We start from the raw sequence: 144,179 nt of genomic DNA, 5'->3' as shown, positions 1-144,179 counted from the left end.
CCTGGTTAAATAAAGGTGTTCTCAACTAGCCTAACCTGGTTAAATAAAGGTGTTCTCAACTGGCCTACCTGGTTAAATAAAGGTGTTCTCAACTAGCCTAACCTGGTTAAATAAAGGTGTTCTCAACTGGCCTACCTGGTTAAATAAAGGTGTTCTCAACTGGCCTACCTGGTTAAATAAGGGTGTTCTCAACTAGCCTACCTGGTTAAATAAAGGTGTTCTCAACTGGCCTACCTGGTTAAATAAAGGTGTTCTCAACTGGCCTACCTGGTTAAATAAAGGTGTTCTCAACTGGCCTACCTGGTTAAATAAAGGTGTTCTCAACTAGCCTAACCTGGTTAAATAAAGGTGTTCTCAACTGGCCTACCTGGTTAAATAAAGGTGTTCTCAACTAGCCTAACCTGGTTAAATAAAGGTGTTCTCAACTGGCCTACCTGGTTAAATAAAGGTGTTCTCAACTAGCCTACCTGGTTAAATAAAGGTGTTCTCAACTAGCCTAACCTGGTTAAATAAAGGTGTTCTCAACTAGCCTACCTGGTTAAATAAAGGTGTTCTCAACTGGCCTACCTGGTTAAATAAAGGTGTTCTCAACTGGCCTACCTGGTTAAATAAAGGTGTTCTCAACTGGCCTACCTGGTTAAATAAAGGTGTTCTCAACTAGCCTAACCTGGTTAAATAAAGGTGTTCTCAACTGGCCTACCTGGTTAAATAAAGGTGTTCTCAACTAGCCTAACCTGGTTAAATAAAGGTGTTCTCAACTGGCCTACCTGGTTAAATAAAGGTGTTCTCAACTAGCCTACCTGGTTAAATAAAGGTGTTCTCAACTAGCCTAACCTGGTTAAATAAAGGTGTTCTCAACTGGCCTACCTGGTTAAATAAAGGTGTTCTCAACTAGCCTACCTGGTTAAATAAAGGTGTTCTCAACTAGCCTATCCTGGTTAAATAAAGGTGTTCTCAACTGGCCTACCTGGTTAAATAAAGGTGTTCTCAACTAGCCTACCTGGTTAAATAAAGGTGTTCTCAACTAGCCTATCCTGGTTAAATAAAGGTGTTCTCAACTGGCCTACCTGGTTAAATAAAGGTGTTCTCAACTGGCATACCTGGTTAAATAAAGGTGTTCTCAACTAGCCTACCTGGTTAAATAAAGGTGTTCTCAACTAGCCTACCTGGTTAAATAAAGGTGTTCTCAACTAGCCTAACCTGGTTAAATAAAGGTGTTCTCAACTAGCCTATCCTGGTTAAATAAAGGTGTTCTCAACTGGCCTACCTGGTTAAATAAAGGTGTTCTCAACTAGCCTAACCTGGTTAAATAAAGGTGTTCTCAACTGGCCTACCTGGTTAAATAAAGGTGTTCTCAACTAGCCTAACCTGGTTAAATAAAGGTGTTCTCAACTGGCCTACCTGGTTAAATAAAGGTGTTCTCAACTAGCCTAACCTGGTTAAATAAAGGTGTTCTCAACTGGCCTACCTGGTTAAATAAAGGTGTTCTCAACTAGCCTAACCTGGTTAAATAAAGGTGTTCTCAACTAGCCTACCTGGTTAAATAAAGGTGTTCTCAACTAGCCTACCTGGTTAAATAAAGGTGTTCTCAACTAGCCTAACCTGGTTAAATAAAGGTGTTCTCAACTAGCCTAACCTGGTTAAATAAAAGTGTTCTCAACTGGCCTACCTGGTTAAATAAAGGTGTTCTCAACTGGCCTACCTGGTTAAATAAAGGTGTTCTCAACTAGCCTAACCTGGTTAAATAAAGGTGTTCTCAACTGGCCTACCTGGTTAAATAAAGGTGTTCTCAACTGGCCTACCTGGTTAAATAAGGGTGTTCTCAACTGGCCTAACCTGGTTAAATAAAGGTGTTCTCAACTAGCCTAACCTGGTTAAATAAAGGTGTTCTCAACTGGCCTACTTGGTTAAATAAAGGTGTTCTCAACTAGCCTAACCTGGTTAAATAAAGGTGTTCTCAACTGGCCTACCTGGTTAAATAAAGGTGTTCTCAAATGGCCTACCTGGTTAAATAAAGGTGTTCTCAACTGGCCTACCTGGTTAAATAAAGGTGTTCTCAACTGGCCTACCTGGTTAAATAAAGGTGTTCTCAACTAGCCCACCTGGTTAAATAAATGTGTTCTCAACTCGCCTACCTGGTTACATAAAGGTGTTCTCAACTGGCCTACCTGGTTAAATAAAGGTGTTCTCAACTAGCCTCCCTGGTTAAATAAAGGTGTTCTCAACTAGCCTAACCTGGTTAAATAAAGGTGTTCTCAACTGGCCTACCTGGTTAAATAAAGGTGTTCTCAACTAGCCTAACCTGGTTAAATAAAGGTGTTCTCAACTAGCCTACCTGGTTAAATAAAGGTGTTCTCAACTAGCCTACCTGGTTAAATAAAGGTGTTCTCAACTGGCCTACCTGGTTAAATAAAGGTGTTCTCAACTGGCCTACCTGGTTAAATAAAGGTGTTCTCAACTGGCCTACCTGGTTAAATAAAGGTGTTCTCAACTGGCCTAACCTGGTTAAATAAAGGTGTTCTCAACTAGCCTACCTGGTTAAATAAAGGTGTTCTCAACTGGCCTACCTGGTTAAATAAAGGTGTTCTCAACTGGCCTACCTGGTTAAATAAAGGTGTTCTCAACTGGCCTAACCTGGTTAAATAAAGGTGTTCTCAACTAGCCTATCTGGTTAAATAAAGGTGTTCTCAACTAGCCTACCTGGTTAAATAAAGGTGTTCTCAACTGGCCTACCTGGTTAAATAAAGGTCTTCTCTACTAGCCTAACCTGGTTAAATAAAGGTGTTCTCAACTAGCCTACCTGGTTAAATAAAGGTGTTCTCAACTAGCCTAACCTGGTTAAATAAAGGTGTTCTCAACTAGCCTAACCTGGTTAAATAAAGGTGTTCTCAACTAGCCTAACCTGGTTAAATAAAGGTGTTCTCAACTAGCCTAACCTGGTTAAATGAAGGTGTTCTCAACCAGCCTACCTGGTTAAATAAAGGTGTTCTCAACTAGCCTAACCTGGTTAAATAAAGGTGTTCTCAACTAGCCTACCTGGTTAAATAAAGGTGTTCTCAACTGGCCTACCTGGTTAAATAAAGGTGTTCTCAACTAGCCTACCTGGTTAAATAAAGGTGTTCTCAACTAGCCTACCTGGTTAAATAAAGGTGTTCTCAACTGGCCTACCTTGTTAAATAAAGGTGTTCTCGACTAGCCTACCTGGTTAAATAAAGGTGTTCTCAACTAGCCTAACCTGGTTAAATAAAGGTGTTCTCAACTAGCCTACCTGGTTAAATAAAGGTGTTCTCAACTGGCCTACCTGGTTAAATAAAGGTGTTCTCAACTAGCCTACCTGGTTAAATAAAGGTGTTCTCAACTAGCCTACCTGGTTAAATAAAGGTGTTCTCAACTGGCCTACCTGGTTAAATAAAGGTGTTCATTACTGGCCTACCTGGTTAATTAAAGGTGTTCTCAACTAGCCTACCTGGTTAAATAAAGGTGTTCTCAACTGGCCTACCTGGTTAAATAAAGGTGTTCTCAACTGGCCTACCTGGTTAAATAAAGGTGTTCTCAACTAGCCTACCTGGTTAAATAAAGGTGTTCTCAACTGGCCTACCTGGTTAAATAAAGGTGTTATCAACTGGCCTACCTGGTTAAATAAAGGTGTTCTCAACTAGCCTACCTGGTTAAATAAAGGTGTTCTCAACTAGCCTACCTGGTTAAATAAAGGTGTTCTCAACTAGCCTAACCTGGTTAAATAAAGGTGTTCTCAACTAGCCTAACCTGGTTAAATAAAGGTGTTCTCAACTAGCCTACCTGGTTAAATAAAGGTGTTCTCAACTAGCCTATCCTGGTTAAATAAAGGTGTTCTCAACTGGCCTAACCTGGTTAAATAAAGGTGTTCTCAACTAGCCTATCCTGGTTAAATAAAGGTGTTCTCAACTGGCCTACCTGGTTAAATAAATGTGTTCTCAACTGGCCTACCTGGTTAAATAAAGGTGTTCTCAACTAGCCTACCTGGTTAAATAAAGGTGTTCTCAACTAGCCTACCTGGTTAAATAAAGGTGTTCTCAACTAGCCTAACCTGGTTAAATAAAGGTGTTCTCAACTAGCCTAACCTGGTTAAATAAAGGTGTTCTCAACTGGCCTACCTGGTTAAATAAAGGTGTTCTCAACTGGCCTACCTGGTTAAATAAAGGTGTTCTCAACTGGCCTACCTGGTTAAATAAAGGTGTTCTCAACTAGCCTAACCTGGTTAAATAAAGGTGTTCTCAACTAGCCTACCTGGTTAAATAAAGGTGTTCTCAACTAGCCTATCCTGGTTAAATAAAGGTGTTCTCAACTGGCCTAACCTGGTTAAATAAAGGTGTTCTCAACTGGCATACCTGGTTAAATAAAGGTGTTCTCAACTGGCCTACCTGGTTAAATAAAGGTGTTCTCAACTAGCCTAACCTGGTTAAATAAATGTGTTCTCAACTAGCCTACCTGGTTAAATAAAGGTGTTCTCAACTAGCCTACCTGGTTAAATAAAGGTGTTCTCAACTGGCCTACCTGGTTAAATAAAGGTGTTCTCAACTGGCCTACCTGGTTAAATAAAGGTGTTCTAAACTGGCCTACCTGGTTAAATAAAGGTGTTCTCAACTGGCCTACCTGGTTAAATAAAGGTGTTCTCAAATAGCCTACCTGGTTAAATAAGGGTGTTCTCAACTAGCCTACCTGGTTAAATAAAGGTGTTCTCAACTAGCCTAACCTGGTTAAATAAAGGTGTTCTCAACTAGCCTACCTGGTTAAATAAAGGTGTTCTCAACTAGCCTACCTGGTTAAATAAAGGTGTTCTCAACTAGCCTACCTGGTTAAATAAAGGTGTTCTCAACTGGCCTACCTGGTTAAATAAAGGTGTTCTCAACTGGCCTACCTGGTTAAATAAAGGTGTTCTCAACTAGCCTACCTGGTTAAATAAAGGTGTTCTCAACTAGCCTACCTGGTTAAATAAAGGTGTTCTCAACTGGCCTACCTGGTTAAATAAAGGTGTTCTCAACTGGCCTACCTGGTTAAATAAAGGTGTTCTCAACTGGCCTACCTGGTTAAATAAAGGTGTTCTCAACTGGCCTACCTGGTTAAATAAAGGCGTTCTCAACTGGCCTACCTGGTTAAATAAAGGTGTTCTCAACTAGCCTACCTGGTTAAATAAAGGTGTTCTCAACTGGCCTACCTGGTTAAATAAAGGTGTTCTCAACTGGCCTACCTGGTTAAATAAAGGTGTTCTCAACTAGCCTACCTGGTTAAATAAAGGTGTTCTCAACTAGCCTACCTGGTTAAATAAAGGTGTTCTCAACTGGCCTACCTGGTTAAATAAAGGTGTTCTCAACTAGCCTACCTGGTTAAATAAAGGTGTTCTCAACTAGCCTACCTGGTTAAATAAAGGTGTTCTCAACTAGCCTACCTGGTTAAATAAAGGTGTTCTCAACTGGCCTACCTGGTTAAATAAAGGTGTTCTCAACTGGCCTACCTGGTTAAATAATGGTGTTCTCAACTAGCCTACCTGGTTAAATAAAGGTGTTCTCAACTAGCCTACCTGGTTAAATAAAGGTGTTCTCAACTAGCCTACCTGGTTAAATAAAGGTGTTCTCAACTAGCCTACCTGGTTAAATAAAGGTGTTCTCAACTAGCCTACCTGGTTAAATAAAGGTGTTCTCAACTAGCCTACCTGGTTAAATAAAGGTGTTCTCAACTAGCCTAACCTGGTTAAATAAAGGTGTTCTCAACTAGCCTACCTGGTTAAATAAAGGTGTTCTCTACTAGCCTAACCTGGTTAAATAAAGGTGTTCTCAACTAGCCTACCTGGTTAAATAAAGGTGTTCTCAACTGGCCTACCTGGTTAAATAAAGGTGTTCTCAACTGGCCTACCTGGTTAAATAAAGGTGTTCTCAACTAGCCTACCTGGTTAAATAAAGGTGTTCTCAACTAGCCTACCTGGTTAAATAAAGGTGTTCTCAACTGGCCTACCTGGTTAAATAAAGGTGTTCTCAACTAGCCTACCTGGTTAAATAAAGGTGTTCTCAACTAGCCTACCTGGTTAAATAAAGGTGTTCTCAACTAGCCTACCTGGTTAAATAAAGGTGTTCTCAACTGGCCTACCTGGTTAAATAAAGGTGTTCTCAACTGGCCTACCTGGTTAAATAATGGTGTTCTCAACTAGCCTACCTGGTTAAATAAAGGTGTTCTCAACTAGCCTACCTGGTTAAATAAAGGTGTTCTCAACTAGCCTACCTGGTTAAATAAAGGTGTTCTCAACTAGCCTACCTGGTTAAATAAAGGTGTTCTCAACTAGCCTACCTGGTTAAATAAAGGTGTTCTCAACTAGCCTAACCTGGTTAAATAAAGGTGTTCTCAACTGGCCTACCTGGTTAAATAAAGGTGTTCTCAACTGGCCTACCTGGTTAAATAAAGGTGTTCTCAACTAGCCTACCTGGTTAAATAAAGGTGTTCTCAACTAGCCTAACCTGGTTAAATAAAGGTGTTCTCAACTGGCCTACCTGGTTAAATAAAGGTGTTCTCAACTGGCCTACCTGGTTAAATAAAGGTGTTCTCAACTGGCCTACCTGGTTAAATAAAGGTGTTCTCAACTAGCCTACCTGGTTAAATAAAGGTGTTCTCAACTAGCCTACCTGGTTAAATAAAGGTGTTCTCAACTAGCCTAACCTGGTTAAATAAAGGTGTTCTCAACTAGCCTAACCTGGTTAAATAAAGGTGTTCTCAATTAGCCTACCTGGTTAAATAAAGGTGTTCTCAACTAGCCTACCTGGTTAAATAAAGGTGTTCTCAACTGGCCTACCTGGTTAAATAAAGGTGTTCTCAACTGGCTTACCTGGTTAAATAAAGGTGTTCTCAACTAGCCTACCGTGTTAAATAAAGTTGTTCTCAACTGGCCTACCTGGTTAAATAAAGGTGTTCTCAACTAGCCTAACCTGGTTAAATAAAGGTGTTCTCAACTGGCCTAACCTGGTTAAATAAAGGTGTTCTCAACTGGCCTACCTGGTTAAATAAAGGTGTTCTCAACTGGCCTACCTGGTTAAATAAAGGTGTTCTCAACTGGCCTACCTGGTTAAATAAAGGTGTTCTCAACTAGCCTACCTGGTTAAATAAAGGTGTTCTCAACTAGCCTACCTGGTTAAATAAAGGTGTTCTCAACTAGCCTACCTGGTTAAATAAAGGTGTTCTCAACTAGCCTAACCTGGTTAAATAAAGGTGTTCTCAATTAGCCTACCTGGTTAAATAAAGGTGTTCTCAACTAGCCTAACCTGGTTAAATAAAGGTGTTCTCAACTGGCCTACCTGGTTAAATAAAGGTGTTCTCAACTGGCTTACCTGGTTAAATAAAGGTGTTCTCAACTAGCCTACCTGGTTAAATAAAGGTGTTCTCAACTGGCCTACCTGGTTAAATAAAGGTGTTCTCAACTGGCCTACCTGGTTAAATAAAGGTGTTCTCAACTGGCCTACCTGGTTAAATAAAGGTGTTCTCAACTGGCCTACCTGGTTAAATAAAGGTGCTCTCAACTGGCCTACCTGGTTAAATAAAGGTGTTCTCAACTGGCCTACCTGGTTAAATAAAGGTGTTCTCAACTAGCCTACCTGGTTAAATAAAGGTGTTCTCAACTGGCCTACCTGGTTAAATAAAGGTGTTCTCAACTGGCCTACCTGGTTAAATAAAGGTGTTCTCAACTAGCCTACCTGGTTAAATAAAGGTGTTCTCAACTGGCCTACCTGGTTAAATAAAGGTGTTCTCAACTGGCCTACCTGGTTAAATAAAGGTGTTCTCAACTAGCCTACCTGGTTAAATAAAGGTGTTCTCAACTAGCCTAACCTGGTTAAATAAAGGTGTTCTCAACTAGCCTACCTGGTTAAATAAAGGTGAAACAAAAAAGGGAAAAATGTAAAAATTCTTTACAACGTGAGGGAGTGCCAAGATGGAGGCACGGCGGCTTCGACACAGCGCCCCTCTATCGATCATCTAGCGTATATATAAATCATTGGTGTGAAGTATCAAATTCTGTACTGTTCGCATGCTCGAGAAGTTGTGGCTCTTGGTAGCGTGGTGGTGCTTGAATGAACAGTCAATCATATTGCTCAAATACAAAATAGTATGACTTTTCCACACGTAGTCATCAATGGTTTTCAATGGTAGATTGCGATAGAGCAGGTAAATGTTGAACTGGAATGCAACTATGCGCTGAGAAGTTACTAGTGACTGACGAGATCCACTGGCCCCACACGTTTTTTACCCTGCCTCAGCTCAGTGTCAAGTGCCCTCACATGCAGAGAGTCCGTCTGACCCCATTCCAAAGTGTTCCTATTGGGAGGGTGAGGGGTCATCAGACCCCACAGTGATCACAACAAATCATTTGGAAAGGGCAGCGTTGGGAGTTTGTATGGATGTTTTACGAGTGGCATGGTGTGAGTGTGTGCATACGCTCACTAACAATCTGTTATTTAAATCTGACAGTTTGGTTTAAAGAAAGTTGCATAATGCTGTGGAGGTGGTGTGTGGACTGGTAGATTACTTGGCTGGCAACGTAAGCCGATCTCATCGCATGGTAGATAAGGCAGATAGTCAGCAGCAGATAGTCAGTAACAGCACTGACAACAAGCAGAATAAGTCAGAGAACAGGGCAACCTGACACCCAGTCAGCCCCTGAGGGAACGAACTAACATCTTTACAAAACTATTACCCCACCAGCAATGTGGGAGTTGTCCTATCCCATCCCAAAAACAGACAAACCACCCAAAACTATTACCCCACCAGCAATGTGGGAGTTGTCCTATCCCATCCCAAAAACAGACAAACCACCCAAAACTATTACCCCACCAGCAATGTGGGAGTTGTCCTATCCCATCCCAAAAACAGACAAACCACCCAAAACTATTACCCCACCAGCAATGTGGGAGTTGTCCTATCCCATCCCAAAAACAGACAAACCACCCAAAACTATTACCCCACCAGCAATGTGGGAGTTGTCCTATCCCATCCCAAAAACAGACAAACCACCCAAAACTATTACCCCACCAGCAATGTGGGAGTTGTCCTATCCCATCCCAAAAACAGACAAACCACCCAAAACTATTACCCCACCAGCAATGTGGGAGTTGTCCTATCCCATCCCAAAAACAGACAAACCACCCAAAACTATTACCCCACCAGCAATGTGGGAGTTGTCCTATCCCATCCCAAAAACAGACAAACCACCCAAAACTATTACCCCACCAGCAATGTGGGAGTTGTCCTATCCCATCCCAAAAACAGACAAACCACCCAAAACTATTACCCCACCAGCAATGTGGGAGTTGTCCTATCCCATCCCAATAACAGACAAACCACCCAAAACTATTACCCCACCAGCAATGTGGGAGTTGTCCTATCCCATCCCAAAAACAGACAAACCACCCAAAACTATTACCCCACCAGCAATGTGGGAGTTGTCCTATCCCATCCCAAAAACAGACAAACCACCCAAAACTATTACCCCACCAGCAATGTGGGAGTTGTCCTATCCCATCCCAAAAACAGACAAACCAACCAAAACTATTACCCCACCAGCAATGTGGGAGTTGTCCTATCCCATCCCAATAACAGACAAACCACCCAAAACTATTACCCCACCAGCAATGTGGGAGTTGTCCTATCCCATCCCAAAAACAGACAAACCACCCAAAACTATTACCCCACCAGCAATGTGGGAGTTGTCCTATCCCATCCCAAAAACAGACAAACCACCCAAAACTATTACCCCACCAGCAATGTGGGAGTTGTCCTATCCCATCCCAAAAACAGACAAACCACCCAAAACTATTACCCCACCAGCAATGTGGGAGTTGTCCTATCCCATCCCAAAAACAGACAAACCACCCAAAACTATTACTATTACCCCACCAGCAATGTGGGAGTTGTCCTATCCCATCCCAAAAACAGACAAACCACCCAAAACTATTACCCCACCAGCAATGTGGGAGTTGTCCTATCCCATCCCAAAAACAGACAAACCACCCAAAACTATTACCCCACCAGCAATGTGGGAGTTGTCCTATCCCATCCCAATAACAGACAAACCACCCAAAACTATTACCCCACCAGCAATGTGGGAGTTGTCCTATCCCATCCCAAAAACAGACAAACCACCCAAAACTATTACCCCACCAGCAATGTGGGAGTTGTCCTATCCCATCCCAAAAACAGACAAACCACCCAAAACTATTACCCCACCAGCAATGTGGGAGTTGTCCTATCCCATCCCAAAAACAGACAAACCACCCAAAACTATTACCCCACCAGCAATGTGGGAGTTGTCCTATCCCATCCCAATAACAGACAAACCACCCAAAACTATTACCCCACCAGCAATGTGGGAGTTGTCCTATCCCATCCCAAAAACAGACAAACCACCCAAAACTATTACCCCACCAGCAATGTGGGAGTTGTCCTATCCCATCCCAAAAACAGACAAACCACCCAAAACTATTACCCCACCAGCAATGTGGGAGTTGTCCTATCCCATCCCAAAAACAGACAAACCACCCAAAACTATTACCCCACCAGCAATGTGGGAGTTGTCCTATCCCATCCCAAAAACAGACAAACCACCCAAAACTATTACCCCACCAGCAATGTGGGAGTTGTCCTATCCCATCCCAATAACAGACAAACCACCCAAAACTATTACCCCACCAGCAATGTGGGAGTTGTCCTATCCCATCCCAAAAACAGACAAACCACCCAAAACTATTACCCCACCAGCAATGTGGGAGTTGTCCTATCCCATCCCAAAAACAGACAAACCACCCAAAACTATTACCCCACCAGCAATGTGGGAGTTGTCCTATCCCATCCCAATAACAGACAAACCACCCAAAACTATTACCCCACCAGCAATGTGGGAGTTGTCCTATCCCATCCCAATAACAGACAAACCACCCAAAACTATTACCCCACTAGCAATGTGGGAGTTGTCCTATCCCATCCCAATAACAGACAAACCACCCAAAACTATTACCCCACCAGCAATGTGGGAGTTGTCCTATCCCATCCCAAAAACAGACAAACCACCCAAAACTCTTTCTGATAGTCTACTACATCCCTTTCCTGCTATGTAAATTGGAGCAGAGAACGGCGTTTTAGTAAATTACAATTTGATGTCGTCTCTTTTTTAATCAAGTCTGAGCTCATAGGCCAGAAGGTCATCTGGTGCGGTTCCAAACAAGAAGTGTAATAACTGCACTAACCCAGATTGTTAATTACATGTTGATATTATGCAATCTGGTCTGGTAGACGATGTAACCCCAAAGACAACATGTCATTATATTTGTGTGGCTATTCGAGGCACTGCTGAAACGTTGGTTAGGTTTACCCATTAAATAACGTTGGTTAGGTTTACCCATTAAATAATGTTGGTTAGGTTAACCCATTAAATAACGTTGGTTAGGTTTACCCATTAAATAACATTGGTTAGGTTTACCCATTAAATAACGTTGGTTAGGTTTACCCATTAAATAACGTTGGTTAGGTTTACCCATTAAATAACGTTGGTTAGGTTTACCCATTAAATAACGTTGGTTAGGTTTACCCATTAAATAACGTTGGTTAGGTTTACCCATTAAATAACGTTGGTTAGGTTTACCCATTAAATAACGTTGGTTAGGTTTACCCATTAAATAACGTTGGTTAGGTTTACCCATTAAATAACGTTGGTTAGGTTTACCCATTAAATAATGTTTAGGAGCATGTATAGTGTGGGACAGGAGCATGTATAGTGTGTGACAGGAGCATGTATAGTGTGGGACAGGAGCATGTATAGTGTGTGACAGGAGCATGTATAGTGTGGGACAGGAGCATGTATAGTGTGGGACAGGAGCATGTATAGTGTGGGACAGGAGTATGTATAGTGTGGGACAGGAGCATGTATAGTGTGTGACAGGAGCATGTATAGTGTGTGACAGGAGCATGTATAGTGTGTGACAGGAGCATGTATAGTGTGTGACAGGAGCATGTATAGTGTGGGACAGGAGCATGTATAGTGTGGGACAGGAGCATGTATAGTGTGGGACAGGAGCATGTATAGTGTGGGACAGGAGCATGTATAGTGTGGGACAGGAGCATGTATAGTGTGTGACAGGAGCATGTATAGTGTGGGACAGGAGGATGTATAGTGTGTGACAGGAGCATGTATAGTGTGGGACAGGAGGATGTATAGTGTGGGACAGGAGCATGTATAGTGTGTGACAGGAGCATGTATAGTGTGTGACAGGAGCATGTATAGTGTGGGACAGGAGCATGTATAGTGTGTGACAGGAGCATGTATAGTGTGTGACAGGAGCATGTATAGTGTGGGACAGGAGCATGTATAGTGTGGGACAGGAGCATGTATAGTGTGGGACAGGAGCATGTATAGTGTGGGACAGGAGCATGTATAGTGTGGGACAGGAGCATGTATAGTGTGGGACAGGAGCATGTATAGTGTGTGACAGGAGCATGTATAGTGTGGGACAGGAGCATGTATAGTGTGGGACAGGAGCATGTATAGTGTGTGACAGGAGCATGTATAGTGTGGGACAGGAGCATGTATAGTGTGGGACAGGAGCATGTATAGTGTGGGACAGGAGGATGTATAGTGTGTGACTTTCTTTTTCTACAGTTTACTCTCCGTTAGTCAGCACCTCTACTAAACGTTGGTCGTGGGTCAGCTCATGCTTTTTTACCAGACTAACTGTAACATTACCCATAACACCCCTGACATCAATCTGTCTGGATTTGTGGCAGACAGACCAGAGATACGTGTGAAGAGGCATACACCTGTTGATAAAATGCACTACTAAATAAAGTACAACAATTGACTTCTCTCTTAAAAAAACAAGTGAGTGTGCAAATCCAACTTCCTGGGGAAAATGACTCAAACACCCAGTGGGATTGAAGTGTGAGGGGGATGCTGGTGACTCAGTTTAGTGCTCTGCCAATACTGAATTCTAAAGAACATCCATATCGATGCACTGCTAGAACTTGTCTGTGTGTACCATGATGTAATAAAGCTTTGCTGTGGGTTTCCTAAAACATTCTTAGAAAGGTTAAGAAAACATACGTTGGTATCTAGTTTCACCACTATTGAGGAAGTAGTCAGCAGGCTTTTCAAGATTGCAAACAAAAGGGGAGTATTCCGGGTGGGAATTATTAAGAAAGAAAATGACAAGGAAGAGGTTTGTTGTTATCAGACAGACAACTGTTGAATGTCACTGTTTCGATGATACACACATGGATTTCTGCAGTAACAATGTGCCATGTTTACTTTTCCAATGGATTTTAATATGTAAGCATGTTATTTAATTTCTTCACCTGAGCGAGCAGCATCGGTAATGGCCCGTTCATTCATAAGTAGAGCAGCATTCAGTGTGCTGTGCCACATAAATCCCTGTTCCTGATTTCTGGCTCAGACACAAACACAAGGTCTGATGACAACACAAGACTTAGTTTACTCTGAGACAAGGTCCTGATTTCATTTCAAAGGAAAAGCAGCCAGAAACCTGGGCAATACAGGAAAGGACCACTGCTTCCTGGACAATATCTCCCAAACACTGGCTTCTTTCCCCTAGGGGAACTTTAGCCCTTACACAGAAACCAGAGTGTAAATAAACCAACAATGAGAAGAAGGCCGAGCCTAGTCCCCCACACCCCATTCATTAGCTACCCACTTCCTAATACCCTCCGTGGAGGTAACGCCCATAACCTCTCTCCTGATTTCTGGGAATTAAACATAGGTCTCCAGATAGATTTTTTATTTTTTTAAAAATCTGGCATCTAACTGTGATGACCTTTGGGTTTCTTGGACCCCCATGGCTCTGTCAATCTTTGAGAAAATGATTTAGGATTCATATGACAATTGAAAGGTTGAAGCCGCATAGAATACATCATAAAGTAAGGTTTGGAATTAGCCTACTTCTGTGATCCACCAGGCACACAGGTCACCCATCCAGTCCCACAAGTCAGTTGGCTGACACACTTGTTTCATCACAAAGGACAACAACACATGAGGACTTCTTTTACACGTTTCCCTTGAGTCAATTTGCTGAGGGAAAGTTGTACGATCACATGAAAATAATATTGTTCTAGAACCCAACTTTCTAGATAAAGAGACCCATGCCTAGGCTATGCCATTCATTCTGGGTTAAACAAGCTGAATTTGAATGCGTATAAATAACGTAGATAATTTACTCACAATGGGCTTCTGAGTGGTTTATCAATTTGTTAGGATAATCTTTCCCGATTATTTAGCTAGCTAGTTACAGTACAATGATGTATCTGTAAAGGGATTTCCAGATGAGTATGATAACGGAATAGAAAGTAAATATCGGTGTGGTTGTAGATCGGTAAGGGAATTCAACTTTGGCGCGGAAGATACCAACTCAAGATCATTCACTGGCAATATAATAAAAGCACGCGGTAATTTGTCTTCAAGGATACAAAAAAAATCGTACCACTTTCATACATATCTGTGTTTTTAAGGATATATGCGATGGTATTTCTTTAGATTAAGACTACATATTGTAAATACTGCATCTCTTCCAAAGCATGGTATTTCATTCACCCCTCATAACGTCCCAATTTGGTATGTCCACAATCCCGCTATTGGTCAGTTCCCAGTTTGGAAGATGCATCTCTGGCTGCTAGGAGACCGCTCTCTACAATGAAAGCCTTGTGACAAAAGTTGCAGGACTCACATTTTTTTAATAATCAGATACATTTTCAGATGCCACAAAGAAATCCAGTCCACCATCTGTTCACTCATTCATACCCCATAGATAGATTAGGTTATTTAGTTGTTGTATGATGTGCCACAAGACAGTCAAAAAGAGTGAAAGTGAAAAAGAATGATTCATTTTGTTTTATCAACACAAAGTTGCACAACTCAAATAATTTGACAAACAAGAACCTTGTTGTGGAATGATTAAAAAAATTGTCATGATGTTGACATTTCATGCTTCTCACCTGACCAGGTAATGTCACAGGGAAGCAGCCAACTGATATACACTGCATGTACAAAACATTAGGAACACCTGCTCTTTCCATGACATAGACTGACCAGGGGAATCCAGGTGAAAGCTATGATCTCTTATTGATGTCACTGGTTAAATCTACTTCAAATCAGTGTAGATGAAGGGGAGGAGACGGGTTAAATAAGGATTTTTAAGCCTTGATTCAATTGAGACATGGATTGTGTATGTGTGCCATTCAGAGGGTTAATGGGAAAGACAACATATTTAAGTGCCTTTGAATGGGGTATGGTAGTACGTGCCAGGCACACCGGTTTGAGTGTGCCAAGAACTTCTTCGCTGCTGAGTTTTTTTTACGCTCAACAGTTTCCCATGTGTATCAAGAATGGTCCACCACCCAAATGACATTCAGACAACTTGACACAACTGTGGGAAGCATTGGAATCAACATGGGCCAGCATTCCAGTGGAAGGCCTTTGACACCTTCTAGAGTCCGTGACCCGACAAATAGAGGCTGTTCTGAGAGCAAAATGCATCAATAGGAAGGTGTTCCTAATGTTTTGTAAACTCAGTGTCGTTGACAATAGCAAGAGTAGCGGGTACACTTATCCTAAACCATTTCATTATACACAAACAAATAACTATCAAAAAGGATGTCACACAGTTTGTCACCATGTTTCTCTGGGTTTATTGGATTTAAAGCGAGTCATTCCTTCATGAACCGGAACGTTTGTGTCCTTGTAGCTCCCATAGTCGCCATAATTGTCAGTCTGTCTTATCAACATGAAGCTATTTAAAACAGCTGCAAAAGTATTTGCACACTTGGACACCTGCCAGCAAAGATGGAGAGTGCTGCACAGAGAGTTCACATTGATGACAAAGTTGTGTGTGTGTGTGTGTGTGTGTACATTCTCTGAATCCTGTATCCGGTGGGGACCGAGCGGACTGATGATCTAATGTTTTGGCAACAAACTGCATAAATTAACTAATTCAAGATGACCTAGACTCAAAGAAGATAGTGAAGTGTTTTTCTCTCTCCCCATTATTTACGTGTGTACACATAGGAAAGAGGAAAGAACACTTGCTTCTCTGTTCCTGTGGGAAAAAATACACTTATTCTTCTCAGCAGAAACCTACATTAATATATTTCTTGCTTCCGTTATTCAATTTGGGAAGAGAAGCAAAAACCTTTGAATAAGGGGGCCTAGAAAACCCTCAGGGGGGCCTAGAAGACTCTCACACAACAAAGATGATTTAATTGGTATGTTTGCCACACCAAAGATTAGACAGGATAAGGAATAGAGAGAGAGAGAGAGAGAGAGAGAGAGAGAGAGAGAGAGAGAGAGAGAGAGAGAGAGAGAGAGAGAGAGAGAGAGAGAGAGAGAGAGAGAGTGTGTGTGGGGGGTGGTATCAGATACTCACTGCAGATGGCTCATGGATGCATCTATCAAATCAATCTCACATACACCAAATGCAACCGGTATTTCACCTTACAGTGAAATGTTTACTTACGTGCCCCTAACCAACAATGCAGTTTAAAAAAATAAAAAATATGAATAAGAATAAGAAATAAAAGTAACAAGTAATTAAAGTGCAAAAGTTATATAAAAATAGTATCTATAGTATCTCATGAACCTATACCCATTAAGAGTTGTTTTTATTGTTTATTTGAATGAAGAGATGTATTGAATGGAGAGGTGTATTGAATGGAGAGATGTATTGAATGAAGAGATGTATTGAATGAAGAGGTGTATTGACTGAAGAGATGTATTGAATGAAGAGATGTATTGAATAAAGAGATGTATTGACTGAAGAGATGTATTGAATGGAGAGATGTATTGAATGAAGAGATGTATTGACTGAAGAGATGTATTGAATGGAGAGATGTATTGAATGAAGAGGTGTATTGAATGAAGAGATGTATTGACTGAAGAGATGTATTGAATGGAGAGATGTATTGAATGGAGAGATGTATTGACTGAAGAGATGTATTGAATGGAGAGATGTATTGAATGAAGAGATGTATTGACTGAAGAGATGTATTGAATGAAGAGATGTATTGAATGAAGAGGTTGAATTAAAAAGTAATGTAGCCTCTATCCTATAGGAACATTTGCCCTATTGCCCACGTCTGTAGCTTCAACTCGTTAACTAGACACAAAACAGTGGAGGGCATCAGGATGATTATGATGGACGAGCATGGAAAGAGGAGTGTCAGTGCTGATGTTGACGACACCACCCACCTCGGACACCAGCCTTAATAGTCCTCATTAGTGACACCCACTCTCAAGGCCATTGTGCACAGCAGCACTCTGTCAGGAGGAGGGAGGACGGGCAGAGAGGACAGGTCTCCGAGAACCACTGTAGACAAAGGACAGTGGTCCTGTCTGCCAAACCCTGTTCATGGTGTAACATATACAGTATCACCCAGAGGAGACTTAATGTATAATAAAGGGAAATGATGGGGATTTTAGGTCATTTAGTGAAGCAAAAGTTAAAAGCCTTGTTATGTTATGTAATCTGTATGGCTAAATGCGTATAACGAGGATAGGAATGTATAGTACTGTACTTCCTCCTCAGTAGAAACTACTGTAGATCAGTGACAGGCAGATGTTCATTTTTGCGGGTACCATAATTTTATGATCTTTAGCTGTTTTCTCTCACTTCTGGACCCCTAAACATTGGACATTCTTTACAAATATGTGAGAAATACAGTGTTTGGAAAGGTTAAAAAAAGGTTAAAAAGACACAGTATTTCCTTACTGTTAAATATCATGCTCAAACTGAGACATATTTCCAAGTTAGTTCCTCTCTTAGGATTCTCTTGGATTCATCTCACAAAGGATACAGGTACAAAATGGATGTGTTCCACCCACACACACATCCAGTCGAGGACCAATAAAACACTTGGGGGCCTAGCTATTGCAATGCACCGTAGCCAGATGATTGTGTATTCAATGACTTCCAGTTAACTGGAAGGAACCTCATCACTGTTCCCAGTTGACCCGGAGCCAAGGAGCTGGACAACACTAAGGAGGAAATCCTTCAGGGCCCTCTGTGGAAACACAGTGTGGTCACTTCCTTCAACTTGGCTGTTTCTTTTAACCCCCTGGCATGTGACTGGACATGTTTCTCACAGACAACAGTGTTTTTATTTTGGTTCCAGAGAGCTGCCCTCGCATGAACCAGCCCCGCCCGCATCTCACTAATACGTAATTAGTTGGGTGTTGGGTGTTGTGATAAGAAGATTTATGTATTGAGTATTAAAAAAGTACCTTTTATTTTACCAGGCAAGTCAGTTAAGAACAAATTCTTATTTTCAATGACGGCCTAGTGGGTTAACTGCCTGTTCAGGTGCAGAGCGACAGATTTGTACCTTGTCAGCTCGGGGGTTTGAACTTGCAACCTTCCGGTTATTAGTCCAACGCTCTAACCACTAGGCTACCCTGCCTCCCCATCTCATAATCTTGGGCCCTCAATGATGGTTAGTGGGTTTTAGGACAACACATGATCAGGGGCGGGAAGGTAGCCTAGTGGTTAGTGCATTGGGCCAGTAACCGAAAGGTTGCTGGATCGAATCCCTGAGGTGAAAATCTACCCCTAAGCAAGGCAGTAAACCCACTGTTCCCCATGTGCTGTGGATCTTGAGCCCCCACCTCTGTGATTCAGAGGGGTGGGGTTAAAATGCAGAAGATGCATTCAGTTGTACAGTAATGAATATGTAGATTTATGGCTAAGTGCTTGTAAGTAAGCATTTCAGTGTTCTGTTGTATTTGGTGCTTGTGACAAATATGATTTGATGTCCAAAACAATGTTAGAAAAGTTAATTAATTTGAATCATCCTGGTATCATGATTTCAATGAATAGTAGTCCTGAGTTTGTAAAGAATGCAATCAAGGATAAAGGAAGACAACAATTGACATGAGGGGGAAACAAGTCTAGGTGGAGTAAACTTTTCCCCGGAGTGTTTTTCACAGAGGCAATCGGTTTTCATTAGAAGGAAGAGGAGGAAAGAAAGGAGGAATCCTTTCCATTGTAGAGATATGATCAGGGGCAGGGCATTGACCAAATCAAGTCAAGCATAGCCTCCTGGCTGGCACTGCACTCTCCCTTGGTAGCCTGTGGTAGGCTTCAGCGTTCCAGTCTCAGGTTTTCTATCAGCAGGCATCAGCAGGCAACATCAGTCGTAGGCATCCGCTGTAATCTGGCATAATGTAATCTGGCATAATGTAATCTGGCATAATGTCATTTGGCATAATGTCATTTGGCATAATGTAATCTGGCATAATGTAATTGGGCATAATGTAATTTGGCATAATGTAATTTGGCATAATGTATTCTGGCATAATGTAATCTGGCATAATGTAATTTGGCATAATGTAATTTGGCATAATGTAATCTGGCATAATGTAATCTGGCATAATGTAATTTGGCATAATATATTCTGGCATAATGTAATCTGGCATAATGTAATTTGGCATAATGTAATCTGGCATAATGTAATTTGGCACAATGTAATCTGGCATAATGTAATTTGGCACAATGTAATCTGGCATAATGTAATCTGGCATAATGTAATTTGGCATAATGTAATCTGGCATAATGTAATCTGGCATAATGTAATTTGGCATAATGTAATCTGGCATATAGTAATTTGGCACAATGTAATCTGGCATAATGTAATCTGGCATAATGTAATCTGGAAAATCATAATGTTTTGGTACGTATCTAATTGGACCTCTTTTGATGTGTGTGGCCTGTTGCTCCCTTGTCTACAGTGCCTTCAGAAAGTATTCATACCCCTTGACATTTCCTATCCCTCCACATTCTGTTGTTACAGCCTGAATTCAAAATGTTCTCACCCATCTACACACAATACCCCATAATGAAAAACGTGTTTTTAGAAATGTTGGCAAATATCTAATTTACATAAGTATTCACACCCCTGACATGTTAGAATCACCGTTGGCAACGATTACAGCTGTGATTCATTCTGGTTGAATCTCTTTGCACACCTGGATTGTACAATACTTGCACATTATTATTATCTAAATTCTTCAAGCTCTGTCAAGTTTGTTGTTGATCATTGCTAGACAGTCATTTTCAAGTCTTGCCATAGATTTCCAAGCCGATTTAAGTGAACACTGCAACTAGGCCACTCTTGAACATTCAATGCTGTCTTGGTAAGCAACTCCAGTGTATATTTGGTCTTGTGTTTTAGGTTATTGTCCTGCTGAAAGGTGAATTTGTCTCCCAGTGTCTATTGGAAAGCAGATTGAACCAGGTTTTCCTCTAGGATTTTGCATGTACTTAGCTCTATTCTGTTTGTTTTTTTTCGTTAAAAAAACTCCCTAGTCCTTGCCGGTGACAAGCATACCCATAACATAATGCAGCCACCACCATGCTTGAAAATATGAAGAGTGGTACAACATAACTCTTTATATTCAGGACATTAAGTTAATTTCTTTACCACATAGTTTTTCCAGTTTTACTTTAGTGCATTCTTCCGAACAGGATGCATGATTTGGAATATTTTTAATCTGTAATGGTTTGCTATTTTTCACTCTGTCATTTAGGTCAGTATTGGGAAGTAACTACAATATTGTTGATCCATCCTCAGTTTTCTCCTATCACAGCCGTTACACTCTCTAACTGTTTTAAATTCACCATTGGCCTCATGATAAAATCCCTGAGAAGTTTCCTTCATGGTTGAATCTGTGTTTAAAATGCACTGCTCGACTGAGGGACCTTACCGATAATTGTATGTGTGGGGTACAGAGGTGAGGTACCCTTTTTTTCCCAGTTTTCGCTTAAAATGACATACCCAAATCAAACTGCCTGTAGCTCTGGACCTGAAGCAAGGATATGCATATTCTTGATACCGTTTGAAAGGAAGCACTTTGAATTTTGTGGAAATGTGAATTTAATGTAGGAGAATATAACTCATTAGATCTGGTTAAAGATAATACAAACAAAAAAAAACATGCATTTTTTTATATATTTTTTATCAGTTTGAAATGCAAGAGAAAGGTCATACTTTCAGATAGGAGTCTAGGTGTAAAGATGTAGATTATGCCCACCAGTTGCAGCAATGTGTGTGTAAAGTTTCATGGATTCAGTGAAGAATTACATTACTGCACAACATTTTGCATCAAGTCTGCCAGGAGTTTGCCCACATGTGCCGAATTGGTCAATTGATACATTTTCAAGTACATAACTATAGAGAACATGCAAAATGCTATGGTAATAAAACATTTAAGTTTACACAGTCCCAGGAATGTCATACATGATGGATCATTAGCTTCCCAATAGAAAAGACACTAACCTTCACACATCTAGATGACCGAGCCGGGTGGGTGTGGAGCCAGAGACAGCAGTGGGGTCAAACTGTAGAACCCAGTTCCTACATTTGAACATAAAGATAGATTTTTATCAAACAAAACTATGCTGTATTTTATCTCTGGGACTCTCCGGATGACAAATCAGAGCAAGATTAATGAATGTAAGTACATTATTTACCTTCAGAGGTGAATGTATCAAACCAGTTGCTGTGATAAACATTTTGTTGATGTGCACTCTCCTCAAACAATAGCATGGCATTTTCTCACTGTAATAGCTACTGTTATTTGGACACTGCAGTTAGATTAACAATAATTTAAGCTTTCTGCCCATGTAAGACATGTCTATGTCCCGGAAAGTTGGCTGTTGTATACCACATCATTCTAGTCACATTAGCGCATGTTAGCAACAACTGTCCCGGGTTAGGGACACCCATCCCATAGAGGTTTTAAGCACCATTACTGCACAAAGAGTGAGTCCATGCAACTTACTATGTGACTTGCACATTTTTACTCCTGAATTTATTTGGGCCATAACACAGGGGTTGAATACTTACTGAATACTTAAGACATTTAAACTTTTCATTTTGTATTAATTTGTAAACATTTCTAAAAACATAATTCCACTTTAACATGATGGGGTATTGTGATGTCATTATGGGGTATTGTGATGTCATTATGGGGTATTGTGATGTCATTATGGAGTATTGTGTGTAGGCCAGTAACAAAATAATCTTAATTGAATCCATTTTAAATTCAGGCTGTAACACAACAACATGTGGAAAAAGTCAAGGGGTATGAATACTTCCTGAAAACACTGGACCTGTGGGGTTGTTTTTATCTCTCTACTCAAGCAGGCCTTAACAGTTATTTATGCTGCTGGTTTCCTTGTGTTCTCAGGCTGTGTAGCCGGGTCTGAAGGCCAGGCCAGGATGCTGGTACTCTGTTACAGCTGACAGCTCCTCTCTCTGTGGGCTTCTGTCTGACTCACAACCTCGGTTTTCTCCTTCTCTTTGTTCTTCCCTGGTATTTATAGCACGTACGTATAAATGCAGGTTAAAAGTAATGTCTTTGTTTTGGTGTTATTTTTATTGCATTACATAATCACAACACGTTTCTTGGATATCAATAATCAAATTCTTGGAATCTTTAATTCTTGGGATCTAGCATAAATCATGCTTCATTAACACAAAGGAGTCTAATTTGTGACAACAAGCAATTACTGTCCAGGAACTATTATTGAGCATAAAGAAAAATAACAGTAAGTTACAGTAATCCAGAGCAGAGAGATAAAAACAGGTCAGACAAGAAAATAACATCAACCCACAAACCGATGACATGACACAAAACAGACAGACTCTCAGGCAAAACAGGGACACAGTCCACACTAGAGCTGAAGAAACATAATATTTGGTTTGAGTTTCTGACATGTGAGCTGAGAAGAAAATGCCCCAGGAGCACACGAGCATCCCGGAGTACCTAATCACAGAGAGTTCTTTAGGGTTTTATAATAGCAGAGTTCTCTTACTTTCACACTCTGGAATATGACAGAATGGAAACATTGACACACAGAAAACACACAATTCCATATCCACCCATTTCAGTTCCACTAAAACTCTGAGGCAAATAAAAACCAAAACAAGTTTGACAACATGAGGAAACAATGTCGAGGGCTGTGGTCGAATTACCCCTACCCTGACTGACAGTCCCCTCACCCTATCACCAACCACCATCCCCTGTCCAATCCCCTTCCAGCAGAGGCGGGACTGCATCTCCTTCCCCATCCTTAAATACCCACACCTGTCACTAATCAATGTGGCAGAACCGCTAGTAAGGGTTGGAAGCGTTCCGTGAGGTAATTGGATGCTGAGTTGGAATCAAGCAGCGCATCGAGAAAATTTGGTGAAGACGAATGTTCTGAGTGGACAATAGTAGTATCGAAAACTGGAAAAAAATGGGAAATTGTCTAAAATTGGAGTGGAAGGATATGTGTGTGAATGATAATGAATTGCTTCTTGTTGGGAATCGTTTGTTGAGTAAGGATGCATATGTGGGAAACCCGTTTGAGGTGTCAAATATTGTGAAGTATGCGCTGGGGAAAGTGGAGTCTGTCAGAGTGACCAGGAGTGGTCTTATTCTGATTTATTGTATTTCTGAAGAACAGAGGAAGATTGCAGTGGGCCTCAAAAGAATCGGAACAACAGATGTTTTGTGTTTTGAAGTTCGGAGCAGAGACACCCATCAAAGCAGTCATCTCAGGGATGACGACGGATGTTCAGTTTGAATACCTGAAGAGAATTCCTGGTGTGGTTGGTGCCCGGCGTCTGGCCCGCTGGGTGAATGGAGAAAACGAAGAAAGCCTGTTGGTCCTGTTGTTTTTTGATAAAGAGCAAATACCTACGCATGTAAAGCTTGGTTATGTAAGATACGTTGTAAGAGCTTTCATCCCCAAACCACTGCAGTGTAAGAATTGTAAAGGATTTGGCCATGTTTCCGTAAGGTGCGACAGAGGGTAGTGCGTACAGCCCAGTACATCACCGGGGCCGAGCTTCCTGACATCCAGGACCTCTATACCAGGAGGTGTCAGAGGAAGGCCCCAAAAAATAGTCAAAGACTCCAGTCCCCCAAGTCGCAGACTGTTCTCTCTGCTACCACAGGTCAAGAAGTACCGGAGAGCCAAGTCTAGGACCAAAATGCTCCTTAACAGCTTCTACCCCCAAGCCACAAGACTGCTGAACAATGAATCAAATGCCTCCTGGACAATTTACATTAACCCCCCCCCCCCCTTTGTTTTAACACTGCTGCTACTCTGTGTTTATTATCCATGCATAGTCACTTTACAAATTAACTTGACTAACCTGTACCCCTGCACATTGACTCGGTGCCGGTACCCCCTGTATATAGCCTCCACATTGACTCAGTACAAGTACCCCCCTGTATATAGTCTCCACACTGACTAGGTACTGGTACCCCCTGTATATAGCCTCCACATTGACTCAGTACAGGTACCCCTGTATATAGTCTCCACATTGACTCTGTACTGGTACCAGCTGTATATGTACCCCCTGCCAGTGAAGATATGGTAGTAGTGGATACACCACAGCCTGTAGGAAATGTTTGCTGCCAGACAAAAGATACTGTGTTTAAAAAGGTGGATTTTTGTTGCGTTCACTTGCCACAGTTATAAGTTGTACAACACAAGCCTCAATGAAGTCATAACAAACTGGACATTATTGTGGTTGCGACAGAAACGTTTTTTGGGGGACTTAAGGATTTTACACCTGAAAACTTACAAGGGGTATTGGCCCTCCCAGGTTCCCCAGGCCTGCTTGTCGCTAGGGTTGAAGGTCAAGGTCCTGTCAGTTTAGGGTCAGGCGATCAGAGTTGCGACAGATGGAGATGTACGGTACAGCTGGTTGGCAGCAGGTTTCCCACTAGAGCCTTCAGGAGCCTTCAGACATGCAGAGGGGAACCTGAAGACAAGTACAGTTATGAAGATAGTTATGGGTAAAGATCTACATTGCTACAATCTATGCCTGCAATGTCAACTAAAGTTTAAAAAATATATATGTATATTTAGAGGTGCAAAACATTAAAAAACAGAATCCCATTAAATACATTTCTAGGAATTTCTATTGAACTTGAGTCAGTGATTCTTATCATAATTGTATTTGCATAAAGGGTGACTGCCTACCAAGACTGATACATGTAAAACAACTAAAGACTGTGCCAGGGTGACATCTGACAAGAGCACAAATCTGTGCCAAAACAAACTAAGATACATGTTTCTATTGGTGCAACTAGACGGATTGGTGCGACTAGACGCCTCAGGTCGGAGGTCAGACTGGCATGCACCGGGGATTTTTGTGTTCAATCTCTGTGAGGTCACCTAACCCCCAAGCACGCTAACACACCCCTCCTCAAACTGTTGATCTGCCCTGACACACACACACACACACAGACACACACGCTCATTACTGAGTCGTTCAGCAGACACAGGGTTCAGAACCCATGGACACAAAAGGGCCCTGAAAAAAATATATAATGATCACCCCCCTCCGTTATCGTTAACCCCTACCTCCCTCCCTCCTTCCCTCCCTCACCAGAACACTTACCCCACGATCCCCCACTCCTCTCTTTCACTCTCTCCATCCTCCTTTGATCTGGGACAGATGATTCCATGCATGTGTGGCAGGAGTCAAGGTGCTGCCGTAAGGAACAAAGTGGTGGCCCCATGCATAAGAGCACTTAACCAAATCATGAATTATGATGAATAATGAATATTTAAATGAATAATAGATCAGAGATAATGTCTTTGCCCTGAAGCTGCAGAGATTGGACTGTAGAGATAGGACTGCAGAGATAGGACTGTAGAGATAGGACTGTAGAGATAGGCCTGTAGAGATAGGATTGTAGAGATAGGACTGTAGAGATAGGACTGCAGAGATAGGACTGTAGAGATAGGTCTGTAGAGATAGGACTGCTCACCACACAGGTGAGTGATATATGCCAGTTAGGAATGAGAAGAATAATTAGGTGGCCATGATGGAATTTTGCCATGACACCCCTACAGTACTCTTAGAGTCATGGGATTTTGCCATGACACCCCTACAGTACTCTTAGAGTCATGGGATTTTGCCATGACACCCCTACAGTACTCTTAGAGTCATGGGATTTTGCCATGACACCCCTACAGTACTCTTAGAGTCATGTGATGTTGAATGACCACAGAGTCAGGATGCTTGTTTAGCATCCCAAAGACAGCACCCTACACAGGGCAATGTCCCCTTCACTGCACTGGGGCATTTAGATCTCCTTAGACCAGAGGGAAGACTACTGGCCCTCTAACGCCACCTCTAGCAGCATCTGGTCTCTCATTCACTTGAAGCTGATTTCCTGGTGTCTTTAAAGTCCAACAATACAAATAAATAAATTAAATAAAAATGTTTTTGCTCAAACAACATGGGGGACAAACAAATTGTCACGCGGGCCGTCAGTTGAGGGACAGTGCCATTGACCAAGAAGGCTGTTTCACTCATGTATTCCTTGAGGATTTCACTATGCCAGTAACCAGTCCAACATGGGAACAAAATGAATCAATATCATGCAACACGTACAGTGGAAGTGTCTTTCCATTCTAGTCTGCATAGCACCTAACACCCTGGGCACTTTTCTGCCTTTCCCAACCTCCTGATCTCTCTCCAGGTCACCTGTCTCAAACCGTGATCTAACAACATTCCACAGAGAATTCCTGGTTATTTTCCAGCCTCTCATTTTCTCCTTCATGTGTGGTGCGTGGGAGATGCCAACATGTGGCTAGGAGTAGATTGATTTGTAACTATTTGTTTGAGTGTATTCAGGTCAATGTGAGGGTACATATGTAGAGTGGCTGGCTTTGTGTGAACATAGAATGCGATGAGTGAGTGTCTGTGTGAGTCTATGAGTGTATATGTTCTGCGTATTAATCGCTACAGTTGTACTTGTAGGACCAGTTCAGGACCAGATTAGGACCAGATTAGGACCAGTTCAGGACCAGATTAGGACCAGATTAGGACCAGTTCAGGACCAGATTAGGACCAGTTCAGGACCAGATTAGGACCAGTTCAGGACCAGATTAGGACCAGTTCAGGACCAGATTAGGACCAGTTCAGGACCAGTTCAGTAGGTTTTAAATCAAGCCCCCCCCCGACACAGAAACGTAAATCCACACACACACATACACACACACACACACACACACACACACACACACACACACACACACACACACACACACACACACACACACACACACACCTAAACATGCCATGGAGCAGTGGCCTTCTTGCTTCCCAACAGATAAAGTTGAAAGATGAATGAAGATGTTCACTAACACACAGAAGAGGAAGCAGAGTAGATATTGAGTCTATTTTTAGAGTAGACATTGAGTATATATTTTTAGAGTAGATATTTAGTCTATGTTTTAGAGAGGATGTTGAGTCTATTTTTAGAGTAGATATTTAGTATATATTTTTAGAGTAGATATTGAGTCTATTTTTAGAGAGGATGTTGAGTCTATTTTTAGAGTGGATATTGGGTCTATATTTAGAGTAGATATTGAGTCTATTTTTAGAGTAGACATTGAGTCTATATTTTTATAGAGGATATTGAGTCTATTTTTAGAGTGGATATTGAGTTTATTTTTAGAGCAAATATTGAGTCTATTTTTAGAGTAGATATTGAGTCTATGTTTTTAGAGATATTGAGTCTATATTTTTAGAGTAAATATTGAGTCTATATTTTTAGAGAGGATATTGAGTCTATTTTTAGATTGGATATTGAGTCTATTTTTAGAGTAGATATTGAGTCTATATTTTTAGTGAGGATATTGAGTCTATTTTTAGCGTAGATATTTAGTCTATATTTTTAGTGAGGATATTGAGTCTATTTTTAGCGTGGATATTGAGTCTATTTTTAGAGTAAATATTGAGTCTATTTTTAGAGTGGATATTGGGTCTATATTTTTAGAGTAAATATTGAGTCTACTTTTAGAGAGGATATTGAGTCTATTTTTAGAGTAAATATTGAGTCTATTTTTAGAGTAAATATTGAGTCTACTTTTAGAGAGGATATTGAGTCTATTTTTAGAGTAAATATTGAGTCTATTTTTAGAGTAGATATTGAGTCTAAATTTTTATAGAGGATATTGAGTCTATTTTTAGAGTAGATATTGAGTCTATATTTTTATAGAGGATATTGAGTCTATTTTTAGAGTGGATATTGAGTCTATTTTTAGAGTAAATATTGTGTCTATTGTTAGAGTAGATATAGTCTATATTTTTAGAGTAAATATTGAGTCTATATTTTTAGAGTAGATATTGAGTCTATATTTTTAGAGAGGATATTGAGTCTATTTTTAGAGTCGATATTGAGTCTATTTTTAGAGTGAATATCGAGTCTATATTTTTAGAGTAAATATTGAGTCTGTATTTTTAGAGTGGATATCGAGTCTATATTTTTAGAGTAAATATTGAGTCTGTATTTTTAGAGTAAATATTGAGTCTATATTTTTAGAGTGGATATTGAGTCTGTATTTTTAGAGTAAATATTGAGTCTATATTTTTAGAGTGGATATTGAGTCTGTATTTTTAGAGTAGATATTGAGTCTATATTTTTAGAGTAAATATTGAGTCTATATTTTTAGAGTGGATATTGAGTCTGTATTTTTAGAGTAAATATTGAGTCTATATTTTTAGAGTGGATATTGAGTCTGTATTTTTAGAGTAGATATTGAGTCTATATTTTTAGAGTAGATATTGAGTCTATATTTTTAGAGTAAATATTGAGTCTGTATTTTCAGAGTGGATATTGAGTCTGTATTTTTAGAGTAAATATTGAGTCTATATTTTTAGAGTGGATATTGAGTCTATATTTTTATTTTTGCACCCAACATGTATTCTGTACATACAACAACAGTGGCATAGCAGTGACCCCCCATCGCTATTGTGGCATCCTGGGGTCTGTGGTGGCATCCTGATCTGTGGTGGCATCCTGGTCTGTGGTGGCATCCTGATCTGTGGTGGCATCCTGGCCTGTGGTGGCATCCTGGCCTGTAGGGGCATCCTGACCTGTGGTGGCATCCTGGTCTGTGGTGGAATCCTGGTCTGTGGTGGCATCCTGGCCTGTGTTGGCATCCTGGCCTGTGTTGGCATCCTGGCCTGTAGGGGCATCCTGACCTGTGGTGGCATCCTGATCTGTGGTGGCATCCTGGCCTGTGGTGGCATCCTGGCCTGTGGTGGCATCCTGATCTGTGTTGGCATCCTGGCCTGTAGGGGCATCCTGACCTGTGGTGGCATCCTGGTCTGTGGTGGCATCCTGGCCTGTGGTGGCATCCTGGTCTGTGGTGGCATCCTGGTCTGTGGTGGCATCCTGGCCTAGATCGTCAGTACCTAGAGGGTATAGAAGGAAACACCAGTGACTTTTCAACATTCCTGCCTCACTTTAAAGCAATCCATTACTTCTAATTAGATTAAACCTGATTAATTTCCACCACATTTCCTTCGCTGAACCCTTTTAAAAACAAAGAGTGACAGAACGGGGGTTTTGTCCTGTAGATTCATTGGGATAAAGTCAATTAGAACATTGCCCCAGACCCTCTGGTCCCTTCTCCCTGCATTGTGTCCCAGGTGATTAGTCAGAGGCGCAGGACACTCTTCGACATCCGAAGGAAGGCCCCCAAACTCTGAGGCCATGCACAGAACGGCCCCTATACGCTGCCCTGGCAACGGACACAATCCTGCAGAGACCAACTCCTCTGGAATACTAAAGACTGAAGAAAAAAGTCCCTGGCAAGTTCAACTGACGCTTTTTACTTAGAGGCGAATTTGGTTGATTTGGCGCTGAGGTTTTATAGCTCTTAATATTGTCTATTTTTATTGACGTGTGATGTAATACGATGTAATGTAATGGCACGTTATTAAAAATCCATGAGAAACCGTAGGCTAATCTGGTACGGAGCAAAAGCACATTCTGCAGGCCCACTGGGCACAGACGTCAATTCAACGTCTATTCCACGTTGATTCAACGCAATTTCATTTAAATAACGTGGAAATAATGTTGATTCAACCAGCGTGTGCCTAGTGAGGGAGCCACATCCAGTAGAACCGAGGACATTATGCTGCGCCCACAGGCAAGATGCTTAACCCAACTTGCATCATTACGTAGATAATACGTAAAACTGCAAGCTAGGTGACTTGTCCTGGATAAAAGTGAATGTGCCAAGTACACAAACTAAAGTGACAATGTTGATGTGGTGCAGCAGACCTTCCTTTAAAGCATCAGTGGAGAAACAGAGAGAACGTTGGTTCATCGTTGTCGGGGACACATCCCCCTCTCCTCATTGGTTCATCGTTGTCGGGGACACATCCCCCTCTCCTCATTGGTTCATCGTTGTCGGGGACACATCCCCCTCTCCTCTATGGCACGTTGGTTCATCGTTGTCGGGGACACATCCCCCTCTCCTCTATGGCACGTTGGTTCATCGTTGTCGGGGACACATCCCCCTCTCCTCTATGGCACGTTGGTTCATCGTTGTCGGGGACACATCCCCCTCTCCTCTATGGCACGTTGGTTCATCGTTGTCGGGGACACATCCCCCTCTCCTCTATGGCACGTTGGTTCATCGTTGTCGGGGACACATCCCCCTCTCCTCTATGGCACGTTGGTTCATCGTTGTCGGGGACACATCCCCCTCTCCTCTATGGCACGTTGGTTCATCGTTGTCGGGGACACATCCCCCTCTCCTCTATGGCACGTTGGTTCATCGTTGTCGGGGACACATCCCCCTCTCCTCTATGGCACGTTGGTTCATCGTTGTCGGGGACACATCCCCCTCTCCTCTATGGCACGTTGGTTCATCGTTGTCGGGGACACATCCCCCTCTCCTCTATGGCACGTTGGTTCATCGTTGTCGGGGACACATCCCCCTCTCCTCTATGGCACGTTGGTTCATCGTTGTCGGGGACACATTCCCCTCTCCTCTATGGCACGTTGGTTCATCGTTGTCGGGGACACATTCCCCTCTCCTCTATGGCACGTTGGTTCATCGTTGTCGGGGACACATCCCCCTCTCCTCTATGGCACGTTGGTTCATCGTTGTCGGGGACACATCCCCCTCTCCTCTATGGCACGTTGGTTCATCGTTGTCGGGGACACATCCCCCTCTCCTCTATGGCACGTTGGTTCATCGTTGTCGGGGACACATCCCCCTCTCCTCTATGGCACGTTGGTTCATCGTTATCGGGGACACATCCCCCTCTCCTCTATGGCACGTTGGTTCATCGTTGTCGGGGACACATCCCCCTCTCCTCTATGGCACGTTGGTTCATCGTTGTCGGGACACATCCCCCTCTCCTCTATGGCACGTTGGTTCATCGTTATCGGGGACACATCCCCCTCTCCTCTATGGCACGTTGGTTCATCGTTGTCGGGGACACATCCCCCTCTCCTCTATGGCACGTTGGTTCATCGTTATCAGGACACATCCTCCTCTCCTCTATGGCACGTTGGTTCATCGTTATCGGGGACACATCCCCCTCTCCTCTATGGCACGTTGGTTCATCGTTGTCGGGGACACATCCCCCTCTCCTCTATGGCACGTTGGTTCATCGTTGTCGGGGACACATCCCCCTCTCCTCTATGGCACGTTGGTTCATCGTTATCGGGGACACATCCCCCTCTCCTCTATGGCACGTTGGTTCATCGTTATCGGGGACACATCCCCCTCTGCTCTATGGCACGTTGGTTCATCGTTATCAGGACACATCCCCCTCTCCTCTATGGCACGTTGGTTCATCGTTGTCGGGGACACATCCCCCTCTCCTCTATGGCACGTTGGTTCATCGTTGTCGGGGACACATCCCCCTCTCCTCTATGGCACGTTGGTTCATCGTTGTCGGGGACACATCCCCCTCTCCTCTATGGCACGTTGGTTCATCGTTGTCGGGGACACATCCCCCTCTCCTCTATGGCACGTTGGTTCATCGTTGTCGGGGACACATCCCCCTCTCCTCTATGGCACGTTGGTTCATCGTTGTCGGGGACACATCCCCCTCTCCTCTATGGCACGTTGGTTCATCGTTGTCGGGGACACATCCCCCTCTCCTCTATGGCACGTTGGTTCATCGTTGTCGGGGACACATCCCCCTCTCCTCTATGGCACGTTGGTTCATCGTTGTCGGGGACACATCCCCCTCTCCTCTATGGCACGTTGGTTCATCGTTGTCGGGGACACATCCCCCTCTCCTCTATGGCACGTTGGTTCATCGTTGTCGGGGACACATTCCCCTCTCCTCTATGGCACGTTGGTTCATCGTTGTCGGGGACACATTCCCCTCTCCTCTATGGCACGTTGGTTCATCGTTGTCGGGGACACATCCCCCTCTCCTCTATGGCACGTTGGTTCATCGTTGTCGGGGACACATCCCCCTCTCCTCTATGGCACGTTGGTTCATCGTTGTCGGGGACACATCCCCCTCTCCTCTATGGCACGTTGGTTCATCGTTGTCGGGGACACATCCCCCTCTCCTCTATGGCACGTTGGTTCATCGTTATCGGGGACACATCCCCCTCTCCTCTATGGCACGTTGGTTCATCGTTGTCGGGGACACATCCCCCTCTCCTCTATGGCACGTTGGTTCATCGTTGTCGGGACACATCCCCCTCTCCTCTATGGCACGTTGGTTCATCGTTATCGGGGACACATCCCCCTCTCCTCTATGGCACGTTGGTTCATCGTTGTCGGGGACACATCCCCCTCTCCTCTATGGCACGTTGGTTCATCGTTATCAGGACACATCCTCCTCTCCTCTATGGCACGTTGGTTCATCGTTATCGGGGACACATCCCCCTCTCCTCTATGGCACGTTGGTTCATCGTTGTCGGGGACACATCCCCCTCTCCTCTATGGCACGTTGGTTCATCGTTGTCGGGGACACATCCCCCTCTCCTCTATGGCACGTTGGTTCATCGTTATCGGGGACACATCCCCCTCTCCTCTATGGCACGTTGGTTCATCGTTATCGGGGACACATCCCCCTCTGCTCTATGGCACGTTGGTTCATCGTTGTCGGGGACACATCCCCCTCTCCTCTATGGCACGTTGGTTCATCGTTATCGGGGACACATCCCCCTCTCCTCTATGGCACGTTGGTTCATCGTTGTCGGGGACACATCCCCCTCTCCTCTATGGCACGTTGGTTCATCGTTGTCGGGGACACATCCCCCTCTCCTCTATGGCACGTTGGTTCATCGTTGTCGGGGACACATCCCCCTCTCCTCTATGGCACGTTGGTTCATCGTTGTCGGGGACACATCCCCCTCTCCTCTATGGCACGTTGGTTCATCGTTGTCGGGGACACATCCCCCTCTCCTCTATGGCACGTTGGTTCATCGTTGTCGGGGACACATCCCCCTCTCCTCTATGGCACGTTGGTTCATCGTTGTCGGGGACACATCCCCCTCTCCTCTATGGCACGTTGGTTCATCGTTGTCGGGGACACATACCCCTCTCCTCTATGGCACGTTGGTTCATCGTTGTCGGGGACACATCCCCCTCTCCTCTATGGCACGTTGGTTCATCGTTGTCGGGGACACATCCCCCTCTCCTCTATGGCACGTTGGTTCATCGTTGTCGGGGACACATCCCCCTCTCCTCTATGGCACGTTGGTTCATCGTTGTCGGGGACACATCCCCCTCTCCTCTATGGCACGTTGGTTCATCGTTGTCGGGGACACATCCCCCTCTCCTCTATGGCACGTTGGTTCATCGTTGTCGGGGACACATCCCCCTCTCCTCTATGGCACGTTGGTTCATCGTTGTCGGGGACACATCCCCCTCTCCTCTATGGCACGTTGGTTCATCGTTGTCGGGGACACATCCCCCTCTCCTCTATGGCACGTTGGTTCATCGTTGTCGGGGACACATACCCCTCTCCTCTATGGCACGTTGGTTCATCGTTGTCGGGGACACATCCCCCTCTCCTCTATGGCACGTTGGTTCATCGTTGTCGGGGACACATCCCCCTCTCCTCTATGGCACGTTGGTTCATCGTTGTCGGGGACACATCCCCCTCTCCTCTATGGCACGTTGGTTCATCGTTGTCGGGGACACATCCCCCTCTCCTCTATGGCACGTTGGTTCATCGTTGTCGGGGACACATCCCCCTCTCCTCTATGGCACGTTGGTTCATCGTTGTCGGGGACACATCCCCCTCTCCTCTATGGCACGTTGGTTCATCGTTGTCGGGGACACATCCCCCTCTCCTCTATGGCACGTTGGTTCATCGTTGTCGGGGACACATCCCCCTCTCCTATATGGCACGTTGGTTCATCGTTGTCGGGGACACATCCCCCTCTCCTCTATGGCACGTTGGTTCATCGTTATCGGGGACACATCCCCCTCTCCTCTATGGCACGTTGGTTCATCGTTGTCGGGGACACATCCCCCTCTCCTCTATGGCACGTTGGTTCATCGTTGTCGGGGACACATCCCCCTCTCCTCTATGGCACGTTGGTTCATCGTTGTCGGGGACACATCCCCCTCTCCTCTATGGCACGTTGGTTCATTGTTATCAGGACACATCCCCCTCTCCTCTATGGCACGTTGGTTTATCGTTGTCGGGGACACATCCCCCTCTCCTCTATGGCACGTTTATTCATCGTTGTCGGGGACACATCCCCCTCTCCTCTATGGCACGTTGGTTCATCGTTATCAGGACACATCCCCCTCTCCTCTATGGCACGTTGGTTCATCGTTGTCGGGGACACATCCCCCTCTCCTCTATGGCACGTTGGTTCATCGTTGTCGGGGACACATCCCCCTCTCCTCTATGGCACGTTGGTTCATCGTTGTCGGGGACACATCCCCCTCTCCTCTATGGCACGTTGGTTCATCGTTATCGGGGACACATCCCCCTCTCCTCTATGGCACGTTGGTTCATCGTTGTCGGGGACACATCCCCCTCTCCTCTATGGCACGTTGGTTCATCGTTGTCGGGGACACATCCCCCTCTCCTCTATGGCACGTTGGTTCATCGTTGTCGGGGACACATCCCCCTCTCCTCTATGGCACGTTGGTTCATCGTTATCGGGGACACATCCCCCTCTCCTCTATGGCACGTTGGTTCATCGTTATCGGGGACACATCCCCCTCTCCTCTATGGCACGTTGGTTCATCGTTATCGGGGACACATCCCCCTCTCCTCTATGGCACATTGGTTCATCGTTGTCGGGGACACATCCCCCTCTCCTCTATGGCACGTTGGTTCCTCTCCTCTATGGCACGTTGGTTCATCGTTATCAGGACACATCCCCCTCTCCTCTATGGCACGTTGGTTCATCGTTATCGGGGACACATCCTCCTCTCCTCTATGGCACGTTGGTTCATCGTTATCAGGACACATCCCCCTCTCCTCTATGGCACGTTGGTTCATCGTTATCGGGGACACATCCCCCTCTCCTCTATGGCATGTTGGTTCATCGTTATCAGGACACATCCCCCTCTCCTCTATGGCACGTTGGTTCATCGTTATCGGGGACACATCCTCCTCTCCTCATTGGTTCATCATTATCCAGGGACACATCCTCCTCTCCTCATTGGTTCATCATTATCCAGGGACACATCCTCCTCTCCTCATTGGTTCATCATTATCCAGGGACACATCCTCCTCTCCTCATTGGTTCATCATTATCCAGGGACACACCCTCCTCTCCTCATTGGTTCATCGTTATCCAGGGACACATTCTCCTCATTGGTTCATCATTATCCAGGGACACATCCTCCTCTCCTCTCCTCATTGGTTCATCATTATCCAGGGACACATCCTCCTCTCCTCTCCTCATTGGTTCATCATTATCCAGGAACACATCCTCCTCTCCTCATTGGTTCATCGTTATCCAGGGACACATCCTCCTCTCCTCTCCTCGTTGGTTCATCATTATCCAGGGACACATCCTCCTCTCCTCTCCTCATTGGTTCATCATTATCCAGGGACACATCCTCCTCTCCTCTCCTCATTGGTTCATCGTTATCCCGGGACACATCCTCCTCTCCTCATTGGTTCATCATTATCCAGGGACACATCCTCCTCTCCTCTCCTCATTGGTTCATCGTTATCCAGGGACACATTCTCCTCTCCTCATTGGTTCATCATGATCCAGGGACACATCCTCCTCTCCTCATTGGATCATCATTATCCAGGGACACATCCTTCTCTCCTCTCCTCATTGGTTTCCCCTGTGAAGCAGCGCCAGGGAAGCGACAGCCCCAAAAACAGCACACAGCAGCAGAAGGAAAACTAACACAAACCAGCCTCGGAGTGCACACGATGGGAATCTGACCCACTTACCCATTTTGCCTCAGGGCTTCAATGGAGGGGACGGTGCTGTGCTGCCAGGGCCAGGGAGCCCGCGTCAGCGCACAAGCTCTACAGCAGAGACGAGACAGCCCAGCGAGTCTGGGCATGTAGGGGCCACCATGGCAGCCTGAGTGAAAGCTGCGCCAAGAGATAGGCTGGGCCTCCACTCTTCTTCGACCCACATACATTAGCAGGAGAATGTTCTGTACATCTGATAAAACATCCTGATTCCCATGGCTGACTGAGGAAGCAGACTACACTGATGTGTGGAAGAAGATCAATAGCCCATACACTGACTACAGAGCCCTGATGTGTTCTGTCTCTGACTATAGACCCCTGATGTGCTCTGACTCTGGAATGCTGCCTACACTGACTCCAGACCCCTGATGTGTTCTGTCTCTGACTATAGAGATCTGATCTGTTCTGTCTCTGACAATAGACCCCTGATGTGTTCTGTCTCTGGGATGCTGTCTACCCTGACAATAGAGCCCTGATGTGTTCTGTCGCTGGGATGCTGTCTACCCTGACAATAGAGCCCTGATGTGTTCTGTCTCTGGGATGCTGTCTACCCTGACAATAGAGCCCTGATGTGTTCTGTCTCTGGGATGCTGTCTACCCTGACAATAGAGCCCTGATGTGTTCTGTCTCTGGGATGCTGCCTACCCTGACTATAGAGACCTGATGTGTTCTGTCTCTGGGATGCTGCCTACCCTGACAATAGAGCCCTGATGTGTTCTGTTTCTGGGATGCTGCCTACCCTGACTATAGAGATCTGATGTGTTCTGTCTCTGGGATGCTGCCTACCCTGACTACAGAGACCTGATGTGTCCTGTCTCTGGGATGCTGTCTACCCTGACTACAGAGACCTGATGTGTCCTGTCTCTGGGATGCTGTCTACCCTGACTACAGAGACCTGATGTGTCCTGTCTCTGGGATGCTGCCTACAGTGACTACAGAGACCTGATGTGTCCTGTCTCTGGGATGCTGTCTACCCTGACTACAGAGACCTGATGTGTCCTGTCTCTGGGATGCTGCCTACAGTGACTACAGAGACCTGATGTGTCCTGTCTCTGGGATGCTGTCTACCCTGACTACAGAGACCTGATGTGTCCTGTCTCTGGGATGCTGTCTACCCTGACTACAGAGACCTGATGTGTCCTGTCTCTGGGATGCTGTCTACCCTGACTACAGAGACCTGATGTGTCCTGTCTCTGGGATGCTGCCTACAGTGACTACAGAGACATGATGTGTCCTGTCTCTGGGATGCTGTCTACCCTGACTACAGAGACCTGATGTGTCCTGTCTCTGGGATGCTGTCTACCCTGACTACAGAGACCTGATGTGTCCTGTCTCTGGGATGCTGCCTACCCTGACTACAAAGACCTGATGTGTCCTGTCTCTGGGATGCTGCCTACCCTGACTACAAAGACCTGATGTGTCCTGTCTCTGGGATGCTGTCTACTCTGACTACAGAGACCTGATGTGTCCTGTCTCTGGGATGCTGCCTACAGTGACTACAGAGACCTGATGTGTCCTGTCTCTGGGATGCTGTCTACCCTGACTACAGAGACCTGATGTGTCCTGTCTCTGGGATGCTGCCTACAGTGACTACAGAGACCTGATGTGTCCTGTCTCTGGGATGCTGTCTACCCTGACTACAGAGACCTGATGTGTCCTGTCTCTGGGATGCTGTCTACCCTGACTACAGAGACCTGATGTGTCCTGTCTCTGGGATGCTGTCTACCCTGACTACAGAGACCTGATGTGTCCTGTCTCTGGGATGCTGCCTACAGTGACTACAGAGACATGATGTGTCCTGTCTCTGGGATGCTGTCTACCCTGACTACAGAGACCTGATGTGTCCTGTCTCTGGGATGCTGTCTACCCTGACTACAGAGACCTGATGTGTCCTGTCTCTGGGATGCTGTCTACCCTGACTACAAATACCTGATGTGTCCTGTCTCTGGGATGCTGTCTACCCTGACTACAGAGACCTGATGTGTCCTGTCTCTGGGATGCTGCCTACCCTGACTATAGAGACCTGATGTGTCCTGTCTCTGGGATGCTGCCTACCCTGACTACAAAGACCTGATGTGTCCTGTCTCTGGGATGCTGCCTACCCTGACTACAAAGACCTGATGTGTCCTGTCTCTGGGATGCTGTCTACCCTGACTACAGAGACCTGATGTGTCCTGTCTCTGGGATGCTGCCTACAGTGACTACAGAGACATGATGTGTCCTGTCTCTGGGATGCTGTCTACCCTGACTACAGAGACCTGATGTGTCCTGTCTCTGGGATGCTGTCTACCCTGACTACAGAGACCTGATGTGTCCTGTCTCTGGGATGCTGTCTACCCTGACTACAAATACCTGATGTGTCCTGTCTCTGGGATGCTGTCTACCCTGACTACAGAGACCTGATGTGTCCTGTCTCTGGGATGCTGCCTACCCTGACTATAGAGACCTGATGTGTCCTGTCTCTGGGATGCTGCCTACCCTGACTACAGAGACCTGATGTGTCCTGTCTCTGGGATGCTGTCTACCCTGACTACAGAGACCTGATGTGTCCTGTCTCTGGGATGCTGCCTACAGTGTTTCTCCGTCAGCTTCTCCTAAATGGAGATAAAAAAAGAAGCCGTGTTAATTTGATGCGTGCTGGATATAGTGAACATTACACAATGTGTGATGATGAGGTGTCATTCTGCCCCTGAACAAGGCAGTTAACTCACTGTTCCAATGCCGTCATTGTAAATAAGAATGTGTGCTTAACTGACTTGCCTTGTTAAATAAAGGTTAAATAAAAAAATTCACGAAAGAAAACAAGTGATAGACAACAATACAGACGAAAACCAAATAACTGTGTGCAGGTTGGAAACCCAAGGGCTTATACAGAAATAGGGGCATCGACCGAATATAGGGGCATCGACTTGGGGGTGTGGTGGATGTGGGGCATCGATCGACAATAGGGGCATCGACTTGGGGGTGTGGTGGATGTGGGGCATCGACCGACAATAGGGGCATCGACTTGGGGGTGTGGTGGATGTGGGGCATCGACCGACAATAGGGGCATCGACTTTGGGGTGTGGTGGATGTGGGGCATCGATCGACAATAGGGGCATCGACTTGGGGGTGTGGTGGATGTGGGGCATCGACCGACAATAGGGGCATCAACTTGGGGGTGTGGTGGATGTGGGGCATCGATCGACAATAGGGGCATCGACTTGGGGGTGTGGTGGATGTGGGGCATCGATCGACAATAGGGGCATCGACTTGGGGGTGTGGTGGATGTGGGGCATCGACCGACAATAGGGGCATCGACTTGGGGGTGTGGTGGATGTGTGCACCGTCAGGGCATCTACTTAATTTTCATGAATAAATCAAGGGGACATGTGCCGCCCTGTTTGGGGGTGTTTGTTGGAGGGGTCCACGGCCTCTGACATTTATGTCAGCTCTATGTCTTGTCCTCCCAGCTGTTATGGTAATGTCCTCCCAGCTGTTATGGTAATGTCCTCCCAGTTGTTATGGTAATGTCCTACCAGCTGTTATGATAATGTCCTCCCAGTTGTTATGGTAATGTCCTCCCAGCTGTTATGGTAATGTCCTCCCAGCTGTTATGATAATGTCCTACCAGTTGTTATGGTAATGTCCTCCCAGCTGTTATGATAATGTCCTCCCAGCTGTTATGGTAATGTCCTCCCAGTTGTTATGGTAATGTCCTACCAGCTGTTATGATAATGCCCTCCCAGTTGTTATGGTAATGTCCTCCCAGCTGTTATGGTAATGTCCTCCCAGCTGTTATGATAATGTCCTCCCAGTTGTTATGGTAATGTCCTCCCAGCTGTTATGGTAATGTCCTCCCAGCTGTTATGATAATGTCCTCCCAGTTGTTATGATAATGTCCTCCCAGTTGTTATGGTAATGTCTTCCCAGTTGTTATGGTAATGTCCTCCCAGCTGTTATGATAATGTCCTCCCAGTTGTTATGGTAATGTCCTCCCAGCTGTTATGATAATGTCCTCCCAGCTGTTATGGTAATGTCCTCCCAGTTGTTATGGTAATGTCCTACCAGCTGTTATGATAATGCCCTCCCAGTTGTTATGGTAATGTCCTCCCAGCTGTTATGGTAATGTCCTCCCAGTTGTTATGGTAATGTCCTCCCAGCTGTTATGATAATGTCCTCCCAGCGTAAAGATACCTTAATAGAATTGTATTTATTTTTTATTTCACCTTTATTTAACCAGGTAGGCTAGTTGAGAACACCTTTATTTAACCAGATAGGCCAGTTGAGAACACCTTTATTTAACCAGGTAGGCTAGTTGAGAACACCTTTATTTAACCAGGTAGGCCAGTTGAGAACACCTTTATTTAACCAGGTAGGCCAGTTGAGAACACCTTTATTTAACCAGGTAGGCCAGTTGAGAACACCTTTATTTAACCAGGTAGGCCAGTTGAGAACAAGTTCTCATTTACAACTTCGACCTGGCCAAGATAAAGCAAAGCAGTGTGAGAAAAACAACAACACAGAGTTCCACTTAAACAAACATACAGTCAATAACACAAAAGAACATTAAAAAAATTACTCAAGTAAAAGTGAAAGTCACCCAGTAAAATACTACTTGAGTAAAAGTCTAAAAGTATTTTGTTTTTTAATATACTTAAGTATCAAAGTAAAAGTGTCAATCAATTCAAATTCCTCATATTAAGCAAACCAGACTGCACAATTTTCTTGTTTTTCAATTTACAGATAGCCAGTGGCACACCAACACTAATTTACAAACAAAGCATTTGTGTTTAGTGAGTCTGCTAGATTAGAGGCAGTAGGGATGACCAGGGATGTTCTCTGTTTAGTGAGTCCTCCAGATCAGCGGTAGTAGGGATGACCAGGGATGTTCTCTATTTAGTGAGTCTGCTAGATCAGAGGCAGTAGGGATGACCAGGGATGTTCTCTGTTTAGTGAGTCTGCTAGATCAGAGGCAGTAGGGATGACCAGGGATGTTCTCTGTTTAGTGAGTCTGCTAGATCAGAGGCAGTAGGGACCAGGGATGTTCTCTGTTTAGTGAGTCTGCTAGATCAGAGGCAGTAGGGACCAGGGATGTTCTCTGTTTAGTGAGTCCTCCAGATCAGAGGCAGTAGGGATGACCAGGGATTTTCTCTTGATAAATGCGTGAATTGTAATAACCAATCAGTCTGTCATGTTCCATCACTGGTCGAAGTATAAAGCTGATCATCCACTTCAGTTGTAGCCGTCACACTACCGTTTGAGAAAAACTTGTTTAATTAAACATTAGGACTCATTCCCAATATCTCTCATGGATCAACCTCAGTCTTTCCACAAAACCCAGAGAAACACAAATCCCAGTAGCCTTAATCTTCCTTTCTCTCTCTGACGGCCTCCTGAAGTGAATAGAATGCCAACAGAAAAAGGCTATATCCATTTTAGACCTACTTGATAAACCTACAGCACTTCACCAATAATCCAAGGCGATACTATTGAATCTGAAGTTATGTACATGCTGCCACCTTGTGTCTAAATGTGGTAACCACACAATTGCGGCACTATTGAGTAGCTGTCGTCTGAATTCAAAATAACCACCTTCCCCTCGCCGCTCCATTTTTGCGTTCATTTGCACAAATGTCCCAAAACTGAGGAAGGGTTAATATCGTGTAAAACCCCAGGCGGATTTGGCCATTCAAATGTCATGCTCGTTTTTATTAAAATTGGGGACATAAATTGCATCATTCAATTCACGAGTGTGTCCCGAAATTGATGGGTTTATTGATCCCATCGCCACTATCTATCTGGTCGTTATCGGAGTTTCGTCAGCAACACGTGACAACGGAAAGCCCCCGGAGCAAGTTGGTGGTGGGGGGGGTTCACCAATAGTAACTAGCAGAACTTTTTTACTTTTTAGCCATTTTGTATTTCTAAGAACCATTGGTCTGCAGCACACGTTTGTTGGTGCATAATAATATAACCGACTGGGCACAGACGTCAATTCAACGTCTATTCAACGTAATTTCGTTGAAATAAAATGGAAACAACATTGATTAAATCAGCGTGTGCCCAGTGGGACTGTACTATGAGTTGTAGCACTGAAAGGCCGTGGTGTAAAAATACTTTAAAGTACTACTTAAGTCGTTTTTTGGGAGGTATCTGAACTTTACTTTACTATTTATATATTTGACAACTTTTACTTTTACTTCACTACATTCCTAAAGGAAATAACTGTACTTTTTACTTGATACATTTTCCCTGACACACAAAAGTTATTCATTACATTTTGAATGCTTAGCAGGAAAGGAAAATGGTTCAATTCACACACTTATCAAGAGAACATCCCTGGTCGTCCCTACTGCCTCTGATCTGTTGGACTCACTAAACAGAGAACATCCCTGGTCATCCCTACTGCCTCTGATCTGGCGGACTCACTAAACAGAGAGCATCCCTGGTCATCCCTACTGCCTCTGATCTGGTGGACTCACTAAACAGAGAACATCCCTGGTCATCCCTACTGCCTCTGATCTGGCGGACTCACTAAACAGAGAACATCCCTGGTCATCCCTACTGCCTCTGATCTGGTGGACTCACTAAACAGAGAACATCCCTGGTCATCCCTACTGCCTCTGACCTGGTGGACTCACTAAACAGAGAACATCCCTGGTCATCCCTACTGCCTCTGATCTGGTGGACTCACTAAACAGAGAACATCCCTGGTCATCCCTACTGCCTCTGATCTGGTGGACTCACTAAACAGAGAACATCCCTGGTCATCCCTACTGCCTCTGATCTGGTGGACTCACTAAACAGAGAACATCCCTGGTCATCCCTACTGCCTCTGATCTGGTGGACTCACTAAACAGAGAACATCCCTGGTCATCCCTACTGCCTTTGATCTGGTGGAGTCACTAAACAGAGAACATCCCTGGTCATCCCTACTGCCTCTGATCTGGCGGACTCACTAAACAGAGAACATCCCTGGTCATCCCTACTGCCTCTGATCTGGTGGACTCACTAAACAGAGAACATCCCTGGTCATCCCTACTGCCTCTGATCTGGCGGACTCACTAAACAGAGAACATCCCTGGTCATCCCTACTGCCTCTGATCTGGTGGACTCACTAAACAGAGAACATCCCTGGTCATCCCTACTGCCTTTGATCTGACGGACTCACTAAACAAAGAACATCCCTGGTCATCCCTACTGCCTCTGATCTGGTGGACTCACTAAACAGAGAACATCCCTGGTCATCCCTACTGCCTCTGACCTGGTGGACTCACTAAACAGAGAACATCCCTGGTCATCCCTACTGCCTCTGATCTGGAAGAGTCACTAAACACATGCTTTGTTTGTAATTGATGTCTGAGTGTTGGAGTGTTCCCCTGGCTATCCGTAAAAAAAAAATTAAAAAAAGAAATTTGTGCCTTCTGGTTTGCTTAATATAAGGAATGTGAAATGATTTATACTTTTACTTTTGATATTTAAGTATATTTTAAACCAAATACATTTAGACTTTTACCAAACAAATACTTGTATTATTTTACTGGGTCACTTTTCTATTCATTTATCTTTATTTTTACTCCAGTATTTTTATAAATGTTTTTATTTGACCTTTATTTAACTAGGCAAGTCAGTTAAGAACAAATTCTTATTTTCAATGACGGCCTACCAGGGAACAGTGGGTTAACTGCCGGGGCAGAACGACAGATTTGTACCTTGTCAGCTCGGGGGTTTGAACTTGCAACCTTTCGGTTACTAGTCCAACGCTCTAACCTGGACTGGAACGAATTGCAAAAATCGCTGAAGTTGGAGACTTTTATCTCCCTCACCAACTTCAAACATCTGCTATCTGAGCAGCTAACCGATCGCTGCAGCTGTACATAGTCTATTGGTAAATAGCCCACCCATTTTCACCTACCTCATCCCCATACTGTTTTTATTTATTTATTTTTCTGCTCTTTTGCACACCAATATCTCTACCTGTACATAACCATCTGATCATTTATCACTCCAGTGTTAATCTGCATAATTGTAATTATTTGCCTACCTTCTCATGCCTTTTGCACACAATGTATATATAGACTCCCCTTTTTTCTACTGTGTTATTGACTTGTTAATTGTTTACTCCATGTGTAACTCTGTGTTGTCTGTTCACACTGCTATGCCTTATCTTGGCCAGGTCGCAGTTGCAAATGAGAACTTGTTCTCAACTAGCCTACCTGGTTAAATAAAGGTGAAATAAAAAAAAATAAAAAAATAAAAAAAACCACTAGGCTACCCTGCCATCCCAAGTATGACAATTGGGTACTTTTCCCACCACTGCTGAAAGGCATACATCCAACCACACACTAGATTTATTCAGGTCTCCCGTTGCAGTCAAATATACTTAGTCCTGTGCTGGTGAAAGATCGGCAAGCAGATTGAATGTACTTTTATATATACAAACCATGAAGATATCAAAGAAGCAGTAAAGAGGGTTTGTCCAAGTAAAGTGGACTCTGATGGTTACGTAATGTACCAGAAAAAAACACTGTTTATCAGAGGGAAGTTACTCTTTAACAGACTGGCCGAATCCATTGCACTGCTCTGTGTTAATATGGATTGAAAACCTCCTACTACAAGAATCTGGCTGTTAGTACTTCAGTCATTTCTTTACCATGTTCTGCTGAAATGGGTAGGTCAATTGTGCTACCAAAGTGGGTGTACTTTATGCTAACATTGACCTTAACCTAATAAAGCAACCTGGCACAATCGCCTGCAGCTTATTCATATTTTCATGCTAGTCAAGTGAGTGAGTGAGTGAGTGAGTGAGTGAGTGAGTGAGTGAGTGAGTGAGTGAGTGAGTGTGTGTGTGTGTGTGTGTGTGTGTGAGAGAGAGAGAGAGAGAGAGAGACAGGTGCCTCTGAGTTAAGAGCTGCTGTCTACATTTGCTTGCTAAACAGCATACAGTACTGTGGAGTCCTTAACCAACCGCTCTTGTCACTCCCCCTCCTCTCCCCTCAGCGCCCACACCGTTGGTTTCCCTCCTGTGGATCACATACCAGCAGCCAAACAACTGTCAGGGGTTATGGTGGTTCGGGTCCTAAACCTAAATCAGGTCGGAACCTGATCCCATCTGGTCTCTTTCCCTTTTTCTAACACCCACTCTTCCTCCCGAAATACCGAGGTTCACATCTCACTCTTTTTCTAACACCCACTCTTCCTCCCGAAATACAGAGGTTCACATCTCACTCTTTTTCTAACACCCACTCTTCCTCCCGAAATACCGAGGTTCACATCTCACTCTTTTTCTAACACCCATTCTTCCTCCCGAAATACCGAGGTTCACATCTCACTCTTTTTCTAACACCCACTCTTCCTCCCGAAATACAGAGGTTCACATCTCACTCTTTTTCTAACACCCACTCTTCCTCCCGAAATACCGAGGTTCACATCTCACTCTTTTTCTAACACCCACTCTTCCTCCCGAAATACCGAGGTTCACATCTCACTCTTTTTCTAACACCCACTCTTCCTCCCGAAATACAGAGGTTCACATCTCACTCTTTTTCTAACACCCACTCTTCCTCCCGAAATACCGAGGTTCACATCTCACTCTTTTTCTAACACCCACTCTTCCTCCCGAAATACCGAGGTTCACATCTCACTCTTTTTCTAACACCCACTCTTCCTCCCGAAATACAGAGGTTCACATCTCACTCTTTTTCTAACACCCACTCTTCCTCCCGAAATACCGAGGTTCACATCTCACTCTTTTTCTAACACCCACTCTTCCTCCCGAAATACAGAGGTTCACATCTCACTCTTTTTCTAACACCCACTCTTCCTCCCGAAATACCGAGGTTCACATCTCACTCTTTTTCTAACACCCACTCTTCCTCCCGAAATACCGAGGTTCACATCTCACTCTTTTTCTAACACCCACTCTTCCTCCCGAAATACCGAGGTTCACATCTCACTCTTTTTCTAACACCCACTCTTCCTCCCGAAATACAGAGGTTCACATCTCACTCTTTTTCTAACACCCACTCTTCCTCCCGAAATACAGAGGTTCACATCTCACTCTTTTTCTAACACCCACTCTTCCTCCCGAAATACCGAGGTTCACATCTCACTCTTTTTCTAACACCCACTCTTCCTCCCGAAATACAGAGGTTCACATCTCACTCTTTTTCTAACACCCACTCTTCCTCCCGAAATACCGAGGTTCACATCTCACTCTTTTTCTAACACCCACTCTTCCTCCCGAAATACAGAGGTTCACATCTCACTCTTTTTCTAACACCCACTCTTCCTCCCGAAATACCGAGGTTCACATCTCACTCTTTTTCTAACACCCACTCTTCCTCCCGAAATACCGAGGTTCACATCTCACTCTTTTTCTAACACCCACTCTTCCTCCCGAAATACCGAGGTTCACATCTCACTCTTTTTCTAACACCCACTCTTCCTCCCGAAATACAGAGGTTCACATCTCACTCTTTTTCTAACACCCACTCTTCCTCCCGAAATACAGAGGTTCACATCTCACTCTTTTTCTAACACCCACTCTTCCTCCCGAAATACCGAGGTTCACATCTCACTCTTTTTCTAACACCCACTCTTCCTCCCGAAATACAGAGGTTCACATCTCACTCTTTTTCTAACACCCACTCTTCCTCCCGAAATACAGAGGTTCACATCTCACTCTTTTTCTAACACCCACTCTTCCTCCCGAAATACAGAGGTTCACATCTCACTCTTTTTCTAACACCCACTCTTCCTCCCGAAATACCGAGGTTCACATCTCACTCTTTTTCTAACACCCACTCTTCCTCCCGAAATACAGAGGTTCACATCTCACTCTTTTTCTAACACCCACTCTTCCTCCCGAAATACCGAGGTTCACATCTCACTCTTTTTCTAACACCCACTCTTCCTCCCGAAATACCGAGGTTCACATCTCACTCTTTTTCTAACACCCACTCTTCCTCCCGAAATACCGAGGTTCACATCTCACTCTTTTTCTAACACCCACTCTTCCTCCCGAAATACCGAGGTTCACATCTCACTCTTTTTCTAACACCCACTCTTCCTCCCGAAATACCGAGGTTCACATCTCACTCTTTTTCTAACACCCACTCTTCCTCCCGAAATACCGAGGTTCACATCTCACTCTTTTTCTCTACCCTCTCTTGGTCTCTCTCGTTCAACCTTTCACACGGCCTCTCTCGGTCTCTTTCTCTCTCTCTCTCTAGAGATCTTTTTCCATTTCCTCTTCACTGTTAAAGTAACTATTTTCTAAGACCCCTCGTTCTTATAATAAAACTGACCTAAAGTGACCCTTTCTGCATTCCAGAGGCTCCCTGTTTCTGTCCCAGTGGAGTTCTCTGTAAGATGTGTGAAGGTGGAAAGGAGAAAAGTATTAAAGAGAGAGTGAATATATATATTTTACAGTGCAATCCTATCCCTGCTCTAGTCTGCCAGTAGTGTCACATGCTTTCTCAGATTGTTTACTGGTTTAGTCTCTCTAAGCTCTCACACACCCCCTCTCTGCCTTTAGCCCTCCCATTTTCTCCCCAAGAGCCAAAGCTGAGACACAGCCACAGTGCGCCAAAGCAGGCAATCGCTGAAGAGTGGGTGAACTTTTTTTTGTCCATATTGTTTTTCTCAAGGTCCACTCTCTCAGGACAAATGTGAGTACCCGATGACTTCAGAACCTTTGGGGTCAGAGAGGACTAGCTATTTGGGTCAGACAGGGGGCTGGGTTGGAAGGTTGAGAGGGGTCTCTAGACTTCTAACACGTAATGTGCAGACAGAGACTTCTACAAACAAAGGCATGAGCATTGGTACTGTTCCTCGTCAGGCTGTTGAGAGAGGAAAATGGATTGTGTTAATGGTATGCAATACTGTATTTGGATACAAATAATTGTAATATCTCTCAATGCCTTTTGAAATTATGCATTAGGCTATTAGCCGGCCAATGCCCTATGTGTTAACTCAATTCTCCACAAGTTTCATTTGTAAACATTTGTGCCTTAAAAGACAGACACAACTCCATATTTGGAGAACAAATCACACTGTACTCCTTGATAAAAAAATATGTCTGCACAAATGATTTTGCATAAATGTCTCAAAGTGTGTCTCATAAATGTATAATGGTCTGTGTCTGTTTGTCTGTCCGTCTGTGTGTGGAGATCATTTAGACGTGGAGACATGGCTGCTGATGTTGACCAACTGCCAGGTTCCAAAAATGTTCCTTGCTGGTATGTGTGTGTGTGTGTGTGTGTGTGAGTGAGAGAGACACACACAGACAGACAGACAGACAGACAGAGTATTACTCTTGCAATTCAAACAAATCTCCTAAATTAGCTAGTATTCCCAGCCTTTCTGAATCGTCCCCTGGTTTTAGTTTAGTCTAAACCTGGAGTGGGGGGCTATAGTGTAATTATGGACGCTTTCCCATATCCCCTGTATGATCCTGGAGCGTTCGGTACCCTGATCCGCGCTATAAAGAATATGTAAAACGTAAACGAATCCTGGACAATGCCTGGGCTGTGGATTCAAGATTTAGGACCAGGGTAGCAGGTGGGCCAGGGTAGCAGGTAATGTGACCGGCAACACGTGTCGTGAAACGTTCAAAATACAAAGATGCAACACGAGCGATATTCGTTATTTTCTGTTGGTCATTAAACTTTTGTTCGCCAGTTAACTTTAGGTAGACATACTATTAAATAGCTAAAAAAAATACAAAAAAGTGTTGAAATAAGGGCAAAGGGGCGACGTGGACTGTATGTGAAATGGAGACTTGGGGAGATGAGAGTAGCAATGCGGAATTGTCAAACAAACGTATGGGAAACATTTGCGAATGTATGGGAGCAAAAGGCTATTTAAGCAATGCAGACCGGTGTAGGGCAAAGATTTTCTATTTTTATAATAATGCTCACAGTAGGCTACATTTAATTGAAGGTCTGGACGCGCGGCGGATGAAAAGACAACTGTTAATTAATGCTTTGACATTATTGACGCTATCATTGACTCACAACCAACCCAGTCGGACCTGTGGACACATCGTCAGAGACGATCCGGTGCCTGCTGCTGCAAGTCCAAACCAGGCAATGAACAGTTCGTCATTTGAAATGGACGATTCCTTCCCCAGTGGTAAATTGACAGTAGGCTATGCATAGCAATGGCACACTGTAAGTTAACGTGCGCTAGCTAGCAAAACATTATAACGTTAGGCCAAGTAACAGTAGCCTGTGATTAGTCCACTGATGATGCACACCGCTATGCATAGCAATGATACACTGTAGAAATGGCAATGGTGCATAGCAATGATACACTGTAAATATCCGGTAGATCGCTAATAAAATTAGGCCGTGTAACGTTAGGATAGGCTGTGAGTTATGTTGTTTTTCTAAAACATAAAAAACAAGACTAAGCCAATTCAGCATTTTGTTAATTTTATTTTAATTTTTTGCAAAGCCTAGAGATTCTGTTTTTGCTTGTTAAAATACTGCTTCGTCGTGTTCATATTGCTTCATCCTGTTAATACTGCTTCGTCGTGTTAATACTGCTTCATCCTGTTAATACTGTTTCGTCGTGTTAATACTGTTTCGTCGTGTTAATACTGCTTCATCCTGTTAATACTGCTTCGTTGTGTTCATATTGCTTCATCCTGTTAATACTGCTTCGTCGTGTTAATACTGCTTCGTTGTGTTAATACTGCTTCGTTGTGTTAATACTGCTTCCTCCTGTTAATACTGCTTCGTCGTGTTAATACTGCTTCGTCGTGTTAATACTGCTTCGTTGTGTTAATACTGCTTCATCCTGTTAATACTGCTTCGTTGTGTTAATTAATACTGCTTCGTTGTGTTAATTAATACTGCTTCGTTGTGTTAATTAATACTGCTTCATCCTGTTAATATTGCTTTGTCGTGTTAATACTGCTTCGTTGTGTTAATTAATACTGCTTCGTTGTGTTAATTAATACTGCTTCGCCGTGTCCACGATTTTTCCTGTACCCAAGAAAGCAAAGGTAACGGAATTAATTGACTTCTGTCATCATGAAGTGCTTTGAGAGACTAGTCAAGGATCACATCACCTCTACCTTACCTGACACCCTAGACCCACTCCAATTTGCTTACCAATAGATCCACATACAATGCAATCACCATCACACTGCACACGACCCTATCTCATCTGGACAAGAGGAATACCTACAGTTGAAGTTGGAAGTTTACATACACCTTAGCTAAATACATTTAAACTCAGTTTGTCACAATTCCTGACATTTAATCCTAGTAAATATTCTGTTTTAGGTCAGTTAGGATCACTACTTTATTTTAAGGATGTAAAACGTCAGAATAATATTTTGAATATTGAATCTTGGCCCATTCCTCCTGACAGAGTTGGTGTAACTGAGTCAGGTTTGTAGGCCTCCTTGCTCGCACATGCTTTTTACGTTCTGCCCACAAATTTTCAATGGGATTGAGGTCAGAGCTTTGTGATGGCCACTCCACTACCTTGACTTTGTTGTCCTTAAGCCATTTTGCCACAACTTTGGAGGTATGCTTGGGATCGTTGTCCATTTGGAAGATCCATTTATGACCAAGCTTTAAGTTCCTGACTGATGTTTTGAGATGTTGCTTCAATATATCCACATAATTTTCCTTTCTCATGGTGCCATCTATTTTGTGTTGTGCACCAGTCCCTTGTGTAGCAAAGCACCCCCTCAACATGATGCTGCCACCCCCGTGCTTCATGGTTGGGATGGTGTTCTTCGACTTGCAAGCCTCCCCCTTTTCCTCCAAACATAACGGTGGTCATTATGGCCAAACAGTTGTATTTTTGTTTCATCAGACCAGAGGACATTTCTCCAAAAAGTACGATCTTTGTCCCCATGTGCAGTTGCAAACCGTAGTCGGGCTTTTTTTATGGCGGTTTTGGAGCGGCCTTTCAGGTTATGTCGATATGGGACTCGTTTTACTGTGGATATAGATACTTTTGTACACGTTTCCTCCAGTATCTTCACAAGGTCCTTTGCTGTTGTTCTGCGATTGATTTGCACTTTTCGCTCCAAAGTACGTTCTAGGAGACAGAACGCGTCTCCTTCCTGAGTGGTATGACGGCTCCATGGTCCCATGGTGTTTATACTTGCATACTATTGTTTGTACAGATGAACGTGGTACCTTCAGGCATTTGGAAATTGCTCCCAAGGATGAACCAGACTTATGGAGGTCTACAATTTTGTTTCTGAGGTCTTGGCTGATTTCTTTTGATTTTCCCATGATGTCAAGCAAAGAGGCACTGAGTTTGAAGGTAGGCGTTGAAATACATCCACAAGTACACCTCGAATTGACTCAAATTATGTCAATTAGCTTATCAGAAGCATCTAAAGCCATGGCATAATTTTCTGGAATTTTCTAAGCTGTTTTGAAGGCACAGTCAACTTAGTGTATGTAAACTTCTGACCCACTGGAATTGTGATACAGTGAATTTTAAGTGAAATAATCTGTCTGTAAACAATTATTGGAAAAATGACTTGTGTTATGCACAAAGTAGATGTGCTAACCGACTTGCCAAAACTATAATTTGTTAACAAAACATTTGTGGAGTGGTTGAAAAACAAGTTTTAAATGACTCCAACCTAAGCGTATGTAAACTTCTGACTTCAACTGTATGTAAGAATGCTGTTTATTGACTACAGCTCAGCATTCAACGCCATAGTACCCTCCAAGCTCATCATTAAGCTCGGGGCCCTGGGTCTGAACCCCGCCCTGTGCAACTGGGTCCTGGACTTCCTGACAGGACCCCAGGTGGTGAAGGTAGGAACACAGGGGCCCCACACGTGTACGTGCTCAGCCCCCTCCTGTACTCCCTGTTCACCCATGACTGCGTGGCCATGCACACCTCCAACTCAATCATCAAGTTTGCAGACGACAGACACTACAGTAGTAGGCCTGATTACCAACAATGATGAGACAGCCTACAGGGAGGAGGTGAGGGCCCTGGGAGTGTGGTGCCAGAGCGAATTTATGAACGGACCACTTCGCTAAGCTATGAATGACGTGAATAATCAAGTCAACAAACATCGGGTAGTTAGTTAGATAGTATAAAGTAAATATACTGGCAAGTTTGATGTACTAGTAGGCAACTTACCCGGTATATACTGCTGTAATGTGGTTCGTAAACAAATTGTCAGCCAACATAACGTGTAACGTAACTTATTTGAAAAGTCATTACATTGCTCAACATCTTCTTAACCTTTGTCCTTATTAGTTAAAGCAACGAATTTGTATCCTCTCTCTTTGGACTTCGGCTGCATATTGTCTGCCATTTTCTTCACATCTGAAAACGTTGTGAAGCCACGCCCATTTTCTGAAGAATTGCATTATAGGCCCTAAGAGCACGTGAATAGTGTCCATTGCTTGTAGACTTTGTATTTTGGTGAATTTAGTATGACATCCGGGAACTTTTGGCATACTAACTATATCCATACTATGACCAATAAGCATACTACATACTCAATTTACATCACATTTATGGTTAGTGCAGTTAGTATGAGTATTCAAACAGCTCTTGTGTGCCTATGCTACTATATCATAGCCTCTCTATCACAAAGTTACATGTTTTTTGTTTGTTGTAAACTCACATTAAAGAAACTACAGTTTACAATAGAATATTACAGTACTTACTATAGAATTCTGCAGTAAACTGTAGTATACTGTAGAATACTATACTACACACTGTAGTACCCCCTCGATCATGTGTAGTAATTACTATATAATGTTGTAATATACTGTAGAATACAATAGTAAATACTACGGTATACTACATACCAAATAACACTACAGTAAATACTACAGTAATGTTCACAAAAACACTGCAGTAATTACTAAGGTATATACTACAATATACCATTTTCATATACCCCGCCCATTCCCCTCCCCCATATCCTAATTTGTGTCACCCATAAGTGAGAAACCTACTGTACATGCCAAGTATAGACCATATATTGTGTTCCCTACAGGCTACATTCAGACCTCAGTCTTATCTACGTACCTACCTAGAGGTTATGGAAAATGTGCTCTGAGTATTTTGTCCAGTAGGGTTCCTCAAGGACAAGCCCCCACTGCAATGTCAAAGACAACGAAACAAAAATGCAACAGTAATGTCCACAAAAACACTACAGGTAATAATACTGTATGTTACAGTCCACAAAAACACTACAGGTAATAATACTGTATGTTACAGTCCACAAAAACACTACAGGTAATAATACTGTATGATACAGTCCACAAAAACACTACAGGTAATAATAATACTGTATGTTACAGTCCACAAAAACACTACAGGTAATAATACTGTATGTTACAGTCCACAAAAACACTACAGGTAATAATACTGTATGTTACAGTCCACAAAAACACTACAGGTAATAATACTGTATGTTACAGTCCACAAAAACACTACAGGTAATAATAATACTGTATGTTACAGTCCACAAAAACACTACAGGTAATAATAATACTGTATGTTACAGTCCACAAAAACACTACAGTAATTACTATAGTATATACTACAGTTTTTTTCTTTCTTACTGGAGTATTTAGACTGTAGTAAACTATAAATACTACAGTATACTACTTGTCTGTAAAACTACAGTAAATACCACAGTATTCCCTTTTAGTGTTTTTGCGGACTACTACATTATTTTTTTCATGTGGGAACGTACCTCTTCAGAGACATTGTATATTGTTTCATCCCTTGCTGCTACTCTAATGGACTTCTCCCCCCCCCCCAAAAAAACTACTTAAGTGGTACTTTAAAGTATTTTTACCTAAGTACTTTGCACCACTGCTAGAAACAAAGCGTAGCTTAACCAACCCTTTGGCTCAACTTACCCCACTCTCCACCAGCGTAGTTACTTAGCCTAACTTGCTTTGCTATGAAGTCCCTAAAGAAGCTAGGCTCTTTCATCAACCTTAGTTTTTACGGCATTGCGCAGAGGATACGTTTTGGCTTATTGTTAAAATACCTGGTCACTTTAAAATGAAAGAGGGAGCCTCCCCAGTGAGAAAAATTACATTGAAATGACCACTAAAAGACGTATATGCTGAAAATATATATTTTTTGTTAATTGTTTCTATGGACAAAGTTCAACCACTCATACATTAACTTTGATCTACTAGTCAATAAAGAAAGCATTATATTATATGTATCATTGCTCTTACCTGTCACATGCACTTTCAAAAGCTTTAACAACTGATAATGATCATGATCAAATGTATTGGACCAACAGACAAAAAACAACAGAGCACTTCTCAGGAATGTCACGGAAACGTTATTTTGTTGTTGTGCTATTAGTGTCATTAATATGTGGTTGTTTATCTACCTTTTAATTGAATGCACTGACTGTAAGTTGCTCTGGATAAGAGTGTCTGCTAATATCTAAAATGTAAATGTTTAAAAAAAAATGAACACTTGCAAAGCACACTGGGTATTATTCTAAACAAGACACAGGTCTTGCTCCCCTGCTCTGACGTTGCTGACGCATGCCAGAGCTTAAAACGTCGGAACCAATATAGTCTATGTTTCACAAGTTTGGACAACAGTAGAGAACAGTAGAGCAGGGGTTCCCAAACCTTTTTACTCAGCCCCCCCCCCCCCCCCCCCCCCCCTCACCAATGCAGTAGAGCACAGAGTGCATTAAAATACAGTAAAGTACACGGTTTAGTTCAGTACATTAGAGTACAGTAGGGTACAATAGAGTACATAATACTGTACTTTTCTGTACTGTATTGTACTCTACTGTACTGAACTATACTCTACTTTTCTTTACTATACTGTGCTGTCCAAATCTGAACCAATTATAGACGTCGATGTTTAGATCAAATGTTTTGTCTGGTCTGGACCAGATGTCTGTGGACGTTAAAATCAAGGCCGGTCTGGACCGAAAAATGACATCTGTGGACGTTAAAATCAAGGCCGGTCTGGACCGAAAAATGACATCTGTGGATGTTTAAATCAAGGCCAGGGCAGGTGGACCAAATATGGACGTATTTTCAACGTTCATGGACAACGACGTCGGACGGTGCTCACTGGGTCCGGATGGAATGATCAATTATGTAGAGACATTTAGTTGAGGTATAAATCTTGTTCTGTCTCTATTCCTCACCTGTCAGATGCTTCACCTGACAGCAGGACGAGTCGGGGGCTTGTTTTCCAGGCGCGCGATGGTGGGATTGACCAACAGTGGTGCGAGGATGTCAAGCCACCACGGTATTCTTTGACATGGCACTGCATGCATAATTGTCTGTAGGAAAAAACATTTATTTTCAGTATAAATGTATAAAAAAATAAATAATCACAATACACATATCCTAGTTTGTTGTGTAAATCCTAATTTTATTCGAGCAAGTTGAATTTAAAATAGCATGGCCTAATGCGCCATTGCATGTATTATCAGCAGATGGAGCTGTTGGCTTTAAGTGGTGAATGGTTTTACAAGCGCAAGGACCTGAGGTCTTATCACCCAGTGTAATGTCTACTTCTCTAACGTCTATAAACCTCTAAACCCTACCTTACAACTCCCTTTACCTCAACCTCCCCCTCACATAATCAATATTGTGTCCTATCGCTCCTGTACTGTAGAGGTATCTGACCAGGTGGACATGTCCCAGCCAATGTACTGGGATCGTCTGGACACCCCTCTGCCAGACAGAGCATGGATTGATGTCCTTGATTCTAAGGATAAGAGTCTGAAACAGAAGGAGAAGGGGCCATGGACTGCACTGTCCAAGGAGGAAAAAATTGCCTGTAATCCCCTCTCAATTCATTTAAAATAGCTTTATTGGCATGGGAAACAATACTGAATGTTTACATTGCCAAAGCAAATGAAAATGTACTGTCTCATTCCTTCTCATTTTAAAGCCTTTCATCCTGCTACCCTTAATATTTCTCCTTCTCTGTCCTCCTTCTCCAGTGTACAGGCTGAAGTTCAACCACACCTACCCTGAGATGAAGAAGCCGTCCCATGAGTGGAAGACCGTGATTGGTGGGATGTTCATCTTCTTTGGCATCACTGGTCTGGTGGTGTTTTGGCAGGGCCACTATGGTACGAATTCTCATGGTTGATTGCTAAACTTGATAGACTTCCTCGAGCCTGTATCACACATGTTCCATCCTCAAAGCTGCTGTTCTCTTTCTCCCTTGTGTCGCACAGTGTACCCACCTCAACCTCACACTTTTGGTGAGGAGTGGCAGGCTAAGCAGATCCAGAGGATGCTGGACATGCGGGTCAACCCAATTGAGGGCTTTTCCGCCAAGTGGGACTACAAGAACAAACAATGGAAGTAAATGAAGTAATGGAATGGACGGGATACTGTACTGAAATGAGGAGCGGTTGGACTTGACAACACCTTGAGCCTCTGTTTAGCCAACAGCCTCTCCTTCCACCATAGTGGCAAGCTACCCATCTGAATCCATCCCCATACTGTTTAAGTAAAAAATTACAAAAAACGGTTGGCTTTCTTCTCTCTCCATCTATCTGAGAAAATATGTCTAACAATATGGGGTGCTTGTCCTAATTTCTGCTTTAGCATTCCAGTGGTATTGTGTCTGGTTTGGCCCTAAAGGAAGTGAATATTGTGTCTGGTTTGGCCCTAAAGGAAGTGAATATTGTGGGTTATCAAATCAAATCAAATCAAATTTTATTTGTCACATACACATGGTTAGCAGATGTTAATGCGAGTGTAGCGAAATGCTTGTGCTTCTAGTTCCGACAATGCAGTAATAACCAACAAGTAATCTAACTAACAATTCCAAAACTACTGTCTTGTACACAGTGTGAGGGGATAAAGAATATGTACATAAGGATATATGAATGAGTGATGGTACAGAGCAGCATAGGCAGATACAGTAGATTGTATCGAGTACAGTATATACATATGAGATGAGTATGTAAACAAAGTGGCATAGTTAAAGTGGCTAGTGATACATGTATTACATAAGGATACAGTCGATGATATAGAGTACAGTATATACGTATGCCTATGAGATGAATAATGTAGGGTAAGTAACATTATATAAGGTAGCATTGTTTAAAGTGGCTAGTGATATATTTACATCATTTCCCATCAATTCCCATTATTAAAGTGGCTGGAGTTGAGTCAGTGTCAGTGTGTTGGCAGCAGCCACTCAATGTTAGTGGTGGCTGTTTAACAGTCTGATAGCCTTGAGATAGAAGCTGTTTTTCAGTCTCTCGGTCCCAGCTTTGATGCACCTGTACTGGCCTCGCCTTCTGGATGATAGCGGGGTGAACAGGCAGTGGCTTGGGTGGTTGATGTCCTTGATGATCTTTATGGCCTTCCTGTGACATCGGGTGGTGTAGGTGTCCTGGAGGGCAGGTAGTTTGCCCCCGGTGATGCGTTGTGCAAATATACAATTGCCTTGGTGGTCCCTGTGGTTCAGATACACTCAACTCTAACAAAAAACACAGCCTAGTATACTTCTGTTTTATCCCATAACTGTGAAACTCTTTAAAGACATGCTCCGATACTTTGGCTTTAAAGACATGCTCCGATACTTTGGCTTTAAAGACATGCTCCGATACTTTGGCTTTAAAGACATGCTCCGGTACTTTGGCTTTAAAGACATGCTCTGGTACTTTGTCTTAAAATACATGCTCTGGTACTTTGGCTTTAAAGACATGCTCTGGTACTTTGTCTTAAAAGACATGCACCGGAACTTTGGCTTTAAAGACATGCACCAGAACATTGGCTTTAAAGACATGCACCGGAACTTTGGCTTTAAAGACATGCTCCGATACTTTGGCTTTAAAGACATGCACCGGAACTTTGGCTTTAAAGACATGCTCCGATACTTTGGCTTTAAAGACATGCTCCGATACTTTGGCTTTAAAGACATGCTCCGATACTTTGCCTTTAAAGACATGCTCCGATACTTTGGCTTTAAAGACATGCTCCGATACTTTGGTTTTAAAGACATGCTCCGATACTTTGGCTTTAAAGACATGCTCTGATACTTTGGCTTTAAAGACATGCTCCGTTACTTTGGCTTTAAAGACATGCTCTGGTACTTTAGCTTTAAAGACATGCTCTGATACTTTGGCTTTAAAGACATGCACCGGAACATTGGCTTTAAAGACATGCTCTGATACTTTGGCTTTAAAGACATTCTCTGATACTTTGGCTTTAAAGACATGCTCTGGCACTTTGGTGATAAATAAGTATTTGTTTAGACCTCCCACTTTGGACTGGATGTGTCAATGTGTAGTTCATGCATAATCTGAGCAACATTACTGTGTTACCTCAATTAGCCATGAAATCCATAGTTTGAAAGACTGTTTTCTAGAAGCTGTGCTGCACTATATTCCCTACATTTCCCCCCATGTGGGCAAGCCCCCAATAAATTAGAGTTCGAGCCAATGAGATTCAGCCTCTCGCCATTTGTGACAGCTTGCGAGACTCACCCACAGCAGAGGGAGAGAGCAATAGCGTGGTGCACGTACAGTTGAAGACGGAAGTTTACATACACCTTGTCCCATGGTGTTTATACTTGCATACTATTGTTTGTACAGATGAACGTGGTAACTTCAGGCGTTTGGAAATTACTCCCAAGGATGAACCAGACTCGTGGAGGTCTACATTTTTTTCTGAGGTCTTGGTTGATTTCTTTTGATTTTCCCAAGCAAAAAGGCACTGAGTTTGAAGGTAGGTCTTGAAATACATCCACAGGTATACACTCCAATTGACTCAAATGATGTCAATTAGCCTATCAGAAGCTTCTGAAGCATATTATGCAATTTTCTAAGCTGTTTAAAGGCACAGTCTACTAAGTGTAAGTACATTTCTGAACCATTGTAATTGTGATACAGTGAATTATAAGTGAAGTAATCTGTAAACAATTGTTGGAACAATTACTTGTGTCATGCACAAAGTAGATGTCCTAACCGACTTGCCAAAACTCTAGTTTTTTTAACAAGACAATTGTGGAGTGGTTGAAAAACGAGTTGTTATGACTCCAACTTAAGTGTATGTAAACTTCCCACTTCAACTGTATCTGCACGTACACTATATACACAACATTATGTGGACACCCCTTTCAGCCACGTACATGTGTATAAAGTCGAGCACACAGCCATGCAATCTCCATAAACACTGGCAGTAGAATTGCCTTACTGAAGAGCGGTGACCTTCAACGTGGCATCGTCATAGGATGCAACCTTTCCAACAAGTCAGTTTGTCAAATTTCTGCCCTGCTAGAGCTGCCCTGGACAACTGTAAGTGCTGTTATTGTGAAGTGGAAACGTCTAGGAGCAACAACGGCTCAGCCACGAAGCTCACAGGCCACACAAGCTCACAGGACGGGACTGCTGAGTGCTGAAGCGCATACACCTCGGTTGCAACACTCACTATCAAGTTACAAACTGCCTCTGGAAGCAACATCAGCACAAGGACTGTTCGTCGGGAGCTTTCCATGGCCCGAGCAGCCGCACACAAGCCTAAGTTCACCTTGCGCAATGCCAGGTGTCGGCTGGAGTGGTGTAAAGCTTGCCGCTATTGGACTATGTAACAGTGGAAACGTGTTCTCTGGAGTGATTAATCACGTTTCACCATCTGGCAGTCCGACGCACAAATCTGGGTTTGGCGGATGCAAGGAGAACGCTACCTGCACCAATGCATAGTGCCAACTGTAAAGTATGGTGGAAGAGGAATAATGGTCTGGGGCTGGTTCTCATGGTTCCCTTAGTTCCAGTGAAGGGAAATCTTAACGCTACAATGACAACAACAAAAATAAAATCAACCTTTGTACCTTTTTGTGTGCTTTCCTTACTTGTAGTGATGATGCTCAGAGCCTCAGACCATACATGATCTTGAACTTGTTTGCCATCTATACTCTACTACAAGCATAATCAAATAATTTTCTACAGAAAATACTGATATTCTTTGCAATGTTAGGACAAATTTTTAGGTAAGGGACAGCATCAAGCCTGTTACAGCAGCAATCAGCAATTGAAAAACTAACAAAGTCTCCTCCACATCCCTGTTTTGGTAAAAAGCTGAGGGATGGGGCTGGAGATATGTAACCACTCTCAAATTCATAGATGGGAGCAAAGACTGCCCATCCATGATGTCAAAATTATAGTTTTAACCATGAGGTTATATATTGTTTGTTTACATTTTCTTTGTTTATAAACATTGGAGTAAAATAAGCTCATTTTGGGTTCCGGTGGGGCACGAAAGTTGAACTAAGCTCATGAGGCATTTATTTATAAGTTATATTCTTCAAGAATCAATGAGTGCATATTCACTTATAATTTAAAAAAATTTACAGTACCAGTCAAAAGTTTGGACATGCTGACTCGTTCAAGGTTTTTATTCTATTTGACTATTTTCTACATTGTAGAATAATAGTGAAGACGTCACAACTATGGAATCATATAGTAACCAAAAAACTTGTTAAACAAATCAAAGTGTATTTTAGATTCTTCGAAGTAGACACCAGTTGCCTTGATGACAGCTTTGCACACTCATTCTCTCATCCAGCTTCACCTGGAATGCTTTTCCAACAGTCTTGAAGGAATTCCCACATAGTACAATTAAAGAAAAACCTTGCAACGAGTAGGTGTGTCCAAACTTTTGACTGGTACTGTATGTAGCAACTACAGATTTTTCCCTTTAATTCAAGGATCTGAGCCGTTATTTCCATTTTCACCTAAAATTACATTCCCAAATCTAACTGCCTGTAGTTCAGGACCTGAAGCAAGGATATGCATATTATTGATACCATTTGAAAGGAAACACTTTGAAGTTTGTGGAAATGTGAAATGAATGTAGGAGAATATAACACTTTAGATCTGGTAGAAGATGATACAAAGAAAAAAACATGTGTTCTATTTATTTTTTTGTTCCATCTTTGAAATGCAAGAGAAAGGCCATTCTATCACTTTGGAGTCTAGGCACAATTTTGATTTTGGCCACTAGATGGCGGTGTATGTGCAATGTTTTAGACTGATCAAATGAACCATTGCATCACTGCCCAAAATGTTGTCAACTGTCAGAGACATACACCGGTCCTGTAGAGGTTAAATTAATTTACAGAATAATATATTCATTTGGACGTTCTCTCCTTTAGGATCAAGTCTAGCGAACATTGTAAAGGGATAATGTGACGCTTCATTAGCAGTTACAGGATACATACCGTTTGACATCACACAGGACATTTTCAACCAACCTTAACTTGGCGATACTTCCTCAATTCCCGACTTGGAAGACAACCAATGTCTTCTAAACATCCATGTCTAGTTGGAGGGGGTTTGTTTGAATTTAGAAATTGCTCCGCTATTTAATTAAATAAATGTTTTGTTCCATGAGGTAATCCAACAATGTGTAAATCGCCATCTTGTCTATTTCAAAACTTCCGTCATTGATCAAGACACGTGTCATTCCACGTGGCACTTTGGGGTGGACACTCACCCGTCTCAATCAATGAGAGAAGATAAAACATTTTAAAAAATAGAGAAGATGGCGACGTACACATGGTTGGATTACTTCTAAATTCAAACGAACCCCCTGCAACTAGACACGGACGTTTAGCAGACATTGGTTGTCTTGAATCAAGTCTGGAATTGAAGAAGTTGGTTGAAAATTCTGTCCTACTTTAACATGTTCAACAACTAGATCAAAGTCATGAACCTTTGAGTGTTCCTCAAATGATGTCTTCTGGCCTTTTCCCTCATCCCTCCCAAAATGAAAATTCTGACATCTCTCCATGTTCCACATTGGTCTTTTATTCAGTTGCATGTAATCTAAGACATAGAACAGACCATGAGACACACCGTTGTTTTCCTCCTTTACCCGATCAATATTCTATTAGCAGTTAAAATGCAAAACATTAACAATGAAATACAAAGTACACATCAATGCAAATATGGAATTTAATAAGGCAATTTAAAGGGACATTACACCAAATATCATAAATAACATTTCAAAGTCAGCAAATGTTTTTTTAAATGTTAGTAACCATGATACTATTCTAATGATGGTTTAAATAACTAGTACATAGTGTCAATGCTGTTTCAATTCATTCTTATGCCTCCAGCAAAACATTTTCCATACAACACGAACGCACACACACACACACACACACACACACACACGGAGGGAACTTCATGTGACAAAGGTCACATTGCAGGAAAAGCCTGCAAGCAGCTTTTTGTTAGCCTGGTCAAGACAAACATGCTATGACAATTCTATAAGGAGTCGGCAAGAGAGCAGTAACAGACTGGCACCCTGGCTAGTGGATTACAGACTGGCATCCAGGCTAGTGGATTAGACTGGCATCCAGGCTAGCGTTTTGTGGGGCACAACACTAGAAAAATATATTACTGTCTTGGAATGTGTGATGAAATGGTTCATGATCACTTGGCAGATATTCATCTATAGCAGGGCTTTCCCACCCGGTTCCTGGAGCAGCCAGGGCGTTTAAGTTTGGTGTCGAAATTGGACGTCTATCCACGTCCTAAAATGTTGGGAAATGCCTTCAAAACCGTCCACTAGGGGCAACAGTGAACACTATTACCATCAAGTAGGCTTGGGTTTTGCCAGGGTGTTGTGGATGGCCGAAATCCCATGACTCTGGATCAGAAGGCTGTGTGTTCGATCCCAGTTGTGGACAATATCCCAAACCTTAACACTTACCTTAACCATTCAGAATGAATCCCTAAACTGAACCCTTAACTTCAACATTTGACGTTTGGAGAAATGGAACGATACACTTTGAAATGTTATGTTTGGAGCAACGTGGCCAGCTATTTGCCTGGAGAGCAACCATCCTGCAGGTTCTCACTCCAACCCCAGCTGTAACTAACCTGATTCAGCTTATCAACCAGATAATTCAATTCAGGTGTGCTACATTAGGGTTGGAGTGAAAACCTACAGGACAGTAGCTCTCCTGGAACAGGGTTGGAGTGAAAACCTACAGGACAGTAGCTCTCCGGGAACAGGGTTGGAGTGCAAACCTACAGAACGGTAGCTCTCCAGGAACAGAGGCCTGATCTATAGTATATTCATAAGTAAAGAGAAAACCTTGTCCCCAGAGAATCAAATAATATGGTGTTCTTGAGATATCAAACAGAAAAGAATTAGGAGAGCATCAAGATCCTAAGCAGGGTGGACCTGAACAAACTGTTGCTAACTAAATACCCTGGAGGGCCCAGTACTGGAACTAAATACCCTGGAGGGCCCGATACTGGTACTGTAACTAAATACACTGGAGGGCCCGGTACTGTAACTAAATACCCTGGAGGGCCCGGTACTTGTACTAAATACACTGGAGGGCCCGGTACTGTAACTAAATACACTGGAGGGCCCGTTACTGGAACTAAATACACTGGAGGGCCCGTTACTGGAACTAAATACACTGGAGGGCCCGGTACTGGAACTAAATACACTGGAGGGCCCGGTACTGTAACTAAATACCCTGGAGGGCCCGGTACTGGAACTGGAACTAAATACACTGGAGGGCCCGGTAGTAACTAAATACCCTGGAGGGCCCGGTACTGGAACTAAATACCCTGGAGGGCCCGGTACTGGAACTAAATACCCTGGAGGGCCCGGTACTGGAACTAAATACCCTGGAGGGCCCGGTACTGTAACTAAATACACTGGAGGGCCCGGTACTGGAACTAAATACCCTGGAGGGCCCGGTACTGGAACTAAATACCCTGGAGGGCCCGGTACTGGAACTGGAACTAAATACACTGGAGGGCCCGGTAGTAACTAAATACCCTGGAGGGCCCGGTACTGGAACTAAATACCCTGGAGGGCCCGGTTCTGGAACTGGAACTAAATACACTGGAGGGCCCGGTACTGTAACTAAATACCCTGGAGGGCCCGGTACTGTAACTAAATACACTGGAGGGCCCGGTACTGGTACTAAATACCCTGGAGGGCCCGGTACTGGTACTGTAACTAAATACACTGGAGGGCCCGGTACTGGTACTGTAACTAAATACACTGGAGGGCCCGGTACTGGTACTGTAACTAAATACACTGGAGGGCCCGGTACTGGAACTAAATACACTGGAGGGCCCGGTACTGGAACTAAATACACTGGAGGGCCCGGTACTGGAACTAAATACACTGGAGGGCCCGGTACTGGAACTAAATACACTGGAGGGCCCGGTACTGGTACTAAACACCCTGGAGGGCCCGGTACTGTAACTAAATACCCTGGAGGGCCCGGTACTGTAACTAAATACCCTGGAGGGCCCGGTACTGGAACTGGAACTAAATACACTGGAGGGCCCGGTAGTAACTAAATACCCTGGAGGGCCCGGTACTGGAACTAAATACCCTGGAGGGCCCGGTACTGGAACTGTAACTAAATACCCTGGAGGGCCCGGTACTGGAACTGTAACTAAATACACTGGAGGGCCCGGTACTGTAACTAAATACCCTGGAGGGCCCGGTACTGGAACTGGAACTAAATACCCTGGAGGGCCCGGTACTGTAACTAAATACCCTGGAGGGCCCGGTACTGGAACTGGAACTAAATACACTGGAGGGCCCGGTAGTAACTAAATACCCTGGAGGGCCCGGTACTGGAACTAAATACCCTGGAGGGCCCGGTACTGGAACTAAATACCCTGGAGGGCCCGGTACTGGAACTAAATACCCTGGAGGGCCAGGTACTGGAACTAAATACCCTGGAGGGCCAGGTACTGGAACTAAATACCCTGGAGGGCCAGGTACTGGAACTAAATACCCTGGAGGGCCAGTACTGTAACTAAATACCCTGGAGGGCCCGGTACTGTAACTAAATACCCTGGAGGGCCCGGTACTGTAACTAAATACCCTGGAGGGCCCGGTACTGTAACTAAATACCCTGGATGGCCCGGTACTGTAACTAAATACATTACCGGGCCCTCCAGGGTATTTAGTTACAGTACCGGGCCCTCCAGGGTAACTAAATACCGTGGAGGGCCCAGTACTGGAACTAAATACCCTGGAGGGCCCAGTACTGGAACTAAATACCCTGGAGGGCCCGGTACTGTATGAGCTGCTTGGAGGGTGTTGGCAGTCGGATAAATGTTTCCTGATTAAACCCAAGTTATTAAATCTGCAGTTGAGAAAAGCAGGCAAAAAACATAAGATTTAAAAACAACAATATTAAGGAGGAAATGCATAGAAAACGTGGGGTAAATAAACTATAAACTAACAGGGCTTTGACATAAAATAAAGCATATAAACGTTGACACGTCTCTGAAGGTTAACACAGATCTGCTACACTGTTCAAATAAAATGTGGAAAAACCACAGCAAGTGAGAGAGACCTCATTCCAGTTTTGAAACGCAGGACACCGCTGCAAAGTCTCAAAGGCTGGGTTTTCAACCGTCTACCTGTCACACAAGAGAAGCCCTACTTCCCTAGGGCTCCGTTCCCTGAAGCAGAGGGTCAGGATGTGGGTGGGGGGGGGTTGCACCCGTCTCTCCTCACACCCTCCTTCTCATCCTCCTACTTCCTCCTGAATGAAGCTAACTGCCAGTGCACAGAGTGTAACACTATGAAAACGCCAGACTACAAGCACCCTCCTGACTTACTGACGCTGTGTTTAAATTAAAGACGTTTGGAAACCAAGGAATCGTTTTCCTCAGTCTCTGTCGACTAGGTTTGACAGATATGCTCTGAACAGCAGGTTGGGTGTTGAGTGACGCACGCCATCAGCTGCTGTGACAGGAAGGAGATCAGAAATGAATGTGCCAAGTGTGAAAACTAAGGCAGACAGAGGTGGCAGGTTGAAAGGGTCCGACCTGGAAGTCGGCCTGACAACATTTTCTCATGTCTTAGATCTATCTATATGAACGTCAGAAGTCTCAATGATCTGTAATCTCACTAAATAAGGTTTCTGCGTCATTCATCTTCAATCTCATTAGCTAAAATGATCACAAGGTTTTGTACGTTTTAAACACTGAACATTCTCTCCAACTGAGCCTCTATCCCCAGCTGCTAGATAAATACTCTGTCACTGGCTAGTGGTTTGTTGTGCACGTTGTGTGTTCTGTGTGCCAGGTATTTGACCACCATCACAACAGGAAATGATCACGTGGGTTTTAATGGTAAAAAAAACAACAAAAAAAAACAATGAACACACACGACAAATTAAATTACCTCACTCATTTCAGGCCAATGCGCCTAATATGATGCGCTAGCTTGTTTCTGAATCACTTTTACATGTGTAAAATGTAATTTACTTACTTAACTAATTAATACAGCAATTGGAGAAAAGGTCAACAGGAAAGAGTAAACAAAAGGGAAAAAGAGGAAGGTTTGGCCCAGGACAGTTCTAGATACCTCCCCCCATTTTCTTGTGTTTTAGGGTGTTGCAGGGAGGTCTTTGATGAGGGTAACATAAGTCTTTAATCTCAACAGTTTGTCAGAGTCCTCAGTGTATGGTGGGATGGAAGGTTCAAACATAACCATGTATTAAAAGGAGAAATAAGAAAAGTTAAACTAATTCCTTCATTCCACCCCCCCCAAGTACAAGACGGCGTCTGTTGTGGCTGACGTTCTCACAGGCGTTTCTGAGCGAAGAGTGACCCTACGACGACTCCTGTGACCAGGGTCATCCCCGCCAGAAGCCACTTCTTAAAGGTCTCCTGAGACTTCCTGCTCTCGGCTGCAGCGTCCATCCCAAATATCTCTGCAAACCGGTCCTGGAGATAGAGAGAAGGGAGTTGGTGAACAAAATGGAGGTATAACCAAAAACAAAACGACTCTATACCTTTATTATATAATGCACTCATTTTAAAATCAGAGCCAAATAAATGCCACCAGCACATCCACAACCAGAAAACCTCCCTATGTGGAACAGTAACCCCCAGGTGAATCCCTTTCACTGTTGACATTTTCCTCACCATCGGGGTCATCTTGAGCCCACCCCTTCCAGGAAATCATTCGAGAGAACGTCCCAGAACTATGACATAAAAAGGTCTGCACTTCTGGCTACACCCACAAGAGGGAACCAGCACACATTGGATGATACATCCGATTACATCTGGCACTGATGTTCCGGCTGGCTGAGGTTGTTTTCAGCGCAGTGAGGGAATAGTGGACTACACTGGCCAGTAGAACAAATAGTTCTCAAACAATATAATATCAAGACTGATGACTATATAAACCAAGTAGTTTACATTTCTGTTTCTGTAAACCTCCATGACGTAACACAGATGGTCAGACAGAGAGTCTTTGTCCCGTTGCTGAAAGTAAAGTAAGATAGAGACTCATTCCAGAGGAATTCCAAACATGCTGCTTTGATTACAGATGGGTGGTGTACACATCTCCCACAACCCCTCTCTTCCTTCCCCTCTAACAGGTTGATACCGTCACCACTCCTTCAAATGTTTTATTTTATTTTATTTCACCTTTATTTAACCAGGTAGGCTAGTTGAGAACACCTTTATTTAACCAGGTAGGCTAGTTGAGAACACCTTTATTTAACCAGGTAGGCTAGTTGAGAACACCTTTATTTAACCAGGTAGGTTAGTTGACAACAAGTTCTCATTTGCAACTGCGACCTGGCCAAGATAAAGCATAGCAGTGTGAACAGACAACAACACAGAGTTACACATGGAGTAAACAATTAACAAGTCAATAACACAGTAGAAAAAAAGAGAGTCTATATACATTGTGTGCAAAAGGCAGGTAGGCGAATAATAAACATTTTGCAGATTAACACTGGAGTGATAAATGATCAGATGGTGTGCAAAAGAGCAGAAAAGTAAATAAATATAAACAGTATGGGGATGAGGTAGGTAAATTGGGTGGGCTGTTTACCGATAGACTATGTACAGCTGCAGCGATCGGTTAACTGCTCAGATAGCAGATGTTTGAAGTTGGCGAGGGAGATAAAAGTCTCCAACTTCAGCGATTTTTGCAATTCGTTCCAGTCACAGGCAGCAGAGAACTGGAAGGAAAGGCGGCCAAATGAGGTGTTGGCTTTAGGGATGATCAGTGAGATACACCCGCTGGAGCGCGTGCTACGGGTGGATGTTGCCATCGTGACCAGTGAATACAGAAGAATACTGAACAATGGAGCCGGAAGCAAAGAAACAACATTAAAACAGCCAACGACGTTGTGTTTCCCTTAACAGGATTTGTGACTGTGACGTCACAGCTGTGAAGGTGTCTGGTAAAAAGCTTCTGAGGAATCGAGAGATGTTTTTCAAAGGAAACGATTCCAAGAATAAGTGTGTGTGTGTGTGTGTGTGGGGGGGGTGGGGGGCATGGCAGGGTCAGATAACAGCACACTGGGCACAGACGTCAATTCAACGTCTATTCCTCAGTCCTGAAGACCTCAGCTTGCTAGCACTGCCAGAGACAGACACTACTGTTGGCCTACAGATACACTGGCAGACAGACATAATACTGTAGACCAGGGAGAGGCCTGATTGGTGTCACAGTTTTGCCCCAGCCCCACACCTGACTCGAATAATCAACTAATTATGAACTTCAGTTTAGAACGCAATTATACTGAACATATAAATATATAACGCAACATGTAAAGTGTCGGTCCCATGTTTCATGAGCTGAAATCAAAAAATCCAAGAATTGTTCAATTCAAAAAGCTGATTTCTCTCAAATGTTGTTTACATGACCTGTTCGTGAGCATTTCTCCTTTGCCAAGATAATCCACCCACCTGACAGGTGTGGCATATCAAGAGGCACGATCCCTTACACAGGTGCACCTTGTGCCGGGGACAATAAGAGGCCACTAAGATGTGCAGTTTTGTCACACAACACAATGCCACAGCTGTCATGTTGAGGGAGCTTGTAATTGGCATGCTGACCGCAGGAATGTCCACCAGAGCTGTTGCCAGAGAATGTCATGTTAATTTCTCTACCATAAGCCGCCTCCAACTTCATTTTAGAGAAATTGTTGCATGTTGCATTTATATTTTTGTTCAGTATAGTTAAAAAATGAGCTGGCTTTGCTAAGGATGGGGATAGTGTGACATCACTTCGGCCTCCGAGGACTGGAGTCGCCCCTCCCTGGTCTACAGTATTATGTCTGTCTGGCAGTGTTTATCTGTAGGCCAACAGTAGTGTCCGTCTCTGGCAGTGCCAGCTAGCTGAGGTCTGACCCTCCTTGGTCTACAGTATTATGTCTGTCTGGCAGTGTTTATCTGTAGGCCAACAGTAGTGTCCGTCTCTGGCAGTGCCAGCTAGCTGAGGTCTGACCCTCCCTGGTCTACAGTATTATGTCTGTCTGTCTGGCAGTGTTTATCTGTAGGCCAACAGTAGTGTCCGTCTCTGGCAGTGCCAGCTAGCTGAGGTCTGACCCTCCTTGGTCTACAGTATTATGTCTGTCTGGCAGTGTTTATCTGTAGGCCAACAGTAGTGTCCGTCTCTGGCAGTGCCAGCTAGCTGAGGTCTGACCCTCCCTGGTCTACAGTATTATGTCTGTCTGTCTGGCAGTGTTTATCTGTAGGCCAACAGTAGTGTCCGTCTCTGGCAGTGCCAGCTAGCTGAGGTCTGACCCTCCTTGGTCTACAGTATTATGTCTGTCTGGGCCAACAGTCGTGTCCGTCTCTGGCAGTGCCAGCTAGCTGAGGTCTGACCCTCCCTGCAGAGTAGACCTACAGATAAACCTACTGCAATGAATACTGTATATTACACCCATAGTGTTCACAATCATCACTCAATGATTCTGGTGCAAACACTGTCCAAACAAACCCACCACAGCCAAACCAAACTACAGTAGGTGAAGTCCGTCGTCTGTCTGCAGAGTCTAAGGAATGTCAACCTGTAAGGCTAACTGTGCTGCAGGAGTCAGCAGCACTCTGAAGTTAGCCCAGTGATTAGAGCAAGGCAGTTAGCCCACTGCTGAGCAAGGCAGTTAGCCCACTGCTGAGCAAGGCAGTTAGCCCAGTGATTAGAGCAAGGCAGTTAGCCCACTGCTGAGCAAGGCAGTTAGCCCACTGCTGAGCAAGGCAGTTAGCCCACTGCTGAGCAAGGCAGTTAGCCCAGTGATTAGAGCAAGGCAGTTAGCCCACTGCTGAGCAAGGCAGTTTGCCCACTGCTGAGCAAGGCAGTTAGCCCACTGCTGAGCAAGGCAGTTAGCCCACTGCTGAGCAAGGCAGTTAGCCCACTGCTGAGCAAGGCAGTTAGCCCACTGCTGAGCAAGGCAGTTAGCCCACTGCTGAGCAAGGCAGTTAGCCCACTGCTGAGCAAGGCAGTTAGCCCACTGCTGAGCAAGGCAGTTAGCCCACTGCTGAGCAAGGCAGTTAGCCCACTGCTGAGCAAGGCAGTTAGCCCACTGCTGAGCAAGGCAGTTAGCCCACTGTTCTCCGGGCACCGTAGACTATATGGCAGAGATGGTGGGTTAATGAATGCATTCAGGTGTACAACTGATTAGTTATCTCCCTTTCACTGAGAGGTGAAGCCACAGAGTATCGCTCCCTGTGAGAACACCATGAAGGGGAATGACAGGAATGCTGTGGGTGTAGAAAATAAAGATCTCGGTTTGCGATGACATGATGTGTGAAAGCATATCAGAATACAGAGTGAGTAGACAGGTGAAACCAAAAGCCTTAATAAAAATAGGATAAGAGTTCACTTCACTTTCCCTCTCCTGAATAGCCTCCCTGAAATAATATTAATAAAATACAAGAATACATTAGATTTTTAACACACTTGCTCATCTTTCTACCATATCATCTAGGTTCATCTTCAATGTCTCTGCCCAGGTCTGCGTCAGCTCTACACTGCTTCCTGTGGTCTGTAACCATGGCAGGCAGCAGCATAACACTCAACCCTGTAGTCATCAGTGCTTATTGATCTCCGGAGGTCTCATGTGTATTCTACCTGCCCAGGCATGACCATACCACACACCCCGACACAGTCCACACACTGCAGAACCACACACCCCGACACAGTCCACACACTGTAGAGCCACACCTTTCTAGTAAATCCCACAGGTCTATCCTACATGTTAAATGACTGGTAGTAAATCCCACAGGTCTATCCTACATGTTAAATGACTGGTAGTAAATCCCACAGGTCTATCCTACATGCTAAATGACTGGTAGTAAATCCCACAGGTCTATCCTACATGTTAAATGACTGGTAGTAAATCCCACAGGTCTATCCTACATGTTAAATGACTGGTAGTAAATCCCACAGGTCTATCCTACATGTTAAATGACTGGTAGTAAATCCCACAGGTCTATCCTACATGTTAAATGACTGGTAGTAAATCCCACAGGTCTATCCTACATGTTAAATGACTGGTAGTAAATCCCACAGGTCTATCCTACATGTTAAATGACTGGTAGTAAATCCCACAGGTCTATCCTACATGTGAAATGACTGGTAGTAAATCCCACAGGTCTATCCTACATGCGAAATGACTGGTAGTACATCCCACAGGCACATTGTAATGTTTGTCATTCTCCATGTCTGAGTGGTTCTGTCTCAGTCCCCTGTGAGCTACCTAGCCCTAAACCTACTCTCTCCAGTGTTTTCCACTTATTCCCCAGAGATGTCAGGTGGTAAGCAGCAGCCATTCTAAGATGTTTTCCAGCCTCTGGGTTTTTCTTTGTGTTTAAAAACTAAATAATCGATAGCTGAAGAGAGAAGGAGAGAGGAGAGATGGAGAACTCCGTGGGGCAATCGGGGAAAAAACAACATTTCATTATAAGGTTGCCAAGGTTACCAGAGAGCAGCTGATCAGTGTGTTTGTGTCTGATAGATTATACAGAGCTACGTGGCTGAGAGGAAAGGCCCACAACACCACCGGCCCCTGAGTTAGCTCTAACACAGGTTACCCCACTGTGTTTCACCACCATCATGACCTGTAACAACATCTCCTTGGTGAAACACTGACCACAAGATTACTCAGAATACTTCTCTTTTTTTAAATCAATGAAAAGGTGCTATTTTAGAGAATGTAAGCAATATTTAAGATAGTTTTGAGGTTTAGACTAAAGTGTTCCTCTTCATAATTTAGAGCCCGTAGGTCCCCAGGGAGAGAATCTGAACGTAGGTCCCCAGGGAGAGAATCTGAACGTAGGTCCCCAGGGAGAGAATCTGAACGTAGGTCCCCAGAGAGAGAATCTGAACGTAGGTCCCCAGAGAGAGAATCTGAACGTAGGTCCCCAGGGAGAGAATCTGAACGTAGGTCCCCAGGGAGAGAATCTGAACGTAGGTCCCCAGGGAGAGAATCTGAACGTAGGTCCCCAGGGAGAGAATCTGAACGTAGGTCCCCAGGGAGAGAATCTGAACGTAGGTCCCCAGGGAGAGAATCTGAACGTAGGTCCCCAGGGAGAGAATCTGAACGTAGGTCCCCAGGGAGAGAATCTGAACGTAGGTCCCCAGGGAGAGAATCTGAACGTAGGTCCCCAGGGAGAGAATCTGAACGTAGGTCCCCAGGGAGAGAATCTGAACGTAGGTCCCCAGGGAGAGAATCTGAACGTAGGTCCCCAGGGAGAGAATCTGAACGTAGGTCCCCAGGGAGAGAATCTGAACGTAGGTCCCCAGGGAGAGAATCTGAACGTAGGTCCCCAGGGAGAGAATCTGAACGTAGGTCCCCAGGGAGAGAATCTGAACGTAGGTCCCCAGGGAGAGAATCTGAACGTAGGTCCCCAGAGAGAGAATCTGAACGTAGGTCCCCAGGGAGAGAATCTGAACGTAGGTCCCCAGGGAGAGAATCTGAACGTAGGTCCCCAGGGAGAGAATCTGAACGTAGGTCCCCAGGGAGAGAATCTGAACGTAGGTCCCCAGGGAGAGAATCTGAACGTAGGTCCCCAGGGAGAGAATCTGAACGTAGGTCCCCAGGGAGAGAATCTGAACGTAGGTCCCCAGGGAGAGAATCTGAACGTAGGTCCCCAGGGAGAGAATCTGAACGTAGGTCCCCAGGGAGAGAATCTGAACGTAGGTCCCCAGGGAGAGAATCTGAACGTAGGTCCCCAGGGAGAGAATCTGAACGTAGGTCCCCAGGGAGAGAATCTGAACGTAGGTCCCCAGGGAGAGAATCTGAACGTAGGTCCCCAGGGAGAGAATCTGAATTAACCAGTCTTTCAAAATCACTCAGCATCAGCTGATCTGGGCAGGTCTATTTCAATAGAGGCCTCAGCTCAGTTTGGCAACCTGAAAGGCAAAAAATGCAGAGGGAACACAGTTACCAAACAGAGTTGAAACAATGGTAAAAGGGGAGTGTTCCATTCAAATGCAGAAAGGAATCCAGAATGTTCAGCTAGCCTAGTTCGGTGAATTACAGAATGCTGGCATAGCCCTGAGAACACAGGAGCCTCTGAATAAAACAAACAAAAAAGACCAGATTCCGCTTTAAACCAGCCCAACGAAAGACAATAGAGGGTTGCTAAACCCTTTGGTCACACTGGACGGATTTCCTGTCAAATGCTGCATTCTTCAGTGATGACGCAGGACTTCCAGATTGTATCATCCAGTATTTGAGTAATACGTTGTCACCTCATGTCTCAGGCATGCCTCTCTGATGTTGAAGTCTGACCTTTGCTGAGTCATAATGAAAACGCTGGATGTGTTGTGCTCCTAGGGCAAAAGTGCAATTCCAAATCAGTACGTCTTGTTTGTTGAGTAAACTAACTCAAATAAACAAACTGTTGCGTTTAGATTACATTTCCGAGTGACCTCAAAGGACAGCTTTTAATCTACACCGCTGGTCAAACATGTTGAATATTACTCACACTGACCACAGTCTGACCTCTTATCTGCCATCGTGATGCACACAGGCAGGGCAGAACTAGGCTAAAGTTGACAGCTAAGACAGTGCTCCCAGTCCCACCCTCAGAAAACAACTCCTCATGCCTGTCAGCAGATCATCCCACAGGGCGGCGCACAATTGGCCCAGCGTCATCCAGGTTTGGCAGGTGTAGGCCGTCATTGTAAATAAGAATTTGTTCTTAACGGACTTGCCAAGTTAAATAAAAGGTTCAATAAATAAATAAAAAATAAGGTCATATGACAACTGGCAGACAGTCATCCTCCAGAGGAGGCCGAGGGGAGCCCACGCAGGCCGAGGCTAGGGGAGCCCACGCAGGCCGAGGGGAGCCAACGCAGGCCGAGGCTAGGGGAGCCCACGCAGGCCGAGGGGAGCCCACGCAGGCCGAGGCTAGGGGAGCCCACGCAGGCCGAGGGGAGCCAACGCAGGCCGAGGCTAGGGGAGCCCACGCAGGCCGAGGGGAGCCCACGCAGGCCGAGGCTAGGGGAGCCCACGCAGGCAGAGGCTAGGGGAGCCCACGCAGGCAGAGGCTAGGGGAGCCCACGCAGTCCAGTCGGCTCTGGGATTCAAACCAGCAACCTTTCGGTTACTGGCCCAACCGCTAGACAACCTGCTGCCCTTACCACTGTCATCTGACCCAAAACTCTTAACCACTAGACTACCTGCTGCCCTTACCACTGTCATCTGACCCAAAACTCTTAACCACTAGACTACCTGCTGCCCTTACCATTGTCATCAGACCCAACACTCTTAACCACTAGACTACCTGCTGCCCTTACCACTGTCATCAGACACAACACTCTTAACCACTAGACTACCTGCTGCCCTTACCACTGTCATCAGACCCAACACTCTTAACCACTAGACTACCTGCTGCCCTTACCACTGTCATCAGACCCAACACTCTTAACCACTAGACTACCTGCTGCCCTTACCACTGTCATCAGACCCAACACTCTTAACCACTAGACTACCTGCCTCTGTAGCTAGAAGGTGGTCTGGTAAAAAGGACGATAGGGATCGAGGAACTCGATGGTGACCTCCCAGCTGGCTGTTATAGTAGGTTCTAGTCTACACATTAAGGATCCGCTGTGTCACCAGCAGCAACCCCACAAAGTTGAACCCTCGAAACACTCACCGGCAAAGACCTACCATCTGTCTGAAAGAAAGAGGAGAATAGAAAATGATAGGAAGTGACAGAGGAAGAGATTCATGAGAGTGAGGGGTGTAATGGGATAGGAGACAAGGAGACTAGGAGACTAGGAGAGGAAAGACAACATTAAAATATGGCTACAACATTTACTTATTTTTATTTAACTAGGCAAGTCAGTTAAGAACAAATTCATATTTACAATTATGGCCTACCCCGGCAAAACCCTAATGACGCTGGGCCAATTGTGCGCCGCCCTATGGGACTCCCAATCACGTCCAGTTGTGATCCAGCCTGGAATCAATCCAGGGTCTGTATTGATGCCTCTAGCACGGAGATGCAGTTCCTTAGCCACGCCGTGCCAATCGGGAGCCCCAAATATGGCTCTTATTACATTGCCGCCAATTCAAACAAGAACAACAATGATCATGATGATCACAAGTCGGCTTAATCATATTCATTACAGCGCTTTCCGATTCTGGAATATTTGCTGGGCACCGTAGCCCCTCACCCCATGTCAGTTTAATAGATCACAGCTACCACACTAATCTCATAGAGAGGTCTCATAATCTGATATCAGTTTCTATACATGCACACAGAGACCGGGAGAGAGAGAGAGAAACCAAGGGAGGGGTTAATGGGGAGAAAATGCAGGCCAATACAGCCAATCTAATAAAGACGGAGAAACTGCAAGTAAGATAACAGGCCGAGGGACAGAGAGAGGCCGAGGGACAGAGGGAGGCCGAGGGACAGAGGGAGGCCGAGGGACAGATTCAGAGTGGCAGAGAGAGGGAGAGAGAGAGAGAATGGGGAAAGGAATCCTGACCTGATTTCCCACACTAAGACAGCTCAGAACTGGAGCAGAGAGCAGCAACCACAATGTTTCCACTGAGAGTACCAACACACAGAGAACACTACTCAAGTTCTTCTGCCAACACACACACAGAGAACACTACTCTAGTTCCTCTACCAACACACACACAGACCACTGCTCTAGTTCCTCGACCAACACACACACACCACTATTCTAGTTCTTCTACCAACACACACAGACCACTGCTCTAGTTCCTCTACCAACACACACACACACCACTACTCTAGTTCATCTACCAACACACACAGAGAACACTACTCTAGTTCCTCTACCAACTAACAGACCACAGAGCGACATTCATGGTGTCGCTAGCGGAGTCATTCTGGCCCTCTCTCAAACAGCCCTGGTTGTAGGCTAGACATACATGTCTTCAGGGCCCAACCGTAGCTACACTGCTGTAGTCCTGTTAGTGAAACTGCTGAACACCAGGCCCCTCCTCCCTCCCCGCTGCTGAACACCAGGCCCCTCCTCCCTCCCCGCTGCTGAACACCAGGCCCCTCCTCCCTCCCCGCTGCTGAACACCAGGCCCCTCCTCCCTCCCCGCTGCTGAACACCAGGCCCCTCCTCCCTCCCCGCTGCTGAACACCAGGCCCCTCCTCCCTCCCCGCTGCTGAACACCAGGCCCCTCCTCCCTCCCCGCTGCTGAACACCAAGCCCCTCCTCCCTCCCCGCTGCTGAACACCAGGCCCCTCCTCCCTCCCCGCTGCTGAACACCAGGCCCCTCCTCCCTCCCCGCTGCTGAACACCAGGCCCCTCCTCCCTCCCCGCTGCTGAACACCAGGCCCCTCCTCCCTCCCCGCTGCTTAACACCAGGCCCCTCCTCCCTCCCCGCTGCTTAACACCAGGCCCCTCCTCCCTCCCCGCTGCTGAACACCAGGCCCCTCCTCCCTCCCCGCTGCTGAACACCAGGCCCCTCCTCCCTCCCCGCTGCTGAACACCAGGCCCCTCCTCCCTCCCCGCTGCTTAACACCAAGCCCCTCCTCCTTCCCCGCTGCTGAACACCAGGCCCCTCCCTCCCTGCTGAACACCAGGCCCCTCCCCGCTGCTGAACACCAGGACCCTCCCTCCCTGCTGAACACCAGGCCCCTCCCTCCCCGCTGCTGAACACCAGGCCCCTCCCTCCCCGCTGCTGAACACCAGGCCCCTCCCTCCCCGCTGCTGAACACCAAGCCCCTCCTCCCTCCCTGCTGCTGAACACCAAGCCCCTCCTCCCTCCCTGCTGCTGAACACCAAGCCCCTCCTCCCTCCCTGCTGCTGAACACTGATCTACATCAGCACAGCTGAATGTCAGGCTGCTCTGTACAGAATCACAATCACATATTGCCATATTTAGAGCACAGCAACAGCTCATTGCTTAGTGTGGTGCTGCTCAGTTGGATGGCGAGCTGTGTTGGTGCACCAAGTGAGCCAGTGGTGTTGCAGGTCCCTCTTCCACATCACTGGATGATAAAGGCTATAAATAGAGCAGAGATAGGGGGAGTTGCCACTAAATGGACTGCTTCATTGGGCAAGACCCCATTACACATGTACACACACAAATGTGCATAGACAGTGTTTTTCTTCTCCCAGCTACATACTCCAATATCATCCAGTCTGTAGTGTACACGTTATGGTGGCTGGATCCCCCTGCAACCCTGGAGGAGTGGAACGTCCCAACCTTCCTTGAAGGTGAGTTGAGCCCCCCCCCCACTCCCTGCAACCCTGGAGCAATGGAATGGCCCAATCTCTCTCCCTCTCCTCAGCATCAAACCTACTGTCCCAGACTGACGGTTTTGTGACAAGGCTGAGGGAGACAGAATCACACCATCTGTTTAATGACATTTTCACTCAGTCACTGACACACCATCAACCACAAACAACCCCCACACAGACAATGTCTACACAGACAATGCAGTGTGTGCCAGACTGAACACATAAGGAAACGCTTTATTGCAAAAGACAAAACAAACTTGAAAGTGTCCGTGTGGGTAAGCAACCGCAGGGGTGCATGTGACGGGTCTCGTGCAATAGTGCCAAGGTAGAGAGGTAAGAGGTAAGTTGCATTCCCGCTTACCATGTGCTTGCTAACTCTCGCTTACAGCTCGCTGCTGCCGGCTAGCCCTGTTATGAATTGGGGAGCAGCTTCGTGCACACGTCTCCACTCACGGCGGTACACGTTAACTGGTTGTCTTGAAATTCCTGGCTAACCGGCTAGGGGATCTCAGAGATGTGTCTGTACAGGCAGGGGATATCAGATGTGTCTGTACCGGCAGGGGATCTCAGAGATGTGTCTGTACCGGCAGGGCATCTCAGAGATGTGTCTGTACCGGCAGGGCATCTCAGAGATGTGTCTGTACCGGCAGGGGATCTCAGAGATGTGTCTGTACCGGCAGGGGATCTCCGAGCACCAGTGGGCCCCAGAGATGTCTGTACAGGCAGGGGATCTCAGAGATGTGTCTGTACAGGCAGGGGATCTCCGAGCACCAGTGGGCCCCAGAGATGTCTGTACAGGCAGGGGATCTCAGAGATGTGTCTGTACAGGCAGGGGATCTCCGAGCACCAGTGGGCCCCAGAGATGTCTGTACAGGCAGGGGATCTCAGAGATGTGTCTGTACAGGCAGGGGATCTCAGAGCACCAGTGGGCCCCAGAGATGTGTCTGTACAGGCAGGGGATCTCAGAGATGTGTCTGTACAGGCAGGGGATCTCAGAGCAGCAGTGGGCCCCAGAGATGTGTCTGTACAGGCAGGGGATCTCAGAGATGTGTCTGTACAGGCAGGGGATCTCAGATGTGTCTGTACAGGCAGGGGATCTCAGAGCACCAGTGGGCCCCAGAGATGTGTCTGTATAGGCAGGGGATCTCAGAGCACCAGTGGGCCCCAGAGATGTGTCTGTACAGGCAGGGGATCTCAGAGATGTGTCTGTACAGGCATGGGATCTCCGAGCACCAGTGGGCCCCAGAGATGTGTCTGTACAGGCAGGGGATCTCAGAGATGTGTCTGTACAGGCAGGGGATCTCCGAGCACCAGTGGGCCCCAGAGATGTGTCTGTACAGGCAGGGGATCTCAGAGATGTGTCTGTACAGGCAGGGGATCTCAGAGATGTGTCTGTACAGGCAGGGGATCTCAGAGCAGCAGTGGGGCCCAGAGATGTGTCTGTACAGGCAGGGGATCTCAGAGATGTGTCTGTACAGGCAGGGGATCTCAGAGCACCAGTGGGCCCCAGAGATGTGTCTGTACAGGCAGGGGATCTCAGAGATGTGTCTGTACAGGCAGGGGATCTCAGAGCACCAGTGGGCCCCAGAGATGTGTCTGTACAGGCAGGGGATCTCAGAGATGTGTCTGTACAGGCAGGGGATCTCCGAGCACCAGTGGGCCCCAGAGATGTCTGTACAGGCAGGGGATCTCAGAGCACCAGTGGGCCCCAGAGATGTGTCTGTACAGGCAGGGGATCTCAGAGATGTGTCTGTACAGGCAGGGGATCTCAGAGCACCAGTGGGCCCCAGAGACTACCCGAACCTATCGGGAGTTCCACTCAGGTCAAAAAATGCTGAAGAAAATAATTCCCTGGCAACATGGAACATCAGAATTATTTTGGACAATGACGATAATAGCGACCCCAACGGAGAAAAGCTTTGATTGCTCTGATGTGGCTCTCTGCAATAGAACTACTGAACGTAACGGGCCAATGTAAACTCCATTTTTTAAAAATATAAATATTAACTTTATCAAACAAAACATACATGTATTGTGTAACATGAAGTCCTATGAGTGTCATCTGATGAAGATCAAAGGTTAGTGATTCATTTTATCTCTATTTGTGCTTTTTGTGACTCCTCTCTTTGGTTGGAAAAAAATGGCTGTGTTTTTCTGTGGCTTGGTGGTGACCTAACAATAGTTTGTGGTGCTTTCGCTGTGAATCCTTTTTGAAATCAGACACTGTGGCTGGATTAATGAGAATTGTATCTTTAAAATGGTGTAAAATACTTGTATGCTTGAGGAATTTTAAATTATGAGATATGTGTTGTTTTGAATTTGGCTCCCTGCACTTCCACTAGCAGAACGGAGTTGATTACAATACTGGGTTGGGTGAATATATTTTATATGATATACATCATTTTTTGTTAACTAGAAAATAGTATCCTACAGCAAAGTGTGTTTAAATCATTTCTAACTTAACAATTTTTGTTAGTTCGTTTTTGCTACCATGTGGGTTTTAGCTTGCTTGAGCCTGCTAACTGAGTGTTAATTCACCTGTTTCCATATACGTTTCATGTAAAAAAAATCTTACAAAGGAGTTGTTTAATCTAACTGCTTAACTATTTATCTGTACATGGAATTTTTAAAAAAATGTTTTTACTCATTTTTTTCTAATCGTTACAGGAAATTGCCAGGGACACTATCTGATGTGTGGAGACATTTCACTGCAGCTAATGTAGAAGGGAAAGCTGTGTACATTTGCAAATACTGTGCCAAATCATATGTGAAGAATGCAACAAAGATGCTGAATCACCTGGCCAAGTGCATAAAGTTCCCTCAGTGCTCACAACAAGCAACCTCTGACAAAAGTCCCTCTACTTCTATTCGAGGTGAAAATGATGAATCCGACACCTTATCGATAGCAACAGTTCATGGTCCTCCTGGAATCAGAAGTTTTTTTTAACTCAATGGAGGAACGTAGTCAGAGAAATGCTGATGAATGTCTTGCTCGAGCTGTGTATGCAACTGTTTCACCTCTGATGCTCACACTCAATGTGTATTGGAAGAGAATTCTGAATGTTCTTCGCCCAGCATACACCCCTCCAACCAGACATGCTTTATCTACTATTTTGCTGGATGCAGAGTTCAACAGAGTTCAAGTGAAGGTCAAGCAAATCATAGAGAAAGCAGACTGTATTGCAATCATCTCTGACGGGTGGTCGAATGTTCATGGGCAATGAATAATGAACTACATCATCTCCACCCCTCAACCAGTATTCTACAAGAGCACAGACACAAGGGACAACAGACACACCAGTCTCTACATTGCAGATGAGCTGAAGGCAGTCATCAATGACCTTGGACCACAGAAGGTATTTGCACTAGTGACAGACAATACTGCCAACATGAAGGCTGCTTGGTCTAAAGTGGAGGAGTACTACCCTCACATCACACCCATTGGCTGTGCTGCTCATGCATGGAATCTGCTCATCAAGGACATCATGGCACTGAAAACAATGGATACACTCTACTAGAGAACCAGGGAAATGGTTTGGTATGTGAAGGATCATCAAGTTATAGCAGCAACCTACCTCATCAAGCAAAGTGAGAAGAATAAGAGCACCACATTGAAGCTGCCCAGCAACACCTGTTGGGGTGGTGTTGTCATGTTTGACAGTCTTCTGGAGGGGAAGGAGTCTCTCCAAGAAATGGCCATATCACAGTCTGCCGATATGGACAGCCTCATCAAGAGGATCCTCCTGGATGATGTATTTTGGGAGGGAGTGGTAAGCAGCCTGAAACCTATAGCAGTAGCCATTCACACAGATTGAGGGAGACAATGCAATCCTGTCTGATGTTCAGACTGCTTGCAGATTTAAGAGAAGAAATCCGTACTGCCCTGCCCACGTCACTGTTGCTCCAAGCAGAGGTAACTGCAGTTCTGAAATATATCAGAAAGCGTGAAGACTTCTGCCTGAAGCCCGCAGTGTACACTTTGGACCCCAAGTATGCTGGCAAGAGTATCCTGTCTGGTGCAGAGATCAACAAGGCCTATGGCGTCATCACTACCGTGTCTCACCACCTTGGCCTGGAAGAGGGCAAGGTTCTTGGCAGTCTGGCGAAGTACACTTCCAAGCAAGAGCTTTGGGATGGAGATGCAATATGGCAGTCATGTCAACATATCTCATCAGCCACCTGGTGGAAGGGACATTGTGGATCTGAGGCTCTTTCCCCTCATCCTCCAAATCCCACCAACATCAGCCGCCTCGGAGCGCAACTGGTCCTTGTTTGGGAAAACACACACCAAAGCACGCAACCGGCTGACCAATGCAAGGGTTGAAAAATTGGTGGCCATCCGGGCAAATTTGAGGCGTTTTGAGCCTGACAACGAGCCATCCTCAAGGTTGGAAAGTGACAAAGATGAGGCCTCAGAGTCTGATGTTCAAGAGGTGGACATTGAGGAGGTCCAGGGAGAAGACATGGAAGCCTGAGAGGAAGTCAACCAAAGCTTTAGTTTCTAGACTTACATTTTACAGATGTATGTTGAAAAAATTGGGAGATGCGATGGATCATTGGGGATCATTCAATATTCCCTTTCTTTTGTTGTTCAGTGAAATCATCCCATGTGAAGAGTCAACTCATTTAATTTAAATTCGTAACAATTTTTTTTTTTATATTGGAAAGATTTAATAATTTGCAATTATGTCTACTTATGAGAAGGTCAAAGGGTTTCTGTTTCTGTCTCCATAGGATATGGTAAATATATCCAATGTCAAAAAACACCTACATTTCAAATGGTATTAAAATTAATTCCCATATATTCTCACAGAAAGTTTCCACCTCTGAATATGTCAACCCTAGTGGTTACCATTTAAAATCCAAAAGAGAGTTGTGAGGATTCTGTGCCATTGTGGAGGTTAGAAAAACAGACAGGCAATGGCCAACCCAAGTTCAGATCTACCCATCAGAATGTCTGTTACTGTTCACATGGTCCTCTACCCATCAGAATGTCTGTTACTGTTCACACGGTCTCCTCTACCCATCAGAATGTCTGTTACTGTTCACATGGTCTCCTCTACCCATCAGAATGTCTGTTACTGTTCACACGGTCTCCTCTACCCATCAGAATGTCTGTTACTGTTCACACGGTCTCCTCTACCCATCAGAATGTCTGTTACTGTTCACATGGTCTCCTCTACCCATCAGAATGTCTGTTACTGTTCACACGGTCTCCTGTACCCATCAGAATGTCTGTTACTGTTCACATGGTCCTGTACCCATCAGAATGTCTGTTACTGTTCACATGGTCCTGTACCCATCAGAATGTCTGTTACTGTTCACATGGTCTCCTCTACCCATCAGAATGTCTGTTACTGTTCACACGGTCCTCTACCCATCAGAATGTCTGTTACTGTTCACACGGTCCTCTACCCATCAGAATGTCTGTTACTGTTCACACGGTCCTCTACCCATCAGAATGTCTGTTACTGTTCACATGGTCCTCTACCCATCAGAATGTCTGTTACTGTTCACACGGTCCTCTACCCATCAGAATGTCTGTTACTGTTCACATGGTCCTCTACCCATCAGAATGTCTGTTACTGTTCACACGGTCTCCTCTACCCATCAGAATGTCTGTTACTGTTCACACGGTCTCCTCTACCCATCAGAATGTCTGTTACTGTTCACATGGTCTCCTCTACCCATCAGAATGTCTATTACTGCACATTTACATACCAGCATGTTACCTGTGGGGACGGCTGGGCACAGCAGATAGCGACACACAATACTGTGTGTGTGGGGGACACACACATACACTTGTCTGTACGTGCGCTCACCCAGAGGTCCTTTGTTTAAGATGGTCACGTGAACGGGTCTAGGACACGGTTCGATCCATTGTATCAAAGCACTGTACGACACAACTAAAAAAACACATTCACTTCATTTAGCATTGTCATTTCAGAAACATACCAACACTACTCATTTGAAACGTACACTTGAAAATTTAAACAAAATCCCCATGGTGACCAGGTATAGGCAAGACAATCGGGGAGATGGGGATCTGCGACATCATCTATCAGGGGGAGGACAGTCAGCCGTGATTGGCGATTTTGTCAAATGGATTGAAGAAAATTTGTAAACATGGATGGATGGGTAAACAAACGAGTGGACACGTGACGGTGAGTGCACACACACACCACGGTGATGCTGGCGTGTTGTTGCTTGTCTGGTCTGCAACACGACTGCTAGTGTGTGGTGGTTGGGGGAGGGAGGACGAGAGAGGAGGGCTGATGGGTCCCAGGGGTACAGTCTCCTTTCCTTTAGGGCAGTCTCACATACAGCGGCAGGGAAGAGGTGTGACGTGTGGATCAGGCAGTGTGTATCCTATGTGCAGTGTTTATGTATTCATTGAAAGGGCTCGACTGTCTAGAACAAATATGTGCTGCCTATGAAATGTCCACAAAAAAATACAAAATATCAAGAGCTCAAGTTCCCCAGTCACAGAATACAGGACATGAACACATTCATGTGGTAAAAGAGTCAAATATAGCCTGTATGATGTTTAAGCAATAAGGCCCGGGGGGGGGGGGGGGTTTATGGCCAATATACCACGACTAAAGGCTGTTCTTAAGCACGACGCAACACGGAGTGCCTGGACACTATAAACTGGTTACCAATGTAATTAGACCAGAAAAAATACATATTTTGTCCTACACGTGGTATACAGTGTGGCCCGAACCACCCAGTTTATAATGTGTGTTACATAGCGGCCTGGAGGGGATGTAGCCTACAGTTGAGGTGTGGCACTCTCACAGACACAAAGGAGATAAACTATTCCTTTATTTCCTGCTTATCTTTCGTCCTCCCACTTCCAACTATCATCCTCAGAACTGCCCTCTCCCACTGACGGTCCAAATGAGTTACCCGTTATTCTGTCAGAACCGCATGTCCAGATATTATTCACCCATAATTGGTACTAACTCAAACCCCCTCAGGCATTCTCCTCCCTCTTTGCCCTCCCTCCACCATACTGTTACAGTGTATCAGTAGACTACATTCTCTCCCTCCACCATACTGTTATAGTGTATCAGTAGACTACATTCTCTCCCTCCACCATACTGTATCAGTAGACTACATTCTCTCCCTCCACCATACTGTTACAGTGTATCAGTAGACTACATTCTCTCCCTCCACCATACTGTATCAGTAGACTACATTCTCTCCCTCCACCATACTGTTACAGTGTATCAGTAGACTACATTCTCTCCCTCCACCATACTGTTACAGTGTATCAGTAGACTACATTATCTCCCTCCACCATACTGTATCAGTAGACTACATTCTCTCCCTCCACCATACTGTTACAGTGTATCAGTAGACTACATTCTCTCCCTCCACCATACTGTTACAGTGTATCAGTAGACTACATTCTCTCCCTCCACCATACTGTTACAGTGTATCAGTAGACTACATTCTCTCCCTCCACCATACTGTAACAGTAGACTACATTCTCTCCCTCCACCATACTGTTAGTGTATCAGTAGACTACATTATCTCCCTCCACCATACTGTATCAGTAGACTACATTCTCTCCCTCCACCATACTGTTATAGTGTATCAGTAGACTACATTATCTCCCTCCACCATACTGTTACAGTGTATCAGTAGACTACATTCTCTCCCTCCACCATACTGTTACAGTGTATCAGTAGACTACATTCTCTCCCTCCACCATACTGTATCAGTAGACTACATTCTCTCCCTCCACCATACTGTTACAGTGTATCAGTAGACTACATTCTCTCCCTCCACCATACTGTTACAGTGTATCAGTAGACTACATTCTCTCCCTCCACCATACTGTTACAGTGTAACAGTAGACTACATTCTCTCCCTCCACCATACTGTTACAGTAGACTACATTCTCTCACACAATTTGTTTCGAAATGATGCTCTTTGGCACTCTGTTTACTTTCCAACCTCCTTCACCACTGAGGTCAGAGAGAAGGGGGATTCCACCTATCATTCCTTAAAATGCGCTGTTCCCGCCATTCACTTTAACCTCCTTCACCACTGAGGTCAGACAAAGACCAACCGTTGACTCAAGGGGGATTCCACCTGTCACTCAGTCTTCATAACTCAATCTGCTATCAACTTTCAACCTCTTTCAGTCGTTCTTCTCAGGTCATTTCTCTAACACAAATCAGGAGCGAATATGTTATGTAGCAGCTATGGGATGAAGAGCGGTCAGGGAGAACTGAATGAACATGTTTGTTAGGTAGGACAGCAGTAAGTCATCCTGTGCTGTAACAGGGTGTGGCCTCCCCTACGCAGCTGGTTGGTTCTCTTTCTAACGCCACAATAAAACCAGGTAATAGGCCACACCTACTCTATTCATCGTACAGCTGCCAACAGATCTGTGTGTTTTAGAGAAAGAGCATACCCTATGTGTTTCAGGGGGAAAACAGGACAGAGCATACCCTACGTGTTTCAGGGGGAAAACAGGACAGAGCATACCCTACGTGTTTCAGGGGGAAAACAGGACAGAGCATACCCTACGTGTTTCAGGGGGAAAACAGGACAGAGACAGAGCATACCCTACGTGTTTCAGGAGGAAAACAGGACAGAGCATACCCTACGTGTTTCAGGAGGAAAACAGGACAGAGACAGAGCATACCCTACGTGTTTCAGGGGGAAAACAGGACAGAGAAAGAAGTGTGTTGGTTAGGTTTGTAATGAAACATGAGCGAAATGGGGAAACAAGAGGGCATTTCTTTCTGGGAAATATAGGGTACATTTTAATAGGTTCGCCTGTGGTGTGGGGATGTCCCAGGTCCTCACCAGTCGTGAAAAAAAGTGCCCAAAAGTCATACCTTAGTAAAAGGAAAGATTGCTTATTATAAAATTACTCAGATAAAAGTGAAAGACACCCAGTGAAATACTACTTCAGTAAAAGTATTTGGTTTTAAATATACTTAAGTATCAAAAGTAAAAGTATAAATAATTTCACATTCCTCATATTAGGCAAACTAGAAGGCACCATTTCCCCTTCCATTTACAGATTTCCAGGGGCACACTCAAACATCATTTACAAACGAAGCAGTTGTTTAGTGAGTCTGCCAGATTAAAGGCAGTAGGAATGACCAGGGATGTTTTCTTGATAAGTGTGTAAATTGGACCATTTCCTGTCCTGCTAAGCATTCAAAATGTAACAAATACTTTTGGGGGTCAGGGAAAATGTATGGAGTAAAAAAATACAATATTTTATTCAGGAATGTAGTGAAGTAAAAGTTGTCAAAAATATAAACAGTAAAGTACAGATACCCCAAAAACTACTGAAGTACTTTACACCCCTGGTGCTCACTGAGGGATGTGTGTTTGTTCTCTTCATTACACATAGAAACCACATCAGACAAATTCAAATCTGAGCAAAAGTGTTATGTGCATTCTTGTGTAGAGTATGGAATGATAAGATACATCAATATACTGTTTATCTGTGTTATGGTGTGTGTGTGTGTGTGTGTGTGTGTGTGTGTGTGTGTGTGTGTGTGTGTGCTCGGTCTGAGGCATACACATGATCCAATAGTATGGCATGGCTAGAACGCCAAACATTGAACCGGTAACGTTAGATAGGATGTGTGTGTATTGACATAGCACACACAGGGAGGACACAACATTTGTCTGGAGACCCAATTCCAATACCACAAGGAGAACAGAAACCAAACTACTTGACTGAATCTGCTTGATTGAACACACAATTCCATTCAATATTTAGGCCATTCACGTCTTCCACTCAGAGCAACAGTCAACATCCGATGACAGAAACAACAGTCAACATCCGATGACAGAAACAACAGTCAACATCCGATGACAGAAACAACAGTCAACATCCGATGACAGAAACAACAGTCAACATCCGATGACAGAAACAACAGTCAACATCCGATGACAGAAACAACAGTCAACATCCGATGACAGAAACAACAGTCAACATCCGATGACAGAAACAACATTCAAATTTGCTAAGGTGCTCAGGTGGTTGGGCATGTGTCTCATCAGAATAACAGACAGACTGTTTACACAGAGGTCCTGTACGTGATGAGTTACTGTTCCCGTTAAAAGCGTCCAGTGGTTCAAGGCGTTGAGTCTGGTGTTTCTGGGTGTGGTGGGTGGCGGCATATGAGCTGTCACTAACCAAGTCACCTGCCTGTTTCAACTCTTAAAATTAAAAATCAATTTCAGCTCTGCAACAGCAGAGAGACAACCCAATCGGATGGCCCCTCCACACACACACACACAACGTACCCAACGAGATGCCAGTTTCTATAGGACCCATCCCTTTCGAGACTGTTTCAACATCCCCTCCCCATTCCAATCCACACCCCATCGTGTGTCAGCCCACACAAAGGAAGAGCTGACCTTAACAGTGTCCTTCTCACATCCCAGAACACACCCACCTACCAGGAACAGGACAACAACTCAGCTGACCTAAGAGAACACAGGAAGACGTGGAAAGCAACCAGGGGAAAACAAAGGTTGATCTATAAAGCTCAACCCTATACTTCATTCCCCCTTGAAGACTACGATCCCAGCCAACGGAGGAGCTCACTTCGAGTCAGCTGAAAACTCAATAAGGCTGATCAATGCCCAACTGACCAGAGGCAACCATCTCACGCCGTCTTATCGCCCGTCTTTCTCCTTGGCTGATCTGGAGCCAACCGCACCACGTCTCGAGAGAGATCAGTCACTTTAAAACAGAACAGTCTCAGGTCGAAGAGCTGACAAATCAGCCTGAGACCAGAGGTCAGGCGTGAAATACAGTACACAGATCAGTCAAACTGACGCGACACACAACGGGTGCTAATGTGCAGAATCAACAGTTAAACAGTCTAAACTATCCAGGTACCAACGACCTCTAGAACTGATGCTTCATACAACAACCCACATTGAGCTAAATGACCCATGACCCTTCCCTACCCCCATGCACACATTTTTCACTCGTGACTCACCCATCCTCCTTGGCTCTGGATCCAGGGCTGGATGTGGTTGTCCAGATAGACAGTCATCCAGTCTGTGATCCTTCCCACCAAGGGGTTCATCTCCTTATCCACACATTCTACACAGAGGGCCCCTCCGAAAGCAAACAGGCCCACCACCCGTCCCCAGTTGACACCGTCCCGGAACACCTCGTCCATCACGTTCTCAAAGCTCTGATAGGCTGTGGACGGCGTGATGTGTAGCTGAGAGGACAGGTCACTGAAAGCTCTGGCATAACGCAGCTCAAACTCGTTGGCAGAGTCCCGCAATGCCTCTTTCACTGCGTCCAGGCCCGCTGTCCGCCGAGGGGAGGAGGGGGGCGACTGCCGTGGTGGAGGAGTACCGGGACTCGTCCCGTTGACGTATGTCATGACTGCCGCACCCCCTTCCACCTGTCCCCCCTCAGTCCGATTCTGGGCTTCTGTGAGCTCCATGTGGTTGAAGGGGTAGTCCCTCTCTGATAGTTTATAGGTGATATAGTATACCACCAGTTCTCTGTTGTTGTAAGTCATATTCCTCGTCTCGTCTTTCTTCTTTGCCCCAGGCTCTCGGTTTTACCTGCTCGCGACACACCTCTTTGGATCAGTCCTCTGTGTTTAATCCAATCTGTGTCATTCTGGGTATGCAGAAAATAGACGTCTTGAAGACAACAAAAACAAGGCTGGTGCAGTGGCTCAGGCCCTGTGGTAAGAGAACAACAAAGATCTTAAATGAGCATAATTCATCACAATAAGCATCGGTGGGTTGGGGGAGGAGGGGAACTATAGTGGGCAAAATTAGATCGACAGGTGGGGTCAAAGTGCATCGCTTTAATTGGAGATTAAACAGATGGCAATGGTTGTCGTTACCTGCCTGCCCCCACAAACAACCTTCCTTTGGCCTGTGGCTTCAGAACAGTCATGACAGGGCAAGGTGCTCTGACAACCAACAGACTAAAACAGCAGGTTGTTTGTGACAGAGGTTAAATATATGATCAGCATTTATTTACCAGTTAGGTTGACTCAGAACACATTTGCATTTATAATTGCCAGTATGTATGTATGTATGTATGTATGTGTGTGTGTGTGTATATATATATATATATATATATATATATATATATATATATATATATATATACACATACATACATACATACATACATACACACTATGAACACATGATAATTGTTGACCTAATGTTACTTAACACGTAAATCAGAAATATTAACAATGTATTATATTTGTCATTTTCACAAGTAACCCCCAAAATGAAGAATAAAATGATATTTCTTCACAAAACACAAGTGATGCCTTAAATCCCTTTGTGCTTGCGCGTCAGTGTGGACAGGAGGGGACCCCTGTTGTTCTAACAACTTCACAAGAACCCCACGTGGGAGAAACGACGCGCATATATTCTAGATCTTCACCGAACCGGACCTTTCCTTATAGTGACATTTAAGACTCTTATGGTATAAAGAGTTACCTGTGACTCGCGACTTGACAAGTGGGAACAATCCCCAAAATGATGACATCGAAAATGGCATTAGAAAGTGGGGAGCTACTTTGTTGCCTTTGCAGAATAAAGCATATGTTTACAGTAGCCACAGCTAACCAGCACGTGTCGCTAGCCACTAGGGCTACACGGAATTCCATGGAACAATCTAGCCCGTCCATATCATTGTGAAGGCAAATAATACTGAAAGATTGACTGATTTAAATACAGCTCCCAACTTGATCAAAACACATAGCTACAATAATTCGTTTTAGTGATGTTTCAAAGTGGCCATTTTTCGTTTAGGCAATTCTACAGTTACAGAATAATGCGGAGTCTAAGAATTTCACATTAAAATGTATGCCAAACCCCCCAAAAACAATGATTGCAAAGTTACACCACAACTATGCAGCATACATCGTCATTCTGTTACCAAAATGCATCTGCACTGTTTAAACCAAATAAATTCGTTTTTGTAAAAAAATGTCAGTGGATATTGTTATCTTTGAGTATATAGAGTTGTGGAAACAAGTTGTACGGAGACTCAGCATAAATGTATTACCATGGAATTGCATAGCAATGTATTGATAAACAAGCCAGCTAACTACATATTTAACATAACAATAAACTAATATAATTATATTGTCACGTAAAAACAATCATAATTGTCTACAATTGACATGTTCTTACCTAGTCAACGGCAACACTCTTAGCGAGTGGCTTTAATCCTATTTTCTGAAAACGTATCAGTCCTGCTGTCAAAATCCGAGGAGAGAAGTGAAATGTACTATTGCCAAAGATAGTGGAAAAATAAAGATAGTTCACTCAAGCCGTTTACCATTGGAAATAAAATGCTCCGTTCCGGTCTGCTTAACGGGGAGGTTCTCCAATAAACAATGCAGCTCGGTCTGGTTTGCTTAGTTCTTTGACTGACTAATGTAACCAGAAAAAAATTAGGAAGTAGTGTGTCGCGCTTCCTCTTCCGGCTACTGCTACGTGATGCGCGTGTCTCCTCTTACCGTCTCTGCTACGTGAGGCGCGTGTATTGGGTATGCGGCGTTGCAGGCAACTCGGAAATTGGTCTATTCTGATACTTTCCACAACGAGTTACCCCGATTTGAATGTGGGACAATATATCCACAGGAAAGTATAACGACAACTTCTCAAGGCGCTAGTAGCTCGTTCGTATTTCTATCATCTGAAGCATGCGCAGAACCATGAAAACATGCGTCTCGTGCATGCATTTATCGTGTGTGCATGCTTCAGGTGATTAAAATCGGAAATCACTAACATAGCTTTGAAAAGTTAATGTAATGATACTTTCCTGTGGATATTGTCTCACATTCCTCACACAACAACAGTACCAATCAAAAGTTTGAACACACCTACTCATTCAGGGGTTTTTTCATTATATTTTCTACATTGTAGAATAATAGTGAAGACATCAAAACAACACATATGGAATCATGTAAACCCCAAAAAAGTGTAAAAAATAATTTTATATTCCAAGTAGCCACCCTGTGTCTTGAAAACAGCTTTGCACACTCTTGGCACACCGACAAAACCCAGACGACGCTGGGCCAATTGTGCGCAGTGCTATGGGTCTACCAATCACGTCCGGTTGTGATACAGCCTGGAATCGAACCAGTGTGCCTTAGACCGCTGCGCCACTCGGGATCTTTTCCTTCACGCTGCGGTCCAACTCATCCCAAACCATCTCAATTGGGTTGAGGTTGAGTGATTGTGGAGGCCAGGTCATCTGATGCAGCACTCCATCACTCTCCTTCTTGGTCAAATAGCCCTTACACAGCCTGGAGGTGTGTTGGGTCATTGTCCAGTTGAAAAACAAATGATAGTCCCACTAAGCCCAAACCTGATGGGATGGTATATCCCTGCAGAATTCTGTGGTAGCCATGCTGAGTAAGTGTGCCTGGAATTCGAAATAAATCACTGACAGTGTCACCAACAAAGCACCCCCACACCTCCATGCGTAACTGTGGGACCTACACATGCAAAGTTCACCTACTTTGCGTCTCACAAAGACATGGTGGTTGGAACCAAAAATCTCAAATTTGGATCCTCAGACCAAAGAACAGATTTCCAGCAGTCTAATATCCATTGTTCATGTTTCTTGAAACAGCTAGCTTAGTTAGCGGTGGTGCGCGCTAAATAGCGTTTCAAATCGGTGACGTCACTTGCTCTGAGACCTTGAAGTAGTAGTTCCCCTTGCTCTGCAAGGGCCGCGGCTTTTGTGGATCGATGGGTAACGATGCTTCGTGGGTGTCAGTTGTTGATGTGTGCAGAGGGTCCCTGGTTCGCGCCCGGGTATGGGCGAGGGGACGGTCTTAAGTTATACTAAAGTTATACTGTTACACAAGCATGTCTTCTTATTGGTGTCCTTTATTAGTGGTTTCTTTACAGCAAATCGACCATGAAAGCTTGAGTCAAACAGTCTCATCTGAACAGTTGATGTTGAGATGTGTCTGTTACTAGAAATCTGTGAAGCATTTATTTGGGCTGCAATTTCTGAGGCTGGTAACTCTAATAAACTTATCCTCTGCAGCAGAGGTACTATGGGTCTTCCTTTCCTGTGGCGGTCCTCATGAGAGCCAGTTTCATCATAGCGCTCGATGGTTTTTGAGACTGCACTTGAAGAAACTTTCCAAGTTCTTAATGTTCCGGATTGACTGACCTTCAAGTCTTAAAGTAATGATGGACTGTTGTTTCTCTTTGCTTATATAATTTTAGACCGTCCCCTCGCCCATACCCGGGCGCGAACTAGAGACCTTCTGCACACATCAACAACTGACAAGCGTCGTTACCCATCGCTCCACAAAAGCCGCGGCCCTTGCAGAGCAAGGGGAACTACTACTTCAAGGTCTCAGAGCAAGTGGCGTCACTGATTGAAACGCTATTTAGCGCCCACACTAACTAAGCTAGCCGTTTCACATCCGTTACACTTATTTGAGCTGTTCTTGCCATAATTTGGACTGGTATTTTACCAAATAGGGCTATCTTCTGTATACCAACCCTACCTTGTCAAAACAACGGATTGGCTCAAATGCATTAAGAAGGAAACAAGTTAACACACACCTGTTAATTGAAATGCATTCCAGGTGACTCCCTCATGAAGCTGGTTGAGAGAATGCCAAGAGTGTGCAAAGCTGTCATCAAGGCAAAGCGTGGCTACTTTTTAGAATCTAAAATATATATTTATTTAATACTTAGTTTACTACATTTCCAACTTTCTAACATGGGCAGAAGAGTCATGCCCCGATTTTCCCACTTGGGAGGTACCAGAACCAACCAATAGGAAGCTCGACATCTATGCAAATTACTTACTTAAATTTTAACTCAGAGGTCCCGAGTTTGAGATGACGTGAATGCAATATAAGGCTACTTTTACACAAATTACCCAATGTATATTTCTTCCGCTATTTGGTCTTAATCACCAATCAATCATAGTTATTTTTCGGAGCTGATCTGGTTAGTAAAAAGAAAAGATCAGAATTGAGCTGTCAGTGTAAACGCACCCGAAAATCCACCGGAATATGGCTCGATGGATATCAACTCAGTTTTGCGCAGTCGTCACTTGCTAAAGTAACACATTACAATTTCAACATAAAAAAAGGTACAGTAGTTTGTTAAATTGGCTTATTGAAAATGTAACTAAATCATTCCCCCAAGTAGTTATAATCTTGGTCAATTATCCTGGGTTTGTTATTTGGCTACTGAAACTAGTCTCAATTCATTTTCTTCGCATAAAACCTAGGACAGGGAGTGTAGCTAGTTTGTTTGGCTCGCTTAAATTTAACATTTCTTTCCTCTAAATAGTTTGCAAGCTAACATCTTTCCCATTCCGATTTGGTAAAAATCGGTGGATGTGCTTCTTTAGCTAACGTTGTCATACAGCTCGTAGAAACTGAACATTAAACCTGATTAAACTACGTTAAAACAATATGAAAACACTTACTTGAAATGGTTGGCACAAAGTCCACAACGAAATCCAAACATCAGCAGACAGGATCATAATTCGGCGTTTCTGCTGGAGCAAAAAAGGAGGAGCGCTGACTGGGATAGCTAGCTAATCTGGCTCAATTTAGCCATAAAAAAATAAGAAATTGCCATTACTAGCTAGCTGTTCCGCCCACTGACATTGAATGGCGCTTTCTTCATCCAACTAGATGTGTGTACATCTACACGCCTGCAATGTTAGCGACATTATTAGCCAACTACATTAAAATTAATTTAGCAGCCTAACAAGAGGGTCAATCCCATCTTCTTGGACCTCATTTTAGGTCGCAATATATATATATATATATATTCAGATGACTTTCTTGATAAACGTTGTCGGTTTTCTTCGGGAATTAAATTAAACACAGTACAGCTTTACCAGAACGTAAAAATATTTATATATCTATCTCAGTCTGTACAACCCAAAACAAAGGGATGTTTCACATCTCCATGGTAACCTTTGTTACCCCCCCAACAAAGGACTCCCGTTCTAACGTTTGAGGTTCACAGCGCCACGCTGTGGTCAACTTTAGAATCGCATTTGTCAAAAGGCCACACCAGTAGCTGCTACCATTACAGCGATGACAGTATTTAACTTTCCAGTGAACCAACAAAAGCAGTTCCTCTATAGATCTGAATTCAAGGTTTATTGATTACTTCATCAAATGCTTGGGAGATTACATCACAATATGTATAGCGCTTAATTTTCTATTTTACATGAAAACTTTACACTATTTCTCCATATACTGTATAGTTCCCCTTAAGGGGAAAGTAGACATCCATAGTTGTAAGGTAGAGGAATGCTTCTCAAAAATATTTAAATGCACTTCAAATAATTATATACATCCTTATTAAAAAAAGAAAATGCAGACAGGATTAAACTACAAATGATGAAGATGGTAGCTATACCCTGACATATTTAGGAGTAACGTTTCTCTTCATTCTTACCCCTGTCTGGTATTTCACTGACAATACTGACAGGCATTCCACTCTGGGAAAGTTCTGGACAGTCAATACACGAGGGGTCTGTTGCAGGCTCCATTAGGTGTAACATAGAACTGTCTGACAGGAGAAGAACATCTCATCCTTGCTATGTAATACCATGGGTGTTGCATTGTAGACTTCCTTTTTTTTACGTGACACCAGATTCATTCTAGAAAATAGCTAGTCATTCCATTTTGCTCTCAGAACATAGAGAATGTGCAGTAGCCTTTCAACAAGTAAACTGGCATGTAAATGTTGCTTTAAAATAAGTATAAAAATAAATAAATACAAGTAAAATTAGGACTCATAACAGGCTATAGTGATTCACATGATAGGATCAATGGGGAATGGTGGCAGGGGAACAACCGACCATACTTGCTCATCCATTAGGGAGCAAGCCATTCCCACTCATGGTAATCCTAGGGTAGGATGCTGAATACAGGTGTGCTACGACAACACTGGAGGTGTTTTTCAGCATATTCACTAACGGTATTCTTCATTTGCGTTAGCATTTGGATATGCGTGTTCGTTCAGTCTTAAATCAACAAATAGGACAAACAAAAAAAAATCAGGTAGAGGATATATATATAAAACCACATCAATTAATTGTTGTAGTTCATTTTTCCATACATTTGACATTAACGTCAGTGTTGAGAAACAGTCAGATAGCTCTGTTCTTTCACAGAGCTTTTTACCCAGCAGAGTCCGTCTTAAGGGGCACCAGACCTTATTACCAACTCTTGAAGCCTTTCCTTTGCAGAAGATAAACAGGAACTGAGCATCAAAGCATCTTTCCCTCAGGGTAACAGAATCTTTGCGTCGATCTACATCCTCCCATCCCTTCGCACTGCCTTACTCCCGATAGGAGGGCTCTTCATGCATCCCACCATCCACCAGTGCCCCCCCCCCCCCCCCCCCACACACACAGACCATTCCATCTCCAGACCCTCCTAGGGCGGGTTGGCCTAGCCCATCTCAGGAGCAGCGATGTGGAAGACTGAGCCGATGCGGAGGAAGAAGCGTCGCAGGACGGCACGGAGCTCTGGTATCAGGTCAAACTGCATCATCTCACACAGTTGAGGGTAGTAACAGGAGGCATGAAGCTTGAACTGAGGACGGAAAGGGACAAAGAACAGACTATTTAGCATCAAACAGAGAGACGCACACACAAACTGAAATATGCTTAGGGTGAGTGGAGTGTGATGCCAAAGAGTGGATTGTTTGAAGTATGGCCAAAGTTAAATATCAATGTTGTTTGTTTAGAAGCCACCGTGTACACCTGAAGGTGGGATTTGGGAAGAGGAAACATTTCTTAGTCAAAGTCAAAATAACCCACAAGGCTGCACACTTCCTGTTTATCTGATTGGTATGTGCCAAGAAACTTGTTGGTACCTAAGCTAACAGTGTCCTTCCTTTAGTTACCCATTCTCAATGAGACTGAACCAGGCTAAGGATAACGGACTGTAAGCTCTAGAAGGGGAAATCTGCACTGAATCAAGTCCAATTCAGAGATCCTTGATGTAGCAGAGGTAGCCAAAGGCCCCTGGTCTGCCTGCACACAGCTAATGACCTCTTTTACATACCAAGGTCATTACAAAGACAAGCTGTTAGATAATCAGTGTCCCTTCCTCTACAGAATTCAAATTCATTGTCTGAGGGGAAAGGAGGCCAGTGAGAGGCTGTCCTACGGCTCGTTATTCAAACCATTTGACCTATTAGATACGTCAAGGGGAAATAGACCGTCTTTTCCTACTGCCTACTCAGGCAAGGTATATAGAGTTGAAATGGTGTTGGCAGACGCGTGTTCACATAAACAGTCTTCCAAAAAAAACAGATCACTTGTGTGGCACTTCTCACTGCAAGCCAAACCCAGTTGTCAGTGTGTGTGTGTGTGTGTGTGTGTGTGTGTGTGTGTGTAACACGCAAATATTTCAGTCCATGTGGATGTAGGTGTGTGTAACCTTATCGTCGGTCAGTCGCAGGGTCCTGCTGAGCAGTACTAGCAGCAGGCTGGTCCAGGCCTCTCTGTGACTCTCTGAGGTCAAGCTGATGAAGTAGGACAGAGCCTCGCTGCACACCCTGAGGACAGGACCGGACCAACATTACCACACATTGCACTGCCGGGAGTGAAACATCCAGACAAACCAATGCTGAAGAACCTGTTACAGCTGGACCAAGCAGGGAGGCAGCCAAAGGACTAAGGATGACATGTTGGAATCAAATTTACATTTCATTTGTTCAGGTCACACAATACACACAATACCATTTTTACTGAGGATTTAACACATTGGGGTTTCCCTCAGGTTGCTGCCTCGACATCATTGGTGTGAACATATGCTTTTATATCTTTAATTATAATAATACATGGTGTTTATATAGTGCTTTAAAAAAGGACCCAAAGTCACATTTACAATTGTCAAGGTTTTATCACACCATGACCCCCCCTCCCCCATCTTTCCTTCCCTCAGACACTCACAGCAGCATGACCCCCCCCTGCCCCCCAATCTTTCCTTCCCTCAGACACTCACAGCACCATGACCCCCCTCCCCATCTTTCCTTCCCTCAGACACTCACAGCAACATGACCCCCCCCTCCCCCATCTTTCCTTCCCTCAGACACTCACAGCAGCATGACCCCCCCTCCCCCATCTTTCCTTCCCTCAGACACTCACAGCAGCATGACCCCCCCCTGCCCCCCAATCTTTCCTTCCCTCAGACACTCACAGCACCATGACCCCCCTCCCCATCTTTCCTTCCCTCAGACACTCACAGCAGCGTGACCCCCCCCTCCCCCATCTTTCCTTCCCTCAGACACTCACAGCACCATGACCCCCCCTCCCCCATCTTTCCTTCCCTCAGACACTCACAGCAGCATGACCCCCCCCTTCCCCATCTTTCCTTCCCTCAGACACTCACAGCACCATGACCCCCCTCCCCATCTTTCCTTCCCTCAGACACTCACAGCAGCATGACCCCCCCTCCCCCATATTTCCTTCCCTCAGACACTCACAGCACCATGACCCCCCCCCCCCCCCCCCCCCATCTTTCCTTCCCTCAGACACTCACAGCAGCGTGACCCCCCCCATCTTTCCTTCCCTCAGACACTCACAGCAGCATGACCCCCCCTCCCCCATCTTTCCTTCCCTCAGACACTCACAGCACCATGACCCCCCCCCCCCATCTTTCCTTCCCTCAGACACTCACAGCAGCAACCGCGTTTGGATGTCAGGCCAGGAGTCCTGGAGCTGCCAGTCACAGTACATGCGGAACAGAATACGCAGGCTACAGGCCAGACTACTAGTCTCCTGCTTCAGCAGATTGGGCTTCGACTTCCCCTTAAATCCTGAGACAGAGCGGGGCAGACAGACAGAACGGGGCAGACAGACAGAGCGGGTCAGACAAGAGCATCCTATATCAAAAAACATTTATATGACAGCCTGGCCGATTAGCTCATCTGATAGATTCTCTTAACACACCAAGAGAGAGACAGTTGAACATACCTGCTCTCCAGAGTGCAGTCCTCTGCTCGTTGTTAGAGTTGAAATCTCTGGCGAAGGTGTGCGACTCCAGCAGGCAGTCCAGCAGCTTGAAGAGGTGCTGGGAGGAGAGGTGTCTGTACATGCCCTGCTCCCCTTGCCCAGGGACCCCCTCCTCTGCAGCCTCCTCCAGGGCATCCCTCTTGGACAGACACAGCACAGAGCCCCCCGGTCAATCCCCCAGCAACATAAACTTAGTGTGTTTTGGGTGTAGGGTATTCAAAGCTATAATTAACTACATGTTAATAAACATCATGACTTTATATTTATAAAGGACAGACATGGGTGTGATAAAACCTGTGCAGCAGCCATATTGTCTGCGTCTTCCTTCTTGCTGGTTGCCGGGTAGAAGACAATGTTGTCAATGGTCTGGATCAGCTCCAACTGCACTACACACTTGATGAGCAGCCCTGCAAACAGCTTCTGGTCTGACATCCCTGACACAGAGCACAGAGGCATCAGGAAGATGACACGGTCACCCTGTTTATAGCTCCTAGACAACTTTGCAGTATTATATATATTTTTTAAACATTATTTGCTCAAAACGTTTCTTGCATTATTCCAGACTATGACATTGCTCTTTCTGATAGTTCTTCATTCCTTTGTTTTTAAATTTGGGGGATTTGTGTGTATTGTTAGGTATATTACTGCACTGTTGGTGCTTACAACATAACCCTTACACCTGCATAATATAGGTATGCGACTAATAATGCTTTATGTGAAAAAACAGGGACCAACGAGAGCCTGGAGGTCAAACGTGGAAAATGACATGAAGGATAATGAGGTAGAGAGAGAGAGAAATGTGAGTTGAGGGGAGAAGCCCAAATATTTGTGTAACCCGTTGCTTACTGGCGTGGGGTTTCCCTTTCCAGGTGTCATCGCTGGCGGTGGATATCTGGCTCTGCCCTCCTTTCTCCGACAGGGCCCTGTCATAGCTGTTCTGAGACTGGGTGTCAAAATCTACATCCTGTAAACAATACGGACAAATCCAGCCAATGAGATGAGAAGGCTCGGTCTGCATGTTGGTTTAAGATCATAAACAGGACCAGATCAATTTACAAGAGTCAAATCGCTTTCTGATCAGGCTCAGATGGTTCGTAAATGTTATTCTTTGCTCACCATGTGTTTCGCATCACCAGCCTCCTCTTCCTGACCAGCCGGTCGCCATGTCAATAGGCTGTTGAGAAGTGCAAACAGAAAATGTGCAAATCGTCAGTCATGTGGTCTGTGGGAGTGTTTCCTGTGTTCTGGCTGGCCACATGATGTGTCCATGAGTCACCATGGCCTGCAACAAGTTCTGCACATGACTAGACCACATCTGACAGCACTGCTAATGCACGCACACACAATCTTCATATTCTCGAACGGTGTGTTTTCTGTTTATATATTTTTTTAAAACACACAATATATTACTGTTAGGTTCATGGTGATGGGATGCTGAAGTTGTGAGAACATCAAGGTGACCGACAGGCCGGCCAGCAGCAGAACTCACGCGTGTGGGCTGGTGGTCTGGAAGATGTCCAGCATACAGGAGCAGGTGGCGTTCCACACCTCTGGGCTAAACTTCTCCCCATTCAGGATGACCAGGTTCTCCAGGCAATTAGTCCCTGACCGGGCCAACTGTTCATTATCTGCGGGAAAGGGGAAGAGAATATATTGACGTCATTCACCATTACATCACCTAAACATTACATTTCTGGTAAAATGTTACACACATCATTTTACGGTAGATATTTAATTAGTTAGGGGTGTGTGTGTGTGTGTGTGTGTGAGTCAGCTGTGTTTTTCCTCCCCCCTCACTGTTGAGAGGAAGGCCCCCACCTTGTCTGACGCACCACTGCAGCTGAGTGAAGATGTCAGCCAACAGGACCTCACTGAGAGGCTCATAGAACTGGGTGAATACGTCACAGATGGCGTACAGGGCGTGGTTACAGGTCGTGGTCATCCACTCGTGCTTCTACAGGAAGTCACAAGACACAAAATACACAAAAGATGGAACAAAAAAAAAGTATATATATATAAAATGCAACATTTCAGAGTCGCAGTCAGTCACAGCTCAGGTAATCAGTCACTTGAAATAAACAAAAAAAAAGGCCTAATCTATGGATTTCACACGACTGGGAACACAGTAATGCTTCTGTTGGTCAGATAACTTAAAATCAGGATCAGAAAACCAGTCAGTATTTGGTGTGACCACCATTTGCATCATGCAGCGTGACACATCTCCAACAACAAAGAGTTGATCAGGATGTTGATTGTGGCCTGTGGAATGTTGGCACAGCCATTGAAGAAGAATGGGACAAGTTGCTGGATATTGGCAGGAACTGGAACATGCTGTCGTACACGTCGATCCAGAGCATCCCAAACGTGCTCAACGGGTGACATGGTGAGTATGCAGGCCATGGAAGAACTGGGACATTTTCAGTTTCCAGGAATTGTGTACAGAGCCTTTCGACATGGGGCTGTGTATTATCATGCTGAAACATGAGGTGATGGCGGGCGAATGAACGGCACAGCAATGGGCCTCAGGATCTCATCAGAGTATCTCTGTGCATTCAAATTGCCATAGATAAAAAGGTAATTGTGTTCGTTGTCCGTCGCTTATGCCTGCCCATACCAGTGGGGTTATTGACATCAGCAAACCGCTCGCCCACATGACTTGTCATCTGCCCGGTACAGTCGAAACTGGGATTCATCCGTGAAGAGCACATTTCTCCAGCGTGCCAGTGGCCATCGAAGGTGAGAATTTGCCCACTGAAGTCGGTTACGATGCTGAAGCCCAGTCCGGTCAAGACTCTGGTGAGAATGACAAGCTTCCCCTGAGACGGTTTTTCTGACTGTTAGGCTAGGTGGACGTACTGACAAATTCTAACAGCTTATGGTAGAGAAATTAACATTAAATTCTCTGACAACCGCTCTGGTGGACATGCCTGCAGTCAGCATGCCAATTGCACGCTCCCTCAAAACTTGAGACAGCTGTGGCATTGTGTTGTGTGACAAAACTGCACATTTTAGAGTGGCCTTTTATTGTCCCCAGCACAAGGTCCACCTGTGTAATTATCACGCTGTTTAAATCAGCATCTTGACATGCCACACCTGTCAGGTGGATGGATTATCTTGGCAAAGGAGAAATGCTCTCTAACAGGGATGTAAACAAACGGAGTACAACATTTGAGAAATCATCTTTTTGTGCGTAATGGAACATTTCTTGAATCTTTTATATCAGCTCATGAAACATGGGACCAACACTTTGTTTATATTTCTGTTTAGTCTAATTCCAGCAGAAACTCCCATAGGCCCACAAGCTTTTTTTTTGGCTTGGACAAGGCTTACTTACTACTTACGCAAGGACAATAACTATAGCCACTCACCTCGGTCTGCTGCTCAGGGAGCTTCATGTTGTGGAAGATGCGGAAGACGACGCGAAAAAGGTCGTGCCACCAGTGCTTCTCAAAGGTGTGTCCGTAGCTCTTCATAATCTCAAACATCACAGTCAGACCCCTGTGACAGAGAGACGCGCATAATCAAACATCTCATCTCATCTCACATCTCAAACATCACAGTCAGACCCCTGTGACAGAGAGACGCACATAATCATACATCTCATCTCACACATCACAGTCAGACCCCTGTGACAGAGACACGCACATAATCAAACATCTCATCTCAAACATCACAGTCAGACCCCTGTGACAGAGAGACGCACATAATCATACATCTCATCTCACATCTCAAACATCACAGTCAGACCCCTGTGACAGAGACACGCACATAATCATACATTAATATCTATTGGGCTCAAAGCAGCAAAGTTGGTTACAGCCATATAGAGCCAAACGTCACGTTCGAATGATGAGCGCATACTAGCAAACAACAAGCCCCGTAGCAGATGGCTAACTATGTACTGACGTCGGAACCATTAGCAGGGAGTGAAGACCATGTAAAAACACACCAGACTGACGAGTATAGCCATGTTCAACAAGTATATCGTTCTTCTAGCTTTATCTAGCTGTACTTGGGATATGTTACCACGCTGGTTTGCTTGGTAATCAAATCTGCAAAGTTATAGACAACCATCTGTTTACGTGTTAGCCAACTTGCAAAAGCTGCATCTGAAGTCGGACATGATCGTGCTTCCTTCCATGTAAACAAACCACGTTCCGATTCGGGAACTGCGTGCGTTACCTTTGACAACGAGGACAGGAAGTGGGTCTTAAGCTGAACACAGAACCGTGGTCAGATGTTTTACCTGGTTCTTATGTCCAGCTTGCAGCGGTTGATGATGCAGGACAGCTCAAAGAGGATAGGGAACCAGCCTCTCACCCACACCCGGTCCCCTGGGGCCACGTTCATGTCATCACTGGTGTACTCCTGCAGAGCCTGGGGACAGACCGGGAAGACACTCAGAGCAATGGAACAGGAACACCGTGATGCAACATTCTCAGATGGCGTACAGTGCAGGTGTGATTAGAGAGCAATGAGGCAGTTTGTAATCTATGTCTGGGATGCACTCGAGGATTCTGTGGGGCCCCTACCCGTGGCCTGCGGGGGACCCTACCCGTGGCCTGCGGGGGACCCTACCCGTGGCCTGCGGGGGACCCTACCCGTGGCCTGCGGGGACCCTACCCGTGGCCTGCGGGGACCCCTACCCGTGGCCTGCGGGGACCCCTACCCGTGGCCTGCGGGGACCCCTACCCGTGGCCTGCGGGGACCCCTACCCGTGGCCTGCGGGGACCCCTACCCGTGGCCTGCGGGGACCCCTACCCGTGGCCTGCGGGGACCCCTACCCGTGGCCTGCGGGGACCCCTACCCGTGGCCTGCGGGGGACCCTACCCGTGGCCTGCGGGGGACCCTACCCGTGGCCTGCGGGGGACCCTACCCGTGGCCTGCGGGGGACCCTACCCGTGGCCTGCGGGGGACCCTACCCGTGGCCTGCGGGGACCCTACCCGTGGCCTGCGGGGTCCCTGTTAACTCCAAATGACAACAACTAGGTTTCAGTGGCTGTTGAACGTTTTCCTCATTTGAACCCTCAACAGTATTACCTGTGTCATGGTTGAAGGTCTCTGCTCCATTTTCCTGTGTCAGTTTCAGTGTCTATATCAGTGGCTGGAGACATCTGGTAGGTTTGTGCCTATTAATGTGTCATTTTCAGTAGGAGGCTGATTCTCAGCAACAGCCCTTCCAACTGGTTGATCATTTACTTTTCACAATCTTGAGAGACGCACTCTGACAACAGTGCAGCCGGGCCTCACAAATATCACCACACCTTCTTGGCCAATGACTACTCCCGGGTCCTCTCCACTCGACAGTCAACTCGTTTGTAGTGCACTTTGTTTCCCGTCTCGTACTTCTCATCTGAGGGACGAAGCTGCGAATTCTCTCTCTGCTTCAGTGAACACTTCTCTGGCTGCATGTAGTGCTGACAGGTGGAGTCCCACCCTTGCGCCTCACACTGGTCCCTTCTAGTTTGGTTATGTGTGTCACTTACTCCCATAAGGAATGGGCTGCCAACAGGCAATTTGACACGAAAAAAAAAATGAAAAAAAAAACATATTTTTTTATTCATTCAGTAAAGGGATATCTGCTGGGACCACCTCTGTTTTAATGTGACACTTCGTCTGACCTATTTTTGCTGGTATCACGATCCTATTTAGTTGACTGACATTGCTAAATGGTTTGATAGCACCAAACACTGTGCGTGTACACGCAGTATGACTCACAGCAGGTCCTATTGGACTCAACTATAAACATCTGTGTCAGAAGCAGATTGGTTTGAAAACAGTGTTACACTGCTCTCTTGGATTACATTTTCCTCTGTTAGTTTTTATGAGGACAATCATGTTAATCTTTGGTAAGTGCTTTGACAAATAGCACATTTTGATCTCCTTCCATAACTGTCAAGTGGATTTGTGCAGGGCAATGGCGCCCTCTTCTGGTTGTCTTGAGAATGTGACTTGTTGGCACCTTTTCTCTGCTGCTCGGTGTGGTATACCGAGTCACTCACTTGCATTCCATCTGTTATTGGCACAACAGCCATCTTTACAGACATTTTTGTTGTTGTGCCGATTTCATTGATGCAAGAGTCAGCACAGTACAAGCAGTCAAAGCCAACTGTTTCCCCCTACCATCCATACAGGCAGTATCTACCAACGTGAAAGCTAACAGGCAGACTCCACCTGCTCGCGCAAAATAAATGTAGTAATCTATATTATTCAATTATTGCACCCACACTGCTTGCGCCCGCCAATGAGCGTCTGCGTTGCCAAGGGCTAAAATAGAAGTCAGTTCTATTTCTGACGCAGATCACGCTGCAAGTGCTGCCTCTCCCACCTCCTCATTGGTTTGTTGCAGCAGGTACCCACGTGCCATCTCCCCATTGGTTATACCCACGTGGGTGACAAAGACGAACGAGGTCGGTGGCGGTAAAGCACCTAATTTATGAAAGTTGCCAATCGCAATAGAAAGTCTAGAGAATAAAAAGCCTAGGAGGAGAGATGACAAGAAACGATTCGGTTGACCGTTTTAATTGTGGATTAATTGTCGAAGTAGAGGACCTTGTGCATTTCAGGTAAAATAACTCAATGTTTATATCCCAGGACAAATTCGCTAGCAACAGCAAGCTAGCTAAATAGGACAAATTAGCTAGCAAGTGCAAGCTAACTAGCTAAATTGCCATACATGTTTAATGCTTTTTGACCTGTCCAGATTAATATAATTGGTTCAGAGTTTGTTTTGATATTTTAACCTGCGTGTCGTGATCGTGTTTGGTGTGGGGGGACAATGCACGATGGCGCACGATGGCGCACGATGGCGCACGATGGCACACGCGCGCAGCCGGTTTGGGTTCCGTGTAACACTGCATCTGGAAGAACCATGTACTTGCACATCCTATTTTACCTCTGTTCAAAATCAATTATGTAGTCTGTCATTGCAACAAACAGTGGTGTAAAGAACCGAAGTAAGAACACTTTAAAGTACTACTTAAGTAGTTTTTTTGGGTATCTGTATTTTACTATTTATATTAAAAATGTAACTTTTACTTACTACATTCCTAAAGAAACCCTACCCGGGGCCTGTGTGGTGCCCACCCTACCCGGGGCCTGTGTGGTGCCCACCCTACCCGGGGCCTGTGTGGTGCCTACCCTACCCGGGGCCTGTGTGGTGCCTACCCTACCCGGGGCCTGTGTGGTGCCTACCCTACCCGGGGGCCTGTGTGGTGCCTACCCTACCCGGGGGCCTGTGTGGTGCCTACCCTACCCGGGGGCCTGTGTGGTGCCTACCCTACCCGGGGGCCTGTGTGGTGCCTACCCTACCCGGGGGCCTGTGTGGTGCCTACCCTACCCGGGGGCCTGTGTGGTGCCTACCCTACCCGGGGGCCTGTGTGGTGCCTACCTGCGGCCGGTCTGCGACATATTTAGCGCAGTGGCGGATGAGCCGGATGGCCTCCATACTGGTGTCAGGAAAGGCAGCGTTGCACACAAACTCAGACAGACACTTCACTGCATCCTGGAAGGAGTCTATGGCTGCTGCAAAGTGCTGCTGAAACGTGATCACTGGAGGAGAGAGAGAGAGAGAAACTGTTAATCAGCAGTCCATTTCTCTACAGAGTTGGCCGTCGACTGTCAGTCAAAATGGTGAGCCAGAGTCCTGATGTGACTGACTGTACTCACTGACTATGTGGCCAGTGGTCTGGAAGGCCAGCTCCACAATGGTTTCGTCGTGATCCGAGGCGGCCTGGTGGAACACAGAGAAGATGTTCTTCCAGCCGGAACGGATGTTGGCTGCCTGGGAGTTGACCATCTGGGCCACACAGCGGATCACCATGTCCCTGATAGTGGGAGACCTGTGGAGGAGAGGTCGGTCAAACAGTCAATGGTTTGTTGTGAGTGTGTAGAGGGAGGGTTCCCCCCCCCCCCCCTCATCATATCCTCAATATTGACCCAAATCACCTCTGCCACTTTCATTTTACTCCCTTCACATGACCCATTTCAAGAACGGTCCCTTCCCCCTGGTCCATGTCTACCTGTTCTTCTTCACGATGTGTTCAAATGGCCGGAGGAAGTCCTTCTGGAAGCGGAAGTTAGCCAGCTCTCCTTTCTCCAGAAACTTCATTGACAGTTGCCTCAGAGAGTCCACCGCAAAGATGGCCACATCCTCGTTGGGGTTGCAGCCCACCTGGGAGAGTAGCAAACACACAGGCATAGATCCACAGTCAATAGATAGGCGAAGTCTTTGCAAAATCAGGTTAGATTAATAGATTAAAGGGATATTTTGGCAATGAAGCCCTTTATCTACTTCTCAGAGTCAGAGGTACTAGAGGATGCCGGTTTTAATATCTCCGTGTCCAGTACGAAGGAAGTAGTTTCGCCAGCCAATGCTAGGAACCATAAGCGCAATGACTGCAAGTCTTTGGGAGTCTGCTAGCATGCTACCTCTAACTTCCTTCATACTGAACCCAGAGTCAAAAATGGTATCCAAAGTATCCCTTTAATACTATCGATGGACTAACAATACTACTCAACGCAGAGTCTCCACTAAAAGTGTTTCTTAGTCCAGAAGTAGGCTTTAATCTGGTTCTGGGAAACCATCCTTACTTTATGAAGGTAGTCACTCACCTTGTTGAAGTGGTCTCCAATGACCTGCCAGATGCGTGACCACTGCAGACGGATACGGTTCATGTTGTAGTAAGATATCTCTACTATCTTCTGCAGACTGAACATCCTCGGCTGGTGAGCGGAGGCCAGCTCATCCATGGAGACCGCACACAACCACCGCACAAAGTCCACTAGGAATAGGACACAGGACGACGTCAAGAAACACATTCACACACTGCCAGAGACGGATACGGAGAAACACATAGATCCCACTTACCCACTGCATTTCCATCTAGCTTTGTGGAACCAGTGAAGATCCTGCAGACAAAGCAAAAGGTAGGTCATGTACTTCCAAATGGCACAATCCAGATCAGATGGCATACAGTACATGACAAAGTATACATGTCTGACTGCAGACATGGTGTATGGTGACCATGTGTTATATGGCTGGGCGATGTGGCCAAAATACAATATCTTTCACATTTGATGGTTTTTGACAGTATTTGAATTATACAAGTTCTAAATATGCTTGATGAGCAGTGTATGGCCCTAAGGTGTCAACACATACTTTCTAAGTTACTTTAAATGGGGCTTTCACCATTCAGATTGTACTTATACTGTTCCAATAAAACTTTAACCAAAAGTTGGAATATAGTGGGGACTTTGAATACGGTGTTGTTTGATGTGACAACGAATTAAAAAGCCAAGGAGGGGTTATTGTGACAGGGTAGGAACCAAAGTGTTGATCAGTCTTTCCCCAGTGGATCCTAATTAGATGTTATATTAAATGTTTGCTCTTACTGTAGCTTTGATGTTGCTAACTAATAGTGTAATTATAGAACCCTTGTGGATTTATATTAAGAAGCAATGTGGAAATCAGCATCGTTGTCATGAATATCTGCAGCATTGACCATGCAGACTGTCACTGCGAGTGGTTGTTGTGACTCGTGGTTGTGCCCAAATATGCTCTCCTTGAGTGCCAGGGGGCGGGGCTTGGTGTGTGTGGAAAGAGAGAGGGACAACTCAAGTAGCAAATGTAATAAGTGGCGTAACACATTCAACAAACCAAACATTGAAATACCATTACACAAGGTAAAGTAAAAACCTAAACCGGTCGGTTAGCAATTACCGGAATATAGTAAAACACGGTATACCGTCCAGCACTGTCGCGCATCTCTCTCACCTGTCCACAGCCACCATTACTCTGAGAGCTGGTCTCTGACCTGTCCACAGCCACCATTACTCTCAGAGAGCTGGTCTCTGACCTGTCCACAGCCACCATTACTCTCAGAGAGCTGGTCTCTGACCTGTCCACAGCCACCATTACTCTCAGAGAGCTGGTCTCTGACCTGTCCACAGCCACCATTACTCAGAGAGCTGGTCTCTGACCTGTCCACAGCCACCATTACTCTCAGAGCTGAGCTGTGTTCGAATAACCATACTAACATACTGTTACTTAATGAGTATATACTACATACTATTTAGTTCATTTTAGTACACTGTAAACAAACAGTATCCTTTCAGTTGAGCGTACTAGCTCTTCGCCTGTCTACCGGAATTTGATGCTGTTGCTAGGCAAACTATTGCTAGCTAGTTAGCCTAACAAATGACTAGTTAGACATTTTATGACTTCTGTTGTGTTCTTAAATTCAATCTGGAGTGCCAGAGTGCGCTCGTAAATACAGAACGCGTCGCACTCGCAGCGCACACTGGACGCTCTGGCCGACAAGTAGAGTTTATTTGAGTGTTCTGACCTTACAAAGGCAGTCAAGCACACAAGCTAATGTTGGCTAGCTTGCTAGCTATTTCCAGACACAAATGAGACCACTGACCATTTTACTCGCCCTAGCAGAGCTGGTTAGGCAGTTATGTTATCGAGAGCGTTGGTGACTAACTGTGCTGCTGGCAACAATTTAATTACGCTTTTTTGCCAACTTTTACTAACACTGGCCATATTCGGGTGTTGAGCGCTCGTAAATTCATTATTCTGCGCTCTGGAATCGGAGTAGATCGCCAGAACGAATTTACGAAAGCACCTGAATGTCCCTTGAGAACGCACAACAACTATACTATTTAGCTAAGCTAACATGCTGACCAGACAGGACACGTTGTGTGCACGAGCGTCACAAAATACATGTTATTAAATTATTGCTCCCACACTGCTCACGCGCGCCAACGAGCGTCTGCGATTCCAAGGGCTAAAATAGAAGTCCTTTCTATTTCTGACGCAGATCGCGCTGCAAGTCCTGCCCCACGTGCCATCTCCTCATTGGTTTATAGAAGCCCACGTGGGTGATTGAAAGACAAACTGTTTTGCCGGTTGTCGTGGTAATACCATGAAAGTGTAGATGCCAATCACCATATAAGTTCAAAGATTAAAAAGCCTGGAATGAGATGACTAGAAACGATTTGGTTGGCCGTTTTGTGTGTGGATTAATTGTCGGAGTAGAGGACCTTGTGCATTTCAGGTAAAATAACAATGTTTATATCCCAGAACAAATTAGCTAGCAACAGCAAGCTAGCTAAATTAGGACGAATTATCTAGCAAGTGCAAGTACAAGCTAACTAGCTAAATTGCCATACATGTTTGTTTAATGCTTTCGACCTGTCCCCAAATGAATGTCATTGGTTCAGAGTTTGTTTTGATATTTTAACCGGCGTGTCGTGATCGCGTTTGGTGTAGGGGGACAAAATACATGTATGCACGATAACGCAGCCGGGTTCCGTGTAAGAATGACGAGAATAAGTCAGTAAACGTTGGGTAGTTAGATAGACAGCCAAAAGTTAATATTCTGGCAAGTTTGATGTATAATTAGCCAACTAACGTTAGGTAACGTTAGCTAGCTAACATATCGGAAAATACTGCTGTAATGATATGTGGTTCATAAGACCGGCGTAGCTAACAAATTGTCAGCCAACAAAACCTGTAACGTAACTTATTTGAAAAGTCATTACATTGCTCAACATCTTCTTAACCTTTGTCCTTATTAGTTAAAGCAATGAATTTGTATCCTCTCTCGTACTTCGGCTGCATATTGTCCGCCATTTTCTTCAAATCTAAAAAAGATGTGAAGCCACGCCCATTTCCTCTAGAATTGCATTTACGGGCCCTAAAGTACGGAAATAGTGTCCTCTGCATGTATACCTCATATTTTGCCGAATTTAGTACGACATCCGGGAACTTTTGGCATGCTAACTATATCCATACTATGACTAATAAGCATACTACATACGCAATTCACGTCACAAATAGTAAGGTTAGTATGAGTATTCAAACAGATCTCTGGTCTCTCACCTGTCCACAGCCACCACTACACTCTGAGAACTGGTTTCTCCCACTGACTCCTGGATATGAGCCATCTGCCTCCGGTCTGGACCTCCAACCAGGGTCCCTGCAACAGGAAACACATTTAACACACCAGTCACTTGCCAAACGGCACCCTATCCCCTACATAGTGCACTACTTTTGATCATGGTCCATAAGATCCCTGGTCAAAAGTAGTGCACTATTATAGGGAATAGGGTGCACAAACTCTGGTCTTCAAACACCATTTACACAGTCAATGTCCTTGATGTTCAAGAGCCCTGTGAGCCTTACCCAGTCCCAGGGGCATGAACTCCTCTCCCCCGGAAGGGAAGCCCTTGATGCCAGCCTGGCTATCCCGAGCCACTCCAGAGATGTAGCGTGTCTTCACCCCCGTACCAATCAGCTGGGCCAACTCCAGCTGGCTAATACACCGCAGGATCTGCAGAGAGAGGGTTAGGGCCCTCTTGATCTGTTTAAAATGTCTCTACCAAGTGCTACACTATATAATATGGGTTTTGATTCCTGACTAACAGAAGAGATGAGAAGCAGGGTTAGAAATGGGAAGGCCAGGTGCTATCTGGGAGAAGCCCTCTGACCTACCTCATGCCAAGAGTTGCCCAGGTAGTTTCCGTCTGTGTGGGCCACAGTGATAAGGGTCTTGATGGTGTCGATGTTCTTCTGCTTCATCTCAGTGATGCTGGAGCTGGCTGTGAGAAGGGTGAACCGAGCCAAGGCTTGGACGTACGCATCCCTCTCCAACTGCACAGAGAGCCACAGACAGATGGGTAATTCATGTGAAAGATGAACATAAAGACACAAAACTGTCTCTTCTAGGTTATATATGTTCATGTTAAGTCTAGAACTATGTTTGATGGGGGGGGGGGGGGGGTATTTGGAAAGTAAAGTGTATAAGGCTGTGTTTACACAGGCCGTCCACGAATTGGCAAAAGAGCCGATCTGATTGGTAAAAAAAAACTATTAGTGGAAAAAGATCAGAATTGGGCCGCCTGTGGAAACACAGCCTAAGGTTGCTACATTAGATGTTTTAGAAGCGGAGGTCTAGCTGTGTAGCCAGGGGAGACAACTAACCTGCATACTGAAGATGCATGCAATCCTGACAGCACAGCGGATCCCCTCCAGACACAGAGAGGCCACCTCCTGGTCGTCACAGTCCTGTAGGCCCACGCTGAAAGCTGCCAGGAGAGGGGTCCACGCCAGCTGAAATACACAGGCTTGAATCCTTTTACTCCGTAAAGAACATCGGTCATACACACACACACACACAGGGTGAAGTCATCTTCTGGCACAGCTTCTGCATCTAAACTTCTTGCTCATCTACTCATAGCGGTGCCAGAGGAAGGCACAGAGCATCAAGGACCTCACACCTCCCAGCTGTTCTCTCCCTTACCGTCAGGCAGACATGAGGTCTGATACCAACAGGCTCAGAAACAGGTTCTATCTACAAGCCATCAGAATGCTGAACACTTCAACTGAACTGACCACCTGCTCTGATTCTCCACACCTTAGTACACATGCATTCACACACCCACACAAACACACTGAGTGTACAAAACATTAAGAACACCTTCCTAATGCATTAGCATCGAACAGCCCCGTGATATGCCAATTCTCAGGGAAGTTAGGAACAAATATACACAGTTAGGAAAGCAAAGGCTAGCTTTTTCAAGCAGAAATTTGCATCCTGTAGCACAAACTCCAAAAAGTTCTGGGACACTAAAGTCCATGGAGAATAAGAGCACCTCCTCCCAGCTTCCCACTGCACTGAGGCTAGGAAACCCTTACCACCAATAAATCCACAATAATTGAGAACTTCAATTAGCATTTTTCTACGGCTGGCCATGCTTTCCACCGGACTACCCCTACCCCAGTCAACAGCCCTGCACCCCCCCCCCCCCCCCCACAGCAACTCGCCCAAACCTCCCCCACTTCTCCTTCACCCAAATCCAGACAGTTGATGTTCTGAAAGAGCTGCAAAATCTGGATCCCTACAAATCAGCCGGGCTAGACAATCTGGACCCTCTCTTTCTAAAATGATCTGCCGAAATTGTTGCAACCCCTAGAACTAGCCTGTTCATCCTATTTCGTATCGTCTGAGATTCCCAAAAATTGGAAAGCTGCCGCGATCATCCCCCTCTTCAAAAGGGGGAGACACTCTAGACCCAAACTGCTACAGACATATATCTATCCTACCCTGTCTTTCTGAAGCCAAGTTAACAAACAGCTTACCGACCATTTCGAATCTCACCGTACTTTCTCCGTTATGCAATCTGGTTTCAGAGCTGGTCATGGGTGCACCTCAGCCACGCTCAAGGTCCGAAACAATACCATAACCGCCATCGATAAGAGACATTACTGTGCAGCCATATTCTTTCGACCTGGCTAAGGATTTCGACTCTGTCAATCACCGCATTCTCATCGGGCAGACTCAATAGCCTTGGTTTCTCAAATGACTGCCTCGCCTGGTTCACCAACTACTTTGCCGATAGAGTTCAGTAAGTCAAATCGGAGGGCCTGTTGCCCTGTCATGGAAATTGCAAGATTGTTATAATGCTTGTATTGCATTATAATGGTTGTTTTATATTATAATGGTTGTTTTATATTATAATGGTTGTTTTATATTATAATGGTTGTTTTATTCGACAGAATAGAGTATTCTGTTAACTATTGTGTGTGTGTTCTACTGAGGATGGGCCTCTGAGATAACACTGACAGAGGAGATTTACGATGTCTTTGGGTGATAAAACCTAAAGAGCATTCCAGAGAACATGAGGTAATGGTTCTGTTCTATACTGTATCAGGGAGAGACGGTTCCAGTTTGGAGTAGGAGGACCAGACACTGGTCTCTATACAATGAAAACTGTTGACACAGCATTTGCTGTCTGCTATGTATTATAGATATCTTTCATACAAATCTTAACCTTGTGACCATTCTATGTATCTGTTGTTCGTCATGTAGGTTGAGAGGGGTGTATCTTGGCTAAAAAAGATCTTTGTACTTTTGTTTTAATTACTCTCAACAGTTCATTAGCAATGGTGCATCGTTGAAAGTCATTGCTATTGCAAAGCTCTTATTATTAAAGATGTAGTTTAAGTATAACTCTGACTCGTGTGTTAAGTTTGTCTCTCATTTGATAAGACAGAAATTCACCACCACAGTCCGGACCTCTGGCAGTCTATGGGGGTGCCACGGTTCAATTCTCTGGCCGACTCTGTTCTCTGTATATATAAATGATGTTGCTCTCACTGCTGGTGATTCTCTGATCCACCTCTACGCAGACGACACCATTCTGTATACCTCTGGCCCTTCTTTGGACACGGTGTTAACTAGCCTCCAGATGAGCTTCAATGCCATACAACTCTCCTTCTGTGGCCTCCAACTGCTCTTAAATGCAAGTAAAACTAAAGGCATGCTCTTCAACCGATCTCCTTCCAGACTCACATTAAGCATCTCCAATTCAAAGTTAAATCTAGAATTGGCTTCCTATTTCGCAATAAAGCATCCTTCACTCATGCTGCCAAACATACCCTCGTAAAACTGACCATCCTACCAATCCTCGACGATGTCATTTACAAAATAGCCTCCAATACTCTACTCAATAAATTGGATGCAGTCTATCACAGTGCCATCCGTTTTGTCATCAAAGCCCCATATACTACCCACCACTGCGACCTGTTTGCTCTCGTTGCCTGGCCCTCGTTTCATACTCGTCGCCAAACCCACTGGCTCCAGGTCATCTACAAGTCTCTGCTAGGTAAAGCCCCGCCTTATCTCAGCTCACTGGTCACCATAGCAGCACCCACCCGTAGCACGTGCTCCAGCAGGTATCGCACTGGTCAAAGCCAATTCTTCCTTTGGCAGCCTCTCCTTCCAGTTCTCTGCTGCCAATGACTGGAACAAACTGCAAAAATCTCTGAAGCTGGAGACTCATACCTTCCTCACTAGCTTTAAGCACCAGCTGTCAGAGCAGCTCACAGATCACTGCACCTGCACATAGCTTATCTGTAAGCTGTCAGAGCAGCTCACAGATCACTGCACCTGTACATAGCTTATCTGTAAATAGCCCATCCAATCTACCTCATCCCCATACTGTAATTACTTATTCATCTTGCTCCTTTGCACCCCAGTATCTCTACTTGCACATTCATCTTCTGCACATCTACCATTCCAGTGTTTAATTGGTATATTGTAATTACTTTGCCACCATGGCCTATTTATTGCCTTTACTTCTCTTATCCAACCTCATTTGCACATGCTGTATATAGCTTATTCTACTGTATTATTGATTATTCCATGTGTAACTCTGTGTCGTTGTTTGTGTCGAACTGCTTTGCTTTATCTTAGCCAGGTCGCAGTTGCAAATGAGAGCTTGTTCTCAACTAGCCTACCTGGTTAAATAATGGTGAAATAAATGTAAAAAAAATTGAGTTGCACACACTCCCCTCCCCCTTTTCCCCCTCAGAACAGCCTCAGTTCGTCGGTGCATGGACTCTACAAGGTGTTGAAAACGTTCCACAGGGATGCTGTCCCATGTTGAGTCCAATGCTTCCCACAGTTGTGTCAAGTTGGCTGGATGTCCTTTGGGTGGTGGACCATTCTTGATACACACGTGAAACTGTTGAGCGTGGAAAAACCCAGCAGCGTTGCAGTTCTTGATAAACTGATGCGCCTGGCACCTACCACCAAACCCCGTTCAAGGGCACTTAAAATCTTTTGTCTTGCCCATTCACCCTCAAATGGCAAACACACAATCCATGTCTCAATTGTCTCAAGGCTTAAAAATCCTTCTTTAACCCGTCTCCTCCCCTTCATCAACAGTGATTGAAGTGGATTTAACAAGTGACACCAAAAAGGAATCATAGCTTTCAACTGGTCAAGCTGTGTCATGGAAAGAACAGGTGTTCCTAATGTTTTGTACACTCAGTACATTCCTGCTACACACACACACACCACAACTGTTGCTACCAGACTTATAAAACTGTTCAGTTTATACACTGACCCCACACTCACCAAAACACGTGGAAATATTGCTATAAATTGTGCCTTCCTGTATTATACTTATGCAAAATAAAAACACACACACACACACACACACATATATATATATATATATATTCTGTCATCGTATTCTTATCTAATAATATTTGTTCATGTATTGTCGAGAAGGAACCTGCAAGTAAGCATTTCATTGGACGATGTATACCATGTGTATCCCGTACATACGACTAATTAAAACGTTTAACTCTTTGGGGTTTCAGGATGGGTATCTGTAAGGCACTTTGTGACAGCTACTGATGTAAAAAAAAAAGGTCTTTATAAAATACATGTGGTTTGATTGAGTCTGGCTGACTCTACCTTGAACATGGGCCGGACGTGCTCCAGATGGGTGGCGCTGAAGAAGGGGGCCTGGGCGTGGCTTACAGCCTCCATCAGGGCCTTGGCTGTCTTCGCCATCTGTTCCATCTCAACGTCATACAGCAGACGACGCTGCTTCTCATTGGCTACGCCTGCAAAGAGAGAGCGCCCACATTATCACAACTAATCTCTAGTGGACAGACAACGTAAAAACATCTGACAAAATGATGTAAAAGATTAGTTCTGGGTTGACAGAGTATCACATGACCAACACCTACATTTCCTAGGCAACCAGTAGGGCTACAATTCCCCCTGGGCAGGTTGGTGTAGGGGTTCAGCTGACACATAATACATACAGGATTAGATAGCTTGTCAGAGAGACGTGCGTTCAGAGAGACGTGCGTTCAGAGAGACGTGCGTTCAGAGAGACGTGACATTGAGGATTCTGCATTGTGATGCATTTACATGACACTACAACATTCTATAACAGTCATGTTAGAACCCCATTAACATGACACTACAACATTCTATAACAGTCATGTTTGAACCCCATTTACATGACACTACAACATTCTATAACAGTCATGTTAGAACCCAATTTACATGACACTACAACATTCTATAACAGTCATGTTAGAACCCCATTAACATGACACTACGACATTCTATAACAGTCATGTTAGAACCCCATTAACATGACACTACAACATTCTATAACAGTCATGTTTGAACCCCATTTACATGACACTACAACATTCTATAACAGCCATGTTAGAACTCCATTAACATGACACTACAACATTCTATAACAGTCATGTTTGAACCCCATTTACATGACACTACAACATTCTATAACAGCCATGTTAGAACTCCATTAACATGACACTACAACATTCTATAACAGTCATGTTTGAACCCCATTTACATGACACTACAACATTCTATAACAGCCATGTTAGAACTCCATTAACATGACACTACAACATTCTATAACAGTCATGTTAGAACCCCATTAACATGACACTACGACATTCTATAACAGTCATGTTAGAACCCCATTTACATGACACTACAACATTCTATAACAGCCATGTTAGAACCCCATTAACATGACACTACAACATTCTATAACAGTCATGTTAGAACTCCATTTACATGACACTACAACATTCTATAACAGCCATGTTAGAACCCCATTAACATAACAAAGGGAATATTTAAAATAATAACTGAAAGTCTAGAATCAGAACAATAATCTAAATGTTGGCTCAACTCTAAATATAATGTCTCTTTGTCATACCCTGGCTCCTCTACTTACTGTGCTTGCTAGTCTTGGGTGTGATAGTGTGCTCCTTGCTGTCCTTCATGGCGATCTTCTTGCCAGCGATCTCATGGTATATGGAGGACAGGTACTCCTCAGGCAGGTCTTTACTGTCGTTGATGCCACGGTTCATTCTGATGTACTGTTCCTTGGTCATTTTGTTCTTCACCTGTAACGTAACACAATGGTGGGGACCTCAGTTACTAAAAACAACTGGCCGTAGGTAGGTATGAACAGGCTAAATGACGGTCTGGTCGAGTTCTGGTGGTGGGTTGGGAGTTCAAATCCCGGATGAGCAATGCATGGTAACTTTTTGGTGCTTTGTAGCTCAGTTGGTAAAGCATGTAACTCCAGGGTAGTGAGTTTGATTACCGGGAACACCCATACGTAAAATGTATGTATAACTGACTAAGTCGCTTCGGATAAAAGTGTCTGCTAAACCTACTCATTCCAGGTAGTTGTTTTTTTACATTGTAGAATAACTGTGAAGACATAAAAACTATGAAATAACACATATGGAATCATGTAGTAACCAAAAAGTTTTTACAAATCAAAAATATATTTTATATTTGAGATTCGTCAAAGTAGCCTCACTTTGACGAATCTCAAATATTTGCACACTCTAGGCATTCTCTCAACCAGCTTCATGAGGTAGTCACCTGGAATGCATTTCAATTAACAGGTGTGCCTGGAATTTATTTTTCTTAATGCGTTAGAGCAAAAACGTTGTGTTGTGAAGTCCATATGGCAAGAACAGCTCAAATAAGCAAAGAGAAATGACAGTCCATCATTACTTTAAGCCATGGTCAGTCAAAGCTTTCTTTGGTTACTACATGATGAAAAAATAAAGAAAAACCCTTAAATGAGTAGGTGTCCAAACCTTTGACTGGTACTGCATATGTTTTTTAAATTCTTTAAAGACTGACTGGTTGATGTTCTGACCTGTGGACTGTGCGCGTTTGGACACACCTATTCATTCAATGGTTTTTCTTTATTTTTCTACATTGTAGAATAATAGTGAAGACATCAAAACTATGAAATAACACATACGGAATCATGTTGTAACCAAAGAAAAGCGCTACACAAATCAAAATATATTTTAATTTCTGAGGCTGGTAACGCTAAGCCAGTTTCATCATAGCGCTTGATGGTTGTTGCAACTGACCTTGAATAAACTTTCAATGTTCTTGAAATGTTCCGTATTGACTGACCTTCATGTCTTAAAGTAATGGACTGTCGTTTCTCTTTGCTTATTTGAGCTGTTCTTGCCATAATATGGGACTTGGTCTTTTACCAAATAGAGCTTCTGTATACCACCCCTAACTAACCTTGTCACAACACAACTGATTGGCTCAAATGCATTAAGAAGGAAAGAAATTCCACAAATTAACTTAAGTTAATTGAAATGCATTCCAGGTGACTACCTCATGAAGCTGGTTGAGAGAATGCCAAGAGTGTGCAAAGCTGTCATCAAGGCAAAGGGTGGCTATTGGAAGAATCAAATAGTTTTGATGTCCTCACTATTATTCTACAATGTTGAAAATAGTAAAATAACATTTAAAAAACCCTTGAATGAGTAGGTTTTCTAAAACTTTTGACTGGTAGTGTGTGTACATAAAACCAGACTGACTGATTGGTTGGTGTTCTGACCTGTGGACTGTGCAGGTCTGTGGTCAGCATGATGATGGAGAAGGCCAAGACGTAGGCTGTGTCTGCACTGGCAAACTCCCCCTGTCTGCAGGGGCAAGATCATGTGGTGTCACATCCATATAACACGGGGGGGAGTAACATCAATATAACACGGGGGGGGGAGTAACATCAATATAACACGGGGGGATTAACATCAATATAACACGGGGGGAGTAACATCAATATAACACGGGGGGAGTAACATCAATATAACACGGGGGGAGTAACATCAATATAACACGGGGGGGTAACATCAATATAACACGGGGGGGTAACATCAATATAACACGGGGGGAGTAACATCAATATAACACGGGGGGAGTAACATCAATATAACACGGGGGGAGTAACATCAATATAACACGGGGGGAGTAACATCAATATAACACGGGGGGAGTAACATCAATATAACACGGGGGGGAGTAACATCAATATAACACGGGGGGGAGTAACACATCAATATAACACGGGGGGGAGTAAAGCATCAATATAACACGGGGGGAGTAACACATAAATATAACACGGGGGGGAGTAAAGCATCAATATAACACGGGGGGGAGTAACACATCAATATAACACGGGGGGGAGTAACACATCAATATAACACGGGGGGGAGTAACACATCAATATAACACGGGGGGAGTAACACATCAATATAACACGGGGGGAGTAACACATCAATATAACACGGGGGGAGTAACACATCAATATAACACGGGGGGAGTAACACATCAATATAACACAGGGGGGAGTAACACATCAATATAACACGGGGGGGAGTAACACATCAATATAACACAGGGGGGGGGGGGGGGGGGGGGGAGTAACGCATCAATATAACACGGGGGGAGTAACACATCAATATAACACAGGGGGGAGTAACACATCAATATAACACGGGGGGGAGTAACACATCAATATAACACGGGGGGGAGTAACGCATCAATATAACACAGGGGGAGTAACACATCAATATAACACAGGGGGAGTAACACATCAATATAACACAGGGGGAGTAACACATCAATATAACACGGGGGGGAGTAACACATCAATATAACACGGGGGGGAGTAACGCATCAATATAACACGGGGGGGAGTAACGCATCAATATAACACGGGGGGGAGTAACGCATCAATATAACACGGGGGGGGGGGAGTAGCACATCAATATAACACGGGGGGGGAGTAGCACATCAATATAACACGGGGGGGAGTAGCACATCAATATAACACGGGGGGGAGTAGCACATCAATATAACACGGGGGGGGGGGTGAGTAACACATCAATATAACACGGGGGGGGGGGGGGGTAGCACATCAATATAACAGACATTAAAGACGCAACATCCACACAGTATCTATAACTGAGGACATTCTTCATGACAGGTTTCCAGGGAGTGTATAAAATCTCAATGCCTCCCCCTGCAGGTAGCCTACAGCCACATTCCTCACCCCTGGTTACACTCCAGGTATCGGGCAGCAAACTTCTCCATGAGCCTGTCAATCTTCTGGGCCTCTCCAGGGAGCCGGAAGCCCTCCAGGAAAGCCCTCAGAGCAGAGACAAAGTCCCGGCCACAGAAGTCCAGCTGGTCCACATAGTTGTACATCACCTCCTTGTTGAAACGGATATTCTCCCCCAGGTACTCCCCTACCTGTGTCTATAGAGAGGAGAGGGGAGTTGAGAGAGGAAATAAATAAAAACGTTTATTTATAGAGTTTATTTTATTTAACCTTTATATAACCACAGAAGTCCGTTATATACACAACAGCGTTTTACAATGACAACCTTTTTGTTGTACAAAGTAACGGCTGAGCACATCACAAAAACAACCTGCTACATACTCTGGAGGGGATACTGAATCAAAGTTCTCCATGTTTGCCCAGTGATACAAGTTGGGTGAAGGGCTATGAGGTTGTGGTGAGGAGCTCACCGTATCCAAGCGCTCCTCTTGATGCAGGAACTGGGCGATTTCCTCCGCTGTGGTTCCCAGCATGCCTTGGTCTTGTAAGTACTGGACACCTCGCTTGGGCTTTTTGTTGAACCTTGAGAGATGGTGACACAAATAATCTATGGCTACTACAGATATCATTAGATAGGACTCGAGACATCTCCCTGACTGATAGACAGACACAGAGAACATCTCCCTGACTGATAGACAGACACAGAGAACATCTCCCTGACTGATAGACAGGTACAGAGAACATCTCCCTGACTGATAGACAGACACAGAGAACATCTCCCTGACTGATAGACAGACACAGAGAACATCTCCCTGACTGATAGACAGACACAGAGAACATCTCCCTGACTGATAGACAGACACAGAGAACATCTCCCTGACTGATAGACAGACACAGAGAACATCTCCCTGACTGATAGACAGATACAGAGAACATTAGAGGGGAGGACAGTGACTCACAGCTCAATGCCGTGCTCAATGACGTCCTTTTGTTGTTTGATGACCTCATACTGTTCTGGGTGGTCAGGCTGGGAGGACTGGACACTAGATGACATGGTGGAGTCCAGAGAGCTGACGCTGCCTCTACGAGACGTCGTCTGGTCAGGAAGCTTGCGCTCCGCACCGTCACCATCCGACGGCTGCTCCTGGCCTGGGTCACACACACACACACACAGCAGGGTCAAGACACACACACACACAGCAGGGTCAAGACACACCCACCTAGTTGTTCACAGCTAGACACACACAGCTCATTATACTCACCGAGGTTGGCCTGCAGGTTGGGGTTAACATACATGTCTCTGCTCCACTCCACCATGCATTTCAGAATGGACACCAGACACTCCAGGCCCTTCTTACGCAGACTCAGCTCCTGGAAAATACAGTACCAGTCAAAAGATTGGACACACCTTCTCATGCAAGGGTTTTCTTCATTATTTTTAAGATGTCTACATTGCAGAATAATAGTGAAGACATCAAACTATTAAATAACACATGGAATCATGCAGTAACCAAAAAGTGTTAAACAAATCCAAATATATTTTAGATTCTTCAAAGTAGCCACCCTTTGGCTTGATGACAGCTTTCCACACTCTTGGCATTCTCTCAACGAGCTTCCTGAGGTAGTCACCTTGGATGCTTTTCCAACAGTCTTGAAAGACTTCCCACATATGCTGAGCACTTGTTGGCTGCTTTTCCTTCACTCTGCTGTCCAATTCATCCCAAACCATCTCAATTGGGTTGAGGTCGGGTGATTGTCACTCTCCTCCTTGGTCAAATAGCCCTTATACAGCCTGGAGGTGTGTTGGGTCAGTGTCCACTAAGCCCAAACCAGATGGGATGGCGTATCACTGCAGAATGCGGTGGTAGACATGCTGGTTAAGTGTGCCTTGAATTCTAAATAAATCACTGACAGTGTCACCAGCAAAGCCTCCCACACCATCACACCTCCCCCTCCATGCTTCACGGCGAGAACCACACATGCGGAGATCATCTGTTCACCTACTCGGCATCTCACAATGCCATGACCATCGGAACCAAAAATCTCAAATTTGGACTCGGAGCAAAGGACAGATTTCCACCGTTCTAATGTCCAATGTCCATTGTGTTTCTTGGCCAAAGCAAGTCTCTTCTTATTGGTGTCCTTTAGTAGTAGTTTCACAAATTAACTTTTTATTTATTTATTTTACCTTTATTTAACTAGGCAAGTCAGTTAAGAACAAATTCTTATTTTCAATGACGGCCTAGGAACAGTGGGTTAACTGCCTGTTCAGGGGCAGAACGGGGGTTTGAACTAGTCCAACGCTCTAACCACTAGGCTACCCTGCCGCCCCATTAACAAGGCACACGTGTTAATTGAAAAGCATTCCAGGTGACTACCTCATGAAGCTGGTTGAGAGGATGCCAAGAGTGTGGAAAGCTGTCATCAAGCCAAAGGGTGGCTACTTTGAAGAATCTAAAATATGAACTATATTTTGATTTGTTTAAAACTTTTTTGGTAACTACATGATTCCATGTGTTATTTCATCGTTTGTAGAATAATTGTGAAGACATCAAATTAGAAAAAAGTAAGAAAAGAAAAACCCTTGAATGAGTAGCTGTGTTCAAACTTTAAACTGGTACTGTAGTTCTCCTGTTAATGGTCGGTGACATATACAGAGCTCAAACACACAGAAACAGATGAATGACTGAAAATCCAACCATGATTTGGTATATATTGTATAACTGTGTAAATCCCTCTGTCTGTATTCTGTCTCTAAATGTTGTCTATCACTAGCAGCACCATACCACCAGGTCACATTCTGACTGTCAAGGTAGTTGGCGAATAAAAGTGATTCTAATTCCGACCATATTTGGTAGGTAACTACTGACAGGTCAGTGTGAGGTCACCTGTAGAGGGGTCATCCCCAGCTCCTGGCCACTCCTTCCCATGGCAATCTTAGACAGGTCATTCACCAGACGCTCAAAGATGTTGGCAGCGTTCAGGTCACAGTCGTAGTTCACATAGATATCCACCACACACTGAGCATCTGGGGTGAAGGGTTTGAAGAGGGGGAGATTAAACTGAGACAGGTCTCACTGAGGGTTGTGTGGTATATGGTACATAACACAGCAGCATGTGTTTTTACTTGAGGGGGAGATTAAACAGAGACAGGTCTCACTGAGGGTTGAGTGGTATATGGTACATAACACAGCAGCATGTGTTTTTACTTGAGGGGGAGATTAAACTGAGACAGGTCTCACTGAGGGTTGAGTGGTATATGGTACATAACACAGCAGAATGTGTTTTTACTTGAGGGGGAGATTAAACAGAGACAGGTCTCACTGAGGGTTGAGTGGTATATGGTACATAACACAGCAGCATGTGTTTTTACTTGAGGGGGAGATTAAACTGAGACAGGTCTCACTGAGGGATGAGTGGTATATGGTACATAACACAGCAGAATGTGTTTTTACTTGCACATATCCGTGTCAGGGTTTGAATGACCATCCACTTGTGTTCAAAGGAGCTGGATGACGTTTCCAGGATGGTCAGGAAAATCTCCCTGAAGAACACCTGAGTTCCAGAGAGTGAGGGGAGGGAGGAGAGAGTGAGGGGAGGGGTAGAGAGAGAGTGAGGGGAGGGGTAGAGAGAGAGTGAGGGGAGGGAAGAGAGAGTGAGGGGAGGGAAGAGAGAGTGAGGGGAGGGAAGAGAGAGTGAGGGGAGGGAAGAGAGAGTGAGGGGAGGGAAGAGAGAGTGAGGGGAGGGAAGAGAGAGTGAGGGGAGGGAAGAGAGAGTGAGGGGAGGGAAGAGAGAGTGAGGGAAGGGAAGAGAGAGTGAGGGAAGGGAAGAGAGAGTGAGGGAGGGAAGAGAGAGTGAGGGGAGGGAAGAGAGAGTGAGGGAGGGAAGAGAGAGTGAGGGAGGGAAGAGAGAGTGAGGGAGGGAAGAGAGAGTGAGGGAGGGAAGAGAGAGTGAGGGAGGGAAGAGAGAGTGAGGGAGAGAAGAGAGAGTGAGGGAGGGAAGAGAGAGTGAGGGAGGGAAGAGAGAGTGAGGGAGGGAAGAGAGAGTGAGGGAGGGAGGGAGGAGAGAGTGAGGGAGGGAGGGAGGAGAGAGTGAGGAGATAGTGAGGGGAGGAGAGAGAGTGAGGTGGAAAGATGGTAGGTCGCATAATTTATTTTCATTCCCTGTTGCCTATTCTGAACTGAATGACAGGACTGTAAATAAAATCCCAGATTAAACCTCTATTGAACTCCTGCATTTCACACCTCAATCTGCATCTTGAGGTGGACTTTGAAGTGGGAGAGTAGGGTGAGGAAGATGGCGAGGGAGAGCTCGAACACCTCTGGCACAGAGGAGACACCGTTCTTCGAGAGGGCCACACACAGGTACTGCTTGATGGCGTTGACAAACATCTCGTGGGAGCGGAAGACAGGCCCCGCCCCCTGGAGCACAGACAGCAGCAGCTGCAGGGACACCACCTTGGAGCGCAGCTCGTGAGACCTGAGGGCGAGAGAGAGAGGGCGAGAGAGAGATGGCGAGAGAGAGAGAGAGAGGGCGAGAGAGAGAGAGAGTGAGAGAGAGAGAGAGAGAGAGAGGGCGCGAGAGAGAGGGCGCGAGAGAGAGAGAGAGAGAGAGAGGGGGGGAGAGAGAGAGGGAGAGAGATGGCGAGAGAGAGATGGCGAGAGAGAGAGAGAGAGAGAGAGAGAGAGAGAGAGAGAGAGATGGCGAGAGAGAGAGAGATGGCGAGAGAGAGAGAGGGAGAGAGAGAGAGAGATGGCGAGAGAGAGAGATGGCGAGAGAGAGAGATGGCGAGAGAGAGAGATGGCGAGAGAGAGAGATGGCGAGAGAGAGAGATGGCGAGAGAGAGAGAGAGAGAGAGAGAGAGAGAGAGAGAGAGAGAGAGAGTAAAAAAGAGAGTAAAAAAAACAGTGGAGAGGAAGAGGGGAAAGAAGAAGTTGGATAAAGGAGAGATGAAGGACAAACACATGGGAAAAAGCCAGAGGAGGTGGGGGGTGTAAATATTCAACAGTGTAGTATATGAATGTCTTGTACAGTCTATAGCCTCAGTTGAATATAGGCATTTAGGTTTAAACTAGAACACAGCCCCTCTTATGTTTAGAAGCAGTGATCAGGCTCAGCATTAGTCTATTCAGACTCCCAGTCTCAGAGTTTGACATTAGAGACACTGAAGACACTCCAGAAAACCTCAGGACCTTTAAACACTCTAGTTATATCAAGTAAGTGGCAACTAGTGATATAGTCCTGTATTGGTGCCTGGTGGTCTACTGTAGCTTAGCTAGTAGCACATGAAGCTTGCAACACCAGGATAGTTGGTTCAATTCCCGGGACCACCCGTACACAGAATGTATACATGCACACATTACTTAAGTCGCTTATGGGTAAAACAAGTCTGCTAAATGACATTATTGTGAACAGAAAGCAGAAGAATGCGGACTTGGTTTCGGAGTGGGCCACAGTGTCTCCTGACCCCTCCTGTCTCAGCCTCCAGTATTTATGCTGCAGTAGTTTATGTGTCGGGGGGCTAGGGTCAGTTTGTTATATCTGGAGTACTTCTCCTGTCCTATTCGGTGTCCTGTGTGAATCTAAGTGTGCGTTCTCTAATTCTCTCCTTCTCTCTCTCGGAGGACCTGAGCCCTAGGACCATGCCCCAGGACTACCTGACATGATGACTCCTTGCTGTCCCCAGTTCACCTGGCTGTGCTGCTGCTCCAGTTTCAACTGTTCTGCCTTATTATTATTCGACCATGCTGGTCATTTATGAACATTTGAACATCTTGGCCATGTTCTGTTATAATCTCCACCCGGCACAGCCAGAAGAGGACTGGCCATCCCACATATGCTCTCTCTAATTCTCTCGTTCTTTCTCTCTCTCGGAGGACCTGAGCCCTAGGACCATGCCCCAGGAATACCTGACATGATGACTCCTTGCTGTCCCCAGTCCACCTGACTGTGCTGCTGCTCCAGTTTCAACTATTCTGCCTTATTATTATTCGACCATGCTGGTCATTTATGAACATTTGAACATCTTGACCATGTTTTGTTATAATCTCCACCCGGCACAGCCAGAAGAGGACTGGCCACCCCACATAGCCTGGTTCCTCTCTAGGTTTCTTCCTAGGTTTTGGCCTTTCTAGGGAGTTTTTCCTAGCCACCGTGCTTCTACACCTGCATTGCTTGCTGTTTGGGGTTTTAGGCTGGGTTTCTGTACAGCACTTTGAGATATCAGCTGATGTACGAAGGGCTATATAAATACATTTGATTTGATTTGATGAGATGAAGGGAAAGGTGAAGTTGTGGGTGTGAACTGAGCGGGGAAGCGAGGGCTGAAGGGCTAGTGGATGATGAGCTGAAGGGCTAGTGGATGATGGGCTGAAGGGCTAGTGGATGATGTCTCACTTTGGGTCAGGGGATCCGTCCGCCAGCGGCTTCATGGACAGTTTGCAGAGGGAGCGGAAGACCAGGAAGGCGTCTTTCTGCAGGATGTGTGAGAAACCAACAGCGTTCTGGACACCCTGCATGGACTCTAAATCCTAAAAGACACGACGAGAAAACAAACAAAAAAACAAAAAACAGAACAGCTTTAAAATGTACCATGCAATTGTCAATAGATAACTAAAACTGAGCATAACTATGTATGATTAATTAAGGGTAAAAAATCATCAGGAATCACAGTTCCCATTAAAACTTTGATGTGACACATCCTCATTCCAAGTTAAGAGATCACTCACCAAGATGTCTGTAGAGGACACGGAACCATGGTCACCCATAATGCCGTTCATCTGGTTCCTAACTGTCCTGGGTGTTGGGGGCATCAGATCAGGGTGCTCTGGTGGTATGTGTGGGGGATGGTCCCCTGCTGTGTGGAGGGGTGGAACAGACCAGTCAGATATAAAACACATTTGATTGTAAGGCCTTTTCTACATCAACAGATGTCACAAAGCGCTTTTCCAGCCTAAAACCCCAAACAGCAAGCAATGTAGAAGCACAATGGCCTGGAAAAACTACAAGGCAGGAACCTTGATACAGGTGTGTAAATGACAGGCAAGCCCTGAATAACAAACTCTGTCCACTCACTCCGATCACAACCAATTACTGACCTTGTGCAGTTTGGGTCTGTGGTTCTGGTTCTGCGGCCACGTCCTCCACCACATCAGTCGTTGGTTGCTCTGTTGGCTTTGAATCGACCTGACCTACTCCCGATGTCCCCCTCTCCCCTAATTCTGATCCCCCTCCCCCTTCCTCTACTGACTGTGTTACTGCTGGTGGTGTTTCTGGAAGTGGATCATTAAAAACTATTGATGAGGAAAAAAGACCAAGTGTCAAATTAATGAGGATGATGTGAGCTTCAGAAATGTCTTACAATAAAATCATGATCTATGGCAGCCAACCCTGTTCCTGGAGAGCGACACTCCTGTAGGTTTTCACTCCAACCCTGTTCCTGGAGAGCGACACTCCTGTAGGTTTTCACTCCAACCCTGTTCCTGGAGAGCGACACTCCTGTAGGTTTTCACTCCAACCCCGTTCCTGGAGAACTACCCTCCTGTAGGTTCTCACTCCAACCACAGTTGTAAATAACCAGATTCGTCTCATCAACCAGAAAATGATTAACATGAAGTGCGTGGTCCTTCCGAATGGTGCAGCGGTCTAAGGCACTGCATTGCTTGAGGTGTCACTAGAGACCCGGATTTGATCCCAGGCTGTGCCACAACCGGCTGTGACCGGGAGTCCCATAGGGTGGCGCACAATTGGCCCAGTGTCGTCCGGGTTTGGGGGGTTACTTGACTCACCGAGCTCTAGCGACTCCTTGTGGCAGTCTAGGCACCTGCAGGCTGATTTTGGTCGTCAGTTAAACAGTGTTTCCACCGACACATTGGTGTAGCTGGCTTCAGGGTTAAGCGAGCAGGTTTGGCGCGTCATGTTTCGGAGGACGCATTACTCAACCGTCGCCTCTCCCGAGCCGGTTGGGGAGTTGCAGCGATGAAACAAGATCGTACTTGAAAATGGGAGGGGAAAAAGGGGGTAAATTTGTTTATAACTTTTAAAAATCAAGTGCGCTCGATTAAGGTTGTAGTGTAAACCTAGAGGATGGTAGCTCTCCGGGAACAGGGTTGGAGAGCCCTAGTGTAAACCTATAGGACGGTAGCTCTACAGGAACAGGGTTGGAGAGCCCTGGTGTGAACCTAAAGGTGGGTAGCTCTCCAGGAACAGGGTTGGAGAGCCCTGGTGTGAACCTATAGGATGGTAGCAGGGTTGGAGAGCCCTAGTGTAAACCTATAGGACGGTAGCTCTCTGGGAACAGGGTTAGAGAGCCCTAGTGTAAACCTATAGGACAGTAGCTCTCTGGGAACAGGGTTAGAGAGCCCTAGTGTAAACCTATAGGACAGTAGCTCTCTGGGAATAGGGTTAGAGAGCCCTAGTGTAAACCTATAGGACGGTAGCTCTCTGGGAACAGGGTTGTAGAGCCCTAGTGTAAACCTATAGGACGGTAGCTCTCCGGGAACAGCACATATCGATGCTAAGTATGAATACAAACAAGGCCAATACCTGGAGGTGGTGTGTCCTCTCTGTGCTCCTCTGTAGCAGTCACATCCTCCTCAGTCTTGCACTCCTCCGGTTGGCCATTGATGGTATTAAGGTCCAGTGTGCTGGCTGCAGGAAAAGGGGTCCCGTTGAGGTCTGGGGTGGAGTCTGACCGGGGGGAACCACCAGACATCTGCCCAGGGGAAGGGGAAGGGTTCTGCTTGGGCAGACATAGTCTATCCTTCTCCTGAGCCTCTATAGCCTGTATAGATGCAGGGAAATGAACAGACCAGCCATGATCAACACAACTAGTCAGACCACCAAACTAACAGCATGTCAATACCAGCCAATGAACCAGTCAACGAATAGGACTAGGAGACGCGACTAGGAGACGTGGGCCGTTCCACCCCGACTCGGGAAGGAGACGCGGGCCGTTCCACAACCGGCTCGGGAAGGAGACGCGGGCCGTTCCACAACCGGCTCGGGAAGGAGACGCGGGCCGTTCCACCCCGACTCGGGAAGGAGACGCGGGCCGTTCCACAACCGACTCGGGAAGGAGACGCGGGCCGTTCCACAACCGACTCGGGAAGGAGACGCGGGCCGTTCCACAACCGACTCGGGAAGGAGACGCGGGCCGTTCCACAACCGACTCGGGAAGGAGACGCGGGCCGTTCCACAACCGACTCGGGAAGGAGACGCGGGCCGTTCCACAACCGACTCGGGAAGGAGACGCGGGCCGTTCCACAACCGACTCGGGAAGGAGACGCGGGCCGTTCCACAACCGACTCGGGAAGGAGACGCGGGCCGTTCCACAACCGACTCGGGAAGGAGACGCGGGCCGTTCCACAACCGACTCGGGAAGGAGACGCGGGCCGTTCCACAACCGACTCGGGAAGGAGACGCGGGCCGTTCCACAACCGACTCGGGAAGGAGACGCGGGCCGTTCCACAACCGACTCGGGAAGGAGACGCGGGCCGTTCCACAACCGTCTCGGGAAGGAGACGCGGGCCGTTCCACCCCGACTCGGGAAGGAGACACAAATACACTTATGGAGAAATTATTGAGATACGAGGAGTGTATCCATTTCTCGTCTAGTTCCAGAGTCTAGTTTCAATCCGGATATTTACATTCCCATTAGTCCATCAGCTCGCTCTAAGATGATACACACCAGCATCTATGATTGAGTCAAAGTGCTTGTTATAGATGACTATGTACATATGAGAGTGATATGGACTGGTCTGGACAGGGGACAGTAGTGCACTGACCGCCTGAGTCTCCATGTGGCTGAAGATGACATTGACCATCTGTGTGAGGGTAGCCTTGGCGGTGGTCTGGTTGATGAGGTTACGACTGGCCAGGTAGATGTTGTAACAGGTACGCACTGTCAGCAGAACCGTTCCCTCGTGGATCTCAATGTGAGGGGAGGTGACTGCCGTCAGCAGAGCCTACAGGAGAACAGAGAGGGGTCAGAACTAGGAATGCACAATTACGGGAACTTCCCCCCCAAAAATCCCTGATTTTCCTGAAATCCTAGTTGGAAGTTTCGCAGAATCAGAAGGGAATAAGAAGGTTAATCTGTAATCCTCCAACCAGAATTTCTGGAAAACCAAGGAATTTATTAAAAAGTTCCCTGAATTTTGGCATCCCTAGTCCATACAGACACAGAACAGAGAATAAATAGCGTCTTTAACTACCTTTGTGAATTATAGAAGAACTATCTTATATACAGCATCTTTATATGTCGTAGGAATGTTTGTCAGTCCAATAAAACCTGTACACAACCATGATAATAGTGGCGGGCAGCTTGTTTGAACACGACAGACTTTTGGACCCTCAACTCTGGAGCTCCACTATGGGAAGCTGAAATGAGCTCTGGTTATGTATCACGTCTCCTGTACAGCCAGCCGTAAGAGACGGATGTGGCTCCGGATACCTGTAGTATCACTACTATACCTGTAGTATCACTACTATACCTGTAGTTTCACTACTATACCTGTAGTATCACTACTATACCTGTAGTATCACTACTATACCTGTAGTATCACTACTATACCTGTAGTTTCACTACTATACCTGTAGTTTCACTACTATACCTGTAATATCACTACTATACCTGTAGCATCACTGCTATACCTGTAGCATCACTGCTATACCTGTAGCATCACTGCTATACCTGTAGCATCACTGCTATACCTGTAGCATCACTGCTATACCTGTAATATCACTGCTATATCTGTAGCATCACTACTATATCTGTAGCATCACTACTATATCTGTAGCATCACTACTATATCTGTAGTATCACTACTATATCTGTAGCATCACTACTATATCTGTAATATCACTACTATATCTGTAATATCACTACTATATCTGTAGTATCACACTGGGATGTGGAAAATAATGGGCAGCAATTTGTCCTGAGATGCAACTAGGACCAGTCAAAAGTTTGGACACAGCTACTCATTACAGGTCCTCTTTATTTAAACTAGGTTCTACATTGTAGCATAACAGTGAAGACATCAAAACTATGACATAACACACATGGAATCATGTAATAACTAAAAAGTGATAAACAAATCAAAATATACTTTATATTTGAAATTCTTCAAAGTAGCCACCCTTTGCCTTGATGACAGCTTTGCACACTCTTTCTTGGCAATGTAGAAAACAGTTAAAAAAATAAAGAAAAACCCTTGAATGAGTAGGTGTGTCCAAACGTTTGATTGGTACTGTATATGTTCTGTATAAATAAGTAGCAATTCATTAAAGGAGAGGTTTAAGATGGATGGGGTCCCTGCCAGACCTTGACGATCTGCAGTTGCACCCCCTCGTCTGTCTGTGGGCCCTGGAAACAGTTACAAATGGTCTCCAGTAACCGGTCGATGAGCCTCTTCCCTGGAGCACTACTGTCAGAGGCATTGCCCGTGATGTGGCCATACGCAATGAGCTTCTGCCATGGGGAGAGGGGAGAGATTGTGGAGAGAGTGAGCATCTGTGGCATTTAGAAGGAGTCGGACATCCACAAGTCAGACATTTCCGAGGAGACACAACAGGTGTAAGATCATATTAAGTCCATGTGGCATTTACAAGAAAAGAATCTGACACGTACACAGTTTACCTAGTTTACAAATGCTTGCATGCCAGTTCCCTAAACATTGCAGTACAATCATCGACATCAACAATAAATCAAAAAGCCAGATAAAAAAAATATAATATAATATATATTTATATTAAATATGACTGATATGTACACACAATAAGATATACAGTTTAGAACTAGATCACAATAAATAATGATCTGACAGATGCTTATATTCCTCATATTTCACACATGCATGTATTAAACATGTGTGAATTGGAAGTATGTTTGTTGCATATCCCAACTCCCCTTGGAAAGCGGGGTCAGGGACAGACATGATCAACGGCGACCCTGGAGCAATTAGGCTTAAGTTACTGGCCCAACGCTCTAACCACTAGGCTACGTGCTGCTATGTCAAGTAAGACAATAGGACAGTGAGACAGTGAATAGGACAGTGAGACAGTGAATAGGACAGTGAGACAGTGAATAGGACAGTGAGACAGTGAATAGGACAGTGAGACAATAGGACAGTGAGACAGTGAATAGGACAGTAAGACAGTAGGACAGTGAGACAGTAAACCGTGAGACAGTGACAATAGGACAGTGAGACAGTGACAATAGGACAGTGAGACAGTAAACCGTGAGACAGTGACAATAGGACAGTGAGACAGTAGGACAGTGAGACAGTAGGACAGTGATAGTAAGATGGTGACAATAGGACAGTGAGACAGTAGGACAGTGGACAGTGAGACAGTGAGACAGTAGGACAGTGATAGTAAGATGGTGACAATAGGACAGTGTGACAATAGGACAGTGAGACAGTAGGACAGTGAGACAGTGAGACAGTAGGACAGTGATAGTAAGATGGTGACAATAGGACAGTGAGACAGTAGGACAGTGAGACAGTAGGACAGTGAGACAGTAGGACAGTGAGACAGTAGGACAGTGAGACAGTGAGACAGTGAGACAGTGAGACAGTAGGACAGTAGGACAGTAGGACAGTAGGACAGTAGGACAGTAGGACAGTGAGACAGTGAGACAGTAGGACAGTAGGACAGTAGGACAGTAGGACAGTGAGGACAGTGAGACAGTAGGACAGTGAGACAGTAGGACAGTGAGACAGTAGGACAGTGAGACAGTAGGACAGTGAGACAGTAGGACAGTGAGACAGTAGGACAGTGAGACAATAGGACAGTGAGACAGTAGGACAGTGAGACAGTAGGACAGTGAGACAGTGAGACAGTAGGACAGTGAGACAGTAGGACAGTGAGACAGTAGGACAGTGAGACAGTAGGACAGTGAGACAGTAGGACAGTAGGACAGTGAGACAGTAGGACAGTGAGACAGTGGGACAGTAGGACAGGACAGTGAGACAGTAGGACAGTGAGACAGTAGGACAGTGAGACAGTAGGACAGTGAGACAGTAGGACAGTGAGACAGTAGGACAGTGAGACAGTAGGACAGTGAGACAGTAGGACAGTGAGACAATAGGACAGTGAGACAATAGGACAGTGAGACAGTAGGACAGCGAGACAGTAGGACAGTGAGACAGTGAGACAGTAGGACAGTGAGACAGTGAGACAGTAGGACAGTAGGACAGTGAGACAGTAGGACAGTAGGACAGTAGGACAGTAGGACAGTAGGACAGTGAGACAGTAGGACAGTGAGACAGTAGGACAGTGAGACAATAGGACAGTGAGACAATAGGACAGTGAGACAGTAGGACAGTAGGACAGTGAGACAGTAGGACAGTGAGACAGTAGGACAGTGAGACAGTAGGACAGTAGGACAGTGAGACAGTAGGACAGTAGGACAGTGAGACAGTAGGACAGTGAGACAGTAGGACAGTGAGACAGTAGGACAGTGAGACAGTAGGACAGTGAGACAATAGGACAGCGAGACAGTAGGACAGCGAGACAGTAGGACAGTGAGACAGTAGGACAGTGAGACAGTGAGACAGTAGGACAGTGAGACAGTAGGACAGTGAGACAGTGAGACAGTAGGACAGTGAGACAGTAGGACAGCGAGACAGTAGGACAGCGAGACAGTAGGACAGTGAGACAGTAGGACAGCGAGACAGTAGGACAGTAGGACAGTAGGACAGTGAAACAGTAGGACAGTGAGACAGTGAGACAGTAGGACAGTAGGACAGCGAGACAGTAGGGCAGTGAGACAGTGAGACAGTAGGACAGTAGGACAGTAGGACAGTGAGACAGTAGGACAGTGAGACAGTAGGACAGTAGGACAGCGAGACAGTAGGACAGTGAGACAGTGAGACAGTAGGACAGTGAGACAGTAGGACAGTAGGACAGTAGGACAGTGAGACAGTGAGACAGTAGGACAGTAGGACAGTGAGACAGTAGGACAGTGAGACAGTAGGACAGTGAGACAGTAGGACAGTAGGACAGTGAGACAGTAGGACAGTGAGACAGTGAGACAGTGAGACAGTAGGACAGCGAGACAGTAGGACAGTGAGACAGTAGGACAGTAGGACAGTGAGACAGTAGGACAGTGAGACAGTAGGACAGTAGGACAGTGAGACAGTGAGACAGTAGGACAGTGAGACAGTAGGACAGTGAGACAGTAGGACAGTGAGACAGTAGGACAGTGAGACAGTGAGACAGTAGGACAGTGAGACAGTAGGACAGTGAGACAGTAGGACAGTGAGACAGTAGGACAGTGAGACAGTGAGGACAGTAGGACAGTGAGACAGTAGGACAGTGAGACAGTAGGACAGTGAGACAGTAGGACAGTAGGACAGTAGGACAGTGAGACAGTAGGACAGTGAGACAGTAGACAGTAGACAGTAGGACAGTGAGACAGTAGGACAGTGAGACAGTAGGACAGTAGGACAGTAGGACAGTAGGACAGTGAGACAGTGAGACAGTGAGACAGTAGGACAGTAGGACAGTAGGACAGTTGAGTAAACTATATAAAATACAACAGGTTGTAGACCTTACAGTGAAACGCTTACTTACGGTCCACACCCGTTGTATTCGGCACATGTAACAAATTGAAATGTGATTTGAATTGTAATACGTATGAGTGTTGGTGTGTTTAAGTCCTTTGATGTGTAAACCTGCATACCTGTAAGCAGTCCAACGAGGTGCTGACAACGCGTGGGGACTTTGATTGACAGGCGAGCTCAAAAGGCAGTACGTATTGGTCAGCTTCAATGTAGTTTGCTCGGGGCGGGACCACTGAGCCATCTCTGGAGAAAGGAGCCACAGCACGAGGTTATGATGACATGCAGGCCTCAGGACATCCCAAGTTTAATAACCACTAATGACAGCGGTGACTGCTTAAAAAGGGAGAGCATGACAGCTGTTTCCTGTAGCCTTCTAGTCGTTGTGCTAACGCTAGATAGCAAAGGCTCCAGAAACTCAAACTTCCTGCTAACCGCACGCAGAGAAAAAAAATGCTAAAAAATATATTGCAGTATCCCTTTAATAAGTGCATCAAACCAAACACCTGTCCATGAGCTGCAGATACCGCCGGAGAGAAAGGGGTTTGAACTTACTTTTGCTTCTCAAGCTCGATTTTGATTTCATCTGTGAAGTAAAAAAATAAATAAAAAAATAAAAAAAGAACAAGATTAGTGAGGTCTGAACTTTGACCTTTAGACCTGATGAAGGTGTTTCTGTGTTTTAGGCATAACTGATTATTAATTTCACTAGCATAAAAATACCAGTATCAACATACCATGAATACAGTTAGCATTAGCAAATTAAAATTTGCAGAAAAATGAAATGCAGTCATCGTTAAACATCACACAACCTCAAAACCCATAAACCTCTTGCTAATGACCAGAGACAATCTTATCGCCTTAACATTGGTGACAGCTTTGGGCAGAACAAAGATCCTGTGTTCGAAGCAGATCTGTTAGAACAGGCCGAAATGCACCACTGTAAGTCACCATTTTCCTTATCTAGCCTAGTAGGTCTGAGCATTAGCAATAGTGTACACATACAAGGCCAGACCTTGATGTGACCAAATTGGGCTGCTGTATCCCAGAACTTCACATGCTGAGATGCTTGGCAACTGCTGACACACAAGACCCAAAGTTGTTCTCAAGGCAGGCACACGAGGTAGAACAGGGAGCATCGAGTAAACTCTGTGGAAATAGCCTACAGCCGTTGTCGACTCAACTGCAGCTTGGCCCTGTGTTCCTCTCAACTGTGTGTCTGACTGTCTGTGTGATATCAGGGGGGAGAAATGTAGAGAGAAATGAAGAGCGCAGAAGACAGAATTCCCATTGTTCGCTGCAACGATGAACATTAAAGTTGTGTTGTATAGTAAATATGAAGAAAAAAAAACTGCCGACTCTCCCAAGGCTCATCTGGGATCCATAAATAAACCATCAGCTGTGGAAGCAGCATTATAGCCTAATTACTGCACCACTGGACATCTCCAGTTGCTCATCTCATCTCCCCTTAACAACAACAACAACAAATAGAACTTGTGCTATAGTCTACATTTCATAATCTAGGACTGGGGTTCCCAAACTTTTCCCCCACTCGGGGGCCCCCCCTTCCAGCATTGGGGGAACATCCTGGGGAACATCCTGCCCCCCTCTCTCCCTCCCTCCAGTGCATTCTACTATTACAACTTTCAGGAGAATGTTTAAATCCGAACTGAGTTCCTGTTTTGGGGTGGGAACCACTGATCTAGGAAACAGCACAGTAAAAAAAAAAAAACTATGGTGCCAGTGTCTAGGACATGTCATTTCTCAATGGCATGCGTGTGGGTACACTCAAACTAGGTGGAACCACAGTCAATTGGCCACTCACAGTTTGTGAAAAAGACTGGCTAATTTTAGTCAGAGGACGAGGATCCATTGAGGCATGCTCATTAAGTGATTCCATATGAAACCAAGACAACAACAAAAAAAAACATTATTTGGGGGATTTTGTCTGGGTTTTGTATGGAATCACGCCATTATAAACATGTTATCAGATTAACAAAACCCAAATCAAATCAAACTTTATTTGCCACATGCACCGAATACAACAAGTGTAGACTTTACTGTGAAATGCTGACTTACAAGCCATTAACCAACAGTGTAGACTTTACCGTGAAGTGCTTTCTTACAAGCCCTTAACCAACAGTGTAGACTTTACTGTGAAATGCTGACTTACAAGCCCTTAACCAACAGTGTAGACTTTACTGTGAAGTGCTGACTTACAAGCCCTTAACCAACAGTGTAGACTTTACTGTGAAGTGCTGACTTACAAGCCCTTAACCAACAGTGTAGACTTTACTGTGAAGTGCTGACTTACAAGCCCTTAACCAACAGTGTAGACTTTACTGTGAAGTGCTGACTTACAAGCCCTTAACCAACAGTGTAGACTTTACTGTGAAGTGCTTTCTTACAAGCCCTTAACCAACAGTGTAGACTTTACTGTGAAGTGCTGACTTACAAGCCCTTAACCAACAGTGTAGACTTTACTGTGAAGTGCTGACTTACAAGCCCTTAACCAACAGTGTAGACTTTACTGTGAAATGCTGACTTACAAGCCCTTAACCAACAGTGTAGAGGCTATATACAGGGGGTACCGGTACCGAGTCAATGTGGAGGTTATATACAGGGGGTACCGGTACCGAGTCAATGTGGAGGCTATATACAGGGGGTACCGGTACCGAGTCAATGTGGAGGCTATATACAGGGGGTACCGGTACCGAGTCAATGTGGAGACTATATACAGGGGGTACCGGTACTGAGTATATGTGGAGGCTATATACAGGGGGTACCGGTACAGAGTCAATGTGGAGGTTATATACAGGGGGTACCGGTACAGAGTATATGTGGAGGTTATATACAGGGGGTACCGGTACAGAGTCAATGTGGAGGTTATATACAGGGGGGTACCGGTACCGAGTATATGTGGAGGTTATATACAGGGGGGTACCGGTGCCGAGTCAGTGTGGAGGCTATATACAGGGGGGTACTTGTACTGAGTCAATGTGGAGGCTATATACAGGGGGCACCAGTACAGAGTCAGGGTGCAGGGGAATAGGCTAGTTGAGGTAATGTCCTGTACCCACCCATCATCATAAAGAATTTGGGCTATAACCAGGCAAGTAGGTTCTCCCCCCATAAACGAAACCACAACGGACACAACATCCGTGCCAATGAGAAAAGTATGCAATGAACAGAGCCTAAGTAAACTGTTTAGTGTACGGTGTGCTGAATATGAGCGTCTATGAGTGGGCTGGGCAATGTCAATACATAGAGATTCATTTATTTGAAGGGAGCAAGGTCAACATTAACCCACCAGATGAATATGGCACTACTTCAGTACAGGGTTACCTGGCTGGGACAATGACTCGACTGGAATCTATCTATACTTAACATTATCCATTTTGACCTTCTCAAATAGTAATTGATTGCTGCTGATCTAGCTAGAAGTTCCCGCCATAAAAGACGTAGGGTCTCAAGACATTTTTTGGAAGATGGGCAGGGACTCCGCTACATCTCATACTAAACTGGCAGTAATAATGCCCATTCATTTACAGTAAAATGTCACGGACACATTATCCTTAAATTGACAGTAAAAGGTATACAGCTGGAACGTATCCTGTTCAGATGATCAAAGACAAGGTTACAGGATGTATCTCTCAACAAACACAAGAATGGGTGGTGTGTAAAACTAACGTCATCCCTCCACTGCTCAATGGAAAAGAACAGACGTCCCGAGTATCCTGGAGTTAATGTTGCGTTCACGTGCAATTCGGAACTAGGAATTTCGGGAAAAGTCCCACTTACTAACTTGTTCTATTTAGGTAAAGGGAGTCAGTTGTACAACATAGCATTCAACTGAAATGTGACTTCTGAATTTAAACCAACCCCTCTGAATCAGAGAGGTGCGCTGGTCTGCCATAATCGATATCCACCTCTTCGGCGCCCGGGGAAAAGTGGTTTAACTGCCTTGTCCGTTCGACAGATTATTACCTTGTCCGTTCGGGGTTTCGATCCGGCAACCTTTTGGTTACCAGTCCAACACTCTAACCACTAGGCTACTTAGCCGCGTTCAACAAATCCACAAGTCGGACATTTCCGAGTTTACTAGTTCCGATTAGTATCTGAATGCGGCAGAAGTTGCCAGTTGATTTAACACAGGTGCCATTCCGGTTAGGTGACAATGCTACGTCCTGTACAATGACTGGTCCAATGGCTAGGTATCACGTTAACTAGCTAGCCAGCCAGCTGTTAAAGTTGACAGTGACGAAAACATAGGACAGCTCCAAGTGTTCACATGCAGTCAGATCTATGACAAGGCCCCACTATAAATTAGCCGGCGTTCAAAGACTGACGCGTTGAACATTATGCGGCGTTACAGCATGTTACACCAAACTGGCTAGTAAACTATAGTAGCTAGCTTGACAGTCATTAGTTAGCACGCAAGGGTTACCTAAAACATGACATTGAAGAAACAAAACATGCCTATGGGTGCAATGTCCTGGAATAAAAATACAACTCACGTACCAAGTGCTACTTGACAAGCTTTACGCAGCTGGCTGTGCTGGCTCCGCTTCACCTCCTTATCCGACAGGATTTTTTCCAGCGCCCTAGACAGAAACATGCTCTTGGTTTTTGTGCTTTCTGCCTGCTTCTGGTGTTGTTGTTGTTGAGCAAGACGTTGCTGTTGCATCTCTTGATATAACTTCTGCTATCTCAGGCCGTCATCTTCGACCTGACATGCGAGAGAAAAAGACTAACGAAACCGGGCTATCGGTGTGTTGTCGATTCACCGAGTTTGTTGATGATGCTAACGCAGCACTGAGTCGCCATGTTGGTTACGCGTCACGTCACGTGACTTTCAGCTGATTTTATTTGGCCGTTTTGTCCCCTCTACTGGATGAACGAATCTTTGGTTTTCCCACTAAAACCTTTACTATTTAACTTGGCAAGTCAGTTACGAACACATTCTTATTTACAATGAGGGCCAACCCCGGGCCAATTGTGCGCTGCCCTATGGGACTCACAATCACGGCCGAATGGGGATTCAGCCTGGATTCGAACCAGGGACTGTAGTGACGCCTCTTGCACTGAGATGCAGTGCCTCAGACCGCTGCGCCACACATGCTGATAATCAACGTTTCATCATAAACATTTCTTTCAGACAGTATTTACCCAAGACGTAACGTAACTTTTTAAAATTGATTTGGATTCTTCTGAAGGCAGCAGATGGCTAAGAGATCTCTAGGGTTATTTTTTTGGAGGGGGGGGGGGGGGGGGGGGGGGTTCAAAGAAACATCATCATGCATACCATTTTAAGAATTGTATTTACATTGTAATTTTGAAGTCAAGTTCGGACGGAACTGAATGATGATCTCTGGTCCAATATGTTGAACAAATCGAACGCTCGCACTGAAATAAAAACACGATTTATCCACCAGGTGGGGACAATAGACACAACCAGACACATACTAGCTATTATGTCCCCAACCCTGTTTAGTGTATTCTCTAACACATCCAGGTTCTCTACCATCCTGTTTACTGTATTCTCTAACACATCTAGGTTCTCTACCATCCTGTTTACTGTATTTTCTAAAACATCTAGGTTCTCTACCATCCTGTTTACTGTATTCTCTAAAACATCTAGGTTCTCTACCATCCTGTTTACTGTATTCTCTAAAACATCTAGGTTCTCTACCATTCTGTTTACTGTATTCTCTAAAACATCTAGGTTCACTACCATCCTGTTTACTGTATTCTCTAAAACATCTAGGTTCTCTACCTTCCCGTTTACTGTATTCTCTAACACATCCAGGTTCTCTACCATCCTGTTTAATGTATTCTCTAACACATCCAGGTTATCTACCATCATCTTTAATGTATTCTCTAACACATGCAGGTTCTCTCCCAGGAATAGAAGAATTCACAATATTGAAAGAAACAGTATGTCATACTGTATTTTATACCACCTATTGCATCTTGCCTATGCCGCTCTGTCATTGCTCATCCGTATATTTATATGTATATATTCTTATGCCATTAATTTACTTAGATTTGTGTGTATTAGGTAGTTGTTGTGGAATTGTTAGATATTGCTGCACTGTAGGAACTAGAAGCACAAGCATTTTGCTACACTCGCAATAACATCTGCTAACCATGTGTATGTGACCAATAACATTTGATTTGATTGGATGGTGAGTCACAATCTACACCCCTAGAAGTTGCTTGTACAGAAAACTTTTTTTTATTTTTATCAAATCACCTTTAAAAGGTGAAGAAGATGCAGCTACCAGGACTAGATGACATAATGAACTTCAACCATTAATCATCACCACAGTGGATCAGTTATAACTCATTAAAATGTTTACTGACTTAGAAATAAAAAGTAATATACTGAAACATGATTTAAAAAAAAAAATAGTTGTTACATGTCCTGTGTAGTTAAAACAATGCATTTACAGATTTCAAAAAAATCTTCCCATTCAAAACATCAGTCATCATGCCTTGAATGTTTCACAACTGTTTGGAATGAGAGGGAGAGGGAGAAAGCAATCGCAACTCTTCAACACCCTGTACCATAACAGAGAATAGAGTAGTACTGTACCTCACAGTATGAAAAGGAGGGGGAGTTGAGTTCACATGATACCCTGCTCTGGGTAGATGGCATGTCTGATAGGGAGGGCTAGTGGAGTTCACATGATACCCTACTCTGGGTAGATGGCATGTCTGATTACAGTGATCCAGTTTTTATGATTCTCATCAGGTATTTCTGCAGGTAAGACCCATTGCAGTCAGACTGAGGAGGAGAGAGGGGGGAGAGGGAGGCAACTGTTCCCAGTACATTTTGTTTCCCCATCAGAGAGGATTGTAAAAAGCAATAGGAGAAATGGACAATCGATACACCATCTGCTCTCAGTGGAGTCTGTTAGCGTCATTTAATGTTTACATGTTGAGTACAGCCTTAGTCTAAATTCTCATTATACTTCACAACAAGCTCACTGGCAACTAAACACACAGAATAAAACTACAATCTATTGGAATGAGGATGTTCTGCAGTGCTATCCTGTCTAGTGTTTTGGCTCTAGACTAATGACATTCTAAATCCCCTTGCTGGTGTTGACCCTCCTGAACTACAAAAGTGTAGTAATCAGGGGTCAGTACATGTGGCCCTTTGTAGCTCAGTTGGTAAAGCATGGTACTTGTAGCACCAAGGTACTGGGTTTGATTCCCGGGATTGCTTTGAATGAAAGCGTCTGCGAAATGGCTTATATTGTTAATACATATTCTGTGACCAGGAACAAGTGGGAATAGACCTGTATTCACCTGATCCAAGTCATAATGCATAGCGCTAGACAAACTCCACCTTACTCAAACACAGAGGCTGAGTCAGATGTGTGAGAGCGTGGGCAAGACAAAAGACCACTCAATCATGGTTGGACCTCTCCATCACGGTTGACAACTCCATAGTGTCCTCCTCCCAGAGTGCAAAGACCCTTGGTGTGACCCTGGACAACACCCTGTAGTTCTCTGCAAACATCAAAGCAGTGATTCGGTCCTGCAGGTTGATGCTCTACAACATCCGTAGAGTGTGACCCTACCTCACACAGGAAGAGGTGCAGGTCCTAATCCAGGCACTTGTCCTCTCCAGTCTGGACTACTGTAACTCACTGGTTGTCTGGGCTCCCCACAACAGACTACTCCGTTCTGCCATCTCTGGTCTCTTGGCCCGCCGACCCCTGCGGGAGGGCAGCTCCCGCTCAGCTCAGTCCAGTCACAGCTCTTCTCTGTCCTGACATTGGTGGAACCAGCTTCCCCCTGAAGCTAGGACAGATACCTTGCCCATTTTCCCCAAAACATCTGAAACCCTGCCTCTTTAAAGAGTATCTTAAATAACAACCCCCCCCCCCCCCCCACACACACACACAAAAAAATAGCCTTTCCTGATCTAAAACACTCACACTTGACTTTTCCCCCCCTACTAGCTCTGACTGCTGATAACTACTAAATGAGATACAGTGTACTTACTAGAGTTGTGAAATGTGGTTGTCCCACCTAGCCGTCTTAATATGAATGCACTAACTGTAAATCACTCTGGATTACTGTCTGCTAAATTACTAAAATGTAAATGCAAAAGAGTAACTTCTTCCTGCAGACTGGGTTCCATAACAGTCTCATCCATCCTGTCTAACTGGGTTCCATAACAGTCTCATCCATCCTGTCTAACTGGGTTCCATAACAGTCTCATCCATCCTGTCTAACTGGGTTCCATAACAGTCTCATCCATCCTGTCTAACTGGGTTCCATAACAGTCTCATCCATCCTGTCTAACTGGGTTCCATAACAGTCTCATCCATCCTGTCTAACTGGGTTCCATAACAGTCTCATCCATCCTGTCTAACTGGGTTCCATAACAGTCTCATCCATCCTGTCTAACTGGGTTCCATAACAGTCTCATCCATCCTGTCTAACTGGGTTCCATAACAGTCTCATCCATCCTGTCTAACTGGGTTCCACAACAGTCTCATCCATCCTGTCTAACTGGGTTCCATAACAGTCTCATCCATCCTGTCTAACTGGGTTCCATAACAGTCTCATCCATCCTGTCTAACTGGGTTCCATAACAGTCTCATCCATCCTGTCTAACTGGGTTTTACAACAGTCTCATCCATCCTGTCTAACTGGGTTTTACAACAGTCTCATCCATCCTGTCTAACTGGGTTCCATAACAGTCTCATCCATCCTGTCTAACTGGGTTCTGTAACATTAGTCCCATCATCCTCTGACTGATATATGAACTTGCACATTCTGTTCATTTTGGTTGTTGAAAAATTTGTCAAAGTTATTTAAATGCATGTTTTTGTATTTTCTATTCATTAAACAAAACTTATAAAACAAATGTGGCAAACATTGAATATATATTTCCAGCTCATGGTATCAAAAATTATACAAGTGCATCTAAATTCATACATTTCTTTATTACTTTTTCATTAAAATGTGATAAAAATGTACATCATATACTATCAATAAGAAAATACTGACAATTTTCAGCACAAATCTATACCTTGATTTATCTGACAAGCAAAAATCATTGCTCATTATCTTAAAAAAAAAAAGAAA

The 144,179-nt window shown here is 44.9% G+C and overlaps 3 protein-coding genes across 7 annotated transcripts; 1 reads left to right on the top strand and 2 right to left on the bottom strand.

Moving 5' to 3' along the window:
• Positions 1 to 47,768: 47,768 nt before the first annotated feature.
• LOC139368956 (cytochrome c oxidase subunit 4 isoform 2, mitochondrial-like) lies at positions 47,769 to 58,491 on the top strand. Of its 3 annotated transcripts, none has more exons than XM_071108485.1 (6): positions 47,807 to 47,915; positions 48,426 to 48,485; positions 55,407 to 55,503; positions 55,876 to 56,040; positions 56,207 to 56,338; positions 56,447 to 58,491. In XM_071108485.1, exons 3-6 carry the CDS (start codon positions 55,407 to 55,409, stop codon positions 56,578 to 56,580), a joined length of 528 nt encoding a protein of 175 aa, XP_070964586.1. In that variant the 5' UTR covers positions 47,807 to 47,915; positions 48,426 to 48,485; the 3' UTR covers positions 56,581 to 58,491. The 3 variants fall into 3 exon arrangements, with proteins under 3 accessions (XP_070964585.1, XP_070964586.1, XP_070964583.1); XM_071108482.1 differs by lacking the exon at positions 47,807 to 47,915 and adding an exon at positions 53,252 to 53,413 and having other exon boundaries at positions 48,431 to 48,485; XM_071108484.1 differs by lacking the exon at positions 48,426 to 48,485 and having other exon boundaries at positions 47,769 to 47,915.
• Positions 58,492 to 66,342: 7,851 nt separating this feature from the next.
• Positions 66,343 to 94,521, bottom strand: LOC139368955 (bcl-2-like protein 1). Of its 2 annotated transcripts, none has more exons than XM_071108480.1 (3): positions 94,192 to 94,521; positions 88,718 to 89,426; positions 66,343 to 66,961 (listed from the first exon to the last, which is right to left on the bottom strand). In XM_071108480.1, the coding sequence occupies exons 2-3, from the start codon at positions 89,255 to 89,257 to the stop codon at positions 66,818 to 66,820; spliced, it is 684 nt and encodes a 227-aa protein (XP_070964581.1). In that variant the 5' UTR covers positions 89,258 to 89,426; positions 94,192 to 94,521; the 3' UTR covers positions 66,343 to 66,817. The 2 variants fall into 2 exon arrangements, with proteins under 2 accessions (XP_070964581.1, XP_070964582.1); XM_071108481.1 differs by lacking the exon at positions 94,192 to 94,521 and adding an exon at positions 90,909 to 91,188.
• A 343-nt stretch (positions 94,522 to 94,864) lies between these two features.
• LOC139368953 (brefeldin A-inhibited guanine nucleotide-exchange protein 2-like) lies at positions 94,865 to 139,909 on the bottom strand. 2 transcript variants are annotated; one of them, XM_071108479.1, is made up of 39 exons: positions 139,590 to 139,909; positions 135,624 to 135,654; positions 135,191 to 135,314; positions 131,828 to 131,974; positions 130,287 to 130,466; positions 129,046 to 129,283; positions 127,599 to 127,772; positions 127,230 to 127,357; positions 126,898 to 127,031; positions 124,746 to 124,980; positions 123,957 to 124,056; positions 123,390 to 123,529; positions 121,764 to 121,872; positions 121,461 to 121,650; positions 120,972 to 121,083; positions 120,493 to 120,698; positions 118,999 to 119,083; positions 117,346 to 117,517; positions 116,028 to 116,179; positions 111,743 to 111,871; positions 111,254 to 111,412; positions 110,945 to 111,092; positions 110,642 to 110,738; positions 107,624 to 107,664; positions 107,368 to 107,537; positions 106,776 to 106,927; positions 106,423 to 106,595; positions 106,145 to 106,305; positions 103,001 to 103,131; positions 102,123 to 102,252; positions 100,573 to 100,708; positions 100,244 to 100,382; positions 99,871 to 99,928; positions 99,601 to 99,718; positions 99,049 to 99,188; positions 98,716 to 98,893; positions 98,420 to 98,558; positions 97,178 to 97,295; positions 94,865 to 96,325 (listed from the first exon to the last, which is right to left on the bottom strand). In XM_071108479.1, the coding sequence occupies exons 1-39, from the start codon at positions 139,753 to 139,755 to the stop codon at positions 96,182 to 96,184; spliced, it is 5,484 nt and encodes a 1,827-aa protein (XP_070964580.1). In that variant the 5' UTR covers positions 139,756 to 139,909; the 3' UTR covers positions 94,865 to 96,181. The 2 variants fall into 2 exon arrangements, with proteins under 2 accessions (XP_070964580.1, XP_070964579.1); XM_071108478.1 differs by having other exon boundaries at positions 127,599 to 127,793; positions 139,590 to 139,902.
• Positions 139,910 to 144,179: the final 4,270 nt, after the last annotated feature.

This window comes from Oncorhynchus clarkii, chromosome 16 (assembly GCF_045791955.1).
Source record: "Oncorhynchus clarkii lewisi isolate Uvic-CL-2024 chromosome 16, UVic_Ocla_1.0, whole genome shotgun sequence".
Classification (NCBI taxonomy): domain Eukaryota; kingdom Metazoa; phylum Chordata; class Actinopteri; order Salmoniformes; family Salmonidae; genus Oncorhynchus; species Oncorhynchus clarkii.
The sequence above is the reverse complement of the archived record's forward strand: the minus strand, read 5'-3'. Positions and strand labels throughout refer to the sequence as shown.

What these genes read in the sequence shown, in the direction of transcription:
- LOC139368955 (XM_071108480.1), bottom strand. Translation starts at nt 89,257, where the DNA reads ATGACTTACAACAACAGAGAACTGGTGGTATACTATATCACCTATAAA. An exon ending in TCCAGAGCCAAGGAGGATGG is followed by an intron (nt 66,962 to 88,717) that starts GTGAGTCACGAG and finishes CTCTATCTCCAG; the next exon opens with GACCGGTTTGCAGAGATATT.
- LOC139368956 (XM_071108482.1), top strand. Translation starts at nt 53,393, where the DNA reads ATGTCCACAAAAACACTACAG. An exon ending in GAGGATGTCAAGCCACCACG is followed by an intron (nt 55,504 to 55,875) that starts GTATTCTTTGAC and finishes CCTGTACTGTAG; the next exon opens with AGGTATCTGACCAGGTGGAC. An exon ending in GTTTTGGCAGGGCCACTATG is followed by an intron (nt 56,339 to 56,446) that starts GTACGAATTCTC and finishes TGTGTCGCACAG; the next exon opens with TGTACCCACCTCAACCTCAC.
- LOC139368953 (XM_071108478.1), bottom strand. Translation starts at nt 139,755, where the DNA reads ATGCAACAGCAACGTCTTGCTCAACAACAACAACACCAGAAGCAGGCA. An exon ending in ATTGAGCACGGCATTGAGCT is followed by an intron (nt 121,084 to 121,460) that starts GTGAGTCACTGT and finishes CCATCTCTCAAG; the next exon opens with GTTCAACAAAAAGCCCAAGC. An exon ending in AAGCTGGACATAAGAACCAG is followed by an intron (nt 102,253 to 103,000) that starts GTAAAACATCTG and finishes TCTCTGTCACAG; the next exon opens with GGGTCTGACTGTGATGTTTG.